Source organism: Barbus barbus (assembly GCF_936440315.1).
Source record: "Barbus barbus genome assembly, chromosome: 11".
In the NCBI taxonomy this organism is placed as follows: domain Eukaryota; kingdom Metazoa; phylum Chordata; class Actinopteri; order Cypriniformes; family Cyprinidae; genus Barbus; species Barbus barbus.
Window position 1 is genome coordinate 13,262,031 of NC_136739.1, and position 144,179 is coordinate 13,406,209.

Genomic DNA, 144,179 nt, shown 5'->3' on the forward strand with positions numbered 1-144,179 from the left:
GGGCGAAACCGGACAAGTGTAAATGCATCTGGTTGTTGAAACCACATATGGTAATTTTACTCCTCCCATAATATTAAAATAATAGACGTGTGAGAGCGTTTTATAGGCTATATGGCATGTTATAGTCAGATATGACAGCGCAATGCAACAAGCATCACCGCGGATGAGTAGCGGAGTATTTCTTCAGCAAGCGACGCGCAAACTGAATGAACCTGAAAGTAAGTCGCAGACGCTCAACACACAATCTTCTTCATTAAAAGTAGCGAGACTAGCCTATCTTTCCAGTGCTGATGCCGCGCGCTCTCTTGATGCGGTCTCTGATATTGAAATTAGCTGATAATTAATAAAATTATCCATTGCTTTCATTGACGTGAACTCCGTTATATTTGCATATGAAGCGGGAATTGAAGAACGGATTTATAGCCATTTTGCGAAGACACATTTATGTGGCCAAGTGTAAATGGGGAAACGTTTTAACAAATCATATAGATATCCGATCAGAGAAAATGCATGAAGTGACCAGGTGTAAACAGGCCCTTTCAGGTCTCTCTCACTGCGTTCAGCAGACTGTGTGCGGCAGAGACGAGGACTGTTTGAAACTCTTTTCCAGTAAAACTTTGATGCGCATCGTCTTATGTTTAATACGTGAACATAACAAAAGATGTGAGCGCAAAACAATCGGGAAAAAAGTCCTTTCATGCAAATTATATATAGTCGCCAGTGGCGACCTCAGCAAAAACTTCACTCGCAAATTAATACATTTTAGTCACAGTTTGGAGCCCTGCAATAGCAACTGATAATGTAGGAAACCACAGAGACTTGTACATAATCAGCATGAATGTAACAAAGCAATCCCAACTTGTTCAAAAGAATGAGAAGCTTTTTATGGTGTGCCAGGGCTCCAAACTGCGACTAAAATGGTCGCATTTGCGACCAAAAATATTAATTTGCGAGTGAAGTTTTTGCTGAGGTCGCCACTGGCGACTATATATAATTTGCATGAAAGGACTTTTTTCCCGATTGTTTTGCGCTCACATCTTTTGTCATGTTCACGTATTAAACTTACATAAGACGATGCGCATCAAAGTTTTACTGGAAAAGAGTTTCAAACAGTCCTCGTCTCTGCCGCACACAGTCTGCTGAACGCAGTGAGAGAGACCTGAAAGGGCCTGTTTAGGCTACACCTGCTCACTTCATGCATTTTCTCTGATCGGATATCGATATGATTTGTTAAAACGTTTCCCCATTTACACTTGGCCACATAAATGTGTCTTCGCAAAACGGATATAAATCCGTTCTTCAATTCCCGCTTCATATGCAAATATAACGGAGTTCACTTCAATGAAAGCAATGGATAATTTTATTAATTATCAGCTAATTTCAATATCAAGAGAGCGCGCGGCATCAGCACTGGAAAGATAGGCTAGTCTCGCTACTTTTAATGAAGAAGATTGTGTGTTGAGCGTCTGCGACTTACTTTCAGGTTCATTCAGTTTGCGCGTCGCTTGCTGAAGAAATACTCCGCTATTCATCCGCGGTGATGCTTGTTGCATTGCGCTGTCATATCTGACTATAACATGCCATATAGCCTATAAAACGCTCTCACACGTCTATTATTTTAATATTATGGGAGGAGTAAAATTACCATATGTGGTTTCAACAACCAGATGCATTTACACTTGTCCGGTCGATCTTCTTATCGAGATCTTATATGCTGTGTTCTGTTAATGCATGGACTTCCTGTTATTTGAAGCGCACTTGCCATCCAGTAATTGCAAAAAGCTTTGTGCTGTCTTACTTTTTAATAAACAAAGTATCAGCTTTAAAATGCTACGAAATTCAAATTATGCGGTTTGGGTGCTCTTTAATGCGGACCACAAGCGCACACTTTGGGTAATATAAACACCAGTACCCCGCGTCCACACGGTCCGTGTATGCGTCCGGATCGCGCGAGCGGAGAGTATCGCACTTAATGCTCAGGCGCGATCTCTTTAGCACCTCAGTTAAAACAGCAAGTGAACCCATTATATATTTCGATTTACTACTATAGTATGAAATGAACATGATCAAAAGGTAGGCAATAAGAAAGCCTATAGTACAACTTACTGAAATGTTTTATGTAAAAGCTCCTTCATTGTTTCAAACTGAGGAAATGTATAAAGCTTGTAAACATTGCATTGTAATACATTTACCTCAGAATAACCACTCAGTGTCCATAAACTCATCAGTCAGCTAGAAAAATAACTATAAAGAGGAGCGTTTTGCTATATTTATGCGCTGTTGCATATTAATATTTTTACTTATTCTGTTGTATGATTCAACTCCTCCTATAAAATTGCATTTTACTAATGAAGAAAAACAGACTGAATGTGTGAAAGACCTGACAACATTTATAGGATGCACTGCACTCAGTTGCCAAGTGATGCTTATGGTCCATGATATTGGTACAGATTCTGTGTAACGAACAATTCTTTGTGACTGTATATTTCAAGTTGTAAAAGACATTTAATTCACACTTTAAGTGAACCTTAGTCCCCCGGTCGACCTGATCATCTACAAGATGGATTAAAATGCTGATAAAGCCTAGAAAAGATAAGACATAAACACATGACAAAATGATTGAAATGTTAAAATAGGGGGGAAAAATAAAATGATAATAATAAAATAAACCACTTTTATTCTGTGGCACCTAAAAAAATAATTTGGCGCCTAAGTTTTTCTTTTATAGGAGCCAATGGCTCCTTACTCGATTTTTTTGTCTGGAGCCCTGTGTGCACAAGTGACTAGATGATGTGGAGGTTGAACAAGTAGTTTTGAGAATTTCATTTCTGATCTGAGAAATGCACCAAAGCCACTGAGAAACACTGTCAGCTGACTTTGGCCCTTTTATCTATCCATCGAAGGTTCTGATTGGTGTGTGATACATTTTGACTCCTAGTGTTTCCACTTGGGTAATTGTGTGCTAATTGAGCTCAAACTGTTCAGACTTGAGTGAACAATATTGAATGCTAGTGCTAGTGCTAAATGATCACATGGTGTAAGCACTGAGAAATGTAGGGATTTGTGTGTAGAGTTTTGCAGTAACAGTTCACCAAATCTGACTCATGTGTTAAAGCAGGGAATAGTGTTTATAGTTCAGCAAAATGGGTGTGCTTTTTGAAAAATGGCGTTAAGGTTTTGAAATTTTAGTTCAAAAGCCTGGTTATAGTGTTTTAGCAATCAAGAAAAACTGTATTATATCTAATATTTTTTGCTGAATGAAATATGCCACATGATAACGACATGTGACAACAGTGTCGCATATTAATGTCTGAAATATTTATGCCAGCATAATGCACAGTATGTATTATAAGTATGCAAGTATTTCATTTCGAATATAGACTTTATTTGCTAGATTTAAGTCTGCGTTCAGCGGTGTTTGTGCAGTTATCTTCCTGTTGTTTTCCTCTTCAGGATCTGTTTTTCTTTGGAGCAGCTGTTGAATTCATTGTTTTATCATTCACATATTCGAGTACATGAGCCTGGCCATATGGTGGCAAATCACTGAGCCAGGACTGGAGAGATAGATAAAGATAGAGAAAAATTCATTACTTGCCCTCTCGCTTTCTTTTTCGTCTTATCATTAGCACTGTTATTAGTCATACTGTTGTTATGGTTGTTTAAAGTGAAGGTTGATTGCTTTCGGAGTGTATTTATGCCCCGCAGTGCCGAGTGTGTAGGCAGGATTGAGTGTGTGCAGACAGGCACATTTTTCACCTGTTCACCTCCTCTTATCCAGGCTGCCGTTCAACGTCTCGGGTCCTTACAATGGCCCAGACACAAATGCAGCCTCCCAAAGAGTGAAATGACACGGGCAATTGCAACATCCATCTCGCTGCATATATTGACTATACATGAGAGAAGTGCTCCCGCTAGAAAGCTATTTGTGTGCTTTGAAATTCAGAAAGGCTAACAATGGCCTTATTTGTACTGCAAAAAGTCTGTTTGAGGAATGATATAGCCAGCTGTGAACCTTGAGTTCCATGAAAAAAAATAAATAGACTGCATCATAAATCGATAGGTGTGTGTTTTTATCTGTTTTTAAATGTATTTGTGTGTGTGTTTTTAGTGATTTATTTGTGTTAAATAACAATACACTTCTGTCTTTGATAGCAGCAAGAGTGGCATACTTTGACAAAAGAGTAACTATAGCAACCTTCCTCCTTTGCTTCATTGACAGAATGACGGTTTTAATGTTTCTGAATGAAATGTGGCCAATGAACTTTCTGAATAAGTCTGGATGCCAGTTATGAGCCAAATCTGGGCTTGGGGAAGGAGTTATGGAGCTGTAACCAAGGGCATGGATCAGAGGGGTCATCTATCTCCGGTACCTGTTTTCCGAGGCGGACGGGCCCTTGCCTCCGGTGTGTTTATTATAGCCTGTATATTATCAGACGCTGTGGATTCCACTGGTAGTCCCTGAAAAACTTTATGAGTTCCCCTTATAGAATACACAGAGAAATTCATTGCATAGCATTGTCTAAACCTCAGAGCCAAAAAAAGCAATCTAACAGTATTTAACTGCTACCAGAAGTAATATAACTGTGCTTAATAACATTAAGTTAACTAGTTTTAATGAAGACAAAAAATGTTATTAATATGATTAAATTGGTTATTTTATTAATTCATTTTAATTAATAAATTAATTATTAGTTTATTCTAAATCATTTAATTTTTTAATTATTAAAAAATTTAATGTAGGGCCAGTACAAAATTATTCTTAGATGAAACTGGAAGCCTGTAAAACCTGTATTATGGAATTCTAGCACGTGCTAATTTGTTTTTCAGGTCCCTAGAAAACCTTTTTTGAGGAACATGAAATTACCACTTTTTACTGTGGGGTTTCATTTATGAAAGTAATGATATCATTATTTTTGACAAGTATATTTGCAATAATCTGACTAGATTTCCCCACATGTGGTTTGGCTGTTTAATACAAGAAAAGCTCTACAGGAAGAGATCTGTTCAGCCAAATGTATGAGCGTTATATAGTTTTGGACTGTATGAGAATTTAAAAAAATTAAATGATAAAATCTAACTAGCGTCTGCCTATTTTTATTAAGTGGTTGAAAGCAGGACCCCATTAGGAGTCTCTGTGGTTTGTCTCTCCCCCTCCCTCTCTCCTCTCTTTCTGTGTGAAGTGCTTATTATAAATGTTCCATATGTTCTACATTAGAGCTGAGCTCAAGTGTAGTGTAGATAGATGCTAATATAATCAACTAGCCCCACTTACAAATACACTCCCTCAGGACTACAACCACCCCCACCCCCCACACATTATATATATATTATCTCCTGCCTAGTCATTAATCAAATATTCTACAAACTGTTTTAGCTGGTTTGAGAGGCACTTTGCTGTGTTTAGACAATATCGCATTAGGACTTCAATTGATCAGAATGGTCATAATGAAAATACAGCTCTTGTGAAACTGGTGTAACTTTATTTTGATTCAATTTTTTTTCCCCCTATATTTTTACAATTAAAGAATTTTTTATTTAGTTTATTTAATATTTAGATTTTCGTGAGGGTTGGGGTTTTACCTTAAACTTACAATTTTCTCATAATAATATCCAAAGGATTTATTTACATAAGGCCGTCTGCCAATCTCCTCCTCAGATGTCGCTGTATGCCATTGAGTTTCATCCTCGCTGGAATTGCTACTTAGCTGTTTAGTTAATTAGCAGCGACTGTCCACATACCTTTGGCCATTTGTGTTTGGTTTCCTTCTGTATATTTCTTGTCAGTAGTACTTGTGTAGGTTTAAAAGCCGTGTGTCATCAGGGCAGGTAGTATTATGGATTGTTGAGTGATTGATTCCACTCTTTTCCTGAGAGATTTCTTGTAATGCAGATTTTAAAATAGCTCACCTTTCCATATTTGCTTTTTATGCCGATTCTGAGGATGCAACAGTCGAGTGTTACACTTATCTTCCCCCGACTGAAACGCATAATGTATCGTTTTTATGGATTGCTATGACAGCGCTCGTAAGAGAGCAACAACAGAGTCGGCATTCATTAGTACCTTGAGGACGTGACAATCGAAATTAGATCCCTGTGATGCACCGGTCCATATTTCATCTCAAACCTGGAGGCCTTTTGCTGCTTACATCCTGCGTTAGGTAACCCATGCTTCATGCAAAATGCCACTGTCAGAGTGTTCTAGCGTGGATTAATGTGATATTCTGCACATTCGATTTGTGCTTCTGCTGTTTTCTTGGCTTTTTCCCAGGCTTTTACCTCGCCCTGTCCCTGCTCTCCGTTCTGGGTCAGCGAGTGTGTGTCGGTGTGAAAGGACGGCTTGTTCATTTGGTGTCACCCTGCTGTTAACCAGATACAGTTACTGAGGTTAAACCTTGTCATCTACCACTGCCACGATCTAACTAAGCCAAGCCTGTGGTTTGTGCACAGGAGTGCTGTTAAACTAAAGGACATGCCAAAAGCGGCACACACAAGCGCACACACTGGGCATCGATGGTAAAGATTCATCTGGAAGAAAAACAGACTGTGAGTGTAGCCAAGCGAGTCTGCACCAGCTGATCAGTGTGTGTTTGTGTGTGTGTGTGTGTGTGTGTGTGTACTAGGAGAAAAAGCAAAGAAACATAGTCAATTTTCTCATCAAGCCAAAATGTAGAAACTTCGAATCCTTTGTCCACTAATGTGACTCAAATCAATAAACTACCCGTGATGTCGATAGGCCGAGTGCTCGTGCTGAAACTCATCTCACAGCTTGCAGCTTCATTTCTAAATGCACAGCTTTAAGCGGCCAATATTAAGACACCCGGCATGCATTTTTCTACACAGTAGTAGTTATACATACGGCTGTCTAAACACCAACTGCGATGTTCAGAGAAGTCGTAAATGCTGCAGAAATAACCTAGAACAAATCTATAAATGTCTTAGATTTCATTTTTCTTGCATTGATTCACTATCAAAAATACAGACGGCCAATGTTTAAACATTTACAAACTTATTTCCAAACTGATGAATTTTGAATTTGAGAACCCAATGCAAAAAACTATGATGATTATATAGCCTACTTGCATTAAAAGTCATCAGTCTTGTCTGCACTATTAATTTTACTTTTGAAGACAGAAATTGTTGTTAAAGGAGTAGTTCTCCAATATAATCATCATTTACCATTATTTAGCTTGTCATTTCTTTCTTGTTATTTGTTTTCTTCTATGGGACACAAAAACAGATGTTTAGCAGAATGTTCATGCTGATCTTTTCTATACAATGAAAGTGAATAGGGACTGAGACTTCAATAATGGAAAAATAGGCTTGTCAATTGAATTTCATTTATTTCAATTATTGAGCCACGCTAATTACAATTAATCACATTATATCAATATTTAGAGCAGCCCCAAGAAGAAGATGATTCAAGCACATTGTTGACGAGTAAATCAATAAATGGACATTAACAAGTGACTTAGGAAGTCAATATATAGTTTTATTTTCACATAACTTCACAGCAGTCCATACTGCAATCAAGTTGTCAGTCTGAGGTAGATTTAGAGACTATTTGCACAGAAAGTATTATGTCTGTGCTATTTCTTAAATTTTGGTCTGTGTATACATGCAGATTTTGTATACACGGAGTTTGGTCGTTTTGTTGCATTTTATGGCTTTCAGCATCTCATGCCGTGTTTTAAGTTGCATTGTCAAGTTCAATTTTAAAAAGCGTGTTTCAGTACCCTTGTGTTTAGTACCATTCCGTTCTGCTCCAGCTGTTTTTTGAACAGAAAAATGTATGCGGCTTCTCTGTTTCTGTGCCATCTGATAGTTTGGTGAGACTTGCAAAAATATGCTGATATTATAACGCACAGCTTGAATTGCTCTGATGGTAGGAAAATTTCATTAAGGAATTTATGTAAGGGGACATAATTGTGTTAATTGTGTTAATCTGAGATTTATTTATAATTAATAATTAAATGCACTTTTTAAATATTTGTTTTATAATTGTTTTATAATGTATTTATTTTTCAACTTTTTATATTTAATGTCTAATTTTATACATTTTAATTTAATTTTTTTATAGTTTATCGTGCTAAACTAACATGTTAAATTGACAGCCTTACAGATTGATTAATTGTGTAAATTTGTCTAATTTTCTTAATGCATTGAGAAATGGTATAATTGGTTAAATGTTTTTTTTAATAATTAATGATTGTGTTAATTTAAAAAAATAATAATTTATACTAATTGACTAAATTTGTGCTTTTTTTTAGTTAACCATACTAAGTGAACTGTTCCTTTAAAAGGCTTTTCTTTGACACACACATAATTACATTAATACTGTGCTGTTCTATCCCTGGCACGCTGAAAGTTCTGGAATCCAACGGACACTCAACTCAAGTTTGGCAAGAGATGAGGGGTTTTATATAGACTCACATTAATCTTGTGGCCTTCAGAAAAAAAGCCTTATTAACCCACATAACCAGAATAAGATAATTACCTTTGTTACTCCTCTTCTGTGTTTAATTCTCGGCGGGGGTTGAGATGTGTGTGTGTGTGTTTGTGTGCATGTGTATAGGAGGGATACTATAATCTATGAATTATTAATACATTATTATCTCTTAATTAAGACGTATCATTTTTCTGACATTTTAATATTGCAGATGCCTAGGAACTGTTGGTTTTTTTTTTTTTTTAAGCCCGCGGGGTGTCATGTCAGCAAAAACTAAATATAGTCACAATATGCGCGAGAAACCGTTCTACTGCAAGCTGCACATGAGGAATACAAAGATTTGTTGTTAAAGGAATTCCAAATGAACCTCTGTGTGTTGAAGCTTGCTGTTCAAAACAGGGTTGAGGAGAACAGTCTCCTTCACTACAAATAAAGGAAATGCTAAGTAGGATGCGCTGAGACTCAGCCAATCAATGCAGATTACAGCAGTGAAGGGATGGACTCAAACGATGACATGTATTCCACTTCGGGAGCCACGTGCGAACACGTAACCCACATCAAAGTGACTTTGATCACTGCAAACACAAACACACTGTTGCAGGTAAGCAGGGCAGGGAAGGAGAATAGCTCTTTAGAATGGAATACTAACATAAGCTGCTGCTTACTGCATATTTTACAGTATATGATGTAAACTGACCACTATTTTATGTGAAACTGTATGCAATATGCAATGAGAAATGTCTCAAATGGCAGTATGCAACTTGCTATGTTAAATAGTTCACCCAAAAATGAATATTTACTAAACTCACCCTCAGGCCACCCAATATGTAGATAAGTTTGTTCCTTTGAAGTTTAGCGTTAGATCACTTGCTTACCAATGGATCCCTCTGCAACAGTTTGAAGTTAATAATTACTTAATGAATTTGTTAATTACAAACTTGCAGTTTTTTGCTTCCAAAGATTTTAATTGATGGATTGATTGAAGTTGTATGGATTATTATGTGGATTATTATGTTTTTATCAACTGTTTGACTTCTTATTCTGACGGCACCCATTCACTGCAGAGGATCCATTGGTGAGCAAGTGATGTAATTTCTCCAAATCTGTTTTGATGAAGAAACAAACTCATACTTGTATGGCCTAAGGGTGAGTACATTTTTGCAAATTTTAATTTTTGGGAGAACTACTCCTGTAATTTAGCAAGTGCAGTCTATTTATTTCAGAAATAAATGAGGTTATTAAATCCAGGTTTGAGTGAAAATATCACGTAATTGTAGCAGCTCAAAATATGTTTCTTAGGAACTGAGTGCCTGAGAGCAAAGATGGCAGGTTGCAGGTTGTGTATTTCAGAGGCTGAATACACCAGCTGAGCATCTGCTATTGAGATGAATGGGAATGCTAACGTGCTCTCCAGGTATTTAGACCTCCTTGGGTGTAACTTATGTGTTGAGCATCAGGGTTGAAATCACATTTAAATGTCAAATTTCATTATGGTGTTCACTGTATCTTATCCCCATGGACAAACATGAGCACAATTGCATTAAAATGATTGGCACCAGTCAAACATTATCAAATCATAACATGCAAATCTGTCACTGGTGTTGTATACTTTCAAAAGATACTAACATGTACCATTTAGGCACTAATATGTGCATTTAAGGTGCTAATATGCACCCCTTAGGGGTCTTTTGAAAGGGTACCAGCCCAGTGTCAGCTTTTGTACCTTTTTTCCTGAGAGTGTCCTTTAGTGCTGAAATCTGATACTATACTGTACCTTCATTTGATTTTCAGTCTCATTATGTGTTTGGATATACACTCACTGGCCACTTTATTAGGTACACCTTGATAGTACCGGGTTGGACCCCTTTTGCCTTCAGAACTGCCTTAATTCTTTGTGGCATAGATTCAACAAGGTGTTGGAAACATTCCTTAGAGGTTTTGGTCCATATTGATATGATAGCATCACGCAATTGCTGCAGATTTATCAGCTGCACATCCATGATGCACAAACAGGTGCTCTATTGGATTGAGATCTGGTGACTGTGGAGGCCATTTGAGTAAAGTGAACTCATTGTCATGTTCAAGAAACTAGTCTGAGATTATTTGTGCTTTGTGACATGGTGCATTATCCTGCTGGAAGTAGCCATCAGAAGATGGGTACACTGTAGTCATAAAGGGATGGACATGGTCAGCAACAATACTCAGGTAGGCTGTGGCGTTTAAACGATGCTCAATTGGTACTAAGGGACCCAAAGTGTGCCAAGAAAATATCCCCCACACCATTACACCACCAGCCTGAACCGTTGAGACAAGGCAGGATGGATCCATGCTTTCATGTTCTCTACGCCAAATTCTGACCCTACCATCTGAATGTCACAGCAGAAATCGAGACTCATCAGACCAGGCAACGTTTTTCCAATCTTCTATTGTCCAATTTTGGTGAGCCTGTGTGAATTGTAGCCTCAGTTTCCTGTTCTTAGCTGACAGGAGCGGCACCCGGTGTGGTCTTCAGCTGCTGTTGCCCATCTGCTTCAGGGTTCAACGTGTTGTGCGTTCAGAGAGGATATTCTGCATACCTTGGTTGTAACGAGTGGTTATTTGAGTTACTGTTGCCTTTCTATCATCTCTAACCAGTCTGCCCATTCTCCTCTGACATCAACAAGGCATTTTCGTCCACACAACTGCTGCTCACTGGATATTTTCTCTTTTTCGGACCATTCTCTGTAAACCGTAGAGATGGTTGCGCGTGAAAATCCCAGTAGATCAGCAGTTTTTTAAATACTCAGCCCGTCTGGCACCAACAACCATTCCATGTTCAAAGTCAATTAAATCCCTTTTCTTCCCCATTCTGATGCTCGGTTTGAACTTCAGCAAGTCATCTTCACCACATCTAGATGCCTAAATGCATTGAGTTGCTGCCATGTGATTGGCTGACTAGCAATTTGTGTTACCAAGCAATTGAACAGGTGTACCTAATAAAGTGGCCGGTGAGTGTATAGCATTTGAAATTGTAACAAAAACCATACAATTCTTCCTCTGTTGTGAGTTTCAGCACAGGGTTAGTATTGTTAACAAAAACTAAAACCATAAAAAAATGTCCCTTAAAATAAAATAAACATAAAATTAACATTATTAGTGAACTAATACATATTTAATTGACATATTTCAGCTACTTGCCGTGGCAATGTTTTTTGTTTTGTTTAAATTGTAGTAATAAAATAGCATAAAAATCATAAAAAAACAAATAAATTATTAAATAAACTAAAAGTAGTATATAAAAATGAATAAATACTATATGTAGACAAAACAAAAAATAAAAAAAATGACAAACAAGATTATTAAAACTTTAAGTAAAATAAAAGTTAAAACAGAAAATGTAAAAATACAATGTAATTGAAATTATTGACAAAAAGTACAGAAGTATATCAATGACACTAAAATAATACAGGTTCAGCAACATTAGGTTGTGCACCTATCAGCTTAAAGGCCATTTGAACTAATAAAGCTGATATTTTTCTTGTATTTTTGCCATGTGTTATTGTAGTACATTATAAAGCTATGTGATAAAATTTTCTCAGTTCTTCATATTTCACTCAGCAGTCATAAAATCAGCTTCTATGCAGTTACAGGATTTAGGTATAGTAATAGTGTTTTATCTTAATTTAAAATGTTTTGTTTTAATTTTATTCTTATGTCTATCCTAGCATATGAATCTTTTATCTTGGCTTATTATGCAGAAACAAATATAAGTAATCAATTCCTATGATTTTCCTAAATGGCACAAGTTTGCGGGCAGGACTATTTGTTTGCTGACCAATGACAGATGACTGTTTTGAAACCTGTTTGAAAACGGTCATTATTTATGCAATTCCAGTTGGTGATAAAATGGCACAGAAATGTTGCTATTCAATTTTGTTTTCCTATAGATCTTTGTCTCATGTCTGCAAAACATTGAAGATATTGCAGATGTTCTCATTTATGCTATTTGAACCTGTTCTGCATTGTGTCTGTCCTTACCTCTTCACTTCCTGCATTTATTCAACTACAAACCTGATGAAATGACAAAAGACCTTTTAAGAGTCCTGAAAAAATCACCTACTGTATGAAAAATGAATACTCTCTGTTGGGGAAGGCTTAAAATAGCTGCTAAAACCTCGTGACATTTTCCTTTCTGTTCTAATTTCCGTTAAAATTATATTAGACCTAGACACTATGACAGACAGATGGAAACAGAAAAGGCAGACAGATAAACAGATCAGCGGACTAACTGCAAGGCCATGGAAAAAGACCTTTTTGTTGTTTATTCTAACGTATGCTACAGTGTAGACATTTAATCACAGGGAGGTTGTTTAAACGTCCACTAAAATTATTTTGAGACTGCTGGTTAAAAGTAATTGTAAAATCCTTTAAAATATTCAGAGAAGATATCTAGCATCATCAGTTTGTGGATTAAAATAGTTTTATACAGTATGTAAAAATCAAGTTTAAAATACTTTTTCAGGCTACTGTATTGGATTTTGTAACAACAGTGTAAAAAACGACCGTGAATTTAATGGTAAAAGACTGTAAAAATGCTACAGTAAAAACCTGTTAAATGGTTAACGGTAAGTTCCCCTACTATATATGGTGAAAAACTGTATTGGACATTTCATGTAATTGTACGGTAGTGTTGTCAAAAATATCGATATTTCGATAAATATCGATACTGAAATATCTGAACGGTACCAATATTAATTTCCCGAAGTATCGATACACCGATACTAGCCGAGCTGTCACTTCCACTTCTCTCCAAAGGCGCGTGGACCAGCACCACACGTGACCGCACTCGTCTCCTTCGCTCTGGTTAAATAGCAAAAGTGAAGTGAATAGAAAGATGACTGCTCTGGTTGTTAAAGAACACAGCAGGAGCGCTATCTGTAGGGATCTATGATCTCCGCGATGCAGAGAACGCGCACGGAATCCAGTCATAAAAACGGAATTTACAGTTTAACGCGGAAAGTCACGGAATTTGTCAAAGTTTGGATGAATTAATCAAAAGTAGGTCATTACACTTAAATCAAATCGCGATATGGACTAGTATCTGTAAATATTAAGCTGCAAAAGTGGATTTAAATATGAATCCTGCATGTTCTGCGCATCTCTGTGTGAATGTGCTGCACCTGCGGTTGTGTTTACTAATGTGGCGCTCGCGGTGATTTCAGCGTCTGCCGTCTCAATGAGGACATAAATACATCAACAATATCTCCAGAACTGATCTGAAAGGCACTTTACGAGCATTTTACCATTTAATTTGAGTAAAACTAGCGTCATATCATACACACACAGAACTTTAAAAGTATTCACGGCAACCCGTCAAAATAAAGGTTCGGTTTAACTTAGCCTATTAAAGACCGTGTGCCAGAAATAGGCTATATTACTATTATTTAGTAGAATGTACATAATACTACTACTGTTAATTTTTTCAAAAGAAATAATCACAAAATATTCATTCCCTTCATTTGCCAAAAATGTTTAATTTTCATTAATTCAAATATAAATTAATTAAAATTGTTTTATGCCTTCATCTGATATCCAGTAAAATTTAAATACACAACACAGAATTTCTGAGGGGGAAAACACATTTCATAAGGCTACTGTAAGAATAAATAAAAATTGTTTGTATGCATTCAAATAATAGACATGCTAAAACACAGAATTTGGTAACAATAAAACATAAGGTGAGAACAAAATAAAACATTTCATACGGCCCTAAACGTGTTTTTTAAAAAAAAAATTTTGTTACACTTTTAATAAATTAAATGTTAAATTTGATAATTTTCATGATTTTAATGAAATAGACATGCTTTTAGATTAATAGCATTTAATTTGACCATTAAAAAAAAAAGAGTCCAGAAAAATTCAAACGGAAAAAATTGAATGTAGAAAAAAATAAAACTGAATTTGGGGACAAATAAAACGGATTTCATAGGGCCCTATATCTGGAAATATTTTGGTTATGAAGCAAATGAGAATATCAACAAATAGAACTTTGGATTTTAATTAGTACATGTATTAGTAAACGTTAGTTTCAATTAACATTTAACTAAGATTAATAAAAGATTAATAAATAAATCAACAAATGCAATTTTTTTGTTCATGTAAAATATACCGCATGTTCTCGACTTGTTACATTTATCTTTAAATTAAAAAAATGACCCCCTTAATATTGTGGCAGTTTTTTTTCACCGTGGTATCGAAAATGGTATCGAGTATCGATATTTTTCAAGGTATCGTATCGAAGTTAGAAATTCCAGTATCGTGACAACACTATTGTACGGTAGTATACCGTTTTTGGAAGTGGAAAAAGAATGTATCTAGTGAATAACAGAAAATTGACATTCCCAGAATTCCCTACGTTTTCAAATTTGATGTTTGTTTTCTTGAAATAGCTATGTGTTTTAGTTGTTTCTTATCAGTTTTGAACATTAGGGTTGTATGTTACATCTAATGTTGTTAAATTAATGTTTATTGCATCATTTCAGTTTTATGTGTGTTACCATGACGGTGTTTATTGTTTATGTGAATGACACTGTTCACCTTTTATATATGTTAATTAGGGGAGTAATGATACATGTATTCGCATTGAACCGTTCGGTATGAGGTTTCGGTTTGGTACGCATTACAAACCGAATGATTCGCTGCACTAATCATATTAGGTTTGGAAAGTAAAAGAGCTTAAAGTGTGTGAAATATAATGTACTCAGTACCGCAATGCTCAACAAGACAGCCCAAACGACATAACAGGCAATGTGCTGTATGTCCCGCGATAACCTCCCCTTGCTGGGGTGCGTCGAAAGACAATGATCTTGTACTGACGATAGCCAGAGATATTCAATTATTGGCACTATTAAGAGGATTTGGCATTTCCTCTTAATGTATACCTGTCACATTCTTATTTTTATTAGGCCTATTACTTTCAAAATCGACTTTCAAAAAACAACCTGTTTAACACAAGGTTAAACGGGCCACAAGAGAAATATTAAGGGAATAAATGAAAACAGTTAGCTATATACCGTTATCAGCATATGTTGAAGTAGATTTGTCTCTCGTCTCTGAGAGAATATGCAGCATCAGATGCCGAAAGCTTCGTCATTACTCCGTCATTCCGTTTTTACCTTCACTTTCTGCTTATAGTGAATGGACTGAGATTAAGACGTTCACTGGCATAAAGGTCACTGCACACTGAGTCTGAAATTTTTGCGTGCGTTTTTCAGTTTTTTCGTATTCCTCATCCTTTTCAAAATGCATGCAACTGATGCGAAAACGCAGAAAATCGAACCTGATCTGAATTTTTTTATGACAGACGAAAGTTTAAAAGGCAGTGTGTAAACGTGATTGACACAACGTGAAGTCGTATTTATTTTTTAACGCGCAAAAATTTCGGACGAAAATTTCAAACTCTGTGTGTAATGACCTTAACTCTTGAACAAAGTTTGCATGTTGCTTGTTCGATATCCATTAGCTCACCTTCATGGTTTACAACAGAAATATTTCCAACATTGCGACGTAACCAATTACCCCCATACATACCGAACCGAACCGTGACACCACTGTGTCGTGTTGAACCAAACCATGAATTTTGTGAACCGTTACACCCCTAATTTTAATATTTAAAAGCTGCTTGTGATGGTTTATCATGTGACTTTTTCATCACCACCTGCTTTTGGTGGTTATCAGTGTATTACAAAGGTGCAAAAAAGATTTCAATACTTCAATATGTTGATATATTAACATTATATCAGTTAAGGAAATTACGGTATTTGAATATAAATTAAAGATAAAACCATAAACCAAAAATGTTGCTACAGTATTTTTTTATATAAAATTCTGGCAACCACAGCTGCCGTTTTTTACCGTAAATTTTATGGAATTTTTTTTACGGTGAAGGTTTTTTAAAGGGGACCTAACACACAGTTTCACCCAATGTCATGTTAATCTTGAGTACCTATAGAGTAGTACTGCATCCTTCATATCTCCAAAAAGTCTTTAGTTTTATCATATTAATAAAGGAAAGATACAGCTTTACTATTCTCTCCGGAAAAAGCCGAGCTCCTGGAGGCGTGCCGTGTGGGCGGAGCTAAAGAGTGACGAGCACTTGCGCCGATCGACAACAAAACAGAGACATTTGATGTTGTTTCACTTATCGTCTGAAGTTCTGAATCATGACCGGGATCTTTTATAGCTGGGACTGCTCCATCTTTCAGTATTAAATGATGTGCAAATCCAGCGTCGAACTAGGCCTTGTTTATAAAACATTCGTCAACAAACACACTTGAGAAACTCCATTGCTGCCCTGGAAAAATAAACTGCATCCACTGTTCATGTAACACTGTGTTCTTTTGGGTTATCTTTCCCTCACAACCAAAAACACACTTCTTTAGAGACATTCTTCCCGAGCGAGTTTCATTCAGTGCTGCCGAATGAAAGGCGTTGATGAGCCTCTCATTCTCGCTCTGGTCGATGAGTGCACGGGCGCGTTCTTCCTGAGAAATGCCCATATAAGGAGTTCCACCGTCATTTACGTCAGCAAGAACCACGCTCTAAAAAAATCTCCGAAACTTGTCCTAACCCGGAAGTGAGATTTTTGGCACAGAAATACTCTGTTATACGTCCAAATTGTTTTTTGAAACTTTGTCAATGCTTAGCATGTGAATCCAAATCTTTAACAGTGTAAACAACTCTGAATACATTAAACAGCATTGTACCCCCCCCCCCCCCCTTTAAGAAAAATCAGAATAAATGGTTACTGAAACTGAATAAAAAACTCCATAAATGTTGCAATATCTCAGACCATTCAAAGTACATTTACTTTATGGTTTGGGGTATTGCAGCATTCATGAAATTAGCTCATTTATAGGGGTTTTGCAAAGATTTTATCCAGTTTGATTAATGCATTTATTCTGATTTAAAAGTGGACACTTTCAGCAAATCCATTATTTATTAAATTAATATTGGGGAAGGGAGGGGGGGGGGGGGGTATTGAAGGGGGGTTATTGAAGCCTTTTGCATTTGTTTTTCATGGTCGACCAGCCTCAAAGCGAAATGGTGTAAGATTCCAGTCTCTGGATCCAGGTTTTTGAGTGCAGTGTGTGGAGAGAGATTACTGTAGATGTGCAGTTCAGAATCAGCCTTACAAGAGATTGAGCTGTGTGACATCAGCGGAGTGGGCAGCAGATACTGGAAGTTATAAAAACACGTGTAGAGTTACTGCAGGAGAGAACACTCTCCCTTGGGCAGGAGGAATATACAGAGAGAAATGTGTGTGGTTTTATGGATGAGAGAGGTAAAGAAACAGGCAAAACCAGAGAAAGAGTGTGTGTTTGTGTGTGTTTGTGTTCTGAGTGGGCTTTTCTTCTGCTGTGAACCTCCTCATTGTTATGCAACTCACAGAGCGAGAGACTCACCCTGGACAGGACAGCAAAGTGTTTTGGAAAAGACTCTCTCTCTCCCACTCACACGCACACACACACACACACACACACACACACCAGTGCACACACCTGGGTATCAAGGCTGTCTCTTTTCAGAACGTGTATAAAATGCACACACATACACACACTCTCTATATATTTTTAAAGAAATAGTTCACCTAAAAATTATTTTGTCGTCATTCCCTCACCTTCCTGTTGTTCCAAACCTGACTTTCATTCTTCTTGGAACATAAAAATAATTGTTCCATAATGTCCTGGTTTGCTGTTTAACATGCAATGATGTGATTTGAATTTAAATTCTGATTTATTTAATGTAGATTTATTGTTATTGTACCATTTTTCTCCTCTATTTTTTCTCTTTTTTGACAGCTTGTGCCATACATGTATTTGGTCATTGTTAATATGTAAAAACAAAACAAAAAACAAATATATGTGTATGTATGTATACACACACACACACACATACTTTTATATATATTTTTATCAATTGATCTGGAACAAGCTTCTCTAAAAAAAAGCACCATAAAAGTACTGTAAGTGTAGTACATGACTTCTGGCTATATCAAGTTTTCAGAAGTCATGCAATAACTTTGTGCAGAGCAGACTGAAATTGATTTTGTTATTCACCGAACAGCTTTCCTTCTGCTGTAGCTGTCAAATCTCATTTGCATTCATGTGCATTCAGATATTACCAGTGGCTATGTTTACATGTACACCAATAGTCTGATTATTGGCAATAATCAGAGAGAAAAAAAATATGTTTATGAGTACATTTCTACATCTTCAATGCCATTTACCCCTAGTCAAAACCCAAAATGTTCATGCACAAATTTAAAAAAGAGTAGGTCTGTTTGTTGCAGCTATTTATTATGTGCTTGCTTCAATTGCATAATGCTTTGTATTTGGATGGGATTCTTTTATTTAGTGTTTTTTTACCCTACATATACCCCGTGCCATCATTTTTAGTTTCCTACCATCTGTAAAACACATGCCCATGTCACATAAAGCTGTAAAAATAAACCTTTTATTGTTGTCCCCAAAAGAGTGGCTTCTCATAGCTGTCACTGAGGCTTCAGGCAACATTTTTATTAGTGGACCCCGTTTTCCTTAGGCCAGATGAGCAGGCTATACATAAAGGACCCAAGTGGGGCCCCTTGATCACATGGCCCATGGCAGCATTCTCAGTTGCTGGTGGCATGGCTTTTTCTATTCTGCTATGATTTCAGACCCATTCATGAGTGTAACACGGCAACAGAAGTACATGGTGGAATAAATGCAATTAAAGCATAAACATGCTTGTGTACTGCACATTTTACTGTGATTATGGTTACTCTAATTATAAACATAATCACATTAGCATAATTACAGTATTCTGTTTTTGTGAGGTCCAGCTTAACCACAGTATTGCTTTAAAGGAATAATAAATTAAAATGTGCTGAAAATGTGCTCGGCCTCAGGCCATCCGAGATGTAGATGAGTTTGTTTCTTTAGCAGAACAGATTTGGAGAAATGTAGCATTACATCACTTGCTGACGATCTGCAGTGAATGGGTGCCGTCAGAATGAGAGTCCAAACAGCTAATCCACTTTAAAGCACATGAGTCCAGTCCATCAATTAATATCTTGTGAAGCTGCGTGTTTGTAATAAAACTGCTATTAACTTGAAATGGAGCTTCTGGCCAAATAACAGTCAATAATTCATGATGACATTTTTTCCAGTGAAAAAGTCCCTCCCCATGTTTTCCTTTCACATCAAAATCCACTGACATATTTGTTTTGGACTGTTTTTGCTTGTAAACTGTGCTTGATCCGTATATATTTCACTCCTCAAGACGATTGGAGAAAGCAATATTAGGGATAGACGACTCCTATTTTAGCCGGAAGTGATGTTTTGAGTTTGAAATGATTTATTACAGACAGGCTTTTCACTCCACAAAATTTTAATCAATGTACTGGAGACATGATGATTACTTGGATGGACTGAGGGTCAGTAGATTAAACAAATTTTAATTTTGGGTGAAATATTCCTTTAATGACAGTTAAAAGGTGTAAGACTTTCAGTGAATTACAGCATAAATCTCCGTAGCACAAAACTGTAATTTCACTTTAGTTGCTTTTTGACGCCTGAAATCTACTGGTTACATATAGTCACATGCTTTAAATGTGTGAGGGGGAAAAAGCAATAGCCATTCTGCCTTTTGCAGAAGAAAGAAAGTAAAGTTCTGGAACGACGTGAGGGTGAGTAAATGATGACAGAATGTTTATTTTTGGAGGATGAGCTATTCCTTTAACTGAAGATGTTCCTAAATGCATGCAGCCCACCACAGTCGTTACGCGCGCGCGCGCATGCTTGTTGTTTGGGCGGACTTTAAGACCATGGAGAGTTCTCCCACAGCAGCGAGCGCACACAGCCCGTCTTGAAGAGGAAACCCCCACAGGAGCTCTAGCTGCCGGATACCTGAGACATCTCAAATCATCCCTCTGACCGACGAGCGCACGGCGCGCCACGGAATGCGCAGGAGCGACCGACTGTCCGCTGGACGAGGGCGCACGGTCAAGCCATGGGTCCTTCTTCAGCAGCTTTGAGTTCTTAATGCATTATGATGTCCTAAAGTCATAGAGACCCCTGGAAATCCTTTGAACTCTCCTTAAGGCAGCGTCTGTATTGGAATAAACTATCAGCTGGTGAATTTTTCTGTTCGGATGGATGATTTGGACAGATTCCTCATTCATCGTGATGCGCGTTCATTCCGTTTCCAAGTGTCTTATTGACTGACCGCGGATCAATTTTTGGACGTGGGCTGACGGTAAGCTCGCGCTCTGTTTTAGTTACCCATGGGAAGTTTGAAGTGTGTGTTTTTGGAGAGGTTTCATGGTGATGCGGGGGCGGCGAGTTGATTTGCTTCGGCTCGTGAAGATGCCAATGTACTCTAACATTTACACAATATCGAAATCGTGTAAATGTGTAGTTTTATGCTTAAATAAACTCATTTTCATCAAGGCAGAATTGCAGAGTGAGACCGGTCAACAACATGTCCGGATCAAATTTAATAAAATAAATAGGCAATTATATTTTGTGTAAGACGACAATAAGCCAGATATTTTGTATCAGTAGGATCTGATTGTTTTGTGACATTATTTTTATGACTATTTCAGGACTATTCAGCATCCCCCCCCCCCCCCCTTATTATTATTAATGCGAAAACATTTATTATATATTGGCTAAAGATGTAATTATGTATAAAAGTAAAGTATGGTCTTTTGCTGTCCTACTTTTATACTACTTATTTTTCTAAATTAAGGTGTCTTGGGCAGGATGTTTCTCATTAGGCTACTGTATCACAGTAATGCGACTCCAATAAGAATCTTCATTGATTTTTATGAGAATTTTAAACAAACTAATAAGTAAAACATCCGATATGAGGGCGAACATATGCTTCACTGACATAAAAAAAAATAATGGCACGATATAGAAACGTCTTAATGTTTCTACAATTACGCAAATATCTGTAGTTTTTTTCTTTTTCTATTTATGGTACTATATAACACGTACATTTGTTCTTCGGATTTACCCAGACCTAAAAGCAGCATTTCTGCTGGGAATCAGTTAAGATCTTAGTGAAATCCACGGACTTTGCATAGGCGCAAAAACAAGACAAGGTCTTACTCGTGGTGTTTTTATTACTGACAAAACGAAGGGTTTAACATTTTATTCCAGGTATGCGGTCTATTGGCAAACCACTGTTAGGCTATATATAATCTCGTTTTGGTTTTGTTTGACTCAAAATAAATTTAGAAAACGCGACGTGATGTGCGGCAGCGTTTGAGAGGGCTTGTTAAAAGGCGGTGTTTGCGGGAGTATTGCACCCTCCTGCGATGGTACGGACAGAACACACACACACACACACACACACACACTCACTCACTGCAGTGGCGTCTGATCACAGTCTGCAAGAGAGAGTGCGCAGGAGAATCTGTGCCGACACCGGCTGGTACACATTAGACCTCTCGTGGGCTTTTCACACTTGAAATTGTAAACCCAGGGTCATTTTTATTCCCGGGTTAACTGAATCCCTGCTGGGTTATCTTGTTCCTGTTTCCCACTGCACATTCACTGCCTTAGGTTAGTCATTATAGTCTCAGGTTACGAAATTTCACTCTTCACATTTTGTGAACAGCTATCGTTCTTATTTGCATATTTATGAGGTCAGTCACATCGATTGGACAAATACTGCACACCTGTCCTGTGTGTATGGACTTTTCGGACCAATGTTGTAAAAAAAAAACGGTCTCTTCCTCACTTTTTGAGTCACTGCACAACCTTTTAAATATTTTCAACGTTTTTCCCCTCAGACGCTAAAATTAAGTGCCTGCAAGTTTATGTTGTATTAATATTTAATGAGGCAGGCAATTGCTTAGTGTATGATTGGTTGACTTAGGCTAAACAATTTACCGGAGCATTCTAATACAGCTTTATTGGACTTTCCATGCTTGAAATTGTTAACCCAGGGTATTTTCTAATATTGGCTAAACATTAAACTGGTTTATTTATTTCACTGTACGTTTTTAAATGATGAGTCGACTTAGTTATTTGCATATTTATGAGGTTAGTAACATTGATTGGACAACTACAGCGCGTGTAGTGTAAATGTCGCCACGTAGATCCGCTCTGGTTGTTTTAAGCCTTATAAAGCATACAGCAAAACAATACTTTAATACTTTCTTATCATCACCGATTAATGCATTTTTGTAGCTGTTCTATATTTTCCCCTCACCGTGGAGACCAAACATAACATGAAAGTTTATGCAACATACAAAACTCATGAATACTTAATGAGGTAAGATCTGTTTGTTTTATAATTGGTTCTCTGTTGCTAAACAACTCACTGTAATATTTTAGCACAACATAATTTCTCGCTGTATACCAGTTCATTAAATGTTAGCACAGCAAAGCATAAAGCAGGGCTTCATAACCCAGGGTTAAAGGCCTTACTAACACTATTTCGAAAAAAGTGTGAAAGTTGCTTAACCCAGGGTTAAAATTGGCCTTAACCCAGTTAAGCGTAGCGTGAAAAGCCTTTTGGCTGCCCTAGTGTTGCTGTTACAATCCAAGGCTCATGTGAGAACACACCCAAGGCATAAGGATTACGCACGTCATGGATGCAGATTCATAAATTCACTTTGCCCTCTTTTACCTCGTGCCACCTGCAAAAATTCTCATCCGAGAGCATAGACTTCTTCCGTTTGATGCATTATCAGTATAAACAAGCCAATCTCCTAATGTTAATGATTACTTTAGCTTATTCCCTCAAATATGTGCCTAGAATACACAGATGAAACATTGGCGAAAATTGTCTCTGACAGGGCCATTGACTCCTCTTAAAGCGACTGTCACTCAGGTTTGAATGTGGTATGGGGCACAGCCTGGGTTTATTGTGTCGTTGTGTTTGTGGTTATAAAGAATGCATCGAGTCCCATGGTGGGGCTCCTATTGCCTAGGGTGAGTTTGAAGATGGACCCACACACACTTTCCTACTTAAGTTTCCAAAGAGATGTGGCTATAGCGCATGCCATTACCGGCAGCGTTTGGATGGCCTATTAATAAACAAGGCATGTTCTGTCATGGGCTTTACTGAATGGCCAGGGGCATCGGTTAGCCACTTGTCGATAAAATCTGTGAAGTAGAATCTGCACAAGAACCAATACATGTTAAAATACACTTTGATGTAATGTGGCTATTTGACTGTGAGTGGTGCTGAAAGAACAGCTCCCTTATTCAGTGATCTACAACACATCTGTCAGAACCTTCTCTGCCTTGATATATCAGCAGGTCAACTCCCGTATAACTAAAATGACAAAACCGCTATGACTGATGCCCCTGATCTGTGGAAAGCTAAAAGTCACATCTGTGGCATTCTGATAAAAGCATGCATGTGTAATTTAAAGCCTGCGTTGCAGAATCCACACTCAAATTGGACTCCATATTGCAGTTGAGTTCTGAGTCTGTCAGTCGTTGCTGTTAAATGGCTCAAGATCTTGGATGGGGTTAACTGTGGAAGTTCATAGGTTTCCTGAGTGTTTATATGTATGAAATATAGTTGTATTGTTTTCCGGGCTAATAAAACGCACTCATGAGACCCCCCTCCCGGTTTCTTAGGGACCACTTTACTGGGCACAATATCAATAAGAAGCTTGTCGCTATCTGTGTGTATGTGTGTGTTTGTGTGCATAATGAGGAGAGTATGCTGTGGGAAAGCCCTCATTATAAAACAGTTTGAGCTCTCAGGCCATTAAAGTCAAGTACAGCGAGTCAGGAAGCGAGTAGAGGATGCTCAGGTGGATTGCTAGATGATTGAAACAATAAGCTCATTCTCTATTGTCTTGTCTGTAATGGCTACTATTGGAATCCGTTGGGTTGAGGGCTCTTGTAAGCTCTCGTGCTGGTGATGGTTGTGACCTGTGGTCCAAGCTGATTGACTGGGTCTCAAAAGAATAGTGATCGATTAGTAATAAGTGAAGGGAATTCATTGATTTGGGTTGGTGAGAAGTTGTTGGTCTTTTAGGGAATCCACCGTGGTTTCCTGACCTTGATGGTGTGTTTTGGAGCGCACCTGCGGTGAGGTGAAGCGTCACGCAACAGAGATCTAGCATCCCATATTTTCATGACACGTAGGGAATTTCAGTTTGAAGGACGTACAAACAACACATGCATGCAAATAAATAAATACAAAGAGTTCATTTATTTGTATATTTGTGTGCGTAGAATATGCAAGTCGAGTCGCACTGACGCATGCACGCAAACTCATTTACTGCTGGTTTTCCTGTTGCTGATGAAGTTTGACATGTAATCTTTCCTTTTTTTCTCTCTCTCTAGCTCTCTCCCTCTCTATTACTGTCACTTTCTCTCTCCCTTAAGACTGTCAAACTGTCAGAATCCTCACTGATTCTCACCGAATAGTACTGAAACCTGCAGTGTGTGAATCTGTATGAGTGTGTGTTTGTGTAGACCCAATTTAGTCTTATATATAACAGGGCGTTTGCAGTACAACTAGGGTTTTCAGTTTTTATAGCACTTCCTACACTGATTCTACTCATAAAACTGCTCTGAATGTTTCTGAAACACCAATGTTCAGTCATTTATTCATTATTGATTTCAGGCCGATGGTAAAATGCAACACCTGATCTCTGTTTATGGCCTCAAAGTTTCTTGATATTATTAATTTGACTTATAGTGGCCGCAGTTTGAGAGAAGCCTCATTTTGATTCTCTTTCACATTTAACCTTGGAGTATAAGCTCATAACAAACGCAATGGATTCTTGGGTGGACAACCTTTGATGGAATTGGGAATCTGCCTCAGCCCTCTCCTTGTAAATGAGATGGTGCAGTCATTTACATTAGTGAAACTACGTCGGGAACCTAGATATCGGTTAGAAAAGTAGTTCCATAGTGACAATCACAGTAATTCTGAAAGCACTGGTCAGGATGAAGATTTAGAGTGAGCAAGAATACTAATTTCCCAGAGGAAAACACAGGGAAAAAAGACAGATTTAAACACACTGTACAGTGGGGTTCTCAGTCAGACCACTAGTGAAAATTCAATGCAGTACTTTTCACTTCAAATTATAGTAGAATAGCATTTTGAGGGGAAAATTTAATTGGAAAATTAATGACATGCAGAATGTCTCAGTATTTGGTTTGTTCTCCTTTAATGACAGCAGCACTTGAGCTGACATGAACTCCACAAGATAAAAGCTGATGATCAGCATGATTCGAGAATATTCCAAAGAACATCTTGTGCTTAAATGCAAGAGCATTTTTACCTTTTGTACAAAGGAATTCACATTCACAATTTGCTCAGTAGTGACCCAGTCCTCTTAAATATTTATCATTCATTTTTTGTTTCAAAAAGATTTCCGATGTGGTCTCAGACCCCACAGTATATAATCATTTTTTAATGAATCAATTACAGTCTTTAAATAGTGATAGGCTATAATTGTAGTGATTTTTGAACTTTTGAACGAAGCAATTGTCTCACATGACAAACTAAAGGCATTAGCTCAACCACAGTGTTCATTAAAATTAGCCAAAGAAAATGAACATGTCAGCCCTTTTGGCTATGAGATTCAAGTATGTCCTTCTGGAGCTGAAATTATTGCTGTACTTTGATACCTACTTCAAAACACGGGCAGAGGGTATTGCTAGGATTTAACTGGAAGTTAGGTGTGTTAAAAATGTAACATGCTGTTATAGGTGTTTTTGGAATTAGGTTGGTTGGGACACTGGAGTATTACAGTATTTGCTGAGTAATGGCATTGATAATGCTGTGTACTGCTAGACATTATTGGACTTTTTGTCTTCGTGAGGTTTTCTCTTAATGATACCCTCTCTCTTCAATTTCATTGTATTCACATAAGGTAAATTCAAATAGGCTTTATGACCATAAAATGTTATTATTCAGAAGCAGTTTTTTATAACTCTTCAAACTTAATGGAGTTTTCAGTTATTTTCATTTAATCTTAAATTTAATCTTAGATGTTTTTTTTTTTATTTGTTAGGGATTTGTTAGTCTTAAGTCGCTGGGGTATATTTGTATCAATAGCCAAAAATACACTGTATGGGTCAAAATGATTGATTTTTCTTTTAAAATCATTAGGATATTAAGTAAGGATCATGTTCCATGAAGATATTTAGTAAATGTCCTACTGTAAATATATAAAAACTTAATTTTTGATTAGAAATATGCATTGCTTAGGAGTTCATTTGGACAACTTTAAAGATGATTTTCTCAATATTTAGATTTTTTTTGCACCCACAGATTCCAGATTTTCAAATAGTTGTATCTCGGCCAACTATTGTCCGATCCTAACAAACCATACATCAATGGAAAGCTTATTTATTCAGCTTTCAGATGATGTATACATTTTAATTTTGAAAAATTGACCCTTATGACTGGTTTTGTGGTCCAGGGTCACAAATAAGAGCCAGACTAGTAAGACAGTTGTTCACAATCACATATACAATAAGTAATAATATAGACCTATAGTATTAATATGAATGACATGGATCAGATAATTTGGCAATAATTAAATGAGAAAGTTTGAGTTTATATTGAAATCTCTGACGTTTCGTTGCAGTAACTAAGCGAATCGTGCTGTTTGAGAAGCAGTTGAGAGCCTCTTCTGAAACTCAAGAGGGAATACTTGTGAGATTACTGGGGTCTTTTCAGCAAGTCTGAGAAGCAGGAGACTGAAACAGCTCAGCCAACAATAGTATTCTCAATTGTATATTAACTCAAACAGTAAACTAGAATGTATTGACTGAAAATGGTAATTAACATAAAAATTGCTATGGCCCCACGACTCACTTCTTAAGCAATTTTGCTTGACAGAAAATTTCTGTTATAAAAAACTCATGTCATGTTTTTGTGACAACTTGCCTCAGCCTTTTTTATGTATGTGCACCAGTGATTAGAAACAGTCTTAGAAGGAATTAAAATGTAAACAAATCTATGAAACATTAGTCATAGTTATTGCAAATTTATCAAACGTAGACCTATACATAATTGAATACGCAAATAAAATGTTTAGGTCACAACAGCATCTGTTTCTGAATAAATTCAGAATTCATTTATTTGGCATAGGCCTAATTGTTGTTTAATTTCAAAGCTTATTAGCTCAGCCTACTCTACTAGAATGGTAACATTCTTTTATATCATTCTAATCAAGACCGTGGATCGCTGGATTCAGAATGTAAAAATACTATTCAGGAATTAAAAACATTACGCTGGCTTGTACACATTGTATATTTGTTCTATCATCATCCATGCAGTTAACTAGTATAAATTCACACATATCTGTAATTTTTCATGCATTAGAGGATAGTTTGGTTTTGCATAAATAGCTCATTTGACTAATTTATCCATTCATGATGTGCCAGTGGCAGGTTTCTCACTCATGAAAACCCAGAGAATTATAAAATGGTGATTTCCAGGATTGTAAAAGTCATGGAAGTCAATTAAATCTCAAAAGTCATTGGAGGTTCTATAGTGAGCATAAAAATCATTCTATAAATATCATTATCTCCTCCTGTAGCCAATGTGAGAGTAGCAGCCTTCAAATCTCACAGACGAGAATACGTCGAATCAGCAATGTTTTTCAGGCTTCAAAAACAACTGCAGTAGTCAGTAGGAGTGGGAGCCCTGCAGATATATACACCTTTCATCATGTAAAGTCATGTCAGACGTAATTTAAATTGAAAACCTTAAGTTTTCTGTACATAGCTCTTTTCTTCTCTCCCATTGCTATACATTATCTTTGCTAGCCCTTTGACCACCTATTATCTTGTCTTTTTTTTGACTCCTGACTGAGAATGAGTGTGTCTGGTGAGGGGATTAGTGGTGCTGTGTCTGGAGGTGGTGTAGGAGAGCAGTAATACTCAATAATTAATCACCATCAGCAGCGCAGAGCATGGAAGAGTACTCAGGGGTCCCTTGTTAGCTGGGGCCGATCAGTGAAGTGTGAACAGTCTGCAAGCCTCTTAAACCACATACACACCTGATCAATATTCTGAATTTCAATTCATGCTAAGGGCACGGAAAGACCGTTACATGAGTGTTCTCTTGACTTTTTCATGGCTGTGAAGTATGGTCAGGGTAGAGCACCTGTAGTCAAGGTTACATGTGCACTAACAAGTCAGTGTCATAAAAAAATCTTTCAGGAGTCCATATTTGAGCCTATATTTATTGTTTCTCATTTCCTGCTTTCACACTCAGTCACGCACACACACACTTTATGCCCCCGAGCATGTTCGACTTCTACTCTGATATTTGGCTGGCACGAGAAAGCTGGAACTGCCACAATAAATAATGTAGTCCACAAAGACCGGCGTGGTCTTTATCTTTTTCTCCACTCGTTCTTTTACAAATACAAGCCCACACCTACAATAACACACACATGCACACACTTCTATTTGGCTCTCTTGTGAACCGTCATATATGTACTGTCTGAATATAGATGTGTCTCAGGATGTCCTTGAGTCATTCGTTCTGCTGTCTCATAAGTGTGTGTGTGTGTGGGTTTTTAACGGTGTGTGTATCTCTGTTCATAACGCAGCACTCTTCCTCCAGGGGCACTGTTATATTTACCGCATGGTAAATGTGTTGACTGTCAGGCCTGGAGATGTGGAGAGTTTAAATTGGATTAAATCATAAAATCACCACATCAATCATTCACAGCTGGGCCCGCCGCCACACGCCTGTCCGTGTGCATGTGTGTGAGCGACCGTACATGTGTATGTGGATATTAGCTGCAATGAGAAATGAGGAAGACCTTCTGTGTACGCCTCTAACTGGACGGTGATTGAATTGCCATTGTGAGTGGGGAAAAAAAAGCAGTGCTCATTTGGACTGATTTGATCTTAAAAGTGTTCAGTCTGGCAGATGATTAGGTGACTGAATGATTGGGGATGATTAGTGTTATTTGCTAAGTCAAGCATCTCTAGCATCACTTTTTTTTAAAATCGTTAACCCTAAGGCAGGAAATATGGCACATAACTCATCCCACATTGTTTGTTTGTACTACCTTGAATCATGTGGCTTGTTGAGGAGAGGCGTGTTTGTTACTTTTCAAAGCAACTGAATTTGAGAATATATATGCAAAACAACAAATTACATCAAATTTAGCAAATATAATTATATATTTTATATAATGCATAATATATGTATAATTTACCTTTTTTTTTCTTATTTGCTCATTTATTTTTTGTGCTAAAATGGGAGGAAAAATCTTGTTGAAGCTATATATTTAGATTAAGGAATAGTATTCTGAGTGACACTACATGTCACTCAGGACACCTTAGTAACCGCATAGTAACACCTTGGCAACCACCCACTACAGTCTAGTATCATTGCATCAAGTCTTGCATGGGAAGGCACTACTTAATAATAGGGCTGTGTATTGGCAAGAATCTGGCGATACGATACGTATCACGATACAGGGGTTGCGATACACAATATATTGCGATACTGTAAGAAATTCAACATTACTGAATCACTTTTTGTGCAGCACGAGTAAAGGGGGAAAAATCCAAGTGCTTGTAGGATTCTTTAGTTAAATGTATATTTATAAAATGTATTTTATAAAGACCATATATAGTTTTAGACTGTACTTTAAAGGTTCATGGTTTAAGTTTACAATTGTTACATACAATGTCATAACATTTGATCTGAACAAAGTCTCAAATGTACAAAGTCTCCTGTGAGGGCTAAGTTTAGGTGTAGGGTTGGTGTAGGGCAATAGCACACAGTTTGTTCAGTATAAAAACCATTACGCCTATGGAGAGTCCCCATAAACCACAAAAACCAACATGTGTGTGTGTGTCATGTTAATCAGACTAATCACCTTATAGGTGACTTCATTTACTGTATTTTCTAACTCAATATCTTTCAAATGTAACCCGTTGTAGAATCAATTAAGGTAGCGGCTATTAGCACTAAGTGAAAATAACATATTTTCTTAGCGATAGATGCTATTTACACTAAGTTCAAATAGCTATAGATTCTATTTACACTGTGTTAAAATAGCAGGATTTTTTATATTATATTTATACTATTTATACTACTTATTGCAAATAGTGGCAATTATCTGCACCTCGGTATTGCAATACATTATAAAACAGTATGTAATAATAACTTATTCAGTGAGTGTAAATTTTAATTTTAATTCAAATTATTAAATCGATGCCACCTTATTGGGACAATAAAACCTCCAATAAATGCTTTTCTGATGTGATTTGAAATTTGAAAAGGGAGAAAAAAAAAGTTCGCCAAAAGGCAGATTCGAACCCGGGTCGATCGCGTCAAAAGGAGTATAACACACGCTTTACCGTCTGCGCCACTAAAGCTGATGAACCCAAACACACATTGGTGGGTAGAGCTAGTGTAAATAGATACTCCGCATCACTTAATCTGACACTTTTTCTTTGATGATGAACCAGCCAGGCCGACGGCCACTGGATGGACGGCCGTTCTGGACTTGTCCAGATGGCCAGTCCACCCCTGTTCTCAGAACATTTCAACTTGGATTTCACAGTTTTATCAGTTTGTATTTATGTTCCGCGTGGAATCGCAGAGACTGCGACGTGAGCACCGCCCCAACTGCACAAAACGCCCCTGAATTACGAGAGAAAGCTGCGACCCTACCGCCCGCCACGCCCCACGCGAAGGCTCTTCACACGGGACGCGGCAAGTGGCGGAACCGAGGCAGTGCTTGCGCTGCGGTCCCGGTGCAGACGTTACCACAAAAGCCCAATGATGCCACACTTCAGCTTTGTACACCGAAATGAGTGCCAGTAATGGTTCATCCTCCATTACTGGCAGCAAACTATATTAATGCTAACATTAGTGGAGTGCCCTGATGCTAGTATTTCCTGTCACTGTTTAAGTTCAGAGATGAAGACTGGTATCTAGCGGTCGGGATATGAACTCAAAACGAAACAACTGCCATGAATCTTGTATGTTTTTTGTATGATTATTATTTTTTTTTAAATATCGTTATTCCGTATTTGAGAATTGATACAGTATCGCCAAACAAAATATTGCGATACTCTCACGTATCGATATTTTCTTACACCCCTACTTAATAATCAACAATATCTCATAGAAGTTCATAACTGATTTTAATTTTTCTCAACTGTTTGCAAATTCATATTTTGTTCCTATGTTTTCGTACAATCTGCTTACGCCCCAGTTACAGTTACTTTTAATGTTTTTTTCCCCCTAAAAAGTAGGGGTGGGAGAAAACATTGATTCTTCTATGCATCGCGATTCAGAATCTGATTCAATATCACTTGCCATGTGCAGTAATATTGAATATTGAGGATGCAACACATCGTGATATCAAATTGAATTGAATCATTGACATGATAATTGTAATCAAATCGAATTGTGAAACCAGTGACGATTCACACCCCTACTAAAAATATCAATTACCAGAAGATTCACATTGTACAATTTCATCCGAAATCAACATATTAATATTTTTCTGTGAAATCTGGTTGGCCATAATTCATTTTATGTAGTAATTTAAAGGAATAGTTTGTTTATTTACTCTTATATGATATAGCAAGCTTGTAAGACTTTCTTTGTTTCTTGCACTGGTTGCTGTTTTCAATGCAATTATGAATGTGGACTGGAACTTTTATTTAGTTTTTTGTTTTTAAATTTGTGTGAGCAACAGATTCAAGTCATTGTTCACTGATAATTTTCTCCTCCGTGTTATTTTTTGTGATTCATTGAGAGAGCTGAATTGACCATATCAGTCAGATTTGTGAACGAATCATTCACATTTTATGAACTGGATTAACAATTCATTGAAGAGATCTGACTTGAAAAACGATCAATTCACAATTTAGACATTGCTGCTTCCTGGATGAAAACATCAGAGGGCAAATATCAAGAGTTTCAGTTAATAATTGCCTAAATTGGTCTGTTCCAGAACAGTCCTATAAAATGTACCTTTTATGTTTCACCGAGGAAAGAAAGTCGTTTGTGTTTGAAACAGCATGAGGAGGAGTAAATGTTGACAGAATTTTCATTTTTGGGGTGAACTATCCCTTTAATTAAAGCTGTAATAAGTGATCTCATACGCATTAACTGGTGGCTGTGAAAATGTGAAATCTTTATATTCTACCTTTTCTCTCTGTCTCTCTCAGAACCCTGAGATTATGTGTGGGAGAGGGATGATAAGCCCTTTAGAGAGATCACAAGAGCACTCTCTCTCTTTCGCCCCTTTGCCTTTTTAAACGTACACACACATGGACACACAAACACTCCCACACACACACACAAAATAAAGTCTATTAACCTCTCAAATGCTACTGTTCCTGATGGGATTTAGGCCTTCCAGTGTCGGAATTTGGCATGCAATTCATCATCAGTAGAATGTCATTGTAAGATAATTACGGATGAAGAGGAAGGGTTTGCACACACTTATTAAGTTTACATTAATTATTTGAAAAAAGACGGGAAGCAGGGAATGTAGGTGTTATTTGATTAGATATAACAAGTCTTGGAGGGAATTCCAAGAATACCGTATAGCTGCAGGGATTAATTTAGAGGTCTGCGTTAAAGTGACAGAAGCAGTGCATCATGGGGGAGTCATGTGACAGGACTGTGAAATGAATTATGTACCTGAAATTATGTTAAAGGTTCTTTATCAGCTGGAGACTTCAAATAAAACCGTAAACAGAGGTGATTATGGGTGGTTGACGTATATATAGTACTTGTGTTTTGAGAAATGTGTTTTTCACAGTGTATTTAGAGATATTTATATTAATTGCAAAAAGCTAAACGTTTGTTAAAAATTGTGAAAAACAGTTACAGCAATTAAAATATACCCTTTGCCTTATCCTTTAATGTATTATTTACCTAAAATCTTGAAAAATGTTCACGTTCATATATTTGCCTCTGAATCCAGTTACCAAACTCTGTGCCTCTTTATTAATAAATATTTCAGTCAAATGTGGGTTCAATAGACTTCAGAGGCTTGTGCATATAGCATTCAGATATCTAGTTGGCCTCTCTGATCGCGCTCATCATTTGTTCTTACACTTTAAAGGGAGATGATACACTTCATCATTACTGCATATCTTTTTTTCTGACCTCTTTGTTAACGAGTTTGTTAATTAATTTTCTTAAAATGTTACACACCCAGAGTTCTTTTTAATAATCGTGGGTGTCCTACATTACTCAAACATTTAAGAAACAACCATTCAAGGAGAGAGCACAAAGAAATCAGTAATGGAAATGGGTTGGATTCTCTCTGAAAACAGGCTTCTATAACCTCTCAGATGGGAGAATTGTGTGGACGTTGTGCACAGACAGCAAACGCAGATTAAAATAGATTTTGAATATGAACACAGTACGCAGGTGATTGAGTGGCTTCGTGGGAAGGCAGAGAAATCAGATAAAATATGAAGAAGTCATACTTTAATATGATTTGACCGAGAAAGAAATGCTTAAAGATTGTATCTCTCTTAGCTTTGTATCACACATATACATATATATGGAGAAAGTAAGAAAGCAAAAATGTCTGAATTCAAGAGAAATTAAATTTGGCAGACTTTACAGACTTTAGCAAGTATAAGGAGAGCAGAAAGTTATTATAAATACATATATTTGGGGGCCATTTGCCATTTCCGTTATGAAAAATTATGTATTGCTCCGATTAGTATATTCAGATATGATTTAATTATTCATACATATATTCATGAAATATTATTTTTTTTTATTTTACAGTGCAGTAGTATTATTATAATGCAGATTATGATGATGATGAATATTATTGTTATTATTATAATTATATAATCCCCATCGGGGGGGGATTATAGCAGGGGCAGGTTATGTTCCAGGGTTAGTTCGCTTCAGAGCTATCAGTGCATGTGTAACCTACTGACGAGTCTTCAGGGGGTGTGACAGATAGCGCACAACATTATATATTATTACATATATATATTTGTATGATATGTTAAAAAGTTAGTGATAAAGCGCTAATATAAGTAATAAGGTAATATATTATTCTAATATGGTTATTATATTTATTTTATTGGCATATATAACAGTTATCTGTATAAATTATAAAACACTATGACAAGGTAATGTTTAGTTTATTATATTATATATATTTATTACATTTTATATTATCATCTCACACATGGATCGGCATTTTCTATAATGTATTTCTATAATAAAAAAAATACATATCTGATATGACTTAATATATAATTAGCATCAAACAAACAAAGATTAAACGGAAAAAAATAAAAATGTTTGTACTACCTCTACACTAAAGACAAAAATGGAATTTGTATCATTTTCATAACAAATGTCAGAGCTAGGCAAAATAGTAAATAATTAGTAGTAGGGATGTAACGATTCACTCAACTCACGATTCGATCAAATTCACGTTTTTTTTTTTTTTTTTTTTTTTTTTACAAAATGAGATTTAAGACAAATTATAAATTACACGTGTCCTTTTATTATTGCTTGGACAAACTGCAGCACGTTTCTTTGTGAAATTTAAATATAACACTATAATATACTAATATAGCACTTGCATATTATTGCTCTTTTGTTGGTTTTGATTGCATCTATTCTCCTCATTTGTAAGTTGCTTTGGATAAAAGCCTCTGCTAAATAACAAGATGTAAATATCATGTAAATGTAAATAACAAAACTAAATTGAAATTGAAAATTGAAAATTGAAAGCTCCAAATCAAATAAGTAACACAAATAAAAGAAATCTCTTCATATAAACAAAATAAGGTTTTGTCTGTGCTCTTTCCATTTAAAATTAGAGGCAACCACTGCATTTTAATCATGATCTAAACAAAGATGCTGCATACATGCAATATGAGCAGTTTTTAATCTAAATTAGATTGTATAATTTTGAAATTTGAAGCAAAAACAGAATGGTCTGACTTCAGTTTTGTGAAACTACTGTATACATTAAAAATATCTGCATGAAATGAGACAGCAAACGGGCTGAATGAGACGCAGATTCACAGATTCACTTCGCTTTAAGCATTTCCTTGCTGTCCGTGGTAAACAAAGCAGCGCTGCACTTATGAACTTTAATATGCATTATACAGAGGCAAGATGAAAAGAAAAAATACCATCTAAACTTTTCTAAAGACAGTAAGTTCCCCTCAGACATACATTCATATAAACTCCTAACGTACTCGTTAATCGTTACATCCCTAATTAGTAGTGTCATTTGTCATTATAAACATCTTTTGCATGTTGACTGAATGCAAGTTGTTAAGGTATTCTGGGTAATTTTAGTGTGTTGAAATCATATTTACCAATTAAATCATATTATTAAAGGTTGCTTTGTTGCAGCTAAGGTATTCTGAGCAACATTTACTCTTTGAGTGTTGCTATGTGGCCAGTATGACCAACTAAATTTGTACATTTCTGAATAAATTGTGAGTAGGTGGTTTCTATTCTTGAGTGTTTTTTAGTATGTTGCTATGTGGTTGCTAAGGTATACCGAGGGGTGTTTTAAAGCAACAAGTCTCAAGAATCCATGGCTTACAGTGATTTTTAGAACAGCTAAGGGACATTGTTATACCTGGCAAGGTCTCATAAAATAAACACAAAGCAACAAAAATGTATTAATTTATTGGTAACAAATAACCATTTTCCCACCAAGTTCTTCAGCAATGTCTAGCAGCAAAACACAGACGCAGCAACTAAGTAATACTGATGTAATGACACAGGTGTTTGTTTATAGAGTATTTTACAATGTCTTTGAATGGGGCTCAAGAATCGGAATTATCCATTTTACATACTATATTAAAACCATCATATTAAAGATTGCTAATCGGATGGTAATGTATAATGAGTGTTTTTAGCATGTTGCTTGTGTGTTCTGGTCGCTTACTAGCCCAGATCAAAGTAGCCCAGCAAATCTCTATAGTATTTCTTAATGTAAGTCTATGGGGTTTTTCCAGCAGTATTATCAATCAAAAACTCTCCAGTCATTTAAAAAAATATACTGTAAACCATTAGGGGACTGCAATAATAATGATGTTTTCGAATAGATTTCTCAAACACGCTCTTCTATCGTTCCAGTAAAGTAGTCCTGCCCCAAATTCCCATCATTGGTTGAGTCAGAAGTTAAAATGTCGGGCCGCTCAAACAAACAGAGCAGTGTTTGACAGCGTGTTTACCCACTTCACGAAGTCAGTCTACTGGGTTTTAACATAGACAAAATTACACACATCACCTTTAAATCTTGTGTTTGGCGGAAAAACAAATACAGGTCTGGACGTGGGTAGCTTGTGCTTGTATGTTGCCTGTATGACATGTGAGGTTTCTCTCTGTCTCTGTCAGGCTGGAGAGGAAGATGACAGCTCTCAACCCAGTGCTGTTCCTGCTCTGCGGTGTTTCTGTGTCTCTGACTCTGAAGGTGGTGTCAAAGAGAGGCTCAGGTATGTCCAATTTCTCTCTCTCTCTCTCTCTCTCTCTCTCTCTCTCATTACTCACAGAGGGCTTGCTCTTCGCATTAAAGTGTAACATCAAATATTATTTCATGGCGTAATGAAAGCTGCTATGCTAAACCGCTCTGTGTGACTGTACATATTAAAGCTTAATTTAATGCAGCATTGATTGTGAAGGTCATTCTTGTGTGCTGAGACAGTGAGTGTGTATGTGTGCTTTCCTTTACGAACAAATAGGCAAGTACATAATCACCAAACTGCACACACACACAAATGGGAACACATGTAAATACACACATACATTTTGCAACAGAGAACAGGTTGAGAAGAGAGCAGTGCCAGCCCATCTGTCAGAGGTGATACTCTAATGTGTGTGAGGGAGGGTGTGTGTGTGGGGGGGTGTGGGTGTTTAAGGGAGCGAGAAAATGTGTTTGTGTGTGTGTGTGTGTGTATGGATGACTGGGAAAAAGAGCATAAAATGTGAGCCAAGACCACCATGTATTCCAGATAATTAGGTGCAGCGAGGTGTTATGAGTTAAGCTGCAGTATGATGTTCCTCAAGACCAAAATTTGTATTTCCTGATACCACCTTTTTCTCCTTTAGCATAATGACAATACAAAAAAGAGTTACTCAATTACTGAAACCCATGGCGTTCACTGAAAATAATCTAAAAATATGAACCCTATTTCAGCGTTGGCTGAAGAAACAGTTATTATGTACAGTCTGATGGAAACTGGCGGGAGTCTTTTGAGGACAACTTCAGTATCTTGCCTTAAAGTCAGCATGAAATGGCATTCGCAACCCATTATACTTCCATAAGTAGCTATATTTCCGATTGAAACAGGATATTCAAGTGGAAAAAATGTAGAATGGGAGTTGATTTTATCTGTAAGCACTTGATTGGATTGTGAAAGTGGTCGTTATGTACCAGAATAGAGCCAGATCTGCATGGGTGTTTGCTAAAACAGTTCTTAAATTGCTATTTGGTTTTCGGTTATCCAATTCAATCCAAAATCAAGCAACAAGGAAAGTCAATTCAGAGATGAAATGATGATGAAAGATTTTTTTTTTTTTGGAATTACATTCTTTTTTTTTCTTCAATCAGAATGCCATAACTTGATCTTCTTCACTGGTATATGGTTTTGATTCCATTGTAGAAATGTGCTATTCACAGTCAGCTACCATTGATTCATTGCATATACAAAGGTTATCTGATAACGAAAGGGTTGCCAAGATAATGAGGAATATCTGGTTGGCCATGTGCCCTCAACTTATAGGAACCACCATATGTAGAATAAAGCAGCTTTTATAATGTAAATGATAACTCATGTTAGTGTCCATGATTTTAAACTGCTCACTAAAGAAGTAATATTCTTTTCTGCTGGGGTAAAACTTTTAATGTTAAGAAAGTAAATAGAATCCATTTTGATTTCATGGTGACTTTAAAAAGCATGTTTCAAAGCACAGTCATGTTATGAGAACACACTTCAATGCAGCCTTGAAAAGACACTCAAAATCCACATGTTTCAGATCACTTAAAGCACAGCCTTACAGAGACTTTTGACCATGGGGGTGTTGAAGGCACACTACTTTAAAGGTTTTCTGAAGGCGCTCTAAAATTACAGTGGTGCAGGACTGCCACCGACCGCTGTGTGATGAAAGCATGCTGAATGTAATGTCTAGTACAATGATGTACTCAGATTTGTACATGCTAGGAATGTCTGAGGACAACGTCTGTTGCTTGCTGTTGATTACCAAAAAAAATTTTTTTGATGCACTCCTTTGTAAAAAAAAACAAACAAATGGGAATTTAGTTTACAGCAGTACACTGACTATAGCAACCATTGCAGAGCGTTTTCTCCTTAAAAGTGCAGTGTATCAAAGACGGTCTTAAAATGTGGTTTAAAACCACCCTTTTTCCCTACCGTCAAGAACATGTAACCAAGCTTGTCAACTTGCAGGGTGGGGCTTTTCATATCATTTGCTGTCTGGGATGGCAAACGGGAACATGGTTCGTGTAATTTTTGCAACATATTATTAGCTGATGGATAACGTAGTCAAGCCAAAGGTTAATGATATCAATTTTCTTTACGTGTTGTAGAGAGCGATACATAAAATGCATTACCATTCTTATACATCGACTTGTAGATGACCCTGTATGATTTGCTCTTCATTTTCTTTGGAATCAGTTTCTGGTTCTAACATACACTGAACAAAATTATAAATGCAACACTTTTGTTTTTGCCCCCATTTTTCATGAGCTGAACTCAAAGATCTAAGACTTTTTCTATATACACAAAAGGCCTATTTCTCTCAAATATTGTTCACAAATCTGTCTAAATCTGTGTTAGTGAGCACTGCTCCTTTACAGAGATAATCCATCCACCTCACAGGTGTAGCATATCAAGATGCTAATTAGACTGCATGATTATTGCACAGGTGTGCCTTAGGCTGGCCACAATAAAAGGCCACTCTTAAATGTGCAGTTTTATCACGCAGCACAATGCCACAGATTTTGAGGGAGCTTGCAATTGGTATGCTGACTGCAGGAATGTCCACCAGAGCTGTTGCCCGTGAATTTAATTCTCATTTCTCTACCATAAGCCGTCTCCAAAGGTGTTTCAGAGAATTTGACAGTACATCCAACTGGCCTCACAACCGCAGACCACGTGTAACCACACCAGCCCAGGACCTCCACATCCAGCATCTTCACCTCCAAGATCGTCTGAGACCAGCCACCCGGACAGCTGCTGCAACAATAGGTTTGCATAACCAAAGAATTTCTGCACAAACTGTCTCAGGGAAGCTCATCTGCATGCTCGTCGTCCTCATCGGGGTCTCAACCTGACTGCAGTTCGTTGTCGTAACCGACTTGAGTGGACAAATGCTCACATTCTCGATGACATCTGGCTCTTTGGAGAGGTGTTCTCTTCACGGGTGAATCCCGGTTTTCACTGTACAGGGCAGATGGCAGATCGCGTGTATGGTGTCGTGTGGGTGAGCGGTTTGCTGATGTCAACGTTGTGGATCGAGTGGCCCATGGTGGCGGTGGGGTTATGGTATGGGCAGGCGTATGTTATGGACAACGAACACAGGTGCATTTTATTGATGGCATTTTGAACGCACAGAGATACCGTGACGAGATCCTGAGGCCCGTTGTTGTGCCATTCATCCACGACCATCACCTCATGTTGCAAGGATCTGTACACAATTCCTGGAAGCTGAAAACATGCCAGTTCTTGCATGGCCAGCATACTCACCGGACATGTCAACCATTGAGCATGTTTGGGATGCTCTGGATCGCCATATACGACAGCGTGTTCCAGTTCCTGACAATATCCAGCAACTTCGCACAGCCATTGATGAGGAGTGGACCAACATTCCACAGGCCACAATCAACAACCTGATCAACTCTGTGCAAAGGAGATGTGTTGCACTGCGTGAGGCAAATGGTGGTCACACCAGACTGGTTTTCGGACCCCCCCCCCCCCCCCCCCCAATACAGTAAAACTGCACATTTTAGAGTGGCCTTTTATTGTGGCCAGCCTAAGGCACACCTGTGCAATAATCATGCTGTCTAATCAGCATCTTGATATGCTACACCTGTGAGGTGGATGGATTATCTCGGCAAAGGAGAAGTGCTCACTAACACAGATTTAAACAGATTTGTGAACAATATTTGAGAGAAATAGGCCTTTTGTGTACATAGAAAAAGTCTTAGATCTTTGAGTTCAGCTCATGAAAAATGGGGGCAAAAACAAAAGTGTTGCGTTTATAATTTTGTTCAGTGTATATAGCTGAATGAAGCTAATATTGCCTCTTGTCATTGTTTAGCATTTACTACTTCAGTTAACCAAGTGAAATAAAAAAATGGAATAAACTATTTTTACATTTAAACATTTAATTATGTCATTTTGATTATCAAAAATGATAAAATTACTGACTTTAAAATATATACGTTTACTTTTGCTTGGTATCACACAATGCAGTCTTCTCAACTTGACCTTCCATGTAATATTGTGTCATGTGTTGCATACAGCATTCTGTTTCACGTACTTAAAAAGATTAGAATGCAGTATACAGTACATACTATGCAGTATGCAATACACTAGTTTTCCATTCCAAGCAACTGTTAGGAACTGCACTCACAGAAGTTTCATCACTTATGCATGACCAGAAGTTCATCCACCCGGAAAAGTAGTCTCACCTCAACGGGACAATTCAGACAATTTCATAACTCGGTTAACACAAGAATTCTTATAACAGCTTAAATAAAAACACAAGCTTCATATTTTCCAAATTCTTATATGTGGCAATTGACACGTTATTCTCCAAGACCAAAAGTAGCCTGTAATATCGCTTTAATGAAATGGGGAAGTGTGTTGAAACCAGCAAGAGAGTTTTATTGGACGGTTCGTATACTCTGCACTGTTCAGCTCAATGACGCTTCTGACTGTATTGCGGCAGAATCAAACCTTCAAAGGCACTATAAAATGTCAGACACATCAACATCACTCTCTATGCTGAAAATGAAATAATCTTTCCCTTTCCATCTGATCATCTCAGCAGAGGCCCAAGGCATGGCCAGACATCAGTATGTGTGCGTGAATGTGTGTGTGTTCGTGACTTTGAGCGACACAAACACACATCTCATCAGCACAGCATGCATTCCTCTTGATGTGTTTTAAAGGACTTCACAGCTGTAATTGAACAAGGACACGTTCTGATTGGTTATGAAATATCAAGCTCTAATTGTCTTTTGCATTATGGATTATGGAGATGCTGAAATTTGAATGCAGATTCATGAAAAGAGATTTGAGAAATGAGAGGAAAAATGTCATCCTTAGGATGGTTCTTTTCTAAAGAAATGATTTAAGTTGATTTGAAGCTGATTCATTGGTGCATTTTACAAGATTTTTACTGATGATATTCGTATTAGGCTTGTAAAAAAAACATTTGGTGATTTCAAGGAAGGGCAAGACCTCATAAAACAAAAATTAATGGGCTAGTCAAGGTAGATACCATGTTTAATTTGATGTGAACGAAACCAAGGCTGTGAGGAGCAGACATGCAGTTAGTTTAATGGATTGTAGTCTTAGGTGAACTCAAAATTTTCACAATCCAACTCATAACCCAACATTCCCAACCCAACAACTCATTTTTTTTTGTACACTAGAATTTTTGAAAAGCCATATTTAATTGACTAAAAGCAATTGCACAGACTGTAAATGTATCCCTTACAGCCTCTTTTTGATTTAAGTCAGATAAATTATAGCATCTGTCTTGAATAGATCCCTTCTTACCAATGTCTTATTATTTGTTATCCTTAAAATTCAAGAAAATTAAATGATTTGTTCAAGTCCTCCTGGGTTTTTTTTTCTTTTTATTTATTTGTTGTGATGTCATCATTACAGCATTAGGTGCCTTCAAATCAGTTTGGCTGGAGCAAGATGCTGATGTATTTTTTATACTTTTGTTTGTTTGTTTTTTATTTGTGATGGTGCTGTAAACAGAATTAGTATGCATTACATTCCATTGTAAATATTATTGTATTTTGTACATGCAATTTAGCAAATTTTATCATATTTATAGTTATTTTATATATATTCTGTCAATAATAAAAAATAATTATTTCAAATATTTCAGCAAATTTCCTGTCAACTACAGCTGTATCCATTTCATCCACCATGTTTTCGTAAACTCAGAATCTCAAGGCTCAAAGAAAATCCCCAATTTCCCACCATCATGGCAATGCATATGCATTCAACTTGTTAATACAATATTTCCAACATGACTTGAATGCAACCAAAAGATCATTGTCATTATTTTGATGCACCTTTTATGTTGCACTCTTTTAGGGGTGTTCCGATCAGGATTTTTGAATCACAGAAAGCAGTATCTGCCGATCCGATCACCGATACCGATCTTTTTAAAGGCATCTTTTTATCATGTAGAATTATTTATAGTGATACTCCAATCACTATTTTAGACATTTATTCAGTGCCTGAATATCATTTTTGAAAATGGGGGGAATTCCCCTCTTAGGTGACTCTTGTGAGAGAGGATTTTTTTTTCATTTTAGGGTTGGGGGGGGTGCATTTTTTAGACATTTTTCAAAATATACATATATCTCACCTAAATGTTTGATCATCCAGTGCATTTTTGTTTTTACAAAATGAAAAGCTTACACATAACACAAGCCTGATTTCACAGGAGTCCACTACTGATCCATCTGTTTACCACAAACACAACATTTATCCATTATTTTGATTTCAAATCCAAACATTGTTACTGAAAATGCTTTTTCATTGTGATTCTTTTTTTCTTTATAGACCTGTTTAAATGCAATAAATATAAGAACATTATTCACATTATTCAATGCTTTTCACTTTTGTATTTAGGCTACATCTAGATTTATAAATTAAGTTGCTCAAGCAAGTGGCAAAACATTTAAAGTACTTTTCTTATGTTATCACAAACATTCTAAATTAACTTATGACTGGCAGAAACAGTCAGCTCGACTGAATTTTCTTTTGCATTTAAATCTTTATTACAAGCAATCCTGCGGTTTATAAAGAACTTTGCTTTCCATACCTCCATGAGTGCCATCTATTATTGCCTTGTTTATCTAAAAGTGCTCTTTTCCTTTAAACCTAGCCAAAAAGCCACACGTGATGACTCTGAAACACAGTAGACTTTAATTATATGCATTTATAGTGTAATTACTACATTTTCTCTCAATCCAAGTCATTATTTACCGCAAACAATGCGCTGTCACTTTAATTCAGTGCGTGCAGTACAGTAAAGTTAGACTCCGCTCCTGAACACACTGCCGGACCGCAACTGCGTGCAGAACGCTCTGATCCGTTAACATGAGCAGAAAAATACACACCATACACACTGGAAATGGAATAATGTGAACCTGGCATTATGTATGTGCGCTGCGAGTGTACATGAGCGTACGGTCTCCAGGAGTGAATGGTTAAACACTGGCAAGAATTAACAAGAAAAACAATTTATAAACTTTAGTAACGATGCGACACTACCTCTATTGTGCAAGTGACAATTCCTGTGTCAACTATGCAGCGTGCAGCTCGCTTATAATGCAGACGTGATGTGATTTGAAGCCATTTGCGCATTTTGAGAGGGAAAACGCATGCGGTGATTCACACAGGCTGTTTATGAAATGATGTCTCACAGAAAGTTTTAAATTACTTATGTTATTTAATGTATAAATATGAATTGTACCTCACCTTCAGAATTATAATTATTTCACCCGTGCCAGACAGAGACTGAGACGGTGCGCTGCATGTCGTGCCAAACTTCTGATGGCAAGCGCGTCATCAGCTAGAGATCGGTTTTTCGAGATCGGCCTTTTTTGAGACCACCGATCAAACATCCCAACTTGATTATCGGCTGATAATGATCGGTACCCAATCAATCAGAGCACCCCTACACTTCTCATACTGACACTTAGTGGTGTGGATGGAACATAATGCAAACTGCAAATGTTGTCAGGTATTAATGTGAGTGTGTAAATGCATTCAAAATCAGCCTTCATTCATTTATTCAGCAATGAGAAATGTCCAGTATTATGGAGATTACCTAGAAGAAGATAGTAGAATTCAGCTGTTCATGTGATCTCATTATGATGGCCCCCATGAGGCGACCCGTTTCATGTAGAATAAAACTGCTTTTATTAAGCTACTGATACATGTATAACTTGATATGCAAGAACTATATGTCAAAAGCACTTTTTCTTTACATTTGAGGGAATCTTAATGAGGGAAACTTTTTGAGTTTAGGGGTGATACAGCATGTGTGAGTTAGAGATGTTTGTATCTGAATATCCAATGATGGAAATCTGTGTGTTTATACAGTGAACGTGAAAGTTTGACTTTATAAATGACAGAAACTCCAATTAAAACAAACCAACACAACTCCGACACGCACAAACACACACGCTCAAAGTGTCAGTTCATCCTGTCTCATTAAGCACACTATAGTTCCCTCGCTCTCTCTCAATCTATGTCTGTTTTTTAAATGCTAATGATGGATTAGCCCGTGCTCTGGCCTCAGGATTTTCTCTCTTTATTCCCATGTTTGTTTCAGTTCTCTCTCTCAGCTCTTTCTCTTTTCTCTCGCTGTCATGTTACCGTGACCCGCGGACCCTCTCTCTTTATGCGAGCCAATGAAAGGCCTCCAATGACAGAAAAGACTTCAATCCCTCTTTTCTCCATCTTAGTCAACTAAAGGAATTTTTCCATTATTCCCCTCAGCACTGTGAGAAAATCCCTCTCTCCCATTGGTTAACAGGCCACCTGCTCGCCTGGCGAACCTGCTCGACCTCTGTCACCATGGCGAGCCAGAGGCGGAGGTGAGCGGATGAGAGGTATGGGAAAAGATCAGTGACGAACAGTCGCACTATTGTCCGACAGAGACCTGCTCGAGGTTGGCGGAAACTCGGAAAGGGCAGCGCGCGGTCGAGGAAAGGTCAAAACGAGGGGCGGGGAGGAAGACGCTCGTTCGGCACGGCGTGTCGTCATGGAAATGTCCTCAATTTGCTCGATGCGTTCTGACTAAGAAAAATTAGCGGCGGACAAAGTGATTTTTGCGATCGCTTATCCGAGAGACTCCATGGGAACAGTAAATAAGAACCGCAGTGCATTGTGGGAGATTAAAATCACTTGTTTGGCCCAAAACACATCAGCTTAGAAATATGGGGTACATAATGAGTTTATATGAATATACCTACTCAAAACAGCTATAACCATAAAGCACGGAGAAGCAAAGGAGCCCCATTCCACCTCTTCCTCTCGCTCTCTCTCTCTCTTTCTATCTCTACAGAGAGCAGTAGGAAATGGAAATGCACACTTTATGGGTCTGGGTGATTGGATTTGCATGGCGTCAAGCCAGCGCAAACACACACACGCAAGCACACACACACTAAGACACAAAGTGTCTGAGAGAGCAGTGGTAACTCAAAGTCAACATGACAGTTTTACTGGGGTGCAGTTGCTCTCAGTGTCTAAAGCAAACAGCCATTTACTGTTGCACTAAATACCGACTAGCATTTGCCCTCAATATCAGAGAGAGAAATTACTAACTCAAATTCAAGCAGGGAATGGAAAATTAGAAACCAGCGTTCAAGTTTCCTCTTAAAAGAATGGCCGTTAATGTGCGGGTGCGTCAAAAGAGCCAATCGAGATTGTCAAAATGAATTTTCGATTCCTCCGAGCATGATTATATACCGTATCTCTCAATTACAAATAGCTGTTTCATCTTTGAAACTCTCGTTCTCTCGTTTAATGGAAAATAGGACTTACAGTCCGCTTGGTTTTTCCATCCAGACTCTTGTATTTATTTCTGAATGCAGTGAATTGATCATAATTACGGCTGAAAAGCCAGTTTTAGTCTCTCGTGTTCAGAAGTGCTTGCTTTATGTTTAGACTGCAACACTTCAAATTGGCTTTAGACGCATTTCAGGTTTCTTTTCATTGTGAGTAAAAGCTTCTGGAAAGCATCTTGAGTCTGTCACTAGCCCACCTGTGGCAGGATGACAGTGTGTGGTGTACTTCTGCTTATTGCGTTTGATCAGAGGCCTTCGCAAAAAGTCTTATTAAGATGTTCCAGTTTAAGTAAGCGCAAGATATACTCTATATCCTTAAATGGCTCTTTGTTAAGGCAGAACATTTGAATTAAATGAGATACAATGGCTAATTTAATATTACTGTAATTGACTCCAGTGGTCGGGCATTCCACGGTAATATCACAGAGGAGGACTGCCTTCTGGTTGAAAGAGCGAGAGAGACGGGAGGAGAGAGTAAGAGTGACAAAGACAGAGAGTGAATGTTAGGAGACCTCGAGGGATGAGGTGACCTACAATTAGTGACAGTAACATGATAACCCAAGGCCAACAGCAGTCCATTAGCATATTTCATAATTGATTACAGAATATCTTCGGAGGACGAATATTTATTCAGACCTAGTTAAGGCCAATTTAAGGGCGAATTAATGAGGAAACGAGGCTTAAAACGAGACCTGTGCTTTCTCTTTCTTCCCTTTTCCGTTAGATGTTGAATTATGCAATTATGTAAATTCGAGGTTAATGGCTGCAGAGGAAAACAAATTCCATAACAAATATTCATCCCATGTGACCATGATGGAGATCTGTCCAGTCCAGTTCCATGATTGTTCTTGTTCTTAACTGTTATGAAAAAAAACTTGTCATGTGTCTTGTATGTGTATCTCTACATTTTCAAATTCTTGTTAGCCTGTGATTCTGGCATTTCAAATAGATTTGTGCAAATTCTGTTCTATAAAAGAATAGTTCTCAGAAGAACTCAGAAGTTGTTGTTGTTTTGTGGTACATGAGGAATTCTGCAGAATGTCCAAGATGCTCTTGCAGACAGTTACCTGGAGCAAGTTGTTTTTTAACAATAAATATTTTTTTTGTATTTTCCTCACACATAACATAAAAATGTTCTTCATGTGGTAACATCTGATTTCATTTTATATAATCAAAGTAAAAAATAGAATGATTTATTTAATAAATTTATGTAATCATTAAATTAACCTAAATATTATGTTACAACAACAAAACTAAATGTAAGGTTTAGATCAGGTGGAACAGTACATAGGACTATCACATTTACTTGAGAGGTTGTGAACTATAGCTTCATTGTGCTTTTTTCTTGTTTTAGAATTTCTTGAGTTCAAAGGCATCAGTCACATTTTACTTGGAAAGCAGCAGCATGAATATCCTAAACATCTCTATGTCCTGTTTCAATGAAGAAAACAATCAATCAGGTTTGGAACAACATGATGGTGACACAATTATTATTTAAGAATACACACTGAAAAAAAACGATACTACATTTTTTTAACGTAAGTGGTTGAAAACAATTTATTTTAGCTACATTTAAATAAATAAAATGTTGAAAGTTAGTCAAATAAATTTTTTTAAATGTAGCTAAAATAAATTGGTTGCAACCACTTGCCTTAAAAAATATAGTGAATTCAATTAATCATTTTTTTCGGTGCATTTTGTTGTATTCTTTTTCTCTTTTCTACATGTAGCCATTTTATTCTAGGGAGCGAAACACCAATCTGATGTGTTAATCATGACCTCGCTGCTTGGAAATGTGTCTGTAGTTATGGAAACTCTGTAGTGAAGCATTTTAACAAGGTTCTTATCTAAGCAACAGAAGCCCACTTAAACTAATTCTCCACCTCCATCCACCCAACCACACACACACACACACACACACACAGAGCTCCCTTGAAGATGAGTGATTCCCTCAAATTTAAGAAAAAAGAACACAGAGAGAAGATTGCATGATTATCAACTAAGATTATCTCTTTATTTACTTCTATATTTTATTTTTAAAGCATTTAATTACATTTTTTTTTATTAGTAACAGCAATAATATTAATGAAACTCTCCATTCATTTTGTGAGCATTTGACAGGTCATCACTATATGGTCACTAAGGTCTCTATTGTATTCTGGTCTGTAGATATGACTCAGCACCCTCCTTCATTGTAAATCTGTGGGATTTTTTTCCATGTTTATTTACAATAATAAAGTTTAGTTGCTTGGAAAATATATTAGGTAATAACACACCTCTTCTCAATAATCTACACAATTTATGTCAGCAGCACAAATGGTTCAGGATGAGTTACGTTCTAAAGTTTATAGGGGTCATATGACGTTGCTAAAAAGAACATTATTTTGTGTAAGTGTGTTTATGCAGTTTAAGGTTAAAAAAACACATTATTTTCCACATACTGTATGTACATTATTGTTGCTCCTCTATGCTCCGCCTTTCTGAAACGCAACGATTTTTACAAAGCTCATCATTCTGAGAAGCGAGGCATGCTGTGATTGGCCAGCTATCCAGTGCGTTGTGATTGGCCGAATACCTCAAGCGTGTGACGGAAATGTTATGCCCCTTACCGTATTGTGATGCTGTGTCCCGGCTCGACGACACCAAAAACAATAAAACCCATTATAAATGAGGTATTCGTTGCGTCCAGTATACATAATACATCCAATATACATTGCATACATAATTACTGATTATAATGACTTATACTGTCTTTTTACGCATTGCGTTGCATCGCACTGTGTAAACATTACCATGTCTGCATTTGTGATCGGAGAAACGACAAACAACAAGCGCTACTCTACACTGCTCAAAACTCGCATTTGAATAGTCAGTGACAAATTCTTGAAATATGAAAACATACTTACAGACTGTGAGTCAGAAGCGCCAGACTGTTCTTGCAAAGTTGGAATTGCCCCACTTTATAGAAACAGCCTTTGAGCAACAACTGGCATTGTAGGCTACTCTCCCAGGTTCAGTAAATAGTCCTTCGTAAAATGCTCTGCACACACTCTAATATTTGGGATGAACTGTTCTGTAACAGTGTTGTAAATACAATTTAATCACTGATTTCTAGTTGTGTCCTTTTGAAAGCCCAAAATAAGTACTTTCTCATTCACAATGAAACACAGCGTCTCCAGGACATGGCGCCAGCGGCAGCAACAATACTACAGCGAGAATAATAGTTCTGCCTTCTTTCTTTGCGTATACATTTGGGCGGTGTTATGCAAATCTTCCCACACCGTGACGTAGACATGTGGGGGTATGTTTAAATGAGCCGTTTTAGGGGGGCGTGGCCGAGTCTTAACTTTTATAAAGAATATCTCTTTGGTTTTGAGATTTTAGTCTTTGCAACTTCAGGGACCTTATCTATGCACAAACAGCTTGTAACACTCCAAAGTAGGGGTGTCCTTGACTAAGGATTTTCATTGTCGAATCGGAATTTTCGAATCTTGCCAAATATTCGACTGATAGTCAAATCATTTGTTTGGGGGCGTGGTCAAAATACATTACCAAGAGTCAAGTCAGACAGTCATAATTACTGACGTTAACACACAGGGAAATTGTGTAATGGACGACTCGCAGATACAAGCGGGGTAATGTTTTATGTTTTGATTAAAAGAAGCATTAAACGTCAGCCAAACCCTAAGAATTCACAACATTTTTTTTTACAATAGTGCTCTCATTATAACATTATGTATTTATTAATGTTCTGCATTTCTGTTTGAGCTGCGCATGCTGAAGATGACCAGTAGAAGGAAGCTTTTGATAGCAGGTTTTAAATCAATGGGATTTAACTCATCATTTATATCATATAGAATACACTTCGTAATTTATACAACATAACGTTATATTACAATTTATATGCTATCTGCACAGAATGCCCCGAATGCATAGACTAAGTAAACGTGTCTGCACGGCTCTGAATGAACTCCTTTTGTGGATGTGTTCTTCTTACAACTACATGTAGAAACACGGCAGCTAAACTCTAAAACTTCACAGCGTTTTATTATAATAGTGTTCTCGTTATAATGTTATGTATATGACAGTATCTGAAGAGATAATCACCCTATACCAGTGGTGTAGTGGAGGGTATACGCAGGTATACGGCGTATACCCACTTCTTTATCAGTCGGCTTTCCGTATACCCACTTCTAAATACCTTCTGATGCGCAACATTCAGTAGTGTCCTGCATTAGCCAAAATCATGACAGTCCACCACATGAATAGCTAATCCAATCGCATGTGAATAAATGCTAATATTTCCTAAAAACACCCAGTAAAGACCGTCAGGACCGTGGCACCGGTTTCCTTTGAAATACGCTTGCGCCCACGCCCGAGAGAATGCCGACAGAGACAGAAATGCTGCCTGTTCATGCGCGAGAGCATGTCGGGGGATGCACGCAGAGTGGTAAAATAATAATTAATGATTTATTTTATTTCTTAAACTGTGATAAACTGAAACTTCTTAAACTGTGATCTCCTGTAAACGTTTAATTCAAGGAACCAGTAAATGAATGCGTTCAAACAGTAAGTTCAAAACAGCTCTAATACAGAGATAATCTATTGAAAGTAGCCTAACACAACGCGTCAGGTGAGGCTTGTGCAGTCGGTATGAGAGAATATCGCTGAGAAATCAAAACAAATTAACATAACTGCACAAAGATGAAACATACTGCGGTAAAAGGCAGTTTTTTTAATATGTAGAACATATGATGCCCAGTTAATGCCTCCCCCCCCCCCCCCTTGAAAACCAGTACAATTGCAAATTTGGCATTTATTTTATGCAATAGTTCAAACGACTAGTTAATGTTAAATGCTCTATAATTTAGACACAATAGGTCATTGTCAATGTTGACCATTTCTGCTCTATTCGGTTAGCCTAACAAAAAAATTGTTCCAAACAAAGATCACAGCAGAACAGTCGCACATCTCAGAGCAACACACCTTACTGAATTAGTCGTTTGAGTCATTGATTCAATAACCCATTCATAAAGGTGCTTGCTTCATTCTTGAATGAATTAGTCGTCTGATCAAATTGTTTGAATAAATAAAGCAATGACTCACTCATTAAGACAGGCACTTGCTGCCACCTACTGGCGGTTTACTTTCATATTTAAAAGTAGCTTACTGTATTTTCCCCAACATTTCATATTTGTATATTAAAAAGCTAATTTTAAAACACATAGCATTATTTATGCAGTTGTAATTTTGGAAAAAGCATTCATGTTACATTTCAGTGTCATTAAACTGACTGTGTAAATGCAAATAAATGCCACTGACTTCTGCTACTTCCATTTTTTCTGCAGTGGAAAGATCAATTTTTGTTGAGGCTGATTTCATTTGATTAATGTCTTATATTAACTGGAAATTATTAATAAAATTTAAAAAATTATTATGAAACAAAGGTTGATGACACATTTAATAAGGTTAAGAAAAAAACTGCCCTTTATATATGTTGTTGTTGTTTTTTGGCTAGTAGACGTTGTGAATGGCCGGTAACTTAAAAATTTATTAGCCAAATTGTCTGGTGAGTGAAAAGGTTCATTTCAAACCCTGTTTAGGTTTGAAAACAGGGTTTGCAACAGGTTTAGTTGGCGTTTCTCTGGGGGATGGGGGAGTATACCCACTTCTCCAGGCACCACTACACCACTGCCCTATACTACAATGAGTGCTTTACTGCAGCGTAACTGAAATGCATCTTATACAAGATAAATAATATATACGAGATATACACATAAACCAGCTGAAATGTTTTGAAATCGGTAAGTTGTACCCTACCTGATAGAAAAGATCCAGTCTTTCACATGCCTGTGTCAATTTGAGTCTTGCTAAAGATTTAAATCCCTGCCGCCAAGATCCTCTGTCGGTCACAGATTATGGAAAGTGAAACTTAAATCTATAGGGTTGGTTGGATTTATTCACGCACGTTAAAATATTTATTTGAAGCTTCTTTCTTTTCAGATTATTATTTACAGCATTATTTTAATAGGCTTATATTAACTTATTGGGAGAAACCTGGTAGTTTTATGTGAAATCAAAGATTTCAGCACCCCCATTTAGCCAAAATGGCATGATCATAACACCCGCGAATATTCGACTGTGAGATTGGGAGTGGAATCAGGCTCCTCCTATCGAAGCATCGAATCGTCGACTATTCGGGGTCACCCCTACTCCAAAGAGAAAGAAAAACGCATCATATGACTCCCTTTAATACTTTGTTTTAGTAGTAACAAAGTTCAATTGTTTAGAACAGAGCTCTAGTGCCCTAAGTTATGTTAATAGTGATTCGGGCTTTAGACATTGAAAGCTATTCAGCATGATCAGTAACGGCAACATCAACATGTTTTTTTTTCTTCACATTTGTTGTCCTCTTCCCTCTTTAATCCTTCCTCACAGGTAAAGGCAGTCATGTATTGTTGTGACCAGGGAATACCACTGTCATTTGGTTCTATATGCGCTTTCATTTGTGTGTGTGCATTATATTTCCCATGAGGACTGTAGAGGGGAGAGAAGGAGAGGGAGTTGTTTGATCTTTAACAGGATTATTCATCCTCTTTCCCTTTTATTTATTTAATATCCTTTCTTTATGCAGAGAGCATCTGGGCAGCATTTAAAACATTAAACCACACACACACTAGAGGCCCGTTTTGTATGTTGTGTGTTTGTGGTGTGTGTGGAGGTGGAATTCCTTGACCTGACAGTCCTGTAGCATGATCGATACTGCGTTGAATTACACACGAGTCTGCAAGCCACACATTTCCAAATCCTCCTCTTCCTTTAAAATCTCTTGCTCGCCTTTGGACCCACATAAATGTGCATGCACAGGTCAGCCCTATAACTGCAGTTTGAATTGCAGTTACAATGCAGTTTTATGAAGAAAGAGATTTTAAAAGGTTTTACAATCCAATTGTGAATGTTGAAGTGGTTTTATCATTTTTTTCCATAAGATAATGTTTGTTATTATTGTATTTTCAGACCAAACATATTACTATAATTTTAATATGAAGCAATATTAATATGAATATATGTCTTTATATGTGTTTATAATTATTAGTGTACGTTCATAATTATTAAAATATAATAAAATATTTTAATGAATCACTAAATTTATAGTTGAATCATATAATTAATAGTACTTTAATTTATAAATATATCTGTTTGTATATGCAGTGTTGGGTAAGTTACTTTCAAAAAGTAATTAATTACAATTACTAATTACATCATCAATATTGTATTTAAATTACTTTACTAATTACTCTGTCTGAAAAGTAATTTAGTTGCTCAATAAGTAACTTAATGATTCAAATCGCTAATTAGGCTACATCTTAAAATACCTATAAACCTTAAAGTCTGCGTGAACCGGAAGTTGCTGCCGACTTTATTTCAGTGCATTGACGTATTTCCAGCAGAAACGGAATACTGAGTAGATAGCAGGGTTTTATTTTAGTGCTCCTCTTCTCTGTCTCTCACTCATAGCAACCTAACGGTCGGAGGGGTGTGTTTAAGGATATTCTGCCCAAGCGTCATCAAAAAAGGAATGCCATTCCAGAGTGGAAGTAAATGTTCATTTTGATTAAAGATTACCAAAAAAAAAAATCAGCGGATTAAATTACTTGTTCACATCAAGACTAGCAATGTGCACTAGTAAAGTAAATAAAGTCAATTTTGATTTAATTCCGACTTTAAGGCATAGACAAAAGAAATTAAACTCTTTATTCTTTCAATTTGAGTCAAACATAGAATAGTTTTGCCTTTTAGCTTTAAAACAACTGTAACACTTAAACATTTTTATAAAAACATTTAACCTTCTTTAAATAGAAATACTCTACAAAATATCTGAATAACAAAAAAGCTTAAGAAAAGTTAAACAATACATTTCAGTTTGGCAAGATGTTCAGGAAAAGCCCAACTAGTAAAATCCATAGAGCTTTTTGTAAAAATAATACATTAACTATAATGTAGGTAAGAATAAATAACAGAAATGATCTTCTCTGCTGACTAAAGCCGCGTCAGATCGCGCTGTTCTTCTGAGGTAAATTCCATCTTATTCCTCATAGCAGGTCTTCTTTCAAAAACGATGAAAATTAGATGAATCTTGATTATTTTTTATCTATTTTTCTGTATCTAGATGAGGGCATTTGTGTGCAGGTGACTACATATAATGAGCTCAGACATGGGAAAGACTTTACCTCGCTTTAGTTTCATAGGGATTACATAATCAGATAATATTTGTTTTCGATTTGAATTCGTTCATTTAAAAGTAGACACTTCAAGCTTCATATACGGGAAAGACTGTACCGTGCTTTAGTTTCATAGGGATTACATAATCAGAAAATATTAGTTTTCGATTTGAATTCGTTTATTTCAAAGTAGACACTTCAAGGTTTCAGATACGGGAAAGACTGTACCTCGCTTTCATACGGATTACATAATCAGGAATATAAATTTTTCGATTTGAATTTGTTCATTTAAAAGTATACACTAAGCTTTCGGATACAGGAAAGACTGTACATCGCTTTCATACGGATTACATGATCAGGAATATTTGTTTTCGATTTGAATTCGTTCATTTAAAAGTAAGCTTTCGGATACAGGAAAGACTGTACCTCGCTTTCATACGGATTACATAATCAGGAATATTTGTTTTCGATTTGAATTCGTTCATTTAAAAGTAAGCTTTCGGATACAGGAAAGACTGTACCTCGCTTTCATACGGATTACATAATCAGGAATATTTGTTTTCGATTTGAATTCGTTCATTTAAAAGTAAGCTTTCGGATACAGGAAAGACTGTACCTCGCTTTCATACGGATTACATAATCAGGAATATTTGTTTTCGATTTGAATTTGTTCATTTAAAAGTAAGCTTTCAGTTACAGGAAAGACTGTACCTCGCTTTCATACGGATTACATAATCAGGAATATTCCTTTTCGATTTGAATTTGTTCATTTAAAAGTAGACACTTCAAGCTTTCTATAGACATATTTCTCATGTCTCTGAGTTTCTGAAGCGTAGAAAGTTGCTCACAGAGACCTAGACGACAGAAAGCACACCCTTTGTTTTGTTTATTTTAGAAACGCTAAGAAAAGCTTGTTGTTATTGTCAGTGTACACAAATAAAAGTAGGCATTTTTTAGATTCAATTGATTTTAGTCTTATCTGTATCTGAGTATTTAAGGTTTCTCTGTGAATCAGGAAAAACTGAAAGTGAACGCGCCGGTGCACAGAGTGATAAAGACGCTGCATTCAATTTTATCTTTAGACTGTAAATTTAGATTTCAAATTCAATATTGATTTTAAATCTGTTTAAATTATTTACAGGATGTAACGCAAGGACTTTATAAGTAACTGTAATTAAATTATCTAAAAAGGAACAGTAATTTTTCAGTGGATAAGTAATTTAATTACAGTAACGCGTTACACCCAACACTGTGTATATGTATGTAAATCGAAGTATATGCAGATTGTTTCACATGAAAGTGACTCAGATCAGAAGTGTTTTTGTTTTGTTTTTGTATTTCTGTACCATAATGTTTGTTATTTTTTGCATTAAAATAGTTCCTGTATTGACAAATCTCTGAGAGTTTAGCATGGTAATATGTTAATATGGCAATGTTAATGTGTTTGGACTTGGCAGAATAGATCTGCTACACTGCTGCTGCGGCAGAGCAAGTACTGAGACTGGCTACTTCCAATATATTCAAAGACATGCTGCTGTGAGCATGGAGGAAATACTGCTGCTGCACATATAACATTTGTGAAATAACCCCCATTTCACGAGTTCACACTTACATATAATAAACTGAGTAAAGGTTATGCGTATTTGGTGTGCTGTCCAGGGAGAGGGCTGCGAGCTCGGTAATGACCCCCGAGCCGAGGTACTCCCCCTGTCCGGGGAGAGGGGTCCAAGCTCAGTGTTTAGCCCAGACTCAGAGCACTCCCCCCGAGTGCTCCTCCCCCATGCTGGGGTAGGAATGGGCTGAATATGAGGAGTCGGGGTGGTGGAGGGATGCTGAAAGTCTAGAGATAATGAAGGTAAGACCTGCCTGATTATTTATAGGGGTTCTCTCTTGTGCTGATTGGATAGATGGTGTAATTACTAATGATGAATTGGCCGTGTTAATTATCTGTGCGTGCTCCTCCCGAAATTTGTTTATAAAACATCACATATAACATACATGAAATCACTCTATAGCAGATCTATATAGGTGGAGCTGGGGAAGGTGGAGGGTTTCTGAAGTGCGCAGCAATCACTAGCTGAGTATTTGAATGTTGAACAACAAGCTCATTGGCTGCATATGCAAAAGAAACCAATCATCTGAGCCATGTGAATAATGATGTCATTATGTCAGATAATGAGATAATGAACCTATTGGCATGCGCCATCTAAAGTTTCATGACAGAAGTTTGGATTTTAAATCAGTTTTTCACCCTGTTTTAGAGAATTTGTGGCTATATGCTGCTTATGAAAGGCCTTTGGGTGGATTTTTCTATATACTGTATATACAGTCTATTTATTGTATCGTTGGATGGACATGTTTAACGTTTAATTACTGTGCTGTTCTTTACTGCTTTTTTAACGTTTTCTTCCGGTGTAGTGCCTTACATCGTAGACTTCCAATGTTGTATGGTTGCATATGTCATAATGCCCTATGTGTGTGAACCTCTGTATTTGCCAATGTGCAAGCGTTCACGGGTCTTGTGCAGAGCGAGGTGATTGTTGTTGGTGTGTATATGTATTGAGAGGTTATGCATAGAGAGGTTATTGTTGGTGTGTGTGTTGAGGCGTTGGATCATGGTGGATTAGCAGTAATCTTGGCCAGTGACACTCCCCGGTGGTTGGATCACTAAGCACGCAGCCTCTCAGTCTTTCTGCTCAATGCATCTCACACAGAAAGAAGCCAAACAACCTTTTTGCGGCAGCTACAAGCTTTAAACTCATTGAGGTTTGGGTGATTGACTCACATTTACGTGCACACAGCCATGGGATTGCTCAAGACAGTTGGTTTCTTAAACTGTCAAGTGATCATTAGTACCTTACTTAGGGGACATACACGAACAAATAAAAACCTCTTAGTGTAAGCACATAGTGAGGGAACACTAATCTCTTTGTATTCATAAACCAAGCATTTTAATGTGAAAATTCCTCATCACAAATGGCTCATTTTTACTAATGACCCTTCAGAGGAAGAAAACCTCAACTGGACTAAAAATCTAATATCTGTCTCAAGGCCAGAGCTGTGATTCAACCTCCCTAAAATGTTTTCACGGTTTCAAAGCAGCACTTTACTTTTACTGCCATTAAAGACTGCATGAAATGGTTTAAGAAACACAATTTTCTTTCTTGTTTTGACATATTTCCTATCGAAACGGCTAGCTGGGGCTGAACAAATCGAAAGACTTATGCTTTTTCAAATAGCCAACTGCTTTTAAGTAGTATATCACAGCCTGGTAAAACCATGATTTACTACTTGCTATAGCTAGTTGGTGACAGGTGTTATTAGAGAAAGGAGACATCAATCTAGAGGGCATTTTATTGTACAAACAATTGGAAATGCTCGCGGAAGCAATATACATATACACAATATACATATACACTGCAATTCAAAAGTTTTTGATCAGATTTCTATTTTGAATAAATGCTGTTCTTGTTTTTTTTTTTTTTCTTTTTTTTTCAAATCAAAGAATCCTGAAAAAAGGATCTCAGGTTCCAAAAAATATTAAGCAGCAACTGTCTTCAACATTAAAAATAAATCAGCATATTAGAATGATGTCTGAAGGATCATGTGACACTGAAGACTGAAGTATTGGCTAATGAAAATTCAGCTTTGCATCACAGGAATAAATATTTTAACGTATATTAAAATAGAAAAATTGTGTGTGTGTGTGTGTGTGTGTACATATATATATATATATATATATATATATATATATATATATATATATATATATATATATATATATATATACTGTATATATGTATTACAGATGATTCCCCCATATGATAGTGGCCCAGATCAGAATTAAACATGTAATCTTCAGATTTTTATTTACACTGTCATCGAAAAAACAAAACACAGATCTGTGTCACATGCGAGTGGAGAAATCATATTTGGGCCACATTCAGCTGCAATGTGAATGCAGCCCTGTCACACGGAGCTTGAGAGAGATGAAAGTGCACCGCTACAGAGACCTGAGATAGGATTGTGTGCGTGTGCGTGGAGGGATTCAGATGTAATTTGCATGAAATGCATCCAAAATCTTAATGATTTGCAAGCTGGTTGTTTTATCTTACACAATGGGAAGGAAGGGGAGTGCAGAGAGAGAAAGAGAGGGAGTGTTCAATCAACTTCTTGTTCGTTTTCTCAAGCTCCTGTTTTTCTCTGACTATTTTAGTGCAGTAGGTTGCGCAGGATTGAGAACATGTGAATGTTTTATAGGCTTACATAAGGGACCTCACCCCAGAGACAACCGACCTCGTTATCGTTCATTTAGCAATGAAAAACAAGATAGATAGATGGGGTGGGGGTAGATGAGAGGATGAAAAGAGAATGGGGAATGCAGAGGGAGAGGGGAGGGAAAAGCATGTACATGCAGAGGAACCGAGCATGATGGGATACATTTGTGAAGTGAATGTAGGTGAAAGAAGCATTGGGGGAAAGAAGCAGGCTTCAGGTGTGCAAGTGATCCCATCGTTCCAAGAGAGAGAAAGGGTGGAAGGGAGAAAATAATGCAGTTGATTCCAGTTTGATTCCATTTAGTTTCTTTTATCTGTTACCCAGAGTGCCTCAGGGAAGCTTGGCTTGTTAGCATCGCTCGAGCAAAGAAATACAGAGTTCTTAGCTGGAGATACAGATGAAACATCTCTCTTTCTCCTTCTTTCTCTTGCTTTCCCCCTTTTGCTTACATAAAGGTCAGAGTTTCCTATAGCGGTGGGGAGTCGTTTAAAGCGCACCTGATATTAGAGCCCTCGTACATCTGGAAATCATTGCGTAATGTGCAGCCAACCAAAGCTAACTGTGTGTTTGCATGTGTGCATTTGAGAGCCACAGGGCTGTAGTATATAGGCACATACCTCCTGATTTATTGGGTCAGTGCGTTCAGGTTTAATATGACCATGTAATTGCCTCATCTCTTTTTGACTGCGTTATTAGCGTGATGCGATTCAAAGACCCTTTTAGATTTAAACCTCTTGTTTTGTTTGGTCATGAAAATATACTATAATAATATTTTAATGGCTTGAAAAAAACTTTAATTCAACATGAAATGAAGATGGAGCCTGTTTACTTTTTAAATTCAAGTTCCTGGTCTTATTTTGAACAGTTCATCAGTGCACTGTAAATTATGTAAAAAAAAAAAAGAAGTGTTATTTGTTTTTTTTGTAATTTTTCCTAATAATTTCTTCTCACTTCACTTATGCTGCATGTATTAATGAGTATTGTTAACCAAAAACCAGATACTTATTTGAGCAAATTTATATTCGGTCTGGTAACATTCCGGTAACCAGAAGCTTGCTTTTTTATTTAGTTAGTTAGTTAAAATAGCTGAAGCCCGCAGAGCCATTCCTGTAGTCTTTAGTAAGTAATTTTATTTGTATAGCACTTTTCATACATAAAATGCAACTCAAAGTGCTTCACAAGCATAAAACAAATATTAAAAAAACAACGTCATCAAAAGCAAAATATAAACAAGTATAAGTAAATATAATACACACAAATATAATACACACACTTCACACACTATTATGATCATAAGCAACTGTAAAAAGGTATGTCTTAACACGCTTTTTAAAAATATAAATACTGGTTGACTCTCTCACTTCATTTGGAAGACAGTTCCAAATTTTTGGAGCATAGTGACTAAAAGAAGTACCGCCAGATCGCTTGAGATTTACTGTATAATATGCTAAAAGTCCAGCACTAGAGGATCGTAACGTTCGATTAGAAATATATCTTGACAAACAATCAGAAATATAAGAAGGTGTCAAGTTATGCAATGCTTTATACACTAATGTAAGAATCTTATAGTCAATCCTTTGATGCACAGGTAACCAATGTAATTCCATTAAAACCGGTGTAATATGTCCTCGTTTCTTCAATTTCATTAATACTCTGGCTGCTGCATTTTGTATCAATTGCAGCTTAACCATAGAACCCTTAGGTAGACCAGTATACACAGCATTACAGTAATCAAGTCGAGAGAAGATAAATACATTAATTAGTTTCTTAGCATCGTTAAAAGATAAAAAAGACGAATCTTGGCAATATTTCTCAAATGATAAAAACATATTTTTGTAACTTGATTAATATGGGACTTAAAACTCAGATCACAGTCCAAAGTGACACCCAAGTTCTTTACCTCTTTCTTGGATTGTAAAGCTAAGGAACCCAATTCAGCTTCAATCCTCTCCCGCTCAGGTTTTTTACCCACAATAAGAATTTCAGTTTTATCTTTGTTTAGTTTTTAAAAATTTGCATTCATCCATTTTACGATGCTGGACAGACAATTAGACAATCTTTCTATTACAACAGTGTCTCTGGGTTCAACTGAAATATATAATTGTATGTCATCAGCATAAAAATGGTAATTCATTTCATATTTCTGAATTATGCTACCCAAAGGAAGCATATATAATGAAAACAAAACTGGCCCAAGGATGGAGCCTTGTGGAACACCATAGAGAATGTCATGATTCTTTGATGTACAATCACCTATATTCACTGAAAATGTCCTTGCTGTAATATATGTTTTGAACCAATTCAAAACATTACCTGAAAGACCTATAGTGTGGCATGATCCTTCAGAAATCATTCTAATATGCTGATTTTGTGCTCAAGAAACATTTTTATTATTCAGAATGTTGAAAACAGTTGTGTTGTCTAATATTTTTGTGGAAATGTGATAAATTTTTTCAATATAGAAACAGAAAGGCAATAGAAAGTTCAAAAGAATAGCATTTATTTAAAAAACTTAAGCAACATTATAAATGTCACATTTGATCAATTCAAGTTTCATATGCTGGACTGTGATGATTAGTTTCTATGATTGGTGTACACTAGTGGTTCAAATATCAGTATCGGCTGATAAGTTTTTCTGTTTTATTTTGACGGCACGACGGACTTTTATTTTGATGGCGCTGAGAACACTCTCCCTTTTGTTCGCCATCGTCGTTAACAGTTCTGTCTAATACGGATAAAAGTCTGTCTAATAATCAGATAGAACTGTTAAACAAATTGATTAAAATGTATCCAAAAATATTATAACGATTGCTTTTATATTAGTAGTAATAGAAAGGCAAGCATTATAATACTTTCTCGTTTGCCGCCAGCAGTCAGCAAATACGCATTTATATCATTTAAACAAATTTCAATGGCTAATGAACATTTAATTTCACAAACCTTGCAAACTTAGTCGAATCCAGTTTTGAGATCTTGTGAAGTGTGCATTTTAATCCATTTAATACAATTAAATACAATTATATCGGCCATCGACCACCCTGCTTTCCAAGATATCGGAATCGGCTGTCAAAAAAACAATATCAGTCGACCACTAGTGTATACACTCTACCTATACTGAGTATTGTTTAGTGTACAAAACAGCATATAGGTTATATGTTGAACTAAATGTAATAAAATATAATAAGAATAAATTAAGTTTTATACAAAAGAAATACATGCATTTTTACCTGATTAGATTACAAACTGTACCAATTCAGTTGCAGTTGTTTCTGCAGGGAACTGACCGTAAACCGAAACAATGTTACAAAAATGAAAAGGCACTTTTCTAAACTGCATGTATGCATTGTGGTAAAACAGGGAGATAAAGCCTTAGAAATATGTTTCTGTTGGGATTGCATTAATATGTGATGAACTGATTTAATGAATTTCAAATAAAAATAAGATGTTAATATCAAAATTGCTTTTACACAAACATCATTCAAGTCTCTTTGACCACAAACATAAAAAGGTAAAGTTGATCTCAATAGGACATGAAAATAAAATGAAACAGCTGGACTTCAGCACCATGGACAGTGGCAGAACTGGGACTAATGGAGAGCAGGGTATGATGACACCTGAGGAGGTTAACAGGGTTTAGTAGAGTCATTTCACACTGTACAGTTACAGCATACTGATGCAAGACAGATGTAAGACAAAACAGAAAGAAAACAGTGAGAGATGGAGAGTGTAGTGGGAGAGAAGGGTGATGTAATTGTCATATTGAATGTAATTGATTCGGCAGAATGCGCGTGTCATCAAATTTTTTTTTTTTTTAATTCGCTCTCGTATTCATTTAAAAGATTCAGCAAACTGCCATCTATTGCCTCAGCATTTTCATAAGGGACGAGCGCCTGGGTTCGGTATGAAGGAAAACGTCTTGAGGGGTGCATATTGTACATGAGCTGTATGTCACTAAGCATTTCCGCACAGTTTATGCTGTTTATTTTCATACCTTTTAGCATCGACGGAAAGTGAAATAATGAGCGGATATTTTGTCCTCCGCATTGGGGAGAAAATGTTCTGTAATGGGTTTCACTTAATTTCAACACAATTGGGAAGTTATTACAGAGACAGATTTAGCCATTTGTGAATTTGGTCAAGGGCAATGCAGTCAACCAGGAACACAGAGGACTGTGCTCAACGACAAGAGCTTTGCTTTTCTGGAATAGAATTGTAATTTATGGGATGTAAAGCTGTTTACTATGCCTTTGTGTTTTTAATGCTCTCACAAGTAAAAGGAGTGTGTTTTGAAGAGCCTGTGATGTAATGTCTTCACAGAAAGCTTTTGTTGCAAGATTCTCATCAAAACTTGTTAACCAAAATATTGAAAACCAAATATCCTGGTCATATTTTCCCCAACGTCAAAACTAAAACAAAATTACATGCATAAAATTAAGCCTATTTTACAGACTATTAATATTGTTTGCATTGTGAGAGTATTTTTATATTATATATTTTATATATATATATTTATTTTTATAGTACTGAATTTATTTGGCTAATAAAAAAAAATATTACAGAATTTTCGTTTTTGGATGAAGTATCCATTTAATAGTCATAAAAATAGGCTTTATTTTCTTAAAGCTGCAGTCCATAACTTTTTTTGGTAAAAAATGATCAGTTATTAATACATTTTTGAGAATTTTTGTACAATTAGAGATTAGACTGTACAGAAATTTAAATCTTCAGCTAACGCTAATACACACTACATACACATAGTCACGCAATGTTGATGTTGTTAACATTAAAAATTTGAGAACAAAGTATAACAATAATAATTGCACGGTTTGATGTGATATGAGCTAACTTTACGATCGTTAAATTTAATCACTATTGGTAGCACGATTTATTGTAATTCTTCTTTCCTCAGTTGGTCAGAACAAAAGTGGCAGTCTTGTTACTTACTTGACAGTATCCAGTGAAAATTCTTATTTGGGTCATACTTCCAAGATGAAGGCTAGAATCTGTGATTCCAAAGTACAGTATCCACACCAGTGCGGTGACTGACAGCCACACATCAAAACATTAGATTCATCCATGCTGAACCCACAAATAACTGCAATTACAGGTTTCAAACAGAGATGGTGACAAATAGGAATGATGATGTTTTATTTTGACTATTTTCATTTATGGTGAAATATGACCTACAGTACACTGGTAAAAATATACATTTTGGCATCACACTTTTTAAATAAATCCAACTTGATGCAATTTTATGTAAAACTAACAAGAACACATAAATATATGAGTTCACTCAAAATATATAATACCAATAAAATCTACAAAGTAATTGCAAATTGTGTTAATTTAACATTTAGGCTCAATTACATTAAAAAGGTAAATAATTGAGTTGAACCAAAATAAAAATTTTATTTATTTTAGATTATGAGCTATTGAATAAAACTGGTCTACCTACTGCTCTAGATTATTCAGTGTCTTCAAATCAACACAAAACATTCCATTCCATGTACAAAATAAAGCATTTTACTTTGGACAGAGGCTGCATTTCAACAAAAGGATTTCAGGCAATTAGTACAAAAATAAAGCTTTTTTTGACATTGCAATACTACTCTGAAACAAACAAACCAACAAAAACGACTAAAACACTCTGAAATCATGAATATAGTACTGTTGAAAAATGTGACAAAAGGAAGTTCTTGTTTCTAAAAGTTCATCCATGGTTCCAGTTCCTCAAGTTCACCATGACTATCCTTAAAGAAAAGCATGGCAAATGTGTATTTACTTACTTGGAATGTTTCAGATTTACAGTGGCTAATATATAATGCACTTAAATAACACAACATGAGACATAATGAGTTACACCAATAAAAGCTATTTTTAAGGATCTGGTCTGGTGAGGTAACTGTACTTTTAAGGCAAGGTACGCTTCTGTTTTACAGTTGGTGATTCCCCTGCATGTTTTTACTGTTGAATTATTAATTAATCTCAAAGTCAATATACTGCTTGAAATATTTAATACTCATACACTCAATATATAAAAATATACAATATGTAAAATGCGTATTGCTTCTGAATTGTTATAGCAATAGTATTTGTCACAATTTGGGCTTTTTATTTTTGGCTTTGTACTTGGAAAGAAAATCACACAGAGTCACATAAGTCATCACTATTCGAGGCCACCAGTACCTCAGTATCGCAAATGATGTAAGAAACATAAATATAATGCTGGTTTTGTTGGGGGCACTTTGCAAAATCACATTATGTAAAATATGGAGCCTATTTAGGTTTTCGTTTTTTTTAATATATATAATGGTTATAAAGGCTACAGTAGATTATTTGACTGTCCTATCAGATTTTAATAGCTCTATATTCTTCATCTCCAGAGTTTCAAAAAGCAATTAACTGCTTTTATTACAAGCTCATGCCATCTCCTGTGTGTACACACACACATGCGCACAGCGGTCCCCCAACACACACACGTACTTGCATATGCAAACATTATAAAACACAACAGTTAATTACAACAATGAAACATAATTAGTTAGTGTATAATAAGTTGCACGGGTTAACTTCTCTATAGCAACCAAGCTTTAAAATGAACTCTGACTTAACATCTCAATAATTATGAGATTTTCTGACAAAAAAATTAATAGCCTTTTAATAGCTCAGAATGTATCTTTTGTCAGAGTGGCATATGTGCCTGTTTGTATCTAAAGCTTTATCTGCAAAAATTAATGAGTTTTTTTTTCACCTACAGGGTCTGTTTATGGATTTAATAATTGAAAAATAATGTAACTTAAAGAGATATTGCACCTGAAAAAGACAATTCTGTCATTATCTTTTTTATTTTAAAAGTTTATTTAATATTTTAAAGAATGGCCAAATGGTCGGTTAATAAAGAAGCTTTGCAAATTTCTAAAGATGTAGAGACTAATATCTCTGTCCTCCTGTCTCTCTGCAGTGGACGGCTGCACTGATTGGTCCGTAGACTATCTGAAGTACCGGGTGTTACACGGAGAGCCGGTGAGGATAAAGTGTGCTCTGTTTTACGGTTATATCAGAGCCAACTACACCCAGGCACAGAGCATTGGACTTAGTCTGATGTGGTACCGAAGTTCTGGGTTGGGACATGGCGACTTTGAGGAACCCATCTCCTTTGATGGGGTACGCATGAGCAAAGAGGAAGACGCCATCTGGTTTCGGCCTGCCGAGCTGCAGGATGCCGGTCTGTACTCCTGCGTTCTGAGGTGAGAGAGAGGGACACGTGCATATGTGTATGTGTGAACACTCATACGCTTAGATATGCAAATCCACAAGGAGACACACACTCTGACTTTCGGACATTAGCCGGATCGGAGAACATGCTTAACTTCTTCCTTTTGATGTTTTTTTATTGTCTTTCAAAGCCTTCAAGAAAAGCGCCATGCTGAGAAAATTAGCGTGTGTGTATTAGTGTCTGTATGTGTTGTGTGTGAGTGTGAGGGTTGTGTGTCTGTATCCAAAGCTTCTCAGGGACAGTAAAACTGGAAGTGAAATAAGTGAACGACGGCAGAGGACAGTGAGACGTTCTGTCATCCATCAATCAAACACTAACACTCCAGCACTCTCCCATAATGCCGCAGGCCACTGTCACACATATTAAACAGTCAGGCAATTCTCCAGGGTCCTCATTTGCTCAGGTTCCGACCGACTTGAGGTCAAAGTACATAATCTACTCATCATACTCACTTTTGCATCACAGAATGTCACACTTATTTTATATGTATGTGTGTTTGTGCGTGTGTGTGTGTGTGTGTGTGTGTGTGTGTGTGTGTGTGTGTGTGTGTGTGTACACTGAAAACAGACAGACAGAAACAGGAAAAGAGTGAATTTTAAATATTCCTGTAGGACATATAAAATATAATTTTTTCACAAAAAACACAGAGACCTGCTAGAAAACACTTAAAGGAATCCTATGCTTCCAATGTGAAGGTGGTTTTAAAAGGCACCTTATTTCGAAGGCAGCATCAAATGTATTCTTTCCAAAGAAAACAATCCCAGCAGAATGCATCAGAGAAAATAATCATCCAAGTTGGCAAACGAGTCGCAAGACATTTTAAAGGGATAGTTCTTCTAAACTTGTGTGATTTTCTTTCTTCTGCGGAACACAAAAGAAGAAATTGTGAAAAATATTGGACTCAAACAACACTGGAGTCCAATTTATGAAAATATTGTCTTTTATGTTCCACGGAAGAAAAAAACATCATATAGTTCAGTTAATTACAGAATTTTTGAGTAAGCTATAACTTTAAATAAAATAACATTGCTAATATTTTAATCATTCATCAGCAAAAAATAAAAAAAGTGAAAGTGAGTCCAACCGATATTGTTCTTTTGTGTTGTTATTGTTATAGTGGTGGTGGGGACTTTCCTATTCTCACAGAATTGATTTGGAACAATTAGAACATTAGAACAACGATCAAAACTTTAGATGTATCATTACAGTTATCATTCTTGGTATGAACAGAATAGTGCACTTTTAGCTTATGCTAATAATGTTGAATTGATTTAGCTCACAATTTTAACTTTTTCACATCAGTGTAATATGAAGTTCTGAGGATTTATATGTTATTTGCAAAAGCAATCAGATTTAGTCAGTATGCACAATTCATTTTGAATGGCCGGCAGTGGAGTAAACAACCATTTTTGTCAGCATATTATTGAGATTGCAGCATTTATCAGCAGTGGATAAAAGCCTAAATTAACTAGCCATACACCGATCCCCTGGAACCAATTAATGACTGCTAGTTGTAAAATCAGTCACTTATGAGATTCCAGTTCAGTTAGGATGCTGCCTAAGAAGGAAGCTGTCTATGAAGGCAGCTCACTAGGTTTAAAACAGAGCTGCAGGGTTTTGTTTGTTAAGAACCCAGTTAGCAACAGGAAATAGGATTTGTTTTTGTTGTTCTGTTTCCTCTGAGACTGGCTTTGAGCTGATTAAACCATAAACAATAGTTTTCAGCAACACACCGGCAGGAGAGAGCAGATATTTTAGTATTCTTTTTAGGTTTATAGGGTGATAAAACGAGACTGTGCTGACATATGCGGGTGTCTGAAAATAGTGAGAGTGTAAAAATAGTCTTTGCTATACAGTTAATAGGGCAGAGAGAAAGAGAGCTTATAGTTTACTAAATTTGTTTATGCATTTTACAAGAGACAAGTGCATTGCAGGTTGCCGCCCCAAGCACTGTGTAACCACGGTAACCCGGTAGGAGGTGTGAGGTCATTACACCGAAAAGGTCAAATTTCAACAAATCTCATCAGCACCTATTAAACTCAAAGCCCTTGGACAAAACAAACACTAATGCACTTTTAATGGAGACACACTCATCAATGTAGAGAAGTGTGTTGACATGCAATGCTTCTGAGTTACAGAGCGTGTGAATATGCGTTTTGCGGTTGTATAATTTTATTTGACTCACTTTAATGCAAACAAAAAACTGGATCATATATTGAGAAATCTCATTTTTTTAAAGTAAATAAATAAATGCTCATAATAATTTGAAAACATACTGTACTGAACTGCAAAAACATTTAATTCCATACTTTCACATCTTTCATAGACATCTTAAAGGCACAGCAGCAAAAAACAAAACATCCAATTTAATTAAGGGTCATAGAGGGTGTAGGATACTAAATCTTACATGTTTTTCTGCTGAAAAACATTCACTTACATTATAAGTGGACCTCGGGGAAAATGCAAAGTGATAAAAAATGTATGAAATGACCCTTTAAAACCTTTGAGAGAACATCATTCTATTCATTGCTACTCATATTCCATCAGCAAAACACTAATTATTTGTAGCCCTACATGAAAATTGGTGACAAATTCTGCTCCATTGTAGTCAAATTACATCTATCATGGTTGAATTACAAATAAAATCATGTTTTATTCTCGTATAATTTGTTTAGTGTATAGGCTCTGTGAGATGATAACCAATTTACGATCAGTATTTTCTCTGGGTGCATCTGTGTTAATCTGATTACATATAGCACAGTTTATATGCTCTGTGTGTGCGTGTTACAGGAATTCCACGTTTTGTATGAAGGTGTCTATGACTCTGTTGGTTGCTGATAATGACACAGCAGGATGTTATAACTCAAAACTGCGCTACACTGAGAAAGGAGAACTGGGCAAGAGTAAAGACATCTCCTGTCCTGATATCCTGGATTACGTTCAGCCTGGAGAAAAACTGCAGATAACGTGGTACAAGGTACAGTGGGAGATACTCTGAGGTGAATTCACTAAACAGTTGCGCCGTTAAGTGAACAAACCAAGATCTTATTCACAAACCACCTGCGATCCAGCGTCACGGCACCTGCCCCCTGAGAATTTAAATTAAGTCATTGTCATTCTTTTCAGTGCAAACGCACCTCCTTTTTATGTAAATTAGGGTTATTATACTTTATGCCAGTAAGTTAGTGCTATTTGCCAAGGGCAATTAACATTGTGCTTTTACTGCGCATGCAAACTGTAAACAGAAAATTATTTAAAATAGATTGTTTTTGTACATTTTCAATCGATCATGGCAGCAGTAATTTATCAAATGATGATTATAAAGTGTTATAAAATACATTTGAGAGCACATTCTGCATTTTAAAGAGCCGATTCAGTTGTCTGGATTGCAGCAATGGCCCACAAGATCAGGAACTCCAGTCTGCAAATTGTGTTTAGCACTGATTTTTCTGGGCCATGTTTGTGCCGTTGCTTGATTTGCATGCTGTCAGCAAGCGCAATTTATTCTTATTGAATTCCCCTCTGAGTTTTTTCATTATGACAGTATATACAAATGTATATGGTGCAGTTTTGTCTCTTTGTTTCTATATTTTTTTCTCTTTGCCTGCGGGTGTGCAGGAGTGTAACGTGCAGCAGTGGAGGAGCAGCGTGCTGCAGACTGCAGACATCCTCTCCATACAGGAAGTGAAGGAGGATGACATCGGCAACTACACCTGTGAGCTGGTTTTTGGAGGCTTCCTGGTGCGGAGGACGACCTATCTGAGCGTGACAGGTAGTACAGTGTGATGTCTCTTCAGTGAGCGTCTGTGTGTGAGAGCACTTGCTGTTTTTGAAGTGTGAGGTATTAGTCTTCCTTTTGCTTCTTATTTGGTTTCAGTTGCATTCACTGTAACATGCTTTTGTTAACAGGGACTTTCCTGCGTGTGTCGTTAATGCGCAAGTTTTTCAGTGAATAACAACTTTTCAGTCTGTTCCTCATAAAAAGCTTTCATATGATTTCAGAAGATTCAAAATATAGTGCATGAGTCATATGGACTACTTTGTGTGGTTTTCGGAGCCTAATAGTCACAGTCATCATCCATCATTTGTATCATTTTGTGTTCCAGGGATGAAAAAAAATAATCATACGATTTAGAATGAGAGTCTTGTTTCTTTCATTCATTTTTTGGATTTTTTAAAGAAATTTTCTGATCCATAATCAAAACGTTAGATGTATTTTTGCAACACAGAATGTATACAGAAAAGCATTGAATAATGTAGAATAGTTTAAAATGTTTTTAAATGACAGCGCATGTGAAACCGCATAAAGCAAATACTCCAAAAGTGTGAAGCAGCGCTCCCCGATGCATCTGCCAGCCGCACGTCAAAGAGCGGGATCAGTCACCCGAACTGCGCGGAAGAACGTGTGCCGCAATTCAGAAGCGATAAACAGCGCAAGTCGCTTGATCCATTCAGATGTGACACACAATTGTTATACAGTCATGTGATATGAGAACATTAAAGGTTCTGTAGTGATGCTGGCTGAAAACAGCCACGACAATGAGGTATATTGGAAAACGCCAATAGGCTTGTCAGTTCAGTACCATAGTTCTTTAACTTGAAGTTAACACTACAAATAGCCTATGTGTTGGCAGAAATGTATTTATTATAAATGTTACTGTTATTACAAATTGGGGAATATTTTAATTTTATAGAAGGTGTTTTGTAGTTTCTTCATGTTTATTTTTATTTAACTACAAATTTTATAGTTTATTATTACTTATTATTTATTTTAAAAACCATATAACCCATAAACATGGTAATGAGGGCCATGGTTTGACTTCTTGTGACCACCATCCTACTAATATTAGTCAGCTAAATTCTGGATTCCAAGCAAGAACTTCTTTCTTTTGAGAATTTTAATTGAAGTAAAATGTTAATTCAATAAGGGCATGATTAAAGATAAATAGCAGTGTCTTTTATAAATTAGGTGTTTATTATTTACAAATAATAAAGTTCTTAAAGGGAGATTCACCTAAAAATTTTAATTTAAATTCTGTCATCATTTACTCAACATCATGTCATTTGAAACCGGTATGAATTTCTTTCTTCTGTGGAACATAATTTTTACATTTTTGTCCATACAGTAGAAATCAAGGGTAACCAAAATAGTTTGGTAACATTCTACAAAATCTTCTTTTGTGTTCAACAGAAGAAAGTCTTTGGAATGACATGAGGGTGAGGAAATGATGACAGAATTTATTAGCAATACCTTTCCAGCAGTCTAGCTCAAAATCAATGCTTTACTGTCAAGTGCTTTTCTACGTGACAAAAATGCATTATTACGTTTGTTGCATTTGTCATGAATTCAGTAATATCGCTTCTATATAATCAGTATTCGCTTCTGTCCTGATTTATGTATTCATTTATTTTTTCCAATCGAAGGCCCTATGACCCATCAATACATTCAAGGGGGAATTTGTGGGTCGGATGGGCTCGATTTGTCCAGAGCCAAATTTGAACCCCAGTCCAGCTCCCACCCCTGAACGTTATTTTACATTTTACGATCGCAAACACGTACGATCGCAAACAAATCGTTATAGCTGTGGTGTGGACTCTGCTATTATTTAATATTGAGAAAGATTTTTAGAACTATATCTTTGTCGTTATCTTTAACCTTGGTCCTTGGTGTTAACAGGCCTTTACACTTTAAAGCATATCCTGTAAATTTTACAGAAAAAAAGTTGAGTTTGAATTTGAAATTCATTACTGTGACAATTTTCAGGTATAACAGGATGGCATGTAATTTGCCTGTATATTTTATGACTTCTGAAATGTCTTTTGTCTGTTTTTCATTGTAAATTGTTTGGTAAATCATAGTTTTTACATGCAAAAAACATTCATTTGACTAAACCTTTTTACTGTTACAGTATCTTTTTTTACAGTTTATGGGTCTATTTTTTTTACAGTGTATGGATAAAATATGCAAAGAATGTTTTGCCCAGACTGGCACCATGCACATTTTCTTCAGAAAAGTAGCATTTAGTGCCACAGAAATTACACACTGCAGTTTTAAATACAGTCATTTTAATGATAGATATGGTGATGAAGTGGTTAATGTTAACACATATTTTTTTTTAAATATTATTCATAAGCTTTTGGCCTTTATGATAGTCTAGAGAGACAATGAGGGGGAATGAGATCGAATTATGACACAAGGCCAGACCTGTGTTCCCGTGAGCACAACTGCTTATATATGTCGTGAGCATGTGCACTACCCACACACATTTGACCTCTATTACTGCTCTACTCACACAATAACAGAGATAGAGAGAGAGATAGAGACTGACATTTATTCACACACAACACTAAGACGGCAACGGAAAGGTCATTTTCGTCTATATTTTTATGTTTAAACATCTCTGTCTACGATTAAACAGATTCTTATTGGTCCCTTGCGAATTCGGTCCTTTCTGCCACTTTGGCAGGTGAAAAAAATGGCACGTACAGGTGAAAAGAGGTCAGACGTTATTCTCTCTCCCTTTCTAAGCCCTCATTCAGTTGAAACCTATTAAAACACTCTGCGCCTCTCCTCCTGTACTCATTTAAAGCCTATTTTAGGACGGTATTAGACTCTCAGGGACGATTTCCTGGATGGAACTTATAGTCCAGGACGGCAAATGATTCCCAACGGAAAAGCCACCATTAACAGTAAAATTTAGTCCGTAGCTCGATTTAACCCTCGTCACGGAGGCAGAGTTTTGATGTTAGGAGTCGTAGAGCAGTTACGGCAGAATCATAGCACTATAGCTCAATTTGTTTTGAGCTGGTTACAGCAGTACGTCTCTATAATTGCTACAGAAACTTGCCTCGATGGTACATCTCTGCAGCGGGTTATCTGGTGGAGCTGCCTGTGCGCCCGAGGGAGGAAGTTAGCGGAAGAACACGGAATCATTTTCTTGTTTTTGAGTGCTTACAGACAGTCTATTACTGCGGACATGCTTTTCGACAACAAAGATTGGAGCAGTGGGTTTTTTTGTGCCTTTTTGCGCGCATGCATGTCTGAAAATTTGAAGCGTGAAACTGACCTACAAAAATACACAGCCGATGATGTGAATCAGTGCTATTGTACATCCTCTGTCGAGGCAGAGGGCCAAAAATGTGTGTTTAAACACTTAATCATGCGCATTACACACACAAACAGTGAAGAAATTAATTCCTGGGTGAGCATGATTGTGTGTAGTTGGGTGTAAACTCTAGATATCAGTCACAGAAGATGATTATTATAGTAATGGGACAGAGAAATAGTTCAAGCTGGTTTTCAACAGTGAATAAGTGTCCTTTGAGTACAGTAGTGTGCTGTTATATATCTACAGGACACAAGAGCATCATGCTCTTGTAGAGTCCGATGTCCTGTGCGTTGACCTGACCGGTCTGCTGCCCTCTCTCTCACCCAGTGATTCATCATGCTTTGCCTGTAGTCGAAGAAAAAAAACATATCGTTTTAAAAAGACACAGAAAAAAAGAAAAAATGTAGCTGCATATGTTTTTTTTTTTATTAGATAAATGGCAACAGAGAATATAAAATCATTAGAAATGGTTGAGGTGCTCAGTAATGAATACAAGCAACAGATTTTTTTTCGCAATGAGGAACATTTAATGGGTCAAATCATGTTTTTTGATATCAATTCATTATATTCATTATAAAAGGCTATCAAATAATGTGTCTGAAACCAGCAGTTCATGAGGGAAATTTTATTTATGCAGGTATTTTCCCTATATATAATATAATGTAATATAATATAATATGGTAACACTTCAGTATAGGGACCATTCTCATATTAACTAGTTGTTTATTAGCGTGCCTATTAATAAAAATATTGGCTGTTTATTAATACTTATAAAGCACATATTCTGCATGAACATAAACTTAACCACTATACCTTACTAACTATTATTAAGCAGCAAATTAATTATTAATGGTTTGTTAATAGCCAGAACTGGACCTTAAAATAAAGTGTGAACTACAATATAATATAATAACATTTTATTATATAACTTTTTTTCAGCTAAAGAAGAGTAACCTTATAGTGTCAGAGACTTCCTAACACATTTTATTTTCTAGCACCCTTCAGTTTATCAAAACTACCATGTAATTGAATTATTCATTATTCTGGTTATTCATTATTATTTTATTTTACTTCAGGCCTTTGCTTTGAGCATGCCTTGGTAACCACAGGCTATATAAATTCTCTTTTTACGTATTAAAGCTGGTTTCATGTCTCAATAAAATTAAAAAATTCAAATGAATAAGAATGTCCTTGAAACTACAGTAATTTCACCTATTTAAAAAAAACAAAAAACACTTAAATTGTCCTAGTCAGCAATGCGATTAAAATAGAGATCAAATGGAGACTTTTAATTAAGCTAACCTGCTTCTGAGAAAAAAAGACCCCTATAATCTCCCATTTGTCACTTTTTTTTTTCTGCTCAGGAATTTTAGAAGAGGCGTCCAGCTTCTGGATGCAGTGCTGTGTGTGCGATCTGGATGAAGTAGCGCTTTCAGAAAAACAGTTTCCAAAAGTAGCTTGCATTTCCTATTGCTATTTTAGTACAGACAATGTGGTTTCCATGGACACTTGCGTGGTGTCCATGCCAACGGCAGGTTTAGAGCAGTGTAAGCGTGTAAGCGCGTGTGGCCGGGAGGGACTTGCGGTGGAGCAATCCAGGGACAATGCCAACCTTTCTTTACCTCTCCCACCTGTACCAACCCGTGCCCTTCCCACTGAATCTCCATGGAAACGGTCAGGCGAGGGCAGTCGCCCAGATTCGATCCAGTCACCCATAGACGACAGAAGGGTTTGTGGGTAGCTACTGTAGATGGCTAGGGAAGCGCTGCTGAGTGGCAGGGTAGGTATTAAGTGGTTACAAGATGATACACGGGTAAGAGTGCGTTTTGTTTGTTTATCCATTGATCTCCGTGTTGATCGGAGCCCCCGTTGTCTTAAAATCCCCTATAGTGCGCTGGGGCTGCCGTAGCACGTTCTTTACACATGCTCCCAACACCTTGCATCTGTCAAGTCTAATCAGGACAAGATAAGTGTGTGTGTGTTTTGTGTGCGTGTGTGTGTGTGTGTGCACATGTGCCTGTAATCAGTAGAGAGTTATGTAATCATATTTAATTAAGGATTAATTACAGATGCCGCTAAGTGAGAGTGCGACAACTTAACTCTCTCTTAGGGTGTTTTCACACCTGGCTCATTGTTTCGGAACCTGGCACGTTTTCCCCCCTTAGCTCGGTTCGTTTGGGCATATGTGAACACTGCAGTCGCGCTCGGATCCGTGCCAATGATCGGTCCGAGATCGCCTGAACGAGGTGGTCTCGGCTCGATTGAAAACGAACTCTGGAGCGGTTCGGTTGTAGTGAGAAAGCAATCCGATCCAACGGACCAACGAATCAGGCTATATAATGAGTAATTACGTTAGTTCCGTGAAAAGCAGTAGGTGTGCACGTCTTCGCCATTCAAAATCAAAGCGCACCTTTTCGTTTTATTATGCCGTCTTAATGCTCTTCGTATAGGTGCATTTTAACAATGTTTTGCCAACGAATCATGGACTCCTGCTCAAAATGATAAATTAATAAATATATTGACAGCAACAAAAAAACAACAACAAAAAAAAAAACAATAAGCCCTCAAAGCTGTTGTCGTTCCATCCTGTGTGTGTGTGTGTGTGTATGTATGTGTGAGAGAGAGAGTTTGCCTCTCTTTGCAAATGAATCATTGTAATTCCAGCTCCGTGGAACTTTGACCAATGAGAGGACAGTTTACTCGCACGTGACTTGTATTAACAATTTTGGTCCGTTTAGAAACTTTGCCGTGTGAAAGCAAACCACACGAAGAATAAAAAGCAACATTGTAATAATTTTAATCCCCGTTTCGGGAACAAAGCAATCGATTTACAGGTGTGAAAACACACACACACGTTTATTTTCTGTTATGTTGAGGGAATTCTGTTGACTGCTTTTGTTTTTATTATTATTAGAATTGTATTCAGGGCCATAGCCAGCAGGCGACCCGAATCCTGTTTATTTTTGTATCCTAATATTGACATACTTACATATATTTTAAAATTTAGGTAGCATGACCATAGATTGAAATGCACAATATGTGTAATAATTATTTTATGACATATTTTGATACATATTTTTAATAGATACAGTTAATTATACCGGATTTTACTCCAATTACTATTATAATAATAATATGAATATATAATACATAATGTAATATTTTTCATTTAGATTTAGGGCACCAAGTTATGCTTTCATTATTTTAACTCATTTGTATGTAAAACACGTTTAATTAATTATACAGGATTCTGTATCATTTATATTATATTAATAATATTAAAATAAATTACAAAATTTTATATTTCTTAGTTATGTGGAAGGGACCATGGACTGAAACGCATGAACGCATGTTTTATGATGTGTTTTAATAAAAAATTTTAATACATTTAATTAATTATACAGGATCAGATTTTAAAATAATATTGAATATATATTATGAAATGTTATGTTTTTTATTTAGATAGAGGGGACTTATTTGTTTTTTATTATTGTGAAATATGTAAAATACAAATGAATTATCCAGAATTATTAATAATATTAAAATATAATACAAAATGGATTTTTTTTCATTTAGGTGAAATGCACAATTATTTTATTACATATTTTGATGTAAAATACATTACATTCGGATTTGAATGGATTTTATGTAAATTTTTATTATATACAACTTGAAGGGCTGACTAAAATTGGTTAAAGAGTTATTTTTGCTTTTTTCTATCTTTTTAATTTATTAATAATTTTTTGGGATATATTTTGATGTAAAATATATTGAAATAATTATACCAGATGCTACATCAATCCTGTCTCAATTATTATGGGCCCCTCTGGACTTTTAGTTCCCAAGAATCATTCCCACCTTTCACCCCATTAGCTACGGCCCTGCACACACACGGCAGTAATACACATTCCACCTTTTTTACATTCCACTCCAGTAGTTCTTCCCCTCAGAGCTTCCTTTTATCTCACAGTTTATTTCTCAAGGACATCTGAACAGGAATAATGCACAGCATGAAAATCTCTGTCATCACTGAAAATAGAGTCAGATATTCTGAATGCTCTACAAAAGTGAATAGTATCCAGCGCAGTGTGCTGCAGTGATCTCAATGAATAAATTCTCGTGTCCTCCCAAGCATCAAATCTGCCCTAGTTTCACCAGCGAACCGTGCGCTCTGGCTAATGCTAGGACACGTTTGCAGGCTAAAGATCACACAGGGTTTATCTTGTAGTTTAAGCTGCTGCTAAGTAAGGCCGCAAGGTGTGCATTACATCTGTGTACAAGGTTCTTGGGCCATTTGAGGTGCATGAATTTGATTAGCCGTTCCCTTGTTTTGGGTTTATCTGTAATGGAAAAATAGTGTTACAGTAGTCAGAGGGCCATGTAAATTATTTAACCTGCACTGCACACTGCATACTGGCTAAGAAGAGTTATGCAATATGAACTATGATAGAGAGAGTCCTATGTCTGAGGAGGTAACATTTGAAAATAAAAATACACACCACAAAATAATATTTTTTAAATACTGGCTTAATTTATTGTGTTCAATCCACATGAATGTGTCAAACTAGAGGAAATGGATAGACAGACTAATTACAAAGTGAATAACTCTCCCACTCAGATGACATCACTTTCTGTCAGGTTCAAACAAAGACTATAGAATACCCAAGACATATCACTCGTATAGTTTTGAATGGGGAAAATTACCCAATACCTAAACTTAACAACTACCTTACTAACTATTAATAAGCAAATTAAGGGAAAATTTATTAACTTATTAATAGTGAATAAGTGTTCCCTATTCTAAAGTGTTACCGATATTTTTGATGAATTACGAGAGCTCGCTGACCCTCACACAGACAGCAAGGATCCTAACACGATTAAGGCTCAGAAACGTAGCAAGGACATCGTCAAAATAATCCATGTGACATCAGTGGTTCAACCGTAATTTTACGAAGATACGAGAATACTTTTTGTGCGCAAAGAAAACAAAAATAACGACTTTATTCAACAATTTGTCTCCTCCACGTCACCCTATAGCGCCATTTTGGACAGTATCACATACGTAAACAACGTACGTTGTTCTGTTTTAGCAGCACCGTATGCGAATACGTTGTTTACGCTTTGATCTGAACGTAAACAACGTATCCGCGTACATTTACATTTACAGCGACTTACAATTGGGGAATACACAAAGCGATTCATCTTGAAGAGGCAATCAGACAGAGGAAGTGCTCGTAACACCAAGTCTCAGTTATTGTTCAAATAAGTACACGCTAGTAAAGGAGGGAGAGAAAGATAGAGGGAAAGAGTGAGGTTTTTTTTTAAAGTTTTTTTTTTAGTTTAGGATGAAGTCAAGTACTGCCGAAAGAGATGAGTTTTCAGTTGTTGCTTGAAGATTGACAGGGATTCGGCATTCCGGATAGGGGTGGGAAGATTATTCCACCAGCCAGGAATGGTGAACGAGAATGTTCTGGAGAGTGATTTTGAGCCTGTCTGTGACGGTACCACAAGGCGTCGCTCACTAGCAGATCTCAGACTTCTGGAGGGGATGTAGGTTCGTAATAGTGAGTGGAAGTAGGAGGCATACATAAGTTGCATACATTGTTTACGTATGTGATGCTCTCCAAAATGGCGCTATAGGGTAACAAGGAGACGAATTGTTGAATAAAGTCATTATTTTTGTTTTCAACGATATGAGGGTGAGTAATTAATGACAGAATTCATTTGTGGGAGAACTATCCCATTAAAGTTTTTAAATATACTTTTATATTGCAATAATTTCACATTCAATCTTCAAATGAATGTAGAAACAACATAAAGACAGTATTTTTTTATATTTGTTTAATTACTCCTTTTTATGACTGAAGGCGAGGATCACTGAGACCAGGGGCCTGTTCTTCGTACGTCACTTATTACATCTGAGGTTATTTGAAAGATGCCAGATCTTCTAATCCTGATAACTGATCTCTGGCTAATTTGGTTCTTCAAACGTATTCGCGTATTACATTAATATATCTGGATTAAGTTGTCTATGATTACTACGTGTTCTAGTGTTCCCTGAAAAGGGCAGATGTATCGATACTCGAAACCACAATCAGCAATGCAGCGATTGACTGACGGCAAGACACCAACGTAATGACATCACATCATTAAAAAAGACACCTATTGACAGGTTTAAGCTTACGGACCTGTTGCTATGACAGCAAGTCCAGGATGAGCTTCAAAGAACCAAATGATCCCAGATCAAGTAAAATCGTCAACAATCAAATCCAGGTAACTGAGTTAGCGACGTACGAAGAACCGGCCCCAGTACCCTGGAGATGTCTCTAGGACATTGTTTTTTTTTTCTAATATTTAGCCATTTACTATACCCATTCAACAATACAGTATAATTGACAGCTATCAAATTGAACATTTATTATTAGATTTTAAAAAATAACAACTCTTAATTTAAGTTAATTTAAAACAATTTACCTGTGCCCCTCAGCAAGTAGGAAATATACAGAAACAAAACTGACGACATAACTATGATATTGCATGCTCGTAATTTCTCTTGCACTTATGAAATAAGTATATGAAGTAGAAGAATATGGAATTATATACGGCGCCCCACCACATTTGTGTGTCCAATTGAAGAGCACGTGCTACACGCGCAGTATAACGGCTGACAGGACAGGAAAATTAGTTTTTACCAACATATGGCCTGACAACATTTCATCTGACTGCAGTTCATTGTTGTTCTACTGAAGCTCCCTTGTCACCTGTACCTTTTCTGGGCTCTTTCAATATCAAAAATATTATCTAAAAATATATTATCAATTTATTTATTATTACTAGTTTTATAAATATTATTATTCTAATAATCTGAACTGTAAGTGTGTGTGTGTGTGTGTGTGTGTACAGTGGCTGCCAAAAACTATTTGTACACTTAAGCCGCACTAAACAATTTGTGAATGTAATTGCATTTGCAATTTCTAACATATTTTACTATCACTTTTAACCAACTGATTCCATGGTTATTTTAATGGAAGTAGAGTCAGTTCCCCTCAATTTCACACAGGTGCCTCTAGTGATTGTGTCCCATTCAACTCAGAAAATCAGAATGTGCAACTTCCTGCCTGGAAAAGTGCAACAGAGCACCACTCAAAATCAGACTTCCAACTTGGAAATGTGTACAGTTATCTAATGCATAGAACTTTATACAATTTTAAGCATGCCCAGTTACTTTTTCGGGCTATATACATTTATGAAATGTGTGTTTGTGGCAATGTGTACATGTGTGTGTGTGTGTGTGTGTGTGTGTGTGTGTGTGTGTCAGAGAAGAAGAGCTGTGAACCTCAGAGGGAGCCTGTGCTATCACACCTCTCCTACTCGCAGTCTGTCAATATATCAGTCTCAAACTCCGTGAACTCATCTCACACACAGAAACTACTCTACGAGTGTGAGTCAGAGAGAATGATAACACACACAGAGCATGGAGGAATTTAAAAGCGGACTGATTCTTGTAGTTTTTCTGGGTTGTAGCTTCCCTCCCGCTGAGTGTAACCAGTCTCCCCACCGCGCTGGCCCGAGTGTTTTTATTTCTCTCCTCTTCTGCATCACGCCATCCTTCAGTCACACTCATCCCTTGCTTCAGAGCCAACCCACATTTCCACTCTATCTCTCTCTTTTCATCTCCCTCTGTATTCCTCTCTCTCAGGGACAAATTCACTAAACAGTTGTGCCATTTTTGCATCCGGTATTTCAAGGCAAAAACCAGCTTCTAACGAATCGCAATCAGGTCTAACCATTTAGATTTTTTTTGCACAAACACCTCCTTTCTATCTAAATTCAGAACCGATTTGGTGAATGCTAGTGAATTGGGCACTAAAACAACGCAGACAGTGTTCGCAAATAAATGGTGCTGTCAGTGGGCGCAGTTCAATCTTAGTGAATTCTCCTCTCTGTCTCGCTCTTTCTCTTTTTACTTTTAGACATAGAGACGATAGCATCTTCATTTTTAGGGGGTTTGTCATGGTTGTGGGTTCGAGTCGTGGTGACACTACATTGCTCATTGCTTAGATTAGCTGTGTAATTGTTCTACCAGACAGCAAGCAATTTGTATGGTGACTCATCCTCTCTCTCTCGCTTTCTCTCTTTTCTCTCGTCCTCTCAATCTCCACACGTCCTCAAGCTGCGTTTAAAGCATGTTATGATAGTTACAGTCTTGACAGGCTCATTAAAGACCCCCATATTCTCCAAAAAAATATTTTAAAGGAATAGTTCACCCTAATATTGCAAATTATTTTTCATCATTTGCTCACCCCCATGTTGTTTCAAACCCGTCTTCCGTGGTACACAAAATGATTATTCAGAAGGCTGTGCTGGCTGCATTTTCCGTGCAATTACAATGAGGACTGAAGGTCACAAGAAAATTAAAGCAAAGTAAAGCAAAGGTGTGCTGTATTACAACTATCCGAAGTCATTGATGGCTCTGTGAAGAAGAACCAGGCCAAAATTAATGTTATGATTCACTTCTTGTTTATCACGTGGACCCAGGGTATTTTTGTAATGGCTTTTTTGACCACTGCCATGTGCTGTATGGTAATTGTTGTCCCTCACAATCATGCGCATGTATTTTAAAATAAGATTTTTATTTCTTTTATTTCCTCCACCATTAATAAATCGTCTTCTGAACAGTTTTATTTCTGAGGAGCCTTGCAAATTTATTTTTACAGTCATCCCCATGAGAAACGGTTACAGTTTGAATAGGGCTGTAGTTTCAAGAATCATATCAGTCCAGTTTGTAACGAATCAGTTTTGTGAACTGGATTAGCTGATTTATTGAAGATCAATATCCAACTCAACTTAAATTTCTGTCTTAAACAAAACAATTTCTTAAAACTATCAAATGACTTCAGAAATATAGCACGAGTTTGTGCCTGGTGTCCTTTTTGAAGCTTCAGTCTGAAAGATGGTTTTGAAAAATATTGTTTTGTTTTCCACTGAACAAATAAATGAGAGTGGGTAAATAATGACCAAATTAAAATTTTTGGTTAAACTACCATATTTGACAGAAAACAGGGTCGCACATGGTTGCATACGTGTATGTTACATTTTATTGTTACATTAATAATGTAAAAGTAGCAAACATTATAAACACCATAAACATTGTAATTCCCCTTACTCCACAACAAACGGAACAAGAATGAAAAATGTAAGTATAAAAACATAAATTATAGTGGCATTAATTATAAACAACATTTATTATAAACGTCAAGCCCAAAACAAATTTATTTAAAATAAAACTGAAACTACCAGGCTGACATATAGTACTGTAAATGCACCATTAAAAATGCTCAGGTACCTCTTTCATTCGGCACAAATCTAAATGTGTGCATTTTGCGCAAGTTTTGTGTGCTTGATGTTAATTGCTTTAATATAAGTCAATTTAGAATATAAATCGCAGTGCTTTTCAGATAATAAAAACGCAATTTATATACCATGAAATAGGGTATTCCTTTAAAAAAAGTTGTTAATATCCAAAAACACGCACTATCACATGAACAATGTTATTTATTGTTGAATTTCCGTCATACAGCTACATTGTGATATATACCGTTACCGTGAATGGGTTTCTTACACAGTGATTTACGATTTTAGTCACACCGTCCACTTCCAGTGAACTAATGTGTCCATTTCCCTTACAACTTTAACAGGGAAATGCGCAGCATGGGTCAGCAGCGAGATGTGTATATTCCGGAAGCGTAATTCATTAATTTGCTGTTTGCTATCCGTCAGTCACCCGGAATAATCCGTCGGGAGGGGCCAGTGCGCTTTCCTCCGCCGAGTGAAAATTGGATTTTGGATGAGCGATCGCACGGCTTAAACTTCCACCAGCTCACTGTCTATTAAGTGCACCCCCCACGTCACGCACACACACACACACACACACTCAACCCAGAACCAATGTAGAGCCGCGACAAACACATACAAATATACATCCTCGAGTTTTAAGAGTTACATAAAGCCGAATGCATACGCACACGTATGCAGCCACAGTGACACCATGCGTGTAGTATTACCTACAGCGATCTGTGCTTGAGAAAAGCCGACTGAACAAACACAGTCAGCATAATCACCAGAGAGAAAGACACGTACACACCTCTGACTCGAAGGAAATGAGCTGGAATTTGGAGCATCGTGCCCACATGGGGAGAGGAAGATCTGGAGAGAGAGGGATGTGGGGAGGATTGATGGATAGGGAAAAAAAGTCAAGAAGAACAGAAAGGAGAGCACTGGGGAGACCAAGACAATTCTCGCTGAGATGTTGATGGTGAAATGCTGGAGTTTACTCATCCAATCACGAACGTGTGGGCAGAGAGAGGGAGAGAGTGTGTGCTTCATCAGAGGTGCTTGATGTCACTTAGTAAAAATAACGCGCTGTGTGTGTGTGTGTTTCAGCTCCTCTGACTGAAGAGCCCCCCAGGATTCTCTTTCCCTCTGAAAACAAGCTCCTCACCATGGACGTGCAGCTCGGTAAGAACAGCTTCTGCTTGTGTACATGTACGTGTGTGTGTTGGGAGGAGGAGGAGGAGGAGGATGGGGGGTTGTTCGCAATGCCATGTACTATTTTTGAAAGAACGTAGTATGTAATATGCTGTGCACAGTAAGCAAATTTTCTGAATACATGGATTACCCGGATGAACTGCTACATTTGTTGAAATGTGCAGTGTAGAACCAGAGCACACTGCGTGGAATATTGTATCCCATGATGCACTGCACTTGACTTGACCTTCTATTTCCAGGGTGACAAAAGAACCGGAGGCGATATCAATCATGGTTTTTCACGATTTGTCTGGTTGACTCATTTTTGAAGGGTCTGCCAAAATGTATGCACAAACCTGGATTACAATATGCAAATAATAAAATAATGCTCACTAAATTAAAGATTCAAACAGTTGCACCATTTTAGCCAAAATGTTTCTTTGGTAATCCACTTTCTTGTCATATCACGCACATCTTAAATAACCAAGTGCCAAAGGCATTATTTGTTTTTTTCTTTTGTTTATTTTTAGTTTTTTTTAGATTTGCTTCTGCCAGGGGCTATCCACTATGTCAATATACATTACAATTTTAAAGTTTGGGGTCAGTGATTTTGTTTGTTTGTTTTTTTGTTTAAATTTTAAGTTTTTGAAAGTCTCTTATGCTACCTAAAGCATATAATTGATCGCAATATGTGCAATATGTTTTCTCATTTAATATATTTAAAAATAATAATTTTCAGAAGCCAGCAGTATTTAAAAATACTGATATTGTCTGTTATTGTCAATGCTGAAAACAGCTTTGCTGCTTGATATTTTTGTAGAAACTGTGATAGTTTTTTTTAATTCTTTGATGAAAAGAAAGGTTATAAGAGCAGTATTTATTTAAAATTGAAATCTTCTGTAACAATGTAAATCTTTGCTGTTATCTTTAATCAATTTAATGCATTGTTGCTTTATAAAAGTTTCTTTCACAAAAAAATGTATAAATCTTACACATTTTTGAAAGGCACTGTGTATGATGCATAGTTTAATGTACCATTTCTACAAAAGTCAGGCTATTTGATGCAATTACAGTTTGCATCAAATAGCGCTGACAATGATGTTTTGTTTGGCATTCTGCTTATGGAAAGCTGGCAGTAAATTGAATACTACTTTAAAGAGATGTTTGTGAACATTTTTTATTGATCATGGCAGTAATTAATTCATCAAATAATGATGAAATTATGTAGAAGAGCGTTATAACCGGGCATATATCCAGGTGTTTGGTGCAGCGGAATGCACTTTTGGCATTTTAAAGAGCCAATTGCTCTACAGTCCCAGATAAATAAATTAAAAAAAGACCCAGTCGGGGTTTAGCAACAGCAGAAAGCGCATGCAAATAATTTGCACAATTCACTTTTAATCCAAGAATTTTCCTCTTATTACAGTGAAACACTGTGTGCTGTCTTTTTGAAATACTGTAATAGGCAGTATGCAGTATACTGCAGAGTAAGCAGTACAGTAGTATTCTATTCCAAACATAGCTAATGTGGTTCATGCATTTGAATTGTGTTTGTGCAAGAAATTTGTAAGTAAACAGAGAGTCACTGTAATGGATTTACTCACAAAAACACAAGCAAAACAGTTTCAAAAATGTGTGAACTGTTTTGTTATTGAAAAGACTTCAAACTGTTACTAAAAGAGACTCATGGAGGATGTTTAAACCCATGCAGTTATGCGTTAACTCGGCAGCAGCAGCATTTGCGTATGTGTGTGTGTGTGTGTGTTAACGCCTGAGAAAGGAGTTCCCCTGCTAGACAGATAGCTGCTATAGTCAGCATTGTGATGCTATGTTGTTTATGCTCTGAATGGAAGTCGTTCTCATAAATGCAAATCCTCTATGCTAATTATCTGCTGTTGTCTCCCAACAATAGCCGCTCTATATGGTGCCGAAACATTCAGTGGGCCTTCTTTTGGATTTCGCTCTGTGTGTGTGTGTGTTGATCCGAGCTCCTTGTGCATGTTAACACACGCATACCGTCCTTTTTAATATATGTAATGGACTGAGATGTGCGTGTTCGCGCATGTGCGCTAGTCTGTTAGCGTGTGCATTGAACTGAACCGCGTGTGTGTGTGTGTGTTTGGTGGATGAAGCCGCGTCTGTTTGTTTGGCGGAGACTCTGGATCCAGGCATGTTGGAAACAGGAGCAGATTGGAGCATATTGTGGCGGCTCTGACCATGTTCTGCCTTCAGAATGAGCAGAGAGAGAGCAGGACACCACTCATCGACTAGAGACACACTGACCACATGAGTAATTTTTAGGATTAGACAGCGTGTGCCGTGTGCGTTGTGGGCTGCTTAGCTGAATTAGTATAATAGAACCCAGTGAAGTTGAACTTTGTTGTGTTGTGTTCAGTTTCATCTCTCTTTCTCAGTTCAGTTGAAAAACTACATTTTTGTATTTCTAAATACTTTGCAGAATCATGAGAACCTAAATAGAATTTTGATTTAAATGAAGTTACTATTGTAGTGAAGAAGCGATATCAAATCTTTTCTCACTAAATTGTGCCGTCTTAGATTTATAATGACACCTGGTGGTTAGGATGTAGCATCATTTAAAGATTTTCAGTTAGTTGTTCTTATTCGACTGATTCTGTGAGTACAAGTATATGATAATTGTACAGTGGCTGAGAGAGCTCAACTTCAGAAAACACATGCAAATAGAAAAAGCACCAGCAAATTAAGAAAAAATCGTCATCAGTTGACAGCATGTGCTGGAAATGCTCACAACACAGACAAAGAAACGTGCAACTAGCACAGACTACATTAAAATTATCTCAGCAAAACAAAAATTAACCATGTTTTTTGCCATTACCACAGTTGTACAAATACCATGGTTAGTGTAGTAAATTCATAGTTCATTTGTGCATGGTTACCATGGTTTAACTATAGTAACCATTTTTTGTATAATGTTTTAATTACTTAATTTAATTAGGATGTTAGGTATAGTATATTATTAGTATATTAGGATGTTAAAATAAAGAAAAATCTCACCTTTCAGAGCAAACATTGATAACTATGTCCCAGCCGTCTTCGTCACTTTGTGGTTCCCTTAAAGATTTCGAGGTGGTCTCTGCCTATTTGCAGAGCGTTTCTGTTTTACAGTGCGTTTATTTATTTGTTTGTGTTGTGAGCATTTGTAGCGCGCTTGTTGTCAAATTGATGATGTTTTCTTAATTTGCAGGTGTTTTTTTCATTTGCAGTGCGTTAAACTCTCTCGCCTACCAAGAAAAAAAATGTTAGGTCACGACTCTCAAATGTGTTTAATAGACTTAAATGGCAAAATTGTATTTATTTATTTATGAAACTACTAATTTTGTTGGAAAAAATTATTTCACCTTTTCCAAAATGAATGAAATAGTTAAAAATTTAATATAAAAATAAATAAATACATAGTAAATGAAGTGTATCAATAAATTTGACCAAAAATGTAATCAAATTAAGTTAACATAATAAATGAACAAATCATTAAAATGATAAATATACCACTAATTTTCATTTCAGTGACTTTGACAAATCAAGTACAGACATACTGGTTCTTCGAAATTTCAAATGTGTGGCATACAGGTGTGGTTTTCAGGTGACATCTAATGAAAGAACTTCAGTTAAAATGAGAGGGCGATTTTGAAGGAAAGAAGAGCATTAAGGAACATGCAAGGAGGTTCTGAGAGATGAAGACAGAATTTTGAGCTGGTGGAAGAATATTTAATGCTTTTAGAACGTTTCAGGAGGGAATCGCTTCTCGCTGAGCACTTCCTGCAGAAATCTTATTGGACATGCTCAGAGTCAGACAGACACACACACACACACACACACGTGCAAACTTAATCACATACAGTTTTATAAGTATATAGCAGGTAAGAGGATATTGCTGGACTAATACTAGTTATTTCCAGCATTTGTTGATGCTACTGTGTAATACTATGTGATATGTATGATGTATATGGCCATTACTTTGCTATAAACATGCTTATTATGAGAGATGAGCTATCAAAATCATTTTTCATGCTCCCTGCCATAGACGCGGAACAGATGATGATGTGAGATGATGGGATGATGAGTGAAGGATAGAGTGTGCTGTGTGTGAACCCATCACATCCAAACATTATTAATGACAACAGGGGCACTCACACACACCTATGTGTGCGCGTGCACATACACAAACACACAAGCACAACTCAAATATCGCAGACAAACAAAGAAAAGGAAAAAACGAGACAGAAATAAACTGGGCTGACTCACATTCAACATGGAAAGAGGGGAAAAAGGTGACCTTTTTTCCTGTGTCTATGCAGTCGCCAGCCAAGATGCACAGATAGAAAAGGAACAATGCAGGAAATACTTGACTATCTATCTGTATTATATATATTGAATTGGACTGATGAGAGTTCATCTTAACCTTCATGTTCTGTATGGGCTCTTAGAGCCCTCAAGGGCTCGAAAATATACCAATAAACATTGAAATATCTGGTTGAAACTCCATTGCTTGTTCTAATCTTATGAGATCTGATTATAAACAAAATTTCAGCTTGATAACATGCATCAACCGTCTTTTATGAAAAATTGCTTCATTACTTTTGTTTGGAGTCTCAGAGAACTCGGATGCGAAGCATTAATAAATGCAATGAATTTTCACATGCTAACTTTTTTTTGTGTGTACACCCCTGTCAGTTATTTATTTTAATTTCTTTTATTGTATTTTTCAAAAATGTTGTTTGGAGGGGTCCTGGGGTCAGTTACTGAAATGGATGCTAGTAAGATTTCTGAAAAGTGTTGGAAAAGAGAGGGAAAAAGCTTCAGTGTACCTACCTACTGGATTGTGATTGGCTCAGATAAACTTATTAAATTGTTATTTTTATAAATACTATTATTATTTGTAATTTATGTGAGTCATTGGGGCTTCTGAGTCATAAAAACAACAAAAAAGTAAAGTCAATCTCAAATGAACATGAGGGTTAATTAAACACAATCTAACTTAATTGAAATGTATTCACTGTGTGTCTTTGCTTTGCTTCCTCACAGATGGCACAAAACACACACGTACGTTAACGCAGAAGTGGGGAGGATTTGTGCAGAGGTATTCAGAGAACACTTCTTAATATTAATCACCCTTGCCCAAAATAATACAGTTGTTGCTAAGCAACCATTGGGAGATGAGGGCATTTCTCTAAATAAATATCTTTATTATTGGGTAAGATTGGACGCTGATATCCTTAAAGGAACAGCGTAAAAGCAGTGGATATGTGCAAAAGCTGTGTTTCTGCTCTTAGGATATTGAGCTAAATAGCTTGGAACCAGATATTTGGGGTTTACAAGCCCATTTTCAGGCCACAGCTGTGGATTAAATGATTAATTAAATGATTATTTTTTATGACATTTCTTGTTAATTCAAATCTAATCTTTGTTTAATAAACATTTGTATGTAATGCGCAGTAGGCAAATGAGCGATCGTAACAGCCAATGAGCAGCAACTTAGTTATCCGCTTCACATTTTTGAGCACATACATTTTCAGCTTAATTTGAGAAAGAGAGAGAGCGCAAAAGAGGAACGACTAGACGGAGAGGTCGCTTTATCTCTATTCTGAAGTGTTCACTCCAATTCAGAGTCCTTTGTCCCAAATTTTGGGTCCACAAGGCCACGGTTTCTAATCATGCATATGACCCTGTTAGAGTTGCCACGACCTTTCATGTGCTGGCAGTTTTTGGCATGCCCTTTAAAAGGAAAGTTCACCCAAAATTCTGTGATCATTTACTCACCCTCATGCCATTCCAGACCCGTTTGACTTTGATTCAGAGAGATTTAGCAGAATGTCTGAGCTGCATTTTTCCATACAATTAAAGTGCATTTCCAGAGTTTCTAAGGCTCAAAGCATTGGATCCTGTATATTTCACTTTTTAAGTACAATATCCAGATTTATTCAGACAAACAAAATGAATGCTGGTTTGTCGCATATGTCATCCAGACAATATCTTTCTGTCTAAGTTGGCTGCCAGAATAACAGAAAAATGGACACAGATTCTATTCATCGTCAAAAGTTTTTCATGTAGATGTGGAGATAAATGGCATATGTAACAATTACCTGTTCTTGCATAGAGACACAGCAAATAAAGTGTAATTTCACTCTCTACTTGAATCTGTCTTTGTACCGCTCTTTGATGCTTAACCCTTGACTCTCTAACCCCTGCATCTCTCTAAATTGTTTGATCTCTGTCCTTTCTGTCCTTCACTTTAGTAAGAAGAAATCCTTTCATCTGACATTCCACAACACTCGTCCTTCCTTCTGCTGAGGTTTAGTTGTAGGCGTAGCTTAAACCATACATAAACCACCTGTCAGTCTGGTAACAGATTCATACTCACCTGCATTCAGAAAAGAGGAGTATTAAACACACACTCACTCACTCGTGTCAAACACAGAGCGTTTCACAGTCAGCCATCTACAAACTGTTGGGAGTTACTCGTACTTGAACAAATTGCCATTTTTATTTCTTTTCCTAGCCTGAGCTTCAAGAATAATCAGATCAAATCAGATTTTCAGCCCAAAAACACCTAATTTGTGTCCATCCTGGCCGTTTGTCAGATATCCAGAGTTTATTATCTTTCCTTTGGGGATTTGAACCCAAACTTCATTGCTGGCTCTTAGAAGCTGAAGGAAACTGAAGAGAGTGTGACTGTGAGTCCTATTAAATTGAAATATAAAAAGGATCTTTAAAGGAATAGTAAACTATTCACCCTCACCCTCATGTCCTTCCAAACCCGTATCTTTTTAGTACATGGTAATATACAGTAGGTACGGAAAGTATTCAGACCCCCTTAAATTTTTCACTCTTTGTTATATTGCAGCCATTTGCTAAAATCATTTAAGTTCATTTTTTTCCTCATTAATGTACACACAGCACCCCATATTGTCAGAAAAACACAGAATTGTTGACATTTTTGCAGATTTATTAAAAAAGAAAAACTGAAATATCACATGGTCCTAAGTATTCAGACCCTTTGCTCAGTATTTAGTAGAAGCACCCTTTTGATCTAATACAGACATGAGTCTTTTTGGGAAAGATGCAACAAGTTTTTCACACCTGGATTTGGGGATCCTCTGCCACTCCTCCTTGCAGATCCTCTCCAGTTCTGTCAGGTTGGATGGTAAACGTTGGTGGACAGCCATTTTTAGGTCTCTCCAGAGATGCTCGATTGGGTTTAAGTCAGGGCTCTGGCTGGGCCATTCAAGAACAGTCACGGAGTTGTTGTGAAGCCACTCCTTCATTATTTTAGCTGTGTGCTTGGGGTCATTGTCTTGTTGTAAGGTAAACCTTCGGCCCAGTCTGAGGTCCTGAGCACTCTGGAGAAGGTTTTCGTCCAGGATATCCCTGTACTTGGCCGCATTCATCTTTCCCTCGACTGCAACCAGTCGTCCTGTCCCTGCAGCTGAAAAACACCCCCACAGCATGATGCTGCCACCACCATGCTTCACTGTTGGGGCTGTATTGGACAGGTGATGAGCAGTGCCTGGTTTTCTCCACACATACCGCTTAGAATTAAGGCCAAAAAGTTCTGTCTTGGTCTCATCAGACCAGAGAATCTTATTTCTCACCATCTTGTGGTCCTTCAGGTGTTTTTTTGTGTCTTGCACTGAGGAGAGGCTTCCGTCGGGCCACTCTGCCATAAAGCCCCAACTGGTGGAGGGCTGCAGTGATGGTTGACTTTCTACAACTTTCTCCCATCTCCCGACTGCATCTCTGGAGGTCAGCCACAGTGATCTTTGGGTTCTTCTTTACCTCTCTCACCAAGGCTCTTCTCCCCCGATAGCTCAGTTTGGCCGGACGGCCAGCTCTAAGAAGGGTTCTGGTCGTCCCAAACGTCATCCATTTAAGGATTATGGAGGCCACTGTGCTCTTAGGAACCTTAAGTGCAGCAGAATTTTTTTTGTAACCTTGGCCAGATCTGTGCCTTGCCACAATTCTGTCTCTGAGCTCTTCAGGCAGTTCCTTTGACCTCATGATTCTCATTTGCTCCGACATGCACTGTGAGCTGTAAGGTCTTATATAGACAGGTGTGTGGCTTTCCTAATCAAGTCCAGTCAGTATAATCAAACACAGCTGGACTCAAATGAAGGTGTAGAACCATCTCAAGGATGATCCGAAGAAATGGACAGCACCTGAGTTAAATATATGAGTGTCACAGCAAAGGGTCTGAATACTTAGGACCATGTGATATTTCAGTTTTTCTTTTTTAATAAATCTGCAAAAATGTCAACAATTCTGTGTTTTTCTGTCAATATGGGGTGCTGTGTGTACATTAATGAGGGAAGAAAAATTAACAAATGATTTTAGCAAATGGCTGCAATATAACAAAGAGTGAAAAATTGAAGGGGGTCTGAATACTTTCCGTACCCACTGTATATACAGGTGCATCTCAAAAAATTATAATATCGTGAAAAAGTTTTTTATTGTAACTTATTTCAAAAAGTGAAACTTTCATATATTCTAGATTCATTACATGTAATGTAAAACATTTCAAAAGTTTTTTTTTGATGATTAGAGCTTACAGTTCATGAAAGTCAAAAGCCAGTATCTCAAAATATTTACATTTGAGCTTCATTAAATGACCATCAATACAGTATAAATTTGGGGTATCTCTTGTTCTTTGAAACCACAATAATGGGGAAGACTGTTGACTTGGCAATGATCCAGAAGACAATCATTGACACAAAGAGGGTAAGTGACAGAATGTCGTTACTGAAAGGTGTGGCTGTTCACAGAGTGCTGTATCAAAGCATATTAAATGCAAAGTTGACCGGAATGAAGAAATTAGGTAGGAAAAGGTGCACAAGCAACAGGGATGACCGCAAGCTTGAGAATACTGTCAAGCAAAGCTGATTCAAACACATGGGAGAGCTTCACAAGGAGTGGACTGAAGCTGGAGTCAGTGCATCAAGAGTCTCCACGCTCAGACGTCTTCAGGAAAAGGGCTACCAAGCCACTTCTGAAACAGAAACAACGTCAGAAGCATCTTACCTGGGCTGTGGAGAAAAAGAACTGGACTGTTGTTCAGTGGTCCAAAGTCCTCTTTTCAGATAAAAATAAAATTTGCATTTCATTTGGAAATCAAGGTCTGGAGTCTGGAGGTAGACTGGAGAGGCACAGAATCCAAGCTGCTTGAAGTCCAGTGTGAAGTTTCCGAAGTCAGTGATGATTTGGGGTACCGTGATGTCTGCTGGTGTTGGTCCATTGTGTTTTATCAAGTCCAGAGTCAATGCAGCCGTCTACCAGGAGATTTTGGAGCACTTTATGCTTCCATCTGCTGACAAGCTTTATGGAGATGCTGATTTGCTTTTCCAGCAGGACTTTAGCACCTGCCCACGGTGCCAAAACCACTTCCAAGTGGTTTGCTGACCATGATTTTACTCTGCTTGATTGGCCAGCCAACATGCCTGACCTGAACCCCATATGGAATATATGGTATATTTTCAAGAGAAAGACTGATCAGTCGATCCAACAATCCAGACGAGCTGAAGGCTCAATAGTGCCTCAGCAGTGCCACAGACTGATCGCTTCCATGCCACTCCTCACTGATGCTGGAGTTTGTGCTAAAGGAGCCCCGACCAAGTATTGAGTGCATAAATGAACATACTTTAAAGAACTAGAACTTTTCTGTTTGGCAAATCCTTTTTTTGATTGATCTTAGGAAATATTCTAATATTTTGAGATACTGATTTTTGAGCTGTAAGATCATCATCAAAATTAAAACAAAAAAACTTTTGAAATATTTTACTTTACATGTAATGAATCTAGAATATATGAAAGTTTCACTTTTTTGAAATGTTACAATAAAAAAAAAATTTACTTTCACAATATTCTAATTTTTTTCTAATGCACCTTTATATAATTCCAATAATTCCAATCAAAAAGGTGTTATTAAAAATGTTTATACTTTTATTCAGCAAGTGTGCATCAAATTGAACAAAAGTGACAGTAAAGAAATTTATAATGTTACAAAAGATTTAAATTTCTGTTTAAAATTCTGTGATTTTTAATTATTCCATCAAAGAATCCTGAAATGTCAAAAAATGTATCACATTTTAAAGGTGCCATAGAATGGAAAACAAGGGAGGACAACAGTGAAAATGGCAGATCATGGAAATAAATGTTATGTTCCAGGCTGTGCAGGGGATGTGAAGTGCAGGGATGGGTTGGTGTCTGTATTCAGAAAGGCATGGAAAGTAAAAAAACGCTTTCTAATAAAATAACGCGAGCCACTAAAGGGACATGGTTAGCTCCTTGTTAACTGTAGCCTGTTACAGTACATAAGATTTCACTTACCACATAAACAGAGTAAGGAGAGATGCCTGCGGATGATGGTGAATGATTTACAGATCCTGAGCACCACTGACAAGCATCTGATATTGTAAAATGTGTGGTAAGTACTGCCGCTCCATAGTATAAACAGAGTACATGCGATTGCGAATCTCAAAAGTGAAAGTAAACCGCGTTCGTGCATTCCAAAGCAGTTTCAATGCACAGCATATTAATAGCGGCTCCCTGATGCCCGCATTTTATTCACAGTATAATTACCCAACCATGTAACTGCACAAGAAAGTATTGAAACATCTATTTTTCCCTGTGTTTTGTTCCTGTGAGCTACTGAAATTAGCCGCACTGTGAAACAGCCAATCAGAGCAGAGCTCGACATTATTACGACATTATTACATTATAAAATATATATTAAACTGGAAGAGTTATTTTAAATTGTAATAATATTTCACTATATTACTGTTTTAGTGTTATTTTTGATCAACTAAATGAATGAGCATAAGACACTTATTTCTAAAACATGAAAAATATTACCAACCCTACACTTTTGAACCATATATGTGTATAATTTATATGTTGCTCGCCGTTTTCCTGTCAGAATACACAGCTATGTTTGCTAATCAACCATACCAGGAAAATTGCATCGCTTCTCACATTTGAATGAACTGAATTGACCATCCTATTGACTCCTCGGTCCATCCTAATGTAATTTAATCTCCAAAACTGCCTGCCGCAGTTAATCAGCCTTGTACTATAGTCACGTACCAACAGGAAGTCATGTGATGCGTGCCATTTCCACACATGATCTCCCAGGGGTCTGACGGGGTTTGATCCCGCTGTCAGCAGAAGAAAGCTGTACTGAGAGAGAGAGAATGCTGAGAGAGAAGAATAGAAGCAGTGGGTTGAATACATAAGGGCCTGCTGACGCGCTGATATATCTGGATTTGGATTTATTTTGGAGATTGAAACAGATCCTCTGGAGAAATGCCGCCTGTGTGAGGGGGAGGGGACACATATGTGTCAGTATGTGTATGTGTGTGCTTTTGTATTGAGAGAACGTTTTAATACCTCTAGAATAGTTCCCTCTGAAATTGAATGTGTGTGTGTGTGTGAGAGTCTGTTTTATAATAGAAAACTTTCTCTTTGTTCACGAATCTCCCTTTACAATTCAAATGTACTCAGAGCTCTAAAAAATGGATTAAACTGTACTAATTGTCTTTTCTATCTCATTTGCACACTCTTTCAGTGTCAGACACACACGCTGTAACATCGGTGAGAGAGGTGCTGAGGCAGGGTCTCTATTATGACATCAGAAAGAAAGGATGAGGGGAGGACAGGGTGTATGAAAGGATCTGCGGAGGAGTACCTGTTCACAAAGCCCTATTCTATACAGATAATTAAAGTCTTACACGTCCCCGTTGGGTTGCACTGCTGAGGAACAAATCAGGTGAAGAATTGGAGGAGGGGAGAAAAAAGATGGATACAAAGGAATGTGTGCATGCAGTCTGCTAAAGCAGCGGCACTGGGAGATTCCTTCTTTTAGATTCTTTAATTCTTTCTGAATTCTGAGTGAAGGTCAAAATGTTAACATGGGTCTCTATTCGTGTGTTGTCTTCAGACCTGCATGTTTTTGTGCGTGTATGTTTTTACAGGAATGCTTGGTCAGTGTTTCGACTCTGTTGGTTAATGGAGCGAAACACCGCAAGCAAACAGTTCAGTACACTTGCCTTTCATTCAAACACATTGAAAAACACACTCCAAACAGAAAAATGGCCCTGGATAGAGCTTAGAGCTCTCTCTGGTGGCAGACCTTATTAAACATCTGTTTTTGTTTTTCTAGTTGCTTCCTAAATGATGTATTGAAATTGCTAAATTATTCCATATCTGTAGTGCTATACTCTGATTAGGAGGCAGACGAGATTGTGATGATAACAGAGGAGACAACAACTAGATTTGCATCTTCTAAAGGAAATGTCAGTGCTTTCAGGGCAGCAAAGGAATAGTGTTGGAGTTTTAAGTTTGGATATGTGTTAAGAAACACTGCATCGGAGCCGTTTGATGTCATCATGGCAATCAGCACACATCTGATTTTCTGCCAGCTATGCATAAAAATAAACAGGCAATGCAACACTGTTGTGATTATATAGGCACGACAGGAAAGACTAATCTGAATTCCGTATGCAAATAGATGTTAGAAAGAAAAATGGTCAGAATGTTATGTTGTCAATGTCCAAGTTGCATTTTAAATTATTTCTTAAAACGTAAACAGCATAGATAGCAGACCTAAGGCTGAAAACATATGCACAAAAATGACAGTATTTCAAATAAATGTTTTTTTTAACCTTCTATTCAGCAATGAACCCTGAAAAAAGTTTAGCACAGTTTCCACAAAAATATTAGGCAGCACAAATGTCAGCATTGATGATAATAAAACATGTTTCTTAAGCACCAAATCAGCATATTAGAATGATTTATGAAGGATCATGTGACACTGAAGACTGGAGTTATGGTTGCTAAAAATCAACTTTGTCACCACAGGAATACATTTTACTATATATTAAAATGGAATCAGTAATTTTTAAATTATGAAAATAATGTTTTGTTTTTCATATGTTTTTACTGTATTTGTGATCAAATAAATGCAGCCTTGGTGAGCATTGTGAACATAACTATGTACATAACAGTTTGGGCTGAAACTGATTTAAGAAGAACAAGATTTTATGAATAAAAAGAAGACGAACAACAACAACAAATACAATGTTTGAGGAATTTGAAAGGAATATCTGTACCACCTTGCAAGCACTGTAATATCTAGAAAAGGAAAGTTTGACAAGACAAACTTTGAAAGATGGCTTGACAAATCTTGGCCTGAAAGTAAAAAAAAATAGCTTATAAAAGTCTTGAAATTTGAAGCGTATGCAACGTTAAGCATTTATACTCAGAAGTGGAAAGAGTACGAAAATATTCTACTCAAATATTCTATTCAGTTACAAATGCAGAAATAATGTTTTGATAAATTAGACATAAAATGTTGAATACTCATCTGAAATTATAAAAAATAATAATAATAATAATCAAAAGATACTTTAAGTGTGAAATTAAAACTGCCAGTAGGTGTCAGCAAGCCTCTGTTCATTTAAACCAAATCATTTAAACGGTTGATTCATTCAGGAACGAAACACAGTCATTGCTCAGAGATGCAAAACTGTGCTATGGTGGCTGTGTTTGGAATTATTTTTGTTGTCGAAATAGAGCAAAAACAGGCAATTTGGTGTCTAAAACGCAAGTCTCTTAATTAACTTCTTGTTTTTTGAACTGATGTAAAAAATCTATATGTAATCATGCTGATTTTTGGAGAAAAAAATGACACTCTTCGTGTGATATGGATTTACTATATGAAATGATATAAATATATAAATTTTCTGCTCCTGTATCTTAAATTTGTTGATCATTCTAAATGCATTTTAACAGACTGAATCACGCAGTGAAAGAAATTACTCTAAATGCACGCGCGCACTTGTCTAATGTACTAGACTGCTGCGTTCAAGTCCTCCTGGGACGTTCATACCTACGAGCTGACAATTACGACGTCGGGTGCATTCAAGTCACTTTGGTCGGAACAAGATGGCGATTTAACTTTTCTACATAAAATTCAAAGATTTTTTTAAACTACAAAATGATGAATGAAGAATGTGCATCGTGTTTTTTCTGTTTTTATTTAATTTATGATGGTGATGTAAACTGAATAATTATATATTCTATTATAATTATACAATAATATGATATTTTGTATATGTAACTTATATAGTTTTATTGTACATTACAAAAAATTTTTTTTTTTATTAATTTCAACAACTTTACCGACGCTGCATATCTTTAGTCTTTGGCTGCATCCATTGCATCTGACACGTTTTTTCACTCATAGACATATATAGATGCCCTGTTCGACCGCAACAGGCACGTATATGCGGCAGCCATCTTGGAACTGTATTTTTGATGCCATTCACCATACTGTAAGGTCGCACAGAGCCGTTGAGCCGTTCTGTGCATGATTGTGGCATCTTTCGAATATTCAGTGATTACTATGGTGAATGACGTCAAATTTACCGCTGCAATATGGCAGACGGCTTACGTATAGCGGCCCATAGAAACAGTCACTAATGGGGCATCTATGTATATATATCTATGTTTTCACTGACATACCCCCGACGGCCCACGTTTCACCCCTCTCAGTCTTGCTCCACTGACATCCTAATCAAATTCAAATTCAAATCTCTCTTTTCTACTTCTGGAGACTTCTGCTCTAGCTTTTGTTTACTCTTGAAATTCAGTTTTGCGGCGCTGCTAATGTCGCTGGCTCCTGTATGATAAATAGCTTGTGTTTTGCCTTATTTGAAAGTTGCTTTGGATAAAAGCGTCTGCTAAATGATTAAATGTAAATGTAATTGGTTTAAAGGTCTCAAACTGTGAATGTCTGAACATTAACATTCCATAAATGTAAGTTGTGTTTATTATTATGTCAACAATACATCAAACCCAGTATCAGTTAAATTTACAGTATGCGTGTATGGTGCTGTTTTACAGACTCATGGTCTCAGTATCTCTTTGATCAGATGCTCCACATGTACTTCACATCCTGGTGAGAGACAGACGCTATTTCTGGTTTGTTTGGGGGCCCGGAGCAAGATCTTCCCCAGTGCTGGGCCTTATTCGTTGCTAGTCTAAAGACATGCCTAATTAACGTCAAACAACTGACAAACATCACAACATTAAGGCGGAAATACCACCTCAACTGCAACTAAAAAAAGAAAAGAAGCACTTCAAACCACTGAGGATAAACATGTTCATACACTGAAATAAACACACTGTTGTTAGGGATTGTAGTTCTCAGTTTTGCATTTGTATTTTTAATGCAATTTTTTATTGATTTTTTTCACAGAATATAGCTTGAGATCAAACAGTAATTGCCCGCTCCCTTAGGGTTTGCAGACCCCCGTTGAAGACCTTTGCATTAAAAAAATATAGATCTCCCTGATCTTGATGCTTTGATAGTGATTTAAATGTAATCTTTAAGAAATTAAATTCAGAGTAAAGGGGAATATTTATGTCCTATATAGAGGAAATGGTGTACATCAATCATTTGTACACCATATAAATACTTTAAAACAGGGCACTTCAATTTTTTTCAGACCAAGGACCTCAGATTAAAAATCACAAGAATCTCCGAATTCTGTTTTTTTTTTCTGACTCATAAAATTGAGTTTATATCTCAGTTCTGACTTTCTTTCTATTTCCAAGTTTGCTTGCAGTTCTGACTTTTTTCCTCAGAACTGTATTTACCTTTTTTACTTTTTATTCCAAGGCGAGAACAGGCTTCCGTATTTAGTGGAAAGATAGAGAGAGCAAAAATCTGTGTGCAATCAAACGATAACTGGCATACTCCAAGGGTTCACAGACCTCCTGTTGAAGACCCTTGCTTTTAGAAGAATAGATATAACTGATTTCAATGCTTTATTTAGGGTGTTTCAAAGAAATTTTAAAGAAATACAATTCAAAGAACTGAGAACAAATTGCATTTTACACATTATTGAATTGTCAAGAAAAATAGCTCCCTGAATATGATTCTGCTTTTCGAGCACACCATTGTGAGCTTGTCAGCTGCCATTGATTACAGTGAGACCTCCTAGGGGCCAGTATCTCTGGAACTATTGGATCAAAACAGAAGAAGGTTTGGTATCAATGTGTAATCACAAACCTTTTTTACCCCTGCAGGAAGCATGCTGAACCTGACATGCCGAGCCTTCTTTGGGTACAGTGGGGACATCAGTCCGCTTGTTTACTGGATGAAAGGAGAGAAGTTCATTGAGGACATGGACCAGAGTCGCATTCGAGAGAGTGAAATCAAGTAAGAAGGAACACAGTGGAGGCTATTATATATATATAATTGTTTAGTTTTTTTACTTATTGGTTTACAGGCAAATAGTTTTCCTTCAATACAGTCTTCTTGTACTATGGCTAATAGCATATTGACCATACTTTGGAGCTACGTGTAAATACCTTAGTAAATGAATAAGGTTATCTTTCAGTACCATGATAATATATCAAAGTCCGATGGTATTACTATCACTGTACCACCATAGTGTTGTTGTAATGGTATAGAAGAAACAGTTGCTTTTAAAACTAGCTTCCACTGTGAAATCGCTTATTCAATACAATAGATAGTGCACGGTAAAGCACACTTTAAATGTTCACTGAGATGTCGACAGTACATTTTCAATTACTGATATCACAAGCTTGTATATGAGCCTATTTATATCTAGCAGGGGTGGTCGCTGTGATGACACACTATTATTAATTCCCCTGTCTGAAAGAGAGCTGGATCTGAGCAAGTGCTAATAACACAGCGAAATGTATCTCACACCATGCACTGAAAGCATTTGCATGTACATGCAGTTAAGGAGCAGCAATGTCAGCATCTTTTAAATGAAATTTCAGTTTCAAATGATTCAGCCAGGACAAACAAGAGAGTGAAAATGTGTTGTTATAATTAAATGAGAGCCCCATTTGTTGAACGCCGACCAAACCCGAAACCCTTCCTCCCAAAATTTCTAATCTCTACAAGCTGCTCAGTCTAAAATTTATCCCCCAAATCCTCTATCAAAAGGGGCTAATTAAAAAACTTTTATTCTACAGCCTTTGGTGAACAATGCCTCATTGTTTTTTTATTCTCTCCGCCAGGACGGTTAGAGAACACCTGGGTGAACAGGAAGTGTCCATTACTCTGACCATAGATTCACTGGAGGAGGTAGATCTGGGTAATTATTCCTGTTATGCGGAAAACGGCAACGGGAGAAGACAAGCCAATGTACAGATTGGGAAACGAGGTAACACATTCAGCCGTAACACACATGAACTCAACCGACTGAGTCATACCAGCTGCTTCTCGTTTAAAGGAACAGTTCACACAAAAATGAAAAATCTGTCATTTGTTTGTTTGTATGACTTTCTTTTATGAAAATTTGAAGAATTTTAAGGCTGTTGTTTTTTTAGACAGTGAAAGCGCAGACGGTGATCAGGTGCTGTCAAATAAAAAAATCACCATAAAAATAAATAAATGAAAGTGCAATCAAATGAGTTCATATAATAGAAATGTATAATACATAAAGAGTCTTTATATGATGAACAGATGGCAATCTAAGTCACTCACTGTCAGTGTTGGGCATTACTAGTAACTTAGTTACTGTAATAACATTACTTTTTACAGTAACTAGCAGTGTAACTAATTCCTGTTGCCAGAAAGTAATAAGTAAAGTAACAATATTACTTTTGAAAGGAGTAACTAGTAATGAGTAATATATTAGATTCTTTGAGTTAACTAGACCAACACTGCTCACTGACAATCTTTTTTTCCCAGTATACAGTACCCTGCTCAAAACGTTTGTGGTCAATACAGTTTTTCAGTGTTTTTGAAAGTCCTTTATGCTTAGAAAGGCATTTATTTGATTAAAAATACTGTAATATTGTGAAATATTACGATCTGAAATTGCTGTTTTCTATTTAAATATATTTTAAAATGTCATTTATTCCTGACCAAGCTGAATGTTCAGCAGCCATTACTCCAGTCTTCAGTGTCACATGATCCTTCAGAAGTCATTCTAATATTCCAATTTGCTGCTCAAGAAACATTATTATCATTATTGTCCTTTTATGTTAAAAATATTAATATTGAAATATTTTGACAACCCCTAGTCACCTACAGTATACTTTTGCTGTATGAAATAAACAGCTCAGACATTCTTCAAAGCTGCTCCTTTTTTGTCCCACAAAAGAAAGAAAGTCATACTGGTTTGGAACAACATGAGGGTGAGTAAATGATGACAGAATTTTCTTTTTTTGGGGGTAAACTATCCCTTTAAAGTGCTGTGGGGTTTCTTTACATAAACAGCACAGCAGTTCCTGTGTCTCCCTCCTCTTCTCTGGCTCTTTCTTTCTCTCCTTTCGGGAAATGCATCAGCATCTAAAATTCACTCTCTTTTAGAGAGAGCTGCTTTGAAGGCATCCTATCTTCTCTTTTAATGGCAGTTCAGAGGAGGAGACGGCTTCAGCAGTTCAGACACATTCTCTCCCTCTCAGCCCAACTCTAAACTCATTCAACTGTTCTCACACACAAATGAATAAACACACACTCTCTCTCTTTCAGCTCGTCTTAGCCATGCACACATATTTCTGCAGATAATCTCAAAGCCACATACTCATAAACACACACACAAACCAAATCTCTCATATGCACCCCCCTCTCTCCTTCAGCTCATTGCTGAGCTCACAAACACACATGCTTTCACAATCTTTCAGCTTCTCTGAAGCATCTGAGTGTATCTTGCGTGTTTTCCTCCATTAGCTGTAGCGCAGAGGAGCTTTGAACAATATGAACATCATTGGCGCTTAATCATTCTGAAGTCATTTTGCATTTCTCACCCCTTGTGTATGTCCTTAGTGCAGCATGAATTTCCATGCTAGTCCAGGCTGGTTTGGTGCTGATCTGGCTGGTAGATTTGCCAGTGAAGCTAATTGACAAAGGAAGTCTTGCCGGTTTAGTTAGATGCCAGCACACCTAGCATCCTATGATAGGGATCAGTGACCATGTAGCGGAAATTTCTTGAGTCTTAAATTAAAATCTGACAAGAATTCAGTCTTCCAACTAAAATCGCCATGGTTACAAACTAATGAAATATTATTCTAGGCTTAGAATGTTTCTGTAATAGAATGCAACTGTCGGGTGCTGGAAGTAAAAAATCCTATTTGTTTCCTCCAGAGGGAATTGATTTTGAATAATAACTTATACACCTTCAAAGACAGACCTACAAATATAGTCCTTTGACCTATAGTCAAAGGTAATACTAAAGTAATTGTATGTGTAATATGCATATTTAGCAATAAATGTAAAATATGTTGTTTTATTATAGTATAAAATAATTTTATATTTCTCTTTCATTTTTAATTTGATTGTCATTCACAGTTCTGCATAGGATTGCAGTTCTTCCCTCACAAATGTAGTATTCCAGGAGTATTATATTTGTAATATGTTCTTTCTCTTTCCATTTTGTCTCTCTCAGTGGAGCTGATGTACACCGTGGAGTTGGCTGGTGGACTGGGTGCGATTCTTCTGCTGTTGGCTTTGTTATTGTCTGTGTATAAGTGCTACAGGATCGAGCTGCTGCTCTGCTACAGGCATCACTTTGGTGGGGAGGATACAGACGGAGGTAAACGCCACACACACTCCTCCTACAGGAACTAAGGAGCACAACACTGCAGCAATTACTTATTTGATTCTAATTGTTACATTATATGGAACTCTTTTTTCATCAGAAGTATTGTAATATTTCTAAAATATATTGTTTTTTTCCCCTCAGAAAATAAAGAGTATGATGCGTACCTGTCCTACAGTAAGGTTGAGCTGGATCAGTGGGGTCAGGAATTACAGGAAGAGGAGCGCTTTGCTCTGGAGATTCTCCCTGACGTCCTGGAGAAACATTACGGATACAAACTCTTCATCCCTGACCGAGATCTCATTCCTACCAGCAGTATGTGCCGAATGTGTGTTTTGTGTGAATGTATGTCTTTGTTAGCGTGTTTGTAAATGTTGTCTTAAATGTTTAAAACATTTTCATTAGCACATGACGTTCACAGAAGTGTCCTGAATAGTCAGAGAAATTAATTCTTGTGAATTTTTAGGACTAGGAGTGTATTCAGAAACCCACAACAATCACAAAAGAAAGTTGTGCAGAGATTTGACGAACAGCACTAATTGTACAGAACTAATAAAAACACCTCGATCATTCATAATGAAGGGTGACGTTTTCAGCTCATAAACATGATAGCAGCACTGGATTTATCTTGCTTCCTAATACTGCAAAATAATTTAATCATTTGTTATTAAATCTAATTAAACTCTCTCATCAGCATTAATAGGACCAGAAAGCCTAATGTTGACTAGAAAATAGCTTGGTTAAATAAGAAAATAAGTATTTAGTCTTAAACTTTCTGTAGAACAAAACAATAATTTTAAAAGATTATTAATATTCCAAAATGTGGGCAATAATACTACTACCATTTTTTTCCATTGCAAGCCATCAGAGCCAGTTTATGTGACACTGTGTGTTTGTTTGCATCATATGTCAGGTGTTTTTGCCCTGTATGTGTGCTGTGTCTGAAAGCCGAATGTTTATGTCCAGGTATGAGCAGTCAACATTACCAGGATGACACACATCTTCTTAGAGGTACAGCTTTGTTTGAATGCAAAAACACGCGTGCACACATGTACGGTGCGCACAAAACGCATACATTGTGCATGCAGATTGTTCTTCATGAATGACTGTGGTTGTTCTGTCCTAAATGTGCGTTTGTCTTCAGCTGTGCATTATTTTCAGTCCTCGTTTGACCTGTTATTTTGGTATTACAGTTTCTTTCTTTGTCTGTGATGTTTATCTCCTGTAGCGTACATAGAGGACGTGTCCCGCTGCGTAGACATGAGTAAACGCCTGATCATCGTGCTGACTCCGAGCTACGTGCTGCGTCGCGGGTGGAGTATATTTGAGCTGGAGTCCCGTCTGCGTAACTCTCTGGTTTCAGGGGACATTAAAGTGATCTTAATCGAGTGTGCCGATCTGCGAGGAGTCATTAACTACCAGGAGGTGGAGGAGTTAAAACAATCCATTAAATGCCTGAGCGTGGTGCACTGGAACGGCCCGCAGAGCAACAAGCCCGGCTCGCGCTTCTGGAAGCAGCTCCGCTACACCATGCCATACCGCTGCCCCCAGCAAACCCTCACCAATCACGCGCTGGACGCCAGCGAACCCGGCCCCTTCGCCGACCTGCAGACCGTCTCGGCCATCTCCATGGCTACGGCCACGTCCGCCGCCTTGGCGCCGGCTCACCCCGAGCTGCGCCCGTCCCTGCGGAGCTCGTACCGCTCGCACTCGCTGGCACGGCAGAAACACTCGCACTACCGCAGCTACGACTACGAGCTGCCCTTCACGGCCGGAGGAACGCTGCCGCCCCAGCACACCTACTGCAACCTGCCCCTCACCCTCCTGAACGGCCAGCGGCCCGTCAACAACAAGACCCTGCGCCAGCAGAGCCTGGATGAGCACCATGGCAACAACGCCATGCTCCCGCTGCTGCCCAGAGAGACGAGCATCTCCAGCGTCATCTGGTAAACACAGAGAATCCGAAACGCGTAGGGTTTGGGCCGCCTGGCACACGGGGGACTAAATAAGCTGGCATACAGCACAGGACACGATGAGGTTAGTGGCGTACTGTGAGCGGAATGATCGTTCTGTCCATGCTATTGGGTCTGAGGATATGCGTCTACTTTTGGGCATTGATCCGGCAGCGAGGGACGTCATAGTGCTGTATCTGTTGGCGTGAACTGAGCATATAAAGTCACACCACATGGAGGTATACAGGGTCTCGTGTAGATGTTAGCGTTATATTTGTAGCACCGCTGTCTTCCTGTCTCCATGTCGGGTTTGATCACGTCATCTATTTTTACTCGTTCATGCTTGATGCTTTTCGTTTTGTCCCTTCCTCTTTTTTTAGGTTTGACATGGACATTTGCGATTTTTTGCTTTTTCTACCTTCTTTTGAAATGGACTGAAATATTCCTCGTTTGATTTTAGCTACTGTCGTTTTGCTCGGAAGCTACTGCGTTTTGTTCCGTCCCTCTTTCTGTTGTCCGATGTAAGGTATGTATTTATGGTTTTAATTGCAAAATTTTCAAGAAGGAAATATATTACAAATTATGCAAAATATACGAAAGCCTAAAGGGGTCGACAGAGGTGATCAGAGAGCGGTGCTGTCTTCTTTTACGAGAGGAACAGCACCATTTCTCAAATATTAAGGGGATTTTAAATGATGAGAAATCTATTTTTATATCTGAAGAGTGCTGATTCTCTCTAATACCACAGGGTCAATGGGACAATGGGACTGGAGACTCTCTTATCTGTGAATTTAGGTATTTTATACAGTTTGCTACGTTGTTCTCATCTGTGGAGAAAAGGAAATGTTTTATGTTGACTTCTGAAACAATAATCAACTGCATTTTTGTTTGTATTTTTTTTATTTATGTTCATAGTCTAGGACTTTTGATCCACAGGCAGACCTTTTCATCTTCTTTCACATTTCTAATGTGTTTAACTCTCAGTCTGACGTCTTAACACACTGGTTACATGCTTGTGTTTTTCTCCTCTAGCTGCTGTGTGACTCAGATACATGCTGGCATGTTTCACAGAGGAACACAGGCCTGTATACTCGCATTCTAGTATAGAGTGTCAAATAACTCTGCTTGATAACATACCATATGATTTAATAAATGCCCAAAGTCAACATGTATTTGTTGTATCTTGTCTAGAGGTTTTCCTGATCTAGGGGGTTTCACTTATGGCAGCATGTACTGACTCTAAGGGGGAAAAACACAAAGCTAGAATCAGAACCAAGAGGTTTGACAGTAAAAAGAGGTCTAACTTTATAAAAAAAAAGAAAAAAAAAAAAATCTGAAACGATTCCTGTAATTTCTTTTCTCCTGTTTTTCTTTGTTCTTTTTTTTTCAAAATTCAGTTGCAAAAAAATTGTTTATAAAAAATAATTAGAATTATGTATGAATGTTTACCTCTTGAGTATGCATAGAGACTAGTTGTGTATCCTGATTTGAATATTTACTGTATTATGAACAACAGCTATCACAGAGAGATGTGTGATCTCTCCAGAGGCACAATCATTTTTCTTTTTATATTGTTTCTCACTGTGTACAGTAAAGTCACAAACCACTATAAGCTGGTCGGTGAAATTTTGTGCACGTACGTGTGTGTGTGTGTGTGTGTGTGTGGAGTGCACTGGTTTGGGTGGTTTACGGGGACACAAACTTGTATAATGACAGGTATTACAATGTGAAAGTGGTTTATGAGGACACTGCCTATATGTCCTCGTAATTCAAAAGGCTAAAAAACATGAATTGTGTTTTTTTGAAAATCTAAAAATGCGCAAAGTTTTCTGTAAGGAGTAGGTTTAGGTGTAGGTTTGGTGTAGCGTGATAGAATATACAGTTTGTACAGTATAAAATCCATTACACCTATGGACAGGCCCACGTAAACCACCAATACCTACATGATTGTGTGTGAAGAGGTGTGTCGGGCCTGATGTGAATTCTCTCACAGTGGGTTGTCTGTATAAGACACTTATTTGAAAAACAAACACAAAGTTTTAGGTTCTAGGTGAGTTGCTAAAACTGAATATTTCAATTATGCTTTTGAACAAAATGCCACATACTGGATACTACAGTTGAATAAGCAAAGAATATTTTCATATCAGATGCATATGAATGCACCTCTTTAAATAAAAGAGAAAAACAACATCTAATATATGCACTTATTTCTGTATTACTACAGACTGTGACATCTAAAAAGATTCTATTTTATGCTTCATAATCCTTTGGATTTGTTGTACAATGGAAATGTGTCTTTGAAAATAGCATGTAGACAGATACCATTAATAAATATTTTACATAAAAAGACTTTATGTAATTATTGAACATAAATAGACATATGGACATAATTAAAAACAATACTTAAAATAGTAAAATGACATCACAATAACTTGAGAATAATTACTGCCAATGCAACACTTTACAGTACATCTTATTTATTAACAATGAACAATACTTCTACAGCAGTTATTATTTAGGTTAAAGGAATAGTTCACCCAAAAATGAAAATTTACAAAAAAAATTCTCACCCTCAGACCATTTAAGATGTAGATGAGTTTGCTTCTTCTTCAGAATAGATTTGGAGAAATGTAACATTGCATCACTTGCTCATCAATGGATCCTGTGCAGTGAATGAGTGCCGTCTGAATGAGAGTCCAAACATTATGGAAAATTATTATTCTAAAATCATTAGAAAAATTCAGATGACTACAGTTAATCAATGAACGTCTTGTGAAAAGCTATATTTGTAAGAAACAAATATATCAAGGTGTTTTAACAACAAAATGCAAAAAAAAAAAAGTTTGTCTTCAGTCAAGACAAACTTTTCACTGGAGACAGCAATATTATAGATAGAGGACTTGTATTTTAGCCGGAACTATGGACTATTCCTTTAATGTTAATTTATAAAAATGCTATTGTTCACTGTCAATTCATATTGCTTCATGATATATTAAGTGATGTTAATTTATAATAATATGTATTAATTTATATATAAACTTGAAATAGTACAAATGTAATATATATATATATATATATATATATATATATATATATATATTTATAACATTAGCTGTTAGTTTCTGATATATAATGATTAACTAATGATAATGATGTGATCCTTTTATAGTAAAGTTTTGCCAGGATTTATATAATTTTGTTGTCCAGTGTTATTTTCCAACATAAACTTTTTTCTTTTTCTTTTTTTTTTTTGCCTTGACGTCTTGTGGATGTAGTCAGTGTTGCTGTGAAAGTTACTGTCTATTATAGTGCAGAGATATTTAAAGCTGGTGACCTTCTTCACATCCTGTGCTGCCAGCTCGAGCGTAACTTTCTAATCATGGCTCCTTCGTCTTGGTGATATTAATGTGTAGGGAGCTGTTATCAAACCTGAAGACACGGCTGTCAGAATACCGGAAATAGACTATTTACATCCTTCTAGCAAGCAACCAAAGCTGTATCATCAGCACAACACTTGAAAGGAGCAGGTCACTGTTGTTACACTGCACTTGACTGCTATATATTAACATGATATAACAGGGGAGATGCAGCAGCACACATCCCTGAGGAGCGCCGGTCGGATGAGGTGCTGTTCATACGGTCTTGCTGAAGCAGTACTTTGATGCAAAGGACTAGCCTGCTGTTCACATTTACATCAAGTAGTAGGTACTTTGGGGTTGGACTGTATTAAAGGCAGAAAAGTTAGTTTTGTTCAAATGCTATCGGATGTTATCCAGCATAGGTTAGCTTGATAATCAAAATCCACGGCGTCCATAAATTCACCTTTTTCAGATTAAAATTCTTTACATATACTGTAGAGGCCCCATGCATTTAAGGAGAACTGATGTAAGACCTATGGGTCAAATGGCATTCAAAGATTTTGCACATGGATTTCTGGGTACAGGGATGTAAGAGATGTCCTTCCAGGCCAGGGTTATAACATTTCTAAAACATTCGAGCAAACACAGATTCCTGCTGTGCAGCACTCCTTTAAAACCTTCCCCTTGAGCACATCTCGGTCCTATAACCTTCAAACCTAAGCTTTTAAAACTACTTTAAACCTCAGGCAAGGTCTGTCAAACCAATATTCAAAGTTTGTCTTGGTGGACTTTTCCCAGTTTAATAACTTGAATACACATCAGAAATGTCAGGAAAAATAAATGTTTCCTTATTTTATTTTTATTCATTTATTTTATTACAACTTGAATGCACATCTGAAATGTCACAGGAAAAATAAATGTTTCCTAAATTTGTATTTATTTATTTACATTTTTTATTATTATTCAATGCCACAAGAACCAGGGGTATTACATAACCACATTAGCTACCAGACAAAAAAAGTTAATACATCTCGGTGCTTTTTGATTTTTAGTTTGTTCCAAAAGGTTTATGTTTAAGGCATTTATAAAATGGAAGAAATTAGTTTTCTTAGGCTAGAATTTTTACTTTTTTGTATGTATATGGAATTTTCCTAATAAAATAAATAATTGCATTGTGTTGTTCTTTATATGCCAAAATGTGATTCTGGAAATTAAAAAGTCCATCAAGTAGCCTACACACACTTCTGTTTAGTCACTAAATCCTTGAGTAAATGCACTGAGAAAGCCAATGCAAATTGGTTTCTTTTCATTTCCTATTTGAATAAATATTGTGTGAGGCACGTTTTAATATGGATGGATGCACTTTATTGGACTTCTTTTGGACTGCTGAAAAAAAAAACACCCACCCACTGCCATTATAAAGCTGAAAAGAGCCAGGACAGTTTTTTAATATAACTCCGATTGGATTCGTCTGAAAGAAGAAAGTCATATCTAGGATGCCTTGAGGGTGAGTAAAGCATGGGCTAATTTACATTTTTGGGTTAATTAACCCTTGAAGATTTGAGATTTGAATGCGGCTTAAAGCGCCCCCTTGAGGACGACATGTGAGATTCATAAGGTGTACAGTAGGCGGCGATAATACTCCACTTCAGTAACAACAAAGAAGAAGAGTATGCAGGCAGATCGTTCAAATCACGGCACAGGAGTCTCAGACAACACCCATTAAAACAGCAGCAAATGTGTGTGGACTCTGTGATCACAGTTTCAATCCATCCAGATATAATAAATACAGACTGTTTCATGGACATAAGTTTGCGGACAAAGCGGTCGTGTTGGAGGAATTTGTTGGCAAACAAATAATGGGGAAATTAATTTGACTGCTCAGTAATTTGAAAAAGACATTGATAAAATTGTGGATCAAGATATTTTTCCATATTGCCAACCCCTAAATAGAAGTTTTATTTGCACCTCAAACCAATGTGTTTATGATTATGATAATAAATTAATATGATATGAAATAGTTTGCAGTATCAAGCAGCATGATGAACTGATTTTGTACAGTTAAAATATCTGGAAGCTTTCATTCAAGTTAATAATGGCTGCGGACACACTTGCATTAAAAATAATGTGGATAGAGTGTAGTGTTGCATTATAAATGAGTCTAAAAGTCATTTTGTATCGGTTTCAGGCCCAGCACATAGAGAGGCAGATTAAGGAGGAGTTTGAGAAACTTCACCAGTTTCTACGTGTTGAAGAGTCAGTAAGGATAACTAAACTGAGGAAGGAAGAACAGCATTAGAGTCGGACAGTGAATGAGAATATTGAGAAAATGAACACAGAGCCTCTCTTTCAGACACTACCAGAGCTGTAGAGGAGGAGATGAAGGCTGAAGATGCTTTATTCCTACAAGTATGAAGCATGTCCGTTTACGTACAGCAGAATCAATATACTGGAGACAAATGCTAAGTTGTTTTTGAAAATTAACTTAAGTGTTGTTCTGTTGAACTATGATGCCACTTTGAAAAGGTTTGTTTTGTTTCTCTTCTGTTGTTCTGAACTCAAACCCACAGCATCACTGTATACCGGTTGTTTTTCCAGAGTTTCCGAGTGTAAAGCACCGGATCCGGAGGACATTTCTGGAGTTCTGATCAATGTGCCAAAACACCTGAGCAACCTGAAGTTTACCGTGTTACAGAAGATGCAGAAAACTGTTGATTACAGTGAGAAAAGCACACAATGAATTGAGCTCCATCGTTAAGAGTCATTTTATTTCATGTTCATGTGTCTCTCTCTTCAGCTCCTGTGACCTTTGACCCCAACACTGCTCACTGTAATCTCATCCTGTCTGAGGATCTGACCAGTGTAAGATACAGCGATGAGGAGCAAACTCTTCCTGATAATCCAGAGAGATTCGACATGTTTGCGTGTGTTCTGGGCTCAGAGGGCTTTGACTCTGGCTCTCACTGCTGGGACGTTGAGGTCGGAGACAGTACAGGCTGGTTCCTCGGAGTGATGACCGAATCTTCTCAGAGGAGAAATAAAATATTCTCAAGGAGTGGGATCTGGCTGGTGGGCCATTTCTGTGGTGAATATAAAGCACATGAACCACCACAATCACCAACTCTCCTCCCAGTGAAAGAGAAACTGCAGAGGATCAGAGTTCAGCTGGACTGGGACAGTGGAAAGCTGTCGTTCTCTGACCCTCTTACTGACACACACATACACTCTTTTACACACACCTTCACTGAAAGATTATTTCCATTTTTCGGCGTTGGCTGTAACATTTCTCCTCTGCTCATCTTACCTGTAAAAATGACTGTAATAGAGTCAAGTTAATGGTGAAATTGTTTGTGTCTATTAAGGTTATGAATTGATGTACATTTCCAGTTTCAATAACTTAAAATAAAAAATTGCAGTTATTTCCTAATTTTAACTTGTTTTAAAACCTTTTTTCATTCAAGTGGCAAAGGTGTGAGAATGGTCTATATGTGCAGTGAATACAAGAAGTGTTCCTTTCAATATTCATCTCCTTGCTGAGAAAAACACGTACGTATTTAGTTTAATATTAACATTCTAAGATAAATATCCACATTATCACCATCGCATGACAGTAACATTAATATCTTTACATAATCCAGATAGTCAGTTTTAAGAGAGTGTCATTTTTAAATGTCCCAAACCATGAAAAACATTGTTTTCTTGAAATAAACTATAAAAACTTATTATTTCAAATAGTTGCCAAAGCAACATTTCTCATTTTTAACTTGATGTACTAAAATAACTAAAACTGAACTGTAAGTGTGTGTATAGATATTTAAAATAAATTACTACAAATGACCAAAAAAAAAAGTTACTAAAATTATGAAATGACAATGGAAAATATAAAAGCAAAAGCTTTTAAAATATTAATAAAAACGAATAGTATCTCAAATGATAATGCTGGGATAAAGCTTTGTCGTTGGATATTTTGGATATTATATATATATACAAACCCGATTCCAAAAAAGAATAACAAAGGAATTCAATCATTTCCAAATCTCATAAACTTATATTTTATTCACAATAGAATATAGATAACATATCAAATGTTGAAAGTGAGACATTTTGAAATGTCATGCCAAATATTGGCTCATTTTGGATTTCATGAGAGATACACATTCCAAAAAAGTTGGGACAGGTAGCAATAAGAGGCCGGAAAAGTTAAATGTACATATAAGGAACAGCTGGAGGACCAATTTGCAACTTATTAGGTCAATTGGCAACATGATTGGGTATAAAAAGAGCCTCTCAGAGTGGCAGTGTCTCTCAGAAGTCAAGATGGCAAGAGGATCACCAATTCCCCCAATGCTGCGGCGAAAAATAGTGGAGCAATATCAGAAAGGAGTTTCTCAGAGAAAAATTGCAAAGAGTTTGAAGTTATCATCATCTACAGTGCATAATATCATCCAAAGATTCAGAGAATCTGGAACAATCTCTGTGTGTAAGGGTCAAGGCTGGAAAACCATACTGGATGCCCGTGATCTTCGGGCCCTTAGACGGCACTGCATCACATACAGGAATGCTACTGTAATGGAAATCACAGCATGGGCTCAGGAATACTTCCAGAAAACATTGTCGGTGAACACAATCCACCGTGCCATTCGCCGTTGCCAGCTAAAACTCTATCAAAAAACATGATCCAGAAGCGCAGGCGTTTTCTCTGGGCCAAGGCTTATTTAAAATGGACTGTGGCAAAGTGGAAAACTGTTCTGTGGTCAGACGAATCAAAATTTTAAGTTCTTTTTGGAAAATTGGGACGCCATGTCATCCGGACTAAAGAGGACAAGGACAACCCAAGTTGTTAGCGCTCAGTTCAGAAGCCTGCACCTCTGATGGTATGGGGTTGCATGAGTGCGTGTGGCATGGGCAGCTTACACATCTGGAAAGGCACCATCAATGCTGAAAGGTATATCCAAGTTCTAGAACAACATATGCTCCCATCCAGACGTTGTCTCTTTCAGGGAAGACCTTGCATTTTCCAACATGACAATGCCAGACCACATACTGCATCAATTACAACATCATGGCTGCGTAGGAGGAGGATCCGGGTACTGAAATGGCCAGCCTGCAGTCCAGATCTTTCACCCATAGAAAACATTTGGCGCATCATAAAGAGGAAGATGCGACAAAGAAGACCTAAGACAGTTGAGCAACTAGAAGCCTGTATTAGACAAGAATGGGACAACATTCCTATTCCTAAACTTGAGCAACTTGTCTCCTCAGTCCCCAGACGTTTGCAGACTGTTATAAAAAGAAGAGGGGATGCCACACAGTGGTAAACATGGCCTTGTCCCAACTTTTTTGAGATGTGTTGATGCCATGAAATTTTAAATAAACTTATTTTTCCCTTAAAATTATACATTTTCTCAGTTTAAACATGTAATATGTCATTTATGTTGTATTCTAAATAAAATATTGAAATTTGAAACTTCCACATGATTGCATTCTGTTTTTATTAACAATTTGAACAGTGTCCCAACTTTTTTGGAATCGGGTTTGTGTGTGTGTGCGTTTGTGTGTGTGTGTGTGTGTGTGTATACAAATAAAACTAAACTTCAATTCCTAAAGCAATTTCAGTAAGCAATTTGAATACTAAAGGATATATCTTCGCTGAGGGACAGAAAGGCAGCGCATGCGCAATGTTCTCATACTGGCCAAGAACCGCCCGCCCACTTAGACCGGAAGAAATCACGTGACTGACGTGTAATGTGACCAATCACAGTTCGCTGTTGAAACTACAGTTCGTTTTTAGGGGCGGGTAAATCTGAAATCGATGATGATAATAATGGCACAGGAGTCTCCGCGAAACGTTGTACAGACCAAGCCGAAGAAAGTCGAAAATGACTGTTTGCTCTGTGGTAGGGAATTCTATCCATCCAAATGTAACAAGCACCGACTGTTTCACGGACACAAGTCTGAAAACAAAGCGGAGTGCGCGGTCGTGCTGGAGGAGTTAGTCGGCAAACTTCAGGACACGACTCGGGCCGTCTGCGGCGTCTGCAGGACTCTGTTGCTGAGGTACGATCGCGTGTCCAAAGACGCAGAACGAATAAAATGGCTTATTAAAGATACGTGGAGGAAAATGAGAGAGAAACGATGTGCGGAGTCAACGCCTTCAATGGAGGTGAAGAGAAGACGAGAAGTGATGGACAGCGCAGCAAATGATGAAGACAGAAACAGTAGATCCAGCTCAGCACAGGTCACTGACGGCGCCGCGGCTAAGGCTAGTCAGCTCTTCATCAGGGTTTACAGGGAATCGGTTATTTAATCATAAAAAGGGCAAAACCATAAAGAGACATCAGAACATTTATTTATTTATATTTTCCATCTTATTGGAACTCAAATAATACAATTTCATGATTTTTTTTTTTTTAATTTGACTTGTTTTTTATTTTAATGTTTGTATCCCCAGGATACGTCGTTCCTTTGGGGGTATACATTCACTGAAGGCAGAACACTTGTTTATCAATGCTTTTTACAACATGGTTGTGATTCCTGAACGCTTTGGAATACAGACTCTTTTTAAAGAAGACACATTGCAGATTATTGCAGAGGTGAAAGCATTTAAAAAAGCGGAAGTATAAAAAAGTTATAGAAGTTTAAGTTTACAATAAAGATAATGTAGTATACAATTTTTTATTTTATATAAAATAAGTAATTTATCAAATATGTTGAACTCTAAAATTTCTATCAAATCAAAGCCGTATGTCTAACCAAGTTGTGTTCCAGATTTGAAGTTGATATCACAACAATTGTGGTTCCTGTGAGATTTTGTTTAGGCACTATACCAAAAATAACACTGGGTTACACCCAAACTCTATTGATTTTTATTTTTTTTTCTATGCAGTTTTCTGTCACAAATCAATAATTTTCTGTCACAATATCACTTCTATTACAAAACAGTTACCTAAACTGGAACCTTGACTGTCATCTTTCCAATGATATCCTCCTGAGACCCCCCCCCCCCCCCCCCCAAAAAAAATAGCTTTGTGAATTTAGTATTTTTTTCATGTCATTACATTGTTTAGAGCATTAGAAAAAAATGGAAAATTAAAATTTTTGAAAAATTATATTTTATTCATGTTTTATTCTATGTCCTCTGTAGATGACACTAGGACTACGTTTTTCTAAAAATAAAATGGCATGAATAGACATCAAAAAGGCAAAAACAATGGGATTTTGTTTTTTTAAATCACCAATACATTTTTAGGTTTCAGGATTTTTTCTTCTAAACTTTAAGGATGTTATAAAACTATGTTATAAAATATATAACAAAATGATTTGATATACCATTTTGTTTTATGCAATATGTGTGTAAAAATGTCCATAAACTGGTTTTCCCTTTAAACACAGTGTATCTATACTGTATCTAATTTGCATATTAATGGGTTGCTGTTGGGACAGCATGTTGAAAAAATAATTGTCATAATGGGAGTAATAACTGGCCAGATTTTCATAATAATATCTAATATTTCATAACAAAATAGATATATAATTTATTTTCCTATTCAATTGTTATGCCTCCCAAGATGTGTAATAAGCATGCTTTTAGTCCTGGTGTCCTCCACAGTGGACATGTATGAAATGATGTCCTGTTTCATAACAGGAAGTCATATTTGAATTTGAACATTTTCCTGAGATGTTGCTTTATGACAAACAATTAGAAAATTATTTAAATGACAATTACAAAATATAATTATATTTCCATAATTGAATAAAATTTAGCCATCTTTAAAGACCTAGGAGAGGGTGTGGTCCTGGTGAAACGCCCAATCATTTAGTATCTCTGTAAAGCCCTGAATGTGCTCTGTACAGGACATCCAGACTTACAACTGTGACGTGAGGTCTCAGAGAAATTCACTGAAATAGAATACCCACTACAGAGGCAAAAACTCCAGAGCTGGGTCTCAGGAGGATATGTTTTTTGTCAAGATTACAAAAAGGTCTGATTTTTTAAAACACAAGCCACCAAATCACAGTCTATGTATGTTTTTATATCTTGATTTATACCCCTAAAAGGGCAATGTATCCCCTGAGATACAAACATTTAGGGACTGATTACAAAAAAAATGTAAGCATTTAATTCATAAAATTTCAATGTAAAGCTAAGCTAATGCTGAATAACAACTTTTTAAATAGATGAGTCCCCTCCAACATGTAAATTTGTGAACTAGATCAACTTTTATTGGGGGTGAGTAGATTTCCCACTACAGGCGGCCATGTAGTTTTAAATGTTTCCTGCGAGCTAAAAACAAATAATGTAGAAACAAACGTCACCTCATCCAAATATTCACAACAAACACCCTTTCAAAATGAAACCAAGAAATAAGACCTACACTGTCACTGGTTCTCCCCACAGCTTCTCAAATGTTTGTATCCTCTTTTAGGGTTAAGCGGTTGAGCAGAATGTAATTTACCTCAGTAACCAGGTGGAAGAAATGTTAAGTATGAAAGCGTGATGGAATACATACTAAATGTAGTATAACTATATTAAAACGTGCAAAAAAATCATCTGAAAGAAGTATGTTTAATTTATTAGATGTACAGGAGCTGGTAACAGGTCATTTTATGTTAACCCCTTCTGTTGATTTATTCCAGGAGAAACTCAAAACTGCATTGAAACCATTGCAGGTGAAGTTGAGAATATTTCAGGAATTTCACAAGACTTCGCTTCAAACTGCAGAACATATTAAGGTAAGGTTTTATTAAAGTTTGAAAGCAGTGAAGCACTTGTGCATTGTAAAATGTGTGTGTATACTGTGTTTATGTGTATATAGAATATAGACATACATTAGTTTTCAGTTTCAGGCTCAATACACCGAGGAACGGATCATGGAGGAGTTTGTGAAGCTTCGCAAAAGTTTGTGTAATGAAGAAGCAGCCAGGAAAAAAGCGCTGAGAGAGGAAGAAGAGCAAAAGAGCCAGATACTAAGGAAGAAGATTGAGAAAATGAGCAAAGAGATGTCATCTCTTTCTGTCACAATCGCAGCTGTAGAGGAAGAGATGAAAGCTGAAGATGCTTTTTTCCTACAGGTATGAAGAAGTTTTTTTGTTTTTTAATATATAGAAATGACTCCATTTTCATTATAATGGAGATTAATACAAATTTATAATTTTCAAATATTCTAATTTAGTCTTGTTGCATAACCTACATTTCTTCTTCTTTTTTTTACAGAACTATGATGCCACTTTGAAAAGGTTTGTTTTGTTTCTCTTCTGTTGTTCTGAACTCAAACCCACAGCATCACTGTATACCGGCTGTTTTTCCAGAGTTTCCGAGTGTAAAGCACCGGATCCGGAGGACATTTCTGGAGTTCTGATCAATGTGCCAAAACACCTGAGCAACCTGAAGTTTACCGTGTTACAGAAGATGCAGAAAACTGTTGATTACAGTGAGAAAAGCACACAATGAATTGAGCTCCATCGTTAAGAGTCATTTTATTTCATGTTCATGTGTCTCTCTCTTCAGCTCCTGTGACCTTTGACCCCAACACTGCTCACTGTAATCTCATCCTGTCTGAGGATCTGACCAGTGTAAGATACAGCGATGAGGAGCAGACTCTTCCTGATAATCCAGAGAGATTCGACATGTTTGCGTGTGTTCTGGGCTCAGAGGGCTTTGACTCTGGCTCTCACTGCTGGGACGTTGAGGTCGGAGACAGTACAGGCTGGTTCCTCGGAGTGATGACCGAATCTTCTCAGAGGAGAAATAAAATATTCTCAAGGAGTGGGATCTGGCTGGTGGGTCATTTCTGTGGTGAATATAAAGGACATGAACCACCACAATCACCAACTCTCCTCCCAGTGAAAGAGAAACTGCAGAGGATCAGAGTTCAGCTGGACTGGGACAGTGGAAAGCTGTCGTTCTCTGACCCTCTTACTGACACACACATACACTCTTTTACACACACCTTCACTGAAAGATTATTTCCATTTTTCGGCGTTGGCTGTAACATTTCTCCTCTGCTCATCTTACCCGTAAATCCCTCAGTTAAAAAAGATTCACTGTAGATCGAGTTATTAATCTTGACTTGAAAGTTGTCTTCATTTAATAATCTTTGACTCTGCTGCTGATGTTTTGACATGTATAATAAATAAATAAAGCGTGCTTATTGACCTCATAATGCCTAGTCTATTAATGAGTCTATTAAACGGCATGTACATATTTAAAGGAATAAATACCCAAAAATGAAAATTGTCATTTTCTCACCCTCAAATTGTTCCAAACCTGTAAGAATTTCTTTCTTCTGCTGAACACAAAAGAAAATATTTTGAAGAATGTGGGTAACTAAACAGCTGCTAGTCTCCATTGACTTTCATGGTCCACAGAGATTATTTATCTATAATCTTCATTTTATATGAAGGAAGAAAATCATACATTGTGTATAAGCTGTATGTCCCATTCAGGTTAGGTGATTCAAATTTGACCTCTGATTAGATTATGACAACAACAGTTTTTTTGTAACCTTTTGATCAGTGATTGATTTCTATTTACACTTTTTTTATTAAATTGCTCTCACAGCAGTGTTGTTACTGGCAACTAAATCTACTAAAACCTCAATTACCACTTTTGGTAATTAGGCTGAAATACAATAAACATTTTAGATGTAAACTTAAAAAAAAAAAAAAAAAAAAAAAATGAAAATTAGAAATGTTGCCTTGGCAGATAATTAAAATGTTCTTAAATTAAAATTAGTGCTGTCAAACGATTAATCGCATCCAAACTAAACAAAATTGTTTACATAATATATGTGTGTATACTGTGTATATTTACTATGTATATATAAATACATACAAATATACATATTATTTATTGTGTATATAGAAATATACACACATGTATGTATATATTCAAGAAAACTGTTATGTTTATACATTTAAAATATTTATATATAATATTAATTGTATTAATATAAATATATACATGGAGATTTCCAAATATATACTGTATGTGTATGTATATATAAATACAAACACATACAGTATATATTTAGAAATTTCCATGTATATATTTATATTAATACAATTGGTATTATATATAAATATTTTAAATGTATAAACAAACATTTCTTGATTATATACATGCATGTGTGTATATTTCTATATACACATAATAAATATACACAGTGTACACACATATGTTATGTAAACAAAAACTTTTATTTTGGATGCAATTAATGACGATTAATCGTATGAAAGCAATAATTAAAATATAGCTGCGAGCAGCGATGACGGGCCCAAGCCGTCAGCATACGCCATCCCGGTGGCATCGATAAAACGGTGCCCAGCGAGCACACACATTACAGTAACCCTCTGGCAGTTTGGTTTTAAGGGATACGGCAATTAAAGGGTTATTCCAAACCATCAACTCTGTGAAACACACACACACAGAACAACATATAAAACTTTAAATTCTGTGAAAATATATTTTTCATTGGTAGTTGATGTTAGTTAATGCATTTACTAATGCTAACAAATGAGAAATTATTATAGTTACCAAAGGTTTTAATGATTTATAAGCATTTTTTAATGATTTATTTTTCCATTAACTAACATGAATAATTTATTCTAACACAAATGAATAAAGTAAAACATATATTGTTAATATTTAATGTTATTTGTGAATTAACCAATGTTAAAAACAACATTATTTAACTGTTGTTAATTTACATCATTAATAAATATATACCATTTAATGTTTATCAAAATCAATTCCAAAATGTGTTAATATATTATTACATTTTAAAGTTTTATCTTTTGAACATGACTATTTTTCTAATATTAAAAATATTTTGTTCATTGTAAGTTCATACTATCAATGAAGAATTAACATGCTGTAAAAAATATATTTTTCATTGTTAGTTCATGTTAATTAATGCATTCCCTACTGTTAACAAAAGAGACTTAATTATAAAGTGTTATCAAAACCTTTAATGCTTTATAAGCATTTTTTAAGGATTTTATTGAGAAGTTTAAACAGACCCTCTCTCTCTCTCTCTCTCCCCCTCCACACTCACTGAACTCACACAGTCAGTCACTCACCCAGTCACCCACCGCACACATTAGAAGCACAGAGACAGGAGAACTCTGATAGTTTTAATTTTCTGCTCTCCATAGTGTATTGTAAATTCATGAAATTAATCACATATCTCAGACTGTCTTGTTCTGTGTATGTAATTTTTTATGAAGTGTTTGGAAGCTGCTCTTTAAAGATAAAAAAAAAAAGTGTTCTTTTTTACTGTAACTTTAATAAATTGCCATTAAATCACCGTTCAAGATATCCTAAATCAGTCCGCAATGTAGCATCTTCAGTATCTTGGAAGCATGTGAAAAAATGTTTGGTGTGAATTTTTGGTTTCTGCTTGAAGGAGTATGAATTTGTTTACAGCCCGTTTAAAAAAAAAAAAAACACATAAAAAAAAAAAATAGCCGATTTCCTGTTGGTCGTAGCTAATGACTGTAAATTAGAAAGTTGTCCGGATTAATAAGAACAATTTATGTACCGAGTTTGGTGTCTGTAGCTATCATTATATATATATAATCATTAATAATTATATACCATTTAATGTTGATCAATATTAATTCCAAAATGTGTTTATATATTATTACATTTTAAAGTTTATCTTTTGAACATGACTAATTTTCTAACATTAAAAAGATTAATAAATGCTTTAAAAAAATTGTTCTTTGTTAGTTCATACTATCATGGAAGAATTAACATGCTGTAAAAATATATTTTTCATTGTTAGTTCACGTTAATTAATGCATTTCCTAATGTTAAGAATTGAGACCTTATTATAAAGTGTTATCAAAATCTTTAATGATTTATAAGCATTTTTTAAAGATTTAAAAAAACAGACCCTCTCTCTCTCTTTCTCTCTCTCACCCACTGGCTCAATCCACACAGTCACTCACACAGTCACTCACACCCCACCCCACCCCCACCCCTCACTCAGCTGCAGGCTGACAGGGATCTCTCACTCAGAAGCAGTCTAAGTCTAACTCTCTGATAGTTTTCAAATTTTCTCCTCTGCATAGTGTATTGTAAATTCATAAAATTAATCACATATCCTCAGACTGTATTGTTCTGTGTATGTAATTTTTTATGAAGTGTTTGGAAGCTGCTCTTAAAAGATAAAAAAAAAAAAGAAATGATCTTTTTTACTGTAACTTTAATAAATTGCCATTAAATCATCGTTCAAGATATCCTAAATCCGTCCGCAATTTAGCATCTTCAGTATTTTGGCATCATGATAAAAAATGTTTGGTGTGATTTCCGTGTTTCTGCTTGGAGGAGTATTAATTTGTTTACAGCCCGTTTTTAAAAAAAACCCACATTAAAATAAATATAGCCGACTTCCTGTTGGTCGTAGCTAATGACTGTAAATTAGAAAGTTGTCCGGATTAATTAGAACAATTTATGTACCGAGTTTGGGGTCTGTAGCTAAAACTAACCCCCTCATTTTTGACAAAAGGTGGCGCTATAGAGTGCCTCTTCCACGCCCGTATATGAGCTTTTTCCAGTGTCTAACTATCATTAATACTCATATGTGTGTTGAGTTTCATGACATTCTAAACATGTTATCTGCCTCAAAATCACCAGAAACGAATTTTCAACTTTGACACGTTGCCATGGCAACATAATTTTAGATATCAATCTTCCCTTCACAGTTTTACATCGGCCGTGTTTTGACATTATTCTGGTGAAGTTTGAAGCAAATCGAGTAAAAATAAGATGCTGAATTCAAAGCATTTTGAAAACGACACACTTCCTGCAGCCAGTTGGTGGCGCTATAACTTTCAGTCATAATAGTCACATCTATCCGATCGGCATCATACAAAGAACAAATCACTGAAGTTTGATCTACATCATACAATGTATGTGGACGTTATTAGGCATTTCCTGGGTCTCATTTTTCGCCATAACTTCATCGCCTCGCCACGGGCAAACCGTTCGACATATCAAAAATATCTTCGCAATTTAGCGTCCCCAATGTCCTGAGATCATGTTCACCGAGTTTGGTGGCAATCGTATGGAAATCCTCAGAGGAGTATATCAAATTCCAGAGCATGCGCTTTTTAAACAGCCCTGAATAGCCGACTTCCTGTTGGGCGGAGCCTAAGACATGCTGCGTGAAAGTTGTTCAGCTCAATGAGTTCTATATGTGTACCGAGTTTCATATGAATACGTGCAAGTATGTGTGAGCTATACATCAAGTTTTCTGACAATTTTCCAGGGGGCGCCGTAGAGCCCCTGTGCCACGCCCGGGTCCCAGCCTCAGCGGCGTCCTAATGGCCGCAGGTTCCAATGTGCGTGCCAATTTTCGAGAGTTTTCGGGCACGTTAAGGCCCCCAAAAGTGCCCGGATGATTGAAATAAAAAAAAAAAAAAAAAAAAAAAAAAAAAAATATAGCTGCGAGCAGCGATGACGGGCCCAAGCCGTCAGCATACGCCACCCCGGTGGCATCGATAAAACGGTGCCCAGCGAGCACAAGCATTACAGTAACCCTCTGGCAGTTTGGTTTTAAGGGATACGGCAATTAAAGGGTTAATCCAAACCATCAACTCTGTGAAACACACACACACACAGAACAACATATAAAACTTTAAATTCTGTGAAAATATATTTTTCATTGGTAGTTGATGTTAGTTAATGCATTTACTAATGCTAACAAATGAGAAATTATTATAGTTACCAAAGGTTTTAATGATTTATTTTTCCATTAACTAACATGAATATTTTTTTCTAACACAAATGAATAAAGTAAAAAATATATTGTTAATATTTAATGTTATTTGTGAATTAACCAATGTTAAAAAACAACATTATTTAACTGTTGTTAATTTACATCATTAATAAATATATACCATTTAATGTTGATCAAAATCAATTCCAAAATGTGTTAATATATTATTACATTTTAAAGTTTTATCTTTTGAACATGACTATTTTTCTAATATTAAAAATATTTTGTTCATTGTTAGTTCGTTGTAAGTTCATACTATCAATGAAGAATTAACATGCTGTAAAATATATATTTTTCATTGTTAGTTCATGTTAATTAATGCATTCCCTACTGTTAACAAATGAGACTTAATTATAAAGTGTTATCAAAACCTTTAATGCTTTATAAGCATTTTTTAAGGATTTTATTGAGAAGTTTAAACAGACCCTCTCTCTCTCTCTCTCTCCCCCTCCACACTCACTGAACTCACACAGTCAGTCACTCACCCAGTCACCCACCGCACACATTAGAAGCAGTGACAGGAGAACTCTGATAAGTTTTAAATTTTCTCCTCTCCATAGTGTATTGTAAATTCATGAAATTAATCACATATCCTCAGACTGTATTGTTCTGTGTATGTAATTTTTTATGAAGTGTTTGGAAGCTGCTCTTAAAAGATAAAAAAAAAAAAGTTCTCTTTTTTCTGTAACTTTAATAAATTGCCATTAAATCATCGTTCAAGATATCCTAAATCCGTCCACAATTTAGCATCTTCAGTATTTTGGCATCATGAGAAAAAATGTTTGGTGTGATTTCTGTGTTTCTGCTTGAAGGAGTATGAATTTGTTTACAGCCTGTTTAAAAAAAACCCACATTAAAATAAATATAGCCGACTTCCTGTTGGTCGTAGCTAATGACTGTAAATTAGAAAGTTGTCCGGATTAATAAGAACAATTTATGTACCGAGTTTGGTGTCTGTAGCTATCATTATATATATATATATATATAAACATTAATAATTATATACCATTTAATGTTGTTCAATATTAATTCCAAAATGTGTTAATATATTATTAAATTTTAAAGTTTATCTTTTGAACATGACTATTTTTCTAACATTAAAAAGATTAATAAATGCTTTAAAAAAAAATTGTTCTTTGTTAGTTCATACTATCCTGGAAGAATTAACATGCTGTAAAAATATATTTTTCATTGTTAGTTCACGTTAATTAATGCATTTCCTAATGTTAAGAAATGAGACCTTATTATAAAGTGTTATCAAAACCTTTAATGCTTTATAAGCATTTTTTAAGGATTTTATTGAGAAGTTTAAACAGACCCTCTCTCTCTCTCTCTTTCTCTCCCCCTCCCCCTCCACACTCACTAAACTCACACAGTCAGTCACCCACCCAGTCACCCACCGCACACATTAGAAGCACAGAGACAGGAGAACTCTGATAAGTTTGAAAATTTTCTTTTCGCCATAGTGTATTGTAAATTCATGAAATAATCACATATCCTCAGACTGTCTTGTTCTGTGTATGTAATTTTTTATGAAGTGTTTGGAAGCTGCTCTTAAAAGATAAAAAAAAAAAGTGTTCTTTTTTACTGTAACTTTAATAAATTGCCATTAAATCATCGTTCAAGATATCCTAAATCCGTCCGCAATTTAGCATCATCAGTATTTTGGCATCATGACAAAAAATGTTTGGTGTGATTTCCGTGTTTCTGATTGGAGGAGTATGAATTTGTTTACAGCCCGTTTAAAAAAAAAAAACACACATTAAAATAAATATAGCCGACTTCCTGTTGGTCGTAGCTAATGACTGTAAATTAGAAAGTTGTCCGGATTAATAAGAACAATTTATATACCGAGTTTGGTGTCTGTAGCTATCATATATATATATATATATATACAAATTAATAATTATATACCATTTAATGTTGATCAATATTAATTCCAAAATGTGTTAATATATTATTAAATTTTAAAGTTTATCTTTTGAACATGACTATTTTTCTAACATTAAAAAGATTAATAAATGCTTTAAAAAAAATTGCTCTTTGTTATTTCATACTATCATGGAAGAATTAACATGCTGTAAAAATATATTTTTCATTGTTAGTTCACGTTAATTAATGCATTTCCTAATGTTAAGAAATGAGACCTTATTATAAAGTGTTATCAAAATCTTTAATGATTTATAAGCATTTTTTTAAGATTTTAAAAAACAGACCCTCTCTCTCTTTCTCTCTCTCACCCACTGCCTCAATCCACACTCAATCCACACAGTCACTCACACAGTCACTCACAGCCCACCCCCACCCCTCACTCAGCAGCAGTGACAGGGAGCTCTCACTCAGAGGCAGGCTGGCAGGGAGCTCTCACTCAAAAGCAGCTCTGATAGTTTTTAAATTTTCTCCTCCGCATAGTGTATTGTAAATTCATGAAATTAATCCCATAACCTCAGACTGTATTGTTCTGTGTATGTAATTTTTTATGAAGTGTTTGGAAGCTGCTCTTAAAAGATAAAAAAAAAATGTTTTTTCTTGTTTACTGTAACTTTAATAAATTTCCATTAAATCATCGTTCAAGATATCCTAAATCCGTCCGCAATTTAGCATCATCAGTATTTTGGCATCATGAGAAAAAATGTTTGGTGTGATTTCCGTGTTTCTGTTTGGAGGAGTATGAATTTGTTTACAGCCCGTTTAAAAAAAAAACCCACATTAAAATAAATATAGCCGACTTCCTGTTGGTCGTAGCTAATGACTGTAAATTAGAAAGTTGTCCGGATTAATAAGAACAATTTATGTACCGAGTTTGGTGTCTGTAGCTATCATTATATATATATAAACATTAATAATTATATACCATTTAATGTTGATCAATATTAATTCCAAAATGTGTTAATATATTATTACATTTGAAAGTTTATCTTTTGAACATGACTATTTTTCTAACATTAAAAAGATTAATAAATGCTTTAAAAAAATTGTTCTTTGTTAGTTCATACTATCATGGAAGAATTAACATGATGTAAAAATATATTTTTCATTGTTAGTTCACGTTAATTAATGCATTTCCTAATGTTAAGAATTGAGACCTTATTTAATGATTTATAAGCATTTTTTAAAGATTTTAAAAAACAGACCCTCTCTCTCTTTCTCTCTCTCACCCAGCTCCTCAATCCACACAGTCACTCACACAGTCACTCACACCCCACCCCACCCCACCCCTCACTCAGCTGCAGGCTGACAGGGATCTCTCACTCAGAAGCAGTCTAAGAGCTCTCTGATAGTTTTTAAATTTTCTCCTAAGCATAGTGTATTGTAAATTCATGAAATTAATCACATATCCTCAGACTGTATTGTTCTGTGTATGTAATTTTTTATGAAGTGTTTGGAAGCTGCTCTTAAAAGATAAAAAAAAAAAAAAATTATCTTTTTTACTGTAACTTTAATAAATTGCCATTAAATCATCGTTCAAGATATCCTAAATCCGTCCGCAATTTAGCATCTTCAGTATTTTGGCATCATGATAAAAAATGTTTGGTGTGATTTCCGTGTTTCTGCTTGGAGGAGTATTAATTTGTTTACAGCCCGTTTTTAAAAAAAACCCACATTAAAATAAATATAGCCGACTTCCTGTTGGTCGTAGCTAATGACTGTAAATTAGAAAATTGTCCGGATTAATAAGAACAATTTATGTACCGAGTTTGGTGTCTGTAGCTAAAACTAACCCCCTCATTTTTGACAAAAGGTGGCGCTATAGAGTGTCTCTTCCACGCCCGTTTATGAGCTTTTTCCAGTGTCTAACTATCATTAATACTGATATGTGTGTTGAGTTTCATGACATTCTAAACATGTTATCTGCCTCAAAATCACCAGAAACGAATTTTCAACTTTGACACGTTGCCATGGCAACATAATTTTAGATATCAATATTCCCTTCACAGTTTTACATCGGCCGTGTTTTGACATTATTCTGGTGAAGTTTGAAGCAAATCGAGGTAAAAGAAGATGCTGAATTCAAAGCATTTTGAAAACGACACACTTCCTGCAGCCAGTTGGTGGCGCTATAACTTTCAGTCATAATAGTCACATCTATCCGATCGGCATCATACAACGAACAAATCACTGAAGTTTGATATACATCATACAATGTATGTGGACGTTATTAGGCATTTCCTGGGTCTCATTTTTCGCCATAACTTCATCGCCTCGCCACGGGCAAACCGTTCGACATATCAAAAATATCTTCGCAATTTAGCGTCCCCAATGTCTTGAGATCATGTTCACCTAGTTTGGTGGCAATCGTATGGAAATCCTCAGAGGAGTATATCAAATTCCAGAGCATGCGCTTTTTAAACAGCCCTGAATAGCCGACTTCCTGTTGGGCGGAGCCTATGACATGCTGCGCGGAAGTTGTTCGGCTCAATGAGTTCTATATGTGTACCGAGTTTCATATGAATACGTGCAAGTATGTGTGAGCTATACATCAAGCTTTCTGACAATTTTCCAGGGGGCGCCGTAGAGCCCCTGTGCCACGCCCGGGTCCCAGCCTCAGCGGCGTCCTAATGGCCGCAGGTTCCAACGTGCGTGCCAATTTTCGAGAGTTTTCGGGCACGTTAAGGCCCCCAAAAGTGCCCGGATGATTGAAATAAAAAATAAAAAAAAAAAATAAAATAAAATAAAAAAAAAAAATAAATATAGCTGCGAGCAGTGATGACGGGCCCAAGCCGTCAGCATACACCACCCCGGTGGCATCGATAAAACGGTGCCCAGCGAGCACAAGCATTACAGTAACCCTCTGGCAGTTTGGTTTTAAGGGATACGGCAATTAAAGGGTTAATCCAAACCATCAACTCTGTGAAACACACACACACACAGAACATATAAAACTTTAAATTCTGTGAAAATATATTTTTCATTGGTAGTTGATGTTAGTTAATGCATTTACTAATGCTAACAAATGAGAAATTATTATAGTTACCAAAGCTTTTAATGATTTATAAGCATTTTTTAATGATTTATTTTTCCATTAACTAACATGAATAATTTTTTCTAACACAAATTAATAAAGTAAAAAATATATTGTTAATATTTAATGTTATTTGTGAATTAACCAATGTTAAAAAACAACATTATTTAACTGTTGTTAATTTACATCATTAATAAATATATACCATTTAATGTTGATCAAAATCAATTCCAAAATGTGTTAATATATTATTACATTTTAAAGTTTTATCTTTTGAACATGACTATTTTTCTAATATAAAAAATATTTTGTTCATTGTTAGTTCATTGTAAGTTCATACTATCAATGAAGAATTAACATGCTGTAAAAAATATATTTTTCATTGTTAGTTCATGTTAATTAATGCATTCACTACTGTTAACAAATGAGACTTAATTATAAAGTGTTATCAAAACCTTTAATGCTTTATAAGCATTTTTTAAGGATTTTATTGAGAAGTTTAAACAGACCCTCTCTCTCTCTCCCCCCCTCCACACTCACTGAACTCACACAGTCAGTCACCCACCCAGTCACCTACCGCAAACATTAGAAGCACAGAGACAGGAGAACTCTGATAGTTTTTAAATTTTCTCCTCCGCATAGTGTATTGTAAATTCATGAAATTAATCACATATCCTCAGACTGTATTGTTCTGTGTATGTAATTTTTTATGAAGTGTTTGGAAGCTGCTCTTAAAAGAAAAAAAAAAAGAAAAGTTTTCTCTTTTTTACTGTAACTTTAATAAATTGCCATTAAATCATCGTTCAAGATATCCTAAATCCGTCCGCAATTTAGCATCTTCAGTATTTTGGCATCATAAGAAAAAATGTTTGGTGTGATTTACGTGTTTCTGTTTGGAGGAGTATGAATTTGTTTACAGCCTGTTTAAAAACAAAACCCACATTAAAATAAATATAGCCGACTTCCTGTTGGTCGTAGCTAATGACTGTAAATTAGAAAGTTGTCCGGATTAATAAGAACAATTTATGTACCGAGTTTGGTGTCTGTAGCTATCATTATATATATATAAACATTAATAATTATATACCATTTAATGTTGATCAATATTAATTCCAAAATGTGTTAATATATTATTACATTTTAAAGTTTATCTTTTGAACATGACTATTTTTCTAACATTAAAAAGATTAATAAATGCTTTAAAAAAATTGTTCTTTGTTAGTTCATACTATCATGGAAGAATTAACATGCTGTAAAAATATATTTTTCATTGTTAGTTCACGTTAATTAATGCATTTCCTAATGTTAAGAATTGAGACCTTATTTAATGATTTATAAGCATTTTTTAAAGATTTTAAAAAACAGACCCTCTCTCTCTCTTTCTCTCTCTCACCCAGCTCCTCAATCCACACAGTCACTCACACAGTCACTCACACCCCACCCCACCCCCACCCCTCACTCAGATGCTGGCTGGCAGGGAGCTCTAACTCAAAAGCAGCTCTGATAGTTTTTTAATTTTCTCCTCTGCATAGTGTATTGTAAATTCATGAAATTAATCACATATCCTCAGACTGTATTGTTCTGTGTATGTAATTTTTTATGAAGTGTTTGGAAGCTGCTCTTAAAAGATAAAAAAAAAAAAAAATTATCTTTTTTACTGTAACTTTAATAAATTCCCATTAAATCATCGTTCAAGATATCCTAAATCCGTCCGCAATTTAGCATCTTCAGTATTTTGGCATCATGATAAAAAATGTTTGGTGTGATTTCCGTGTTTCTGCTTGGAGGAGTATTAATTTGTTTACAGCCCGTTTTTAAAAAAAACCCACATTAAAATAAATATAGCCGACTTCCTGTTGGTCGTAGCTAATGACTGTAAATTAGAAAGTTGTCCGGATTAATTAGAACAATTTATGTACCGAGTTTGGTGTCTGTAGCTAAAACTAACCCCCTCATTTTTGACAAAAGGTGGCGCTATAGAGTGTCTCTTCCACGCCCGTTTATGAGCTTTTTCCAGTGTCTAACTATCATTAATACTCATATGTGTGTTGAGTTTCATGACATTCTAAACATGTTATCTGCCTCAAAATCACCAGAAACGAATTTTCAACTTTGACACGTTGCCATGGTAACATAATTTTAGATATCAATATTCCCTTCACAGTTTTACATCGGCCGTGTTTTGACATTATTCTGGTGAAGTTTGAAGCAAATCGAGTAAAAATAAGATGCTGAATTCAAAGCATTTTGAAAACGACACACTTCCTGCAGCCAGTTGGTGGCGCTATAGCTTTCAGTCATAATAGTCACATCTATCCGATCGGCATCATACAACGAACAAATCACTGAAGTTTGATCTACATCATACAATGTATGTGGACGTTATTAGGCATTTCCTGGGTCTCATTTTTCGCCATAACTTAATCGCCTCGCCACGGGCAAACCGTTCGACATATCAAAAATATCTTCGCAATTTAGCGTCCCCAATGTCTTGAGATCATGTTCACCTAGTTTGGTGGCAATCGTATGGAAATCCTCAGAGGAGTATATCAAATTCCAGAGCATGCGCTTTTTAAACAGCCCTGAATAGCCGACTTCCTGTTGGGCAGAGCCTAAGACATGCTGCGCGGAAGTTGTTCGGCTCAATGAGTTCTATATGTGTACCGAGTTTCATATGAATACGTGCAAGTATGTGTGAGCTATACATCAAGTTTTCTGACAAATTTCCAGGGGGCGCCGTAGAGCCCCTGTGCCACGCCCGGGTCCCAGCCTCAGCGGCGTCCTAATGACCGCAGGTTCCAATGTGCGTGCCAATTTTCGAGAGTTTTCGGGCACGTTAAGGGCCCCGAAACCCCCCGGATAGTTGAAATAAAAAAAAAATTCTTAGGGGAACAATGATTCAATATAGCTGCGAGCAGCGATGACGGGCCCAAGCCGTCAGCATACGCCACCCCGGTGGCATCGATAAAACGGTGCCCAGCGAGCACAAGCATCACAGTAACCCTCTGGCAGTTTGGTTTTAAGGGATACGGCAATTAAAGGGTTAATCCAAACCATCAACTCTGTGAAACACACACACACAGAACAACATATAAAACTTTAAATTCTGTGAAAATATATTTTTCATTGGTAGTTGATGTTAGTTAATGCATTTACTAATGCTAACAAATGAGAAATTATTATAGTTACCAAAGGTTTTAATGATTTATAAGCATTTTTTAATGATTTATTTTTCCATTAACTAAAATGAATAATTTTTTCTAACACAAATGAATAAAGTAAAAAATATATTGTTAATATTTAATGTTATTTGTGAATTAACCAATGTTAAAAAACAACATTATTTAACTGTTGTTAATTTACATCATTAATAAATATATACCATTTAATGTTGAAATCAATGTTTTAATGTTTAAAATCAATTCCAAAATGTGTTAATATATTAAATTTTAAAGTTTTATCTTTTGAACATGACTATTTTTCTAATATTAAAAATATTTTGTTCATTGTTAGTTCATTGTAAGTTCATACTATCAATGAAGAATTAACATGCTTTAAAAAATATATTTTTCATTGTTAGTTCATGTTAATTAATGCATTCCCTACTGTTAACAAATGAGACTCAATTATAAAGTGTTATCAAAACCTTTAATGCTTTATAAGCATTTTTTAAGGATTTTATTGAGAAGTTTAAACAGACTCTCTCTCTCTCTCTCTCTCTCTCTCTCCCCCTCCACACTCACTGAACTCACACAGTCAGTCACTCACCCAGTCACCCACCGCACACATTAGAAGCACAGTGACAGGATATCTCTGATAAGTTTTAAAATTTTCTTCTCGCCATAGTGTACTGTAAATTCATGGAATTAATCACATATCCTCAGACTGTCTTGTTCTGTGTTTTGTGTGAATTTGTGGTTTCTGCTTGGAGGTGTATGAATTTGTTTACAGCCCGTTTTGAAAAAAAAAAACACATAAAAAAAAAAAGCCGGCTTCCTGTTGGTCGTAGCTAATGTCTGTAAATTAGAAAGTTGTCCGAAAGTTGTTGAACAATTTATGTACCAAGTTTGGTGTCTGTAGCTATCATTATATATATATAATCATTAATAATTATATTCCATTTAATGTTGATCAATATTAATTCCAAAATGTGTTAATATATTATTAAATTTTAAAGTTTCTCTTTTGAACATGACTATTTTTCTAACATTAAAAATATTTTGTTCATTGTTAGTTCATTGTAAGTTCATACTATCAATGAAGAATTAACATGCTGTAAAAAATTATATTTTTCATTGTTAGTTCATGTTAATTAATGCATTCCCTACTGTTAACAAATGAGACTTAATTATAAAGTGTTATGAAAACCTTTAATGCTTTATAAGCATTTTTTAAAGATTTAAAAAAAACAGACCCTCTCTCTCTTTCTCTCTCTCACCCAGCTCCTCAATCCACACAGTCACTCACACCCCACCCCACCCCACCCCCACCCCCTCACTCAGCTGCAGGCTGACAGTGAACTCTCACTCATAGAAGCATTGTAACAACTGCCTGATAGTTTTTAAATTTTCTCCTCTGCATAGTGTATTGTAAATTCATGAAATTAATCACATATCGTCAGACTGTATTGTTCTGTGTATGTAATTTTTTATGAAGTGTTTGGAAGCTGCTCTTAAAAGATAAAAAAAAAAAAAAAATCTATTTTTTACTGTAACTTTAATAAATTGCCATTAAATCATCGTTCAAGATATCCTAAATCCGTCCGCAATTTAGCATCTTCAGTATTTTGGCATCATGAGAAAAAATGTTTGGTGTGATTTACGTGTTTCTGCTTTGAGGAGTATGAATTTGTTTACAGCCCGTTTTAAAAAAAAACCCACATTAAAATAAATATAGCCGACGTCCTGTTGGTCGTAGCTAATGACTGTAAATTAGAAAGTTGTCCGGATTAATAAGAACAATTTATGTACCGAGTTTGGTGTCTGTAGCTAAAACTAACCCCCCCATTTTTGACAAAAGGTGGCGCTATAGAGTGCCTCTTCCACGCCCGTTTATGAGCTTTTTCCAGTGTCTAACTATCATTAAAATGGATATGTGTGTTGAGTTTCATGACATTCTAAACATGTTATCTGCCTCAAAATCACCAGAAACGAATTTTCAACTTTGACACGTTGCCATGGCAACATAATTTTAGATATCAATATTCCCTTCACAGTTTTACATCGGCCGTGTTTTGACATTATTCTGGTGAAGTTTGAAGCAAATCGAGTAAAAATAAGATGCTGAATTCAAATCATTTTGAAAACGACACACTTCCTGCAGCCAGTTGGTGGCGCTATAACTTTCAGTCATAATAGTCACATCTATCCGATCGGCATCATACAACGAACAAACCACTGGAGTTTGATCTACATCATACAATGTATGTGGACGTTATTAGGCATTTCCTGGGTCTCATTTTTCGCCATAACTTCATCGCCTCGCCACGGGCAAACCGTTCGACATATCAAAAATATCTTCGCAATTTAGCGTCCCCAATGTCTTGAGATCATGTTCACCGAGTTTGGTGGCAATCGTATGGAAATCCTCAGAGGAGTATATCAAATTCCAGAGCATGCGCTTTTTAAACAGCCCTGAATAGCCGACTTCCTGTTGGGCGGAGCCTATGACATGCTGCGCGGAAGTTGTTCAGCTCAATGAGTTCTATATGTGTACCGAGTTTCATATGAATACGTGCAAGTATGTGTGAGCTATACATCAAGTTTTCTGACAATTTTCCAGGGGGCGCCGTAGAGCCCCTGTGCCACGCCCGGGTCCCAGCCTCAGCGGCGTCCTAATGGCCGCAGGTTCCAACGTGCGTGCCAATTTTCGAGAGTTTTCGGGCACGTTAAGGCCCCCAAAAGTGCCCGGATGATTGAAATAAAAAATAAAAAAAAAAAATAAAAAAAAATAAAAAAAAATAAATATAGCTGCAAGCAGCGATGACGGGCCCAAGCCGTCAGCATACGCCACCCCCGGTGGCATCGATAAAACGGTGCCCAGCGAGCACAAGCATCACAGTAACCCTCTGGCAGTTTGGTTTTAAGGGATACGGCAATTAAAGGGTTAATCCAAACCATCAACTCTGTGAAACACACACACACACAGAACAACATATAAAACTTTCAATTCTGTGAAAATATATTTTTCATTGGTATTTGATGTTAGTTAATGCATTTACTAATGCTAACAAATGAGAAATTATTATAGTTACCAAAGCTTTTAATGATTTATACGCATTTTTTAATTATTTATTTTTCCATTAACTAACATGAATAATTTTTTCTAACAAATTAATAAAGTAAAAAATATATTGTTAATATTTAATGTTATTTGTGAATTAACCAATCTTAAAAACCTATATTATTTAACTGTTGTTAGTTAACATCATTAATAAATATATACCATTTAATGTTGATCAAAATCAATTCCAAAATGTGTTAATATATTATTACATTTTAAAGGTTTATTTTTTGAACATGACTATTTTTCTAACATTAAAAAGATTAATAAATGCTTTAAAAAAAATGTTCTTTGTTAGTTCATACTATCATGGAAGAATTAACATGCTGTAAAAATATATTTTTCATTGTTAGTTCACGTTAATTAATGCATTTCCTAATGTTAAGAAATGAGACCTTATTATAAAGTGTTATCAAAATCTTTAATGATTTATAAGCATTTTTTAAAGATTTTTAAAAAAACAGACCCTCTCTCTCTCTTTCTCTCTCTCACCCAGCTCCTCAACTCACACAGTCACTGACAGCCCACCCCACCCCCACCCCTCACTCAGTAGCAGTGACAGGGAGATCTCACTCAGAGGCAGTCTAACAGCTCTCTGATAGTTTTTAAATTTTCTTCTCACCATAGTCTATTGTAAATTCATGAAATTAATCACATATCCTCAGACTGTATTGTTCTGTGTATGTAATTTTTTATGAAGTGTTTGGAAGCTGCTCTTAAAAGATAAAAAAAAAAAAAGTTTTCTCTTTTTTACTGTAACTTTAATAAATTGCCATTAAATCATCGTTCAAGATATCCTAAATCCGTCCGCAATTTAACATCTTCAGTATTTTGGCGTCATGAGAAAAAATGTTTTGTATGATTTACGTGTTTCTGTTTGGAGGAGTATGAATTTGTTTACAGCCCGTTTTTTTAAAAAACCCACATTAAAATAAATATAGCCGACGTCCTGTTGGTCGTAGCTAATGATTGTAAATTAGAAAGTTGTCCGGATTAATTAGAACAATTTATGTACCGAGTTTGGTATCTGTAGCTAAAACTAACCCCCCCATTTTTGACAAAAGGTGGCGCTATAGAGTGCCTCTTCCACGCCCGTTTATGAGCTTTTTCCAGTGTCTAACTATCATTAATACTCATATGTGTGTTGAGTTTCATGACATTCTAAACATGTTATCTGCCTCAAAATCACCAGAAACGAATTTTCAACTTTGACACGTTGCCATGGTAACATAATTTTAGATATCAATATTCCCTTCACAGTTTTACATCGGCCGTGTTTTGACATTATTCTGGTGAAGTTTGAAGCAAATCGAGTAAAAAGAAGATGCTGAATTCACAGCATTTTGAAAACGACACACTTCCTGCAGCCAGTTGGTGGCGCTATAACTTTCAGTCATAATAGTCACATCTATCCGATCGGCATCATACAACGAACAAATCACTGAAGTTTGATCTGCATCATACAATGTATGTGGACGTTATTAGGCATTTCCTGGGTCTCATTTTTCGCCATAACTTCATCGCCTCGCCACGGGCAAACCGTTCGACATATCAAAAATATCTTCGCAATTTAGCGTCCACAATGTCTTGAGATCATGTTCACCGAGTTTGGTGGCAATCGTATGGAAATCCTCAGAGGAGTATATCAAATTCCAGAGCATGCGCTTTTTAAACAGCCCTGAATAGCCGACTTCCTGTTGGGCGGAGCCTAAAACATGCAGCGTGAAAGTTGTTCAGCTCAATGAGTTCTATATGTGTACCGAGTTTCATATGAATACGTGCAAGTATGTGTGAGCTATACATCAAGCTTTCTGACAATTTTCCAGGGGGCGCCGTAGAGCCCCTGTGCCACGCCCGGGTCCCAGCCTCAGCGGCGTCCTAATGGCCGCAGGTTCCAATGTGCGTGCCAATTTTCGAGAGTTTTCGGGCACGTTAAGGCCCCCAAAAGTGCCCGGATGATTGAAATAAAAAATAAAAAAAAAAATAAAAAAAAAAAAAATAATAATCCTTAGAAGAACAATAGGGCCCTGCGCCTTACTGGCTTGGGCCCTAAATATAGCTGCGAGCAGCGATGACGGGCCCAAGCCGTCAGCATATGCCACCCCGGTGGCATCGATAAAACGGTGCCCAGCGAGCACAAGCATCACAGTAACCCTCTGGCAGTTTGGTTTTAAGGGATACGGCAATTAAAGGGTTAATCCAAACCATCAACTCTGTGAAACACACACACACAGAACATATAAAACTTTAAGTTCTGTGAAAATATATTTTTCATTGGTAGTTGATGTTAGTTAATGCATTTACTAATGCTAACAAATGAGAAATTATTATAGTTACCAAAGCTTTTAATGATTTATAAGCATTTTTTAATGATTTATTTTTCCATTAACTAACATGAATAATTTTTTCTAACACAAATTAATAAAGTAAAAAATATATTGTTAATATTTAATGTTATTTGTGAATTAACCAATGTTAAAAAACAACATTATTTAACTGTTGTTAATTTACATCATTAATAAATATATACCATTTAATGTTGATCAAAATCAATTCCAAAATGTGTTAATATATTATTAAATTTTAAAGTTTTATCTTTTGAACATGACTATTTTTCTAATATAAAAAATATTTTGTTCATTGTTAGTTCATTGTAAGTTCATACTATCAATGAAGAATTAACATGCTGTAAAAAATATATTTCATTGTTAGTTCATGTTAATTAATGCATTCCCTACTGTTAACAAATGAGACTTAATTATAAAGTGTTATCAAAACCTTTAATGCTTTATAAGCATTTTTTAAGGATTTTATTGAGATGTTTAAACAGACCCTCTCTCTCTCTCCCTCTCTCTCTCCCCCTCCACACTCACTGAACTCACACAGTCAGTCACTCACCCAGTCACCTACCGCAAACATTAGAAGCACAGAGACAGGAGAACTCTGATAGTTTTTAAATTTTCTCCTCCGCATAGTGTATTGTAAATTCATGAAATTAATCACATATCCTCAGACTGTATTGTTCTGTGTATGTAATTTTTTATGAAGTGTTTGGAAGCTGCTCTTAAAAGAAAAAAAGAAAAGAAAAGTTTTCTCTTTTTTACTGTAACTTTAATAAATTGCCATTAAATCATCGTTCAAGATATCCTAAATCCGTCCGCAATTTAGCATCTTCAGTATTTTGGCATCATAAGAAAAAATGTTTGGTGTGATTTCCGTGTTTCTGTTTGGAGGAGCATGAATTTGTTTACAGCCTGTTTAAAAACAAAACCCACATTAAAATAAATATAGCCGACTTCCTGTTGGTCGTAGCTAATGACTGTAAATTAGAAAGTTGTCCGGATTAATAAGAACAATTTATGTACCGAGTTTGGTGTCTGTAGCTATCATTATATATATATAAACATTAATAATTATATACCATTTAATGTTGATCAATATTAATTCCAAAATGTGTTAATATATTATTACATTTGAAAGTTTATCTTTTGAACATGACTATTTTTCTAACATTAAAAAGATTAATAAATGCTTTAAAAAAATTGTTCTTTGTTAGTTCATACTATCATGGAAGAATTAACATGATGTAAAAATATATTTTTCATTGTTAGTTCACGTTAATTAATGCATTTCCTAATGTTAAGAATTGAGACCTTATTTAATGATTTATAAGCATTTTTTAAAGATTTTAAAAAACAGACCCTCTCTCTCTTTCTCTCTCTCACCCAGCTCCTCAATCCACACAGTCACTCACACAGTCACTCACACCCCACCCCACCCCCACCCCTCACTCAGCTGCAGGCTGACAGGGATCTCTCACTCAGAAGCAGTCTAAGAGCTCTCTGATAGTTTTTAAATTTTCTCCTAAGCATAGTGTATTGTAAATTCATGAAATTAATCACATATCCTCAGACTGTATTGTTCTGTGTATGTAATTTTTTATGAAGTGTTTGGAAGCTGCTCTTAAAAGATAAAAAAAAAAAAAAATTATCTTTTTTACTGTAACTTTAATAAATTGCCATTAAATCATCGTTCAAGATATCCTAAATCCGTCCGCAATTTAGCATCTTCAGTATTTTGGCATCATGATAAAAAATGTTTGGTGTGATTTCCGTGTTTCTGCTTGGAGGAGTATTAATTTGTTTACAGCCCGTTTTTAAAAAAAACCCACATTAAAATAAATATAGCCGACTTCCTGTTGGTCGTAGCTAATGACTGTAAATTAGAAAATTGTCCGGATTAATAAGAACAATTTATGTACCGAGTTTGGTGTCTGTAGCTAAAACTAACCCCCTCATTTTTGACAAAAGGTGGCGCTATAGAGTGTCTCTTCCACGCCCGTTTATGAGCTTTTTCCAGTGTCTAACTATCATTAATACTGATATGTGTGTTGAGTTTCATGACATTCTAAACATGTTATCTGCCTCAAAATCACCAGAAACGAATTTTCAACTTTGACACGTTGCCATGGCAACATAATTTTAGATATCAATATTCCCTTCACAGTTTTACATCGGCCGTGTTTTGACATTATTCTGGTGAAGTTTGAAGCAAATCGAGGTAAAAGAAGATGCTGAATTCAAAGCATTTTGAAAACGACACACTTCCTGCAGCCAGTTGGTGGCGCTATAACTTTCAGTCATAATAGTCACATCTATCCGATCGGCATCATACAACGAACAAATCACTGAAGTTTGATATACATCATACAATGTATGTGGACGTTATTAGGCATTTCCTGGGTCTCATTTTTCGCCATAACTTCATCGCCTCGCCACGGGCAAACCGTTCGACATATCAAAAATATCTTCGCAATTTAGCGTCCCCAATGTCTTGAGATCATGTTCACCTAGTTTGGTGGCAATCGTATGGAAATCCTCAGAGGAGTATATCAAATTCCAGAGCATGCGCTTTTTAAACAGCCCTGAATAGCCGACTTCCTGTTGGGCGGAGCCTATGACATGCTGCGCGGAAGTTGTTCGGCTCAATGAGTTCTATATGTGTACCGAGTTTCATATGAATACGTGCAAGTATGTGTGAGCTATACATCAAGCTTTCTGACAATTTTCCAGGGGGCGCCGTAGAGCCCCTGTGCCACGCCCGGGTCCCAGCCTCAGCGGCGTCCTAATGGCCGCAGGTTCCAACGTGCGTGCCAATTTTCGAGAGTTTTCGGGCACGTTAAGGCCCCCAAAAGTGCCCGGATGATTGAAATAAAAAAAAAAAAAAAAAAAAAAAAATAATAATCCTTAGAAGAACAATAGGGCCCTGCGCCTTACTGGCTTGGGCCCTAAATATAGCTGCAAGCAGCGATGACGGGCCCAAGCCGTCAGCATACGCCACCCCGGTGGCATCGATAAAACGGTGCCCAGCGAGCACACGCATCACAGTAACCCTCTGGCAGTTTGGTTTTAAGGGATACGGCAATTAAAGGGTTAATCCAAACCATCAACTCTGTGAAACACACACACACACAGAACATATAAAACTTTAAATTCTGTGAAAATATATTTTTCATTGGTAGTTGATGTTAGTTAATGCATTTACAAATGCTAACAAATGAGAAATTATTATAGTTACCAAAGGTTTTAATGATTTATAAGCATTTTTTAATGATTTATTTTTCCATTAACTAACATTAATAATTTTTTCTAACACAAATGAATAAAGTAAAAAATATATTGTTAATATTTAATGTTATTTGTGAATTAACCAATGTTAAAAAACAACATTATTTAACTGTTGTTAATTTACATCATTAATAAATATATACCATTTAATGTTGATCAAAATCAATTCCAAAATGTGTTAATATATTATTACATTTTAATGTTTTATCTTTTGAACATGACTATTTTTCTAATATTACAAATATTTTGTTCATTGTTAGTTCATTGTAAGTTCATACTATCAATGAAGAATTAACATGCTGTAAAAAATATATTTTTCATTGTTAGTTCATGTTAATTAATGCATTCACTACTGTTAACAAATGAGACTTAATTATAAAGTGTTATCAAAACCTTTAATGCTTTATAAGCATTTTTTAAGGATTTTATTGAGATGTTTAAACAGACCCTCTCCCTCTCTCTCTCCCCCTCCACACTCACTGAACTCACACAGTCAGTCACTCACCCAGTCACCTACCGCAAACATTAGAAGCACAGAGACAGGAGATCTCTGATAGTTTTAAAATGTTCTCCTAAGCATAGTGTATTGTAAATTCATGAAATTAATCACATATCCTCAGACTGTATTGTTCTGTGTATGTAATTTTTTATGAAGTGTTTGGAAGCTGCTCTTAAAAGAAAAAAAAAAAAAAAGTTTTCTCTTTTTTACTGTAACTTTAATAAATTGCCATTAAAACGCAGTTCAAGATATCCTAAATCTGTCTGCAATTAGCATCTTCAGTATTTTGGCATCGTGAGAAAAAATATTTGGTGTGATTTCCGTGTTTCTGATTGGAGGAGTATGAATTTGTTTACAGCGCGTTTAAAAAAAAAAAAAACCCACATTAAAATAAATATAGCCGACTTCCTGTTGGTCGTAGCTAATGACTGTAAATTAGAAAGTTGTCCGGATTAATAAGAACAATTTATGTACCGAGTTTGGTGTCTGTAGCTATCATTATATATATATAAACATTAATAATTATATACCATTTAATGTTGATCAATATTAATTCCAAAATGTGTTAATATATTATTACATTTTAAAGTTTATCTTTTGAACATGACTATTTTTCTAACATTAAAAAGATTAATAAATGCTTTAAAAAAATTGTTCTTTGTTAGTTCATACTATCATGGAAGAATTAACATGCTGTAAAAATATATTTTTCATTGTTAGTTCACGTTAATTAATGCATTTCCTAATGTTAAGAATTGAGACCTTATTTAATGATTTATAAGCATTTTTTAAAGATTTTAAAAAACAGACCCTCTCTCTCTTTCTCTCTCTCACCCAGCTCCTCAATCCACACAGTCACTCACACAGTCACTCACACCCCACCCCACCCCCACCCCTCACTCAGCTGCAGGCTGACAGGATCTCTCACTCAGCAGTCTAACAGCTCTCTGATAGTTTTTAAATTTTCTCCTCTGCATAGTGTATTGTAAATTCATGAAATTAATCACATATCCTCAGACTGTATTGTTCTGTGTATGTAATTTTTTATGAAGTGTTTGGAAGCTGCTCTTAAAAGATAAAAAAAAAAAAAAATTCTCTTTTTTACTGTAACTTTAATAAATTGCCATTAAATCATCGTTCAAGATATCCTCAATCCGTCCGCAATTTAGCATCTTCAGTATTTTGGCATCATGATAAAAAATGTTTGGTGTGATTTCCGTGTTTCTGCTTGGAGGAGTATTAATTTGTTTACAGCCCGTTTTTAAAAAAAACCCACATTAAAATAAATATAGCCGACTTCCTGTTGGTCGTAGCTAATGACTGTAAATTAGAAAGTTGTCCGGATTAATTAGAACAATTTATGTACCGAGTTTGGTGTCTGTAGCTAAAACTAACCCCCTCATTTTTGACAAAAGGTGGCGCTATAGAGTGTCTCTTCCACGCCCGTTTATGAGCTTTTTCCAGTGTCTAACTATCATTAATACTCATATGTGTGTTGAGTTTCATGACATTCTAAACATGTTATCTGCCTCAAAATCACCAGAAACGAATTTTCAACTTTGACACGTTGCCATGGCAACATAATTTTAGATATCAATATTCCCTTCACAGTTTTACATCGGCCGTGTTTTGACATTATTCTGGTGAAGTTTGAAGCAAATCGAGTAAAAAGAAGATGCTGAATTCAAAGCATTTTGAAAACGACACACTTCCTGCAGCCAGTTGGTGGCGCTATAACTTTCAGTCATAATAGTCACATCTATCCGATCGGCATCATACAACGAACAAATCACTGAAGTTTGATCTACATCATACAATGTATGTGGACGTTATTAGGTATTTCCTGGGTCTCATTTTTCGCCATAACTTCATCGCCTCGCCACGGGCAAACCGTTCGACATATCAAAAATATCTTCGCAATTTAGCGTCCCCAATGTCTTGAGATCATGTTCACCGAGTTTGGTGGCAATCGTATGGAAATCCTCAGAGGAGTATATCAAATTCCAGAGCATGCGCTTTTTAAACAGCCCTGAATAGCCGACTTCCTGTTGGGCGGAGCCTAAGACATGCTGCACGGAAGTTGTTCAGCTCAATGAGTTCTATATGTGTACCGAGTTTCATATGAATACGTGCAAGTATGTGTGAGCTATACATCAAGTTTTCTGACAATTTTCCAGGGGGCGCCGTAGAGCCCCTGTGCCACGCCCGGGTCCCAGCCTCAGCGGCGTCCTAATGGCCGCAGGTTCCAATGTGCGTGCCAATTTTCGAGAGTTTTCGGGCACGTTAAGGCCCCCAAAAGTGCCCGGATAGTCGAAATAAAAAATAATAAAAAAAAAAAAAAATAAAAAAAAAAAAAAAATAAATATAGCTGCGAGCAGCGATGACGGGCCCAAGCCGCCAGTGCATACGCCACCCCGGTGGCATCGAAAAACGGTGCCCAGCGAGCACACACAATACAGTAACCCTCTGGCAGTTTGGTTTTAAGGGATACGGCAATTAAAGGGTTAATCCAAACCATCAACTCTGTGAAACACAGACACACAGAACAACATATAAAACTTTAAATTCTGTCAAAATATATTTTTCATTGGTAGTTGATGTTAGTTAATGCATTTACTAATGTTAACAAATGAGAAATTATTAGTTACCAAAGCTTTTAATGATTTATAAGCATTTTTTAATGATTTATTTTTCCATTAACAAACATGAATAATTTTTACTAACACAAATAAATAAAGTAAAAAATATATTGTTAATATTTAATGTTATTTGTGAATTAACCAATGTTAAAAAACAACATTATTTAACTGTTGTTAATTTACATCATTAATAATTATATACCATTTAATGGTGATCAATATTAAAAAAAATTAAAGTTTTATCTTTTGAGCATGACTATTTTTCTAATATTAAAAATATTTTGTTCATTGTTAGTTCATTGTAAGTTCATACTATCAATGAAGAATTAACATGCTGTAAAAAATACATTTTTCATTGTTAGTTCATGTTAATTAATGCATTCCCTACTGTTAACAAATGAGACTTAATTATAAAGTGTTATCAAAACCTTTAATGCTTTATAAGCATTTTTTAAGGATTTTATTGAGAAGTTTAAACAGACCCTCTCTCTCTCTCTCTCTCTCTCTCCCTCCACACTCACTGAACTCACACAGTCAGTCACCCACCGCACACATTAGAAGCACAGTGACAGGAGAACTCTGATAAGTTTTAAAATGTTCCTTTCGCCATAGTGTATTGTAAATTCATGAATTAATCACATATCCTCAGACTGTCTTGTTCTGTGTATGTAATTTTTTATGAAGTGTTTGGAAGCTGCTCTTAAAAGATTAAAAAAAAAAAAAGTGTTCTTTTTTACTGTAACTTTAATAAATTGCCATTAAATCACCGTTCAAGATATCCT

At 36.4% G+C, this 144,179-nt stretch overlaps 2 protein-coding genes and 1 pseudogene across 3 annotated transcripts; all 3 read left to right on the forward strand.

Annotated features, from left to right (window-relative positions):
- Positions 1-36,821: 36,821 nt before the first annotated feature.
- Positions 36,822-105,240, forward strand: LOC306876767 (interleukin-1 receptor accessory protein-like 1-A; the record flags this gene model as incomplete). The annotated part of the gene is made up of 11 exons (XM_079428169.1): positions 36,822-36,906; positions 65,727-66,012; positions 68,832-69,018; positions 69,660-69,813; positions 83,594-83,668; positions 99,797-99,929; positions 100,763-100,908; positions 103,138-103,284; positions 103,435-103,605; positions 104,257-104,301; positions 104,519-105,240. The coding sequence occupies 11 exons, from the start codon at positions 36,822-36,824 to the stop codon at positions 105,238-105,240; spliced, it is 2,151 nt and encodes a 716-aa protein (XP_079284295.1).
- Positions 105,241-105,322: 82 nt separating this feature from the next.
- LOC306877119 (zinc-binding protein A33-like) lies at positions 105,323-111,937 on the forward strand (annotated as a pseudogene). Its single transcript has 4 exons — positions 105,323-105,430; positions 110,790-111,031; positions 111,200-111,321; positions 111,399-111,937. The product of its transcript is annotated as a zinc-binding protein A33-like (transcript).
- Positions 111,938-114,412: 2,475 nt separating this feature from the next.
- LOC306876918 (nuclear factor 7, brain-like) lies at positions 114,413-118,824 on the forward strand. The gene is made up of 6 exons (XM_079428370.1): positions 114,413-114,863; positions 117,239-117,334; positions 117,443-117,673; positions 117,816-117,838; positions 117,911-118,032; positions 118,110-118,824. Exons 1-6 carry the CDS (start codon positions 114,414-114,416, stop codon positions 118,649-118,651), a joined length of 1,464 nt encoding a protein of 487 aa, XP_079284496.1. The 5' UTR covers position 114,413; the 3' UTR covers positions 118,652-118,824.
- Positions 118,825-144,179: the final 25,355 nt, after the last annotated feature.

Coding starts and splice junctions, on each gene's coding strand:
- LOC306876918 (XM_079428370.1), top strand. CDS start 114,414: ATGATGATAATAATGGCACAGGAGTCTCCGCGAAACGTTGTACAGACC. Junction 117,674..117,815: donor AAGATGCTTTTTTCCTACAG/GTATGAAGAAGT, acceptor TTTTTTTTACAG/AACTATGATGCCACTTTGAA. Junction 118,033..118,109: donor GCAGAAAACTGTTGATTACA/GTGAGAAAAGCA, acceptor CTCTCTCTTCAG/CTCCTGTGACCTTTGACCCC.